We start from the raw sequence: 144,179 nt of genomic DNA, 5'->3' as shown, positions 1-144,179 counted from the left end.
AGAACCACTGCTGAGACTGATGCTCGCGCCATTAATGGAGTGGCGTCTAACGCCGCATCACATACAAACTGTAACCCCTGTATCATTTGTTCCAACAAATCTGATACCGCCTGAGGGACTTCTTCTAAGTCCCGGCGTAACCACTTGGTCCATTCAGTTACAGCCTGCGAAACCAGACCAATAGCAATTATTGGTCTGAAAGCTGATCCAATTAAGGAAAACATGGTGCGAGACATAGCTTCTATCTTGCGATCCACTGGATCTTTAAAAGACGGAGCGTCTTCTAAAGGAATAACCGTGGCTTTATTCAATCTAGCAATTGGTGAATCCACCACAGGTGGTTCTGTCCATTTCTTAATAAGGGTTTCCTCAAACGGATAACGCCTGTCAATGCGTTTAGAAATATTAAAAGTGCGTTTTGGCAGACGCCATTCTTCTTCGATTGGATTGCCAAAACATTTGGGCAATGGAAAAACCTTCGCCACTTTGATGCGCTTTTTAGTCCCAAAAGGGATCTCAGTTTCAGCTATTTCTGATGGAATACCCTGTAACCTTAAAGTCTCTTGAACAGATACAATGAGTGCGTTTACCAACGCTTCCTCTCGGGCTATGGCGGATGCCGAAACATCCTCCTCACTGTCTGAAGAGACAGTACCCGAGACACCAATACCAGATGAAGTACCTGCAACTGCAGAAATAGGCTCAGAGTCTGAATCCGAAGTTTCAGATAATAAGGGGTTAGGCGGGGGTCGCTTTCTTGCGCCCTGTCCCTGACAAGCCACTTCCACCCGGGACACAAAAGTTTCCATAATAGCTGACAAAGATTCAATTGTCAATGGGGTGCTGGAGGATCCCGCAGACCCCTCGAGGGGATCCGGAGGAGATACATGAGTGGCAGGGTCCATGTTAATACAGGACACCTTTGCCGGCAAAAACAAAAAAACTTTTTCTTTTTTTTTTTTTTTTTTTTGTGTGTCTCCCCCTAGCGCAATAGCGCCCCTCAGAGTACCTGCTTCTCGATCTCAGAGAGAGAGAGAGGGACCCCCAAGGCTCACCAACCGATGCAGTGCAGTTTCCAACAAACTGCAGTCAGCGTCTGTCTTACACAGACTGGAAGGAGCTGTTTGCTTTTTCCCGGGCAGAAGGCGTGGCTCCGCCCCCTGTGTACGCCTTCCGGCGTTCCCAGCCCTCCACGAGGTCGCTGGGCTCACAAAACATGGCCGCCCCCAAAGAAGAGACATAAGACTCCAAAAACATGGCGGCCGGCGTGACCTGAGGACATACATGCATTCGGTCTACGGCAAAATGGCGGCGGACCGCCGATATCGTCTTCCCAGCACATCCACCTGCACTCTGCTAAGAGGTGACATATGGATCTACAGAGATACACTGCACATAAGGTAGGATTATACCTCCTATGTCTGCTTTAATGTTACAGTCTGCTGGGTAGAGTGTTAGCTCTTGAACCAAGTCCACTTCCCACAAACACATGCTGTATTACAAGGGGGACTTGTAAGTATCAGATATATACTGACCATATATGGAGGGGCCCATAATATATACTGCCTCATAATGAGGAAAAAAGGGAACGTTTACTCACCATACCGAACTGACAGGCACCCTCTCTTCACAATACCCTCTCCACCGGGGTGGGGGTTTGTGGACGCCTCGACTCTCTGGTACCTGGCGTCCAAGCGAGCTTTTAACTCGCAAAGTCAGTCCCTTTACTGGGACTCCGTCGCGGCCGACTCAGCGCACTGGTCTGCACGCGCTCTTAGGCAGAAACCGGGGTGACCACTGGATCTCAACATCCAGCCCGTCGCCCGGCCCCGCATACTTACTTGAATATGTCGCGGCCGACCAAGCGCAATGCCATGGTCTGCGCGCGCTCGTAGGCCGGCTGGGGTGACCACAAGTGTCGCCCAGTCCGGCATTTTTGCTTGAAGATCTCACAGGAAAAAAACACTGGAGAAAACTACCTAAAAAATGTCTTTTTCTTAAAAAAAAAAAAAAAAAAAAAGTCTTGCCAGGACCAAAAGATCCCAGCAAGGAACTTAGGTCCTTACTCCTGACTAGACAGAAAAAAACTGATTCCCTGTAGCAGAGAGAGGGAGGATATACCCTCAGGGACTGCCCCTAGGGTGGAGCCAGAACGTTTTGTCATTCTGCCTAGTCCTACTCCTGCGGAGACAACATAACCCAGCTCTTGAGAATCAAGAAGACTACGTCTGTCAATGAGCGATAGAGAAAAAATGTTTATCGTCCGTCAACACAACGTCCAAATTTCATTTAATTAGTACAGTTTTCGTCCGAAAAAAATCTTAAGAGCAAGACTAGGCATGCTCAGAGAAGAAAGAACACATACAAAGCAATCCAACACATGACATCACATCTGAAGTAGAATTCTGTCGTACGGGAAAATTCGTATGAAAATAACCTCTTCACTTTTGGCATGAGACTAGCATGCAACAAAAATCGGACGACAGATCGTTCGATAATCTGATCGTGTGTACGGGGCTTTAGACTCGGTTCACACTTGATGTGGTGCGAATTCACAGCAAATTCGCACCACATCAAAATCGCGACCTGTTCATGCAAACTAATTGCGAAGTGTGTGTTAAGTTAACCACTTTACCACCGGAGGATTTTGCTGTCTTACGTCCAGGCCACTTTTTGCGATTCGGCGCTGTGCGAATTTAACGGACAATTGCGCGGTCGTGCGACGCCGTACCCAAACGAAATTTACGTCCTTTTTTTCCCACAAATAGAGCTTTCTTTTGGTGGTATTTGATCACCTGTGCGCTTTTTACTTTTTGCGCTATAAACAAAAAAAGAGCGTTTATTTTGAAAAAATAACAATATTTTTAAAATTTTTTTATATGAAATTCCCCCCCCCCCCCCCCCCAAAAATGTAAAAATCAAATTTTTTTAAAATTTTTGGCCAATTTGTTTTCTGCTACCTATGTTTGGTAAAAAAAAAATCACGATAAGCGTATTTTGATTGGTTTGCGCAAAAGTTATTGCGTTTACTAACTACGGGAAAGATTTCTGTCATTTTTGGTGTTTTTTTTTTTTTAACGCGTAAGGGCGGCGATCTGCGATTTTTTTTTTGCGGGACTGCGACATTGCGGCGGACAGATCAGACCCTTGACTGACATTTTTGACACTTTTGGGGGTACCAGTGACATTACTACGGTAATCAGTGTTATATATATGCACTGTTACTGTAAAAATGACACTGGCAGTGAAGGGGTTAATTTTATTGGAGAGGGAGGGGTTAATGTATGCCTGGTGCTTACTGACGTGTGGGGGGGGAGGTGACTGTGTGACAGAAGGACAGATCGGATGTTCAGCTATGCTGAACACTCCGATCTGTCAGTCCCTGTCACTTAGGAGATCCGCCGGCTCTGTTTACACAGGCGGGCGGATCTCCTCACTCGATTCCCCGATTATCGGGGAAGAGCGGCGGCGATCGCCGCCGCTCCTCCCCTTGCCCGACTCCCGCTGTGACTGAAAACAGCGGGAGCGCGCCTCCGGCGGCGCGTGAGCGCCGCCTACAGGGGGAGGAGTCCAGCGACGTAGGTCTACGTCGCTGGACGGGAACGAGCCACTGTGCCGCAGTAGCAGCACAGTGGCTGGGGGTAAAGTGGTTAAAGACACCCCGCAATCAGTTTGCATAACGCAGCGAGATTTGCAGAATTGGATTGCATAGGTGTGAACAGCCGTGTGATCTGATTCTGGTGCGGACAAAAAAAAAAGGGCCCTGCAAGAGTTTGGTCCAAATGCGATGCAAATTTAGCCATACAGTTTGCAGTTTGCAATGCAGTGCAGATCACATGCAATTTCTGGCATGGCCCCTTTCACACATACGGTCCATTCATTTCCTCAGTTCAGTCACGTCAAAATGTATCAGTTTTCATCCGTTTTTCATCCGTTTTTTTTTACATCCGCTACCAATGCAAAAACAGCTGAAAAACTGACCATTTGTTCATTTACATCCGTTTTTCGTCCGATCCGTTTTTTTTTTTTTGCTGGATGAAAAATAGGGCATTCATCCGTTCCAAAAAACGGACATTGACGGAAGCGGATGAAAATGGAACTGTTGTCATCTGTTTTTACATAGAGATGCATTGATTTCCATTTTTCATCCATCAACGGATGGATGAAAAACTGACAAACGGACCGTATGTGTGAAAGGGCCTAAAGCCCCGTACACACGTACCGATCGTCGGCCGAACGATCGGCCGTCTTTTGTCCAGGGCTGTCCTGTCTGGTGAAAAGTGCAAAAGACTGCACAGGAATTTTGTTGGCCAACAACAGCCGACTGCAGAAGTGATGTCATGTGATGGTTAACTTTCCGTGTCTTTTTTCTTCTCTGAGCATGCCCAGTCTTGCAAATCTGCTGATTGTCGGCCGAAATCTGTACTGACTGACGCACAATCGGCCGTTCTGTTGTCGGCCTACAAAAAATTTAATGCCTGCAGGACAGATTCTGTTCGGCCGAAAATGCGCTGTGGGCTGTCGGAAGCATCATACTAACAAGCCGACAATCGGCCGATCGTTCGGCGGCCGAATATTTGCGGCCAACAATCGGTACGTGTGTACGGGGCTTAAGTCATAAAAGCAAGTGTGCAGCAGCTGTAGACAGAATCATAAAATCATTAAACCCAAAAGCAAACATTTATTATACTGCAGCTTACCAATTCTTAGATGTGATGGCTGCATTAGATTTCTTTTTTTAGGCTCTCTTTCTTCTATTTTCATCTGGTGATCCAGCAAGTTAAGTCTGTTGTCTTTCATCAGAAAATCTCTCTTGCAATTACAGGGATTAGGGAAACCATAAAACCCTGACAGGAGTGTTTCAAATAATCAGTTTTTATTTATGGAAAACCTTTATCCCAAAAGGAAAAAACTGTTTGCTGTAACTGATTATAAAGTATTAGCTGGAGTTCATCTTTTTTGATCTTTTTGAAATCTGCTAGAATATCTAACACTCCCCTCACCCCAGACTGACAATGTTAATGCTCAGAGATGCCCCCTGTGCTCGTCCATCCAGAGTGGAGCCACTCTAAGGGCTCTTTCACACAGGCAGACCGTTCAGATGCGCCTGTCAGTTTTTCAGGCGGATCTGAACGGTCCCCCAATGCATCTCTATGGGGCATCGGATGTCAGTGGAGACATGTCCGCTGACATCCGATCCGTCAAATCTGGACAGATGGAAACCCTATTTTCCATCCGTCCAGCGGATCGGATGGGATCGGATGAGAACGAACCAACGGTCCGTTCCCATCCGATTCCCCCATAGAGATGTATGGGACACAGTTCGGAGAACAGCTGTCATTCTCCTGCTCAGCGGGGGATCGGCGGATCGATCCCCCGCTGAGAAAAACGGAGTCCATCCAACGGACGGACAGTGTGAAAGAGCCCTTATACAGGAGGTGTGTTACTGGCCAGATCACCAGGTGAAAACAGAGAGGAAAAGCCTAAAAAATGAAAACTGATGCAGCCATCACATCTAATGATTGGTAAGCTGCAATATATTACATTTTTCGTTTTATGGTTTAACCACTTAGTGACTGCCCTATAGCAGTTTTACTGCGACAGGGCAGCAGCTGTGCGCAGGATCACACACACACACATATATATATATATATATATATATATATACACACACACACACGTGATCCTGCACTTCCGGGTAGTGGGCGCGAATGTGTGCCGCCAGCAGCTAACTCTCAGTGTGGTTATACACAGCGGGAGCTGATCGGTGGGTACCACGGACTCAATGTCCACCGTCATCGGCTGATCGTCAGCCAGAGAGACAGAACTGCAATCTGCCTATGTAAACAAGGCAGATTGCCATTTTGACAGGGGGGGGAGGGATGAAGTTGTGTTCCTGAAAAGCAGGGAATAAATTCCATCTCTTCCCCTAGTAAAAGCACCTCATACAGTACAGTAAAACACCAGGTAGGCACACAGTTAACCTTTTGATCACCCTAGATGTTAACCCCTTCCCAGCCAGTGCCATTAGTACAGTGACAGTGCATATTTTTAGCACCGATCACTGTATTAGTGTCACTGGTTCCCAAACAGTGTCAGCAGTGGCGGCCGGCCGATAGGGGGCGCAGGGGCGCCGCCCCCCACAAAAAAAAGAAAAAAAAAGATTAAATACAAAAAAAATTGTCAATTTTTGCCCACTAGGGGCGCCGGACCTAGTGCTGGGTATGGGGGGGGGTGGGGTTTTTGACCCCACCTTTGGCTGGAAGAGGCGCCGATTGGCGCTCTTCTGGGGGTCATCGGGGCGCAGAGCAATGCGCCCCGACACTCCCCACTTTACTGATGTCTGGTCTGTGATTGGTCCAGACTCCAGCCTGGACCAATCACAGGAGGACATGGACCTGGTGACGTGACGTGTGGGGGCGGTGCACCGCCCCGGCGTCACGATCACCTTCCGTTCCCGCCCGGCACAGAGAGAGGACACAGGACAGGAGAGCGAGAGCCGCCGCCGAGGACGAAGCCGGGAGCCGGGAGGACCGAGGAGTCGCCAGTCGCCACCACGCCGGAGAAGCCGCCCCTGAATGGGAGCCCGGAGCAGTACCGAGGAGCCTGGAGGTGAAGAAGTGACAGGAGGTGATCCTCCTGCAGAGCGCAGACTTCCAGTTATTCTGTGCCAGCAGCTGCAGCGGGGCAGGCGGCCTCACGTTGTGAATGATTGGTCGGCTCGATCGGATCGTGCAGAGATAATCTGCGATCAGATCTCTGAGTCTGATCGCAGATTATCTCTGCACAATCCGATCGAGCCAACCAATCATTCACAACGTGAGGCCGCCCGCCCCGCTGCAGCTGCTGGCACAGAATAACTGGAAGTCTGCGCTCTGCAGGAGGATCACATCCTGTCCCTACTTCACCTCCAGGGATAGGCAAAAGAGGAGCTGCCCGCAGTGCCCGGAGAAGTCGGGGTTTCCAGTGCCGGCGTGTCACCCACTCATGGCCTGAACCTGCGGGGGGAGCACCACAGCCCACAGCAGTCGGTCCGGTCGAGTGAGCCAGCCCAAGAGCAGGTAAGTGACATGACCTGTGACCTGACCTGTGACATGACTGTGACCTGACCTGTGACCTGACCTGTGACATGACCTGTGACATGCCTGTGACATACCTGTGACATACCTGTGACATACCTGTGACATACCTGTGACATGACCTGTGACATGACCTGTGACATGACTGTGACATGACCTGTGACATGACCTGTGACATGACCTGTGACATGCCTGTGACATACCTGTGACCTGACCTGTGACCTGACCTGTGACCTGACCTGTGACATGACCTGTGACATGACCTGTGACATGCCTGTGACATGACACGTGTGATATGACCTGTGACATGACTGTGACATGACCTGTGACATGACTGTGACATGACCTGGGACATGCCTGTGCCATGACCTGTGACATGACCTGTGACATGCCTGTACCATCACCTGTGACATGCCTATACCGTCACCTGTAACATGCCTATACCATCACCTGTGACATGCCTATACCATCACCTGTGACATGCCTATACCATCATCTGTGCCATGCCTGTGCCATACCTGTACCATTACCTGTGCCATGCCTGTACCATGACCTCAAAGTAACGCATTTTTTTACCGCTTTTTTTGCCGCGAAGCAATACCTATTACATTTTTCTTTTTGCGCCCCCCCCCCCCCCAAAAAAAAAATTTTGAGCACCAGCCGCCACTGAGTGTCAGTTAGTGTCAGAATGTCCGCCACAATATTGCAGTTCCGCTTTAAGGTGCTGATCGCCCCAAATACTAATAAGAAAAAAAATATCCCCTGGTTTGTAGACACTATGTGAACCTAAAAGAGAAGTTAAGTAGCTCCCTTGGGATTGGCTACAAAGACCTGAGGTGACTGGGTGGAGCCTGAACTCTAGGAAAAGGCTATGCTGGAGCACATCCAACTGCTCTGAGGAGATTGAGCTGTTACAAGAGTAAATTGTATACCTGTACCACCTGTATATATATTATATCTCTGGCAGTCATATTACCTCGTTTCTGACATGTGCCCATAATAATTAAAAAGTGTCCTGCGGTGTCATGTGACCAGCAGCATCTCAACCAAGAAGTGCGAGACGACAGAGAACACCGAGGGTTGAAGCTGCCAGGAGTCCTGCAGTCATAAGGGTTAGTAGAGAAAAGTAGCTCCCTCCGACATCCCGGAAGAAGTCACGTGACGCAACGCGTAGGACACCGGAAGTGACGTATGAGGAAGAGACGCACATCACCTATACCCTTTTTACTGTGCTGCTGACAGCATTTTTATATGTGAGTTATTGCTATTTTATCCCAGAAAATTCTTCTGACATACTACACCTTGAGAGGCTCTATATTTGTACCCCATTTCTGAAAGTACTGCCAGGAGTAGCGGAGCATCCCAACAGAATCCCCACCCCTAGGATCATAGGAGATCCCATTCACAGGACCCCGGGACCCCTGGAGTGACCTCCCCCCCCCCTTACCAGAGGACAGACCAGTACCAGGAACCAGGAGAGGGACCCATCCCTGGAACCCTGCAGCCATTATCTACCTATAGGCTTTACACAAGAAAGTGATAGGTGAGAGGCCAACCCCACCGTTAGGAGCCCCCCTCATGGTCCATCACCTGCACTTTCTTTTTGGAGGTACCTGGTAACGCCCATCTGCACGTATACCTCGAATTCATTTATTGCCACCAGCACCCAGCATTTGGCTTAGCACAAAGCACCGTTATCACACAAAATCACAAGTGAAGAGACCTGCATTTTACTTTCTTCATTCCCAAGATCCCTGCACTATGCACTTTATTTGAACTTATTTATCCACCACCACTGCGTTTATTGCATCAAGGCGTATTTATGATTAATATCTTTGAAATATGTGTATCTATGTACTTTCCTTTCAGCTAAGATCAGTTTTTTGATAATTTGTAAGTATCAGCACTGTCACTTTGCACATGTATTTACCAGCACCAATATCTGTACTATATAATTGTTATCTCGTATCAGCGTTCCATCTGTTTGCACTAGGCACTTTGGGCAATTGTAGCACTAGACACTTTTTGGCCAACCAGTTTTTGCCCTACCCATAGCACTTAACCTTTGCACTGCCAGATTTATTGATTATTTATCAACTTCATATTTGTATACCTTGTTTATCTGCTTACTTATTTATAAGATAGTTTTTGCTTTATTTCTCTATATATTGCCTTTCTGACCTATAGAGATATTAATTTGTCGTGGTTGCTTCTGAATAGATACACCACTCACTACGCAAGAGGTAGCGCAGAACTACCCCACACCTCCAATCTGCTTGTAGTTTAAGGAAGAGGTAGCGCAGAACTACCCCACACCTCCAATCTGCTTGTAGTTTAAGGATAAACTATCAGTGCTAGCTGCAACCTCCCTCTTTCTATTCTCCCATCACAAACATTCCTTTTCCATAATAGTGCGAGAGCCTTCTTTGTTTACAGTGTAAATTTTGCTGTCCTCTCAAAATAACTCAACACACAGCCATTAATGTCTGAACCGCTGGCAACAAAAGTGAGTACACCCCTAAGTGAAATGTCCAAATTGAGCCCAAAGTGTCAATATTTTGTGTGGCCACCATTATTTTCCAGCATTGACTTAACTCTCTTGGGTATAGAGTTCACCAGAGCTTCACGGGTTGCCACTGGAGTCCTCTTCCACTCCTCCATGATGACATCACGGAGCTGGTGGATGTTAGAGACCTTGTGCTCCTCCACCTTCCATTTGGAGGATGCCCACATATGCTCAACAGGCTTTAGGTCTGGAGACATGCTTGGCCAGTCCATCACCTTTACCCTCAGCTTCTTTAGCAAGGCAGTGGTCATCTTGGAGGTGCGTTTGGGGTCGTTATCATGTTAGAATACTGCCATGTGGCAAAGTCTCAGAAGGGAGGGGATCGTGCTCTGCTTCAGTATGTCACAGTACATGTTGGCATTCATGGTTCCCTCAATCAACTGCAGCTCTCCAGGGCCGACAGCACTCATGCAGCCCCAGACCATGACACTCCCACCGCCATGGTTGACTGTAGGCAAGACACACTTGTCTTTGTACTCCTCATCTGGTTCCCACCACACACGCTTGACCCACATAAGTTTATCTTAGTATCATCAGACCACAGGACATGGTTCCAGTAATCCATGTCCTTAGTCTGTTTGTCTTCAGTAAACAGTTTGTGGGCTTTCTTGTGCATCATCTTTAGAAGAGGCTTCCTTCTGGGACAAGAGCCATGCAGACCCATTTAATACAGTGTGCGGCGTATGGTCTGAGCACTGACAGGCTGACCCCCCTCCCCTTCAACCTCTGTAGCAATGCTGGCAGCACTCATATGTCTATTTCCCAAAGACAACCTTTGGATATGACGCTGAGCACGTGCACTCAACTTTGCTGGTCGACCATGGCGAGGCCTGTTCTGAGTGGCACCTGTCCTGTTAAACCGCTATATGATCTTGGACACTGTGCTGCAGCTCAGTTTCAGGGTCCTGGCAATCTTCCTATAGCCTAGGTCAGTGGTGGCAAACCCTGGCACCTAAGATGTTTTGGAACTACATTTCCCATGATGCTCAACTACACTGTAGAATGCATGAGCATCATGGGAAATGTAGTTCCAAAACATCTGGGGTGCCAAGGTTCGCCATCACTGGGATAGGCCATCTTTATGTAGAGCAACTTCTTTTTTACAAATCCTCAGAGAGTTCTTTGCCATGAGGTGGCATGTTGAACTTCCAGTGACCAGTATGAGAGAGTGAGAGTGATAACATCAAATTTAACCACTTGCCGACTGCCTAACGCCGATCTACGTCGGCAGTCAGCCCCTCACAGGCAAAGTGACGTAGGGCTACGTCACTAGCTTGTGAGGGTCTAGGGAGCGAGCGCGCGCCCCCGGAGGCGCGCTCCCACTCCCGCGTGGTCACGGACCCCCCCGCGCGTGTGACCAGCGGACCCGATGTCCGCCGGTCACTCGGCGATCGGCGGGGGAGAGGGAGAATGTCAGGCAGCTTGTGTAAACAAGCTGCCTGTCATTCTCCTCGCTGTAAAGACACTGATAAAACGGATCTAGTATGTAGATCCGTTGATCAGTGTCCTTACAGCTCAAGCCACAGCCAATCACAGTAGAAAGCACGCCCCTAGGGATACACACAGCCCCTCCCTTCCAAATAAAGTTAACCCCTTCACAACCAGTGTATTTTTACAGTAACAGTGCATATGTATAGCACTGATTACTGTAGAAATGTCACTGGTAACCCCAAAAGTGTCACAAATGTCAGTCAAGGGTCCGATCTGTCCGCCCCAATGTCGCAGTACCGCAAAAAAAAATCGCAGATCGCCGCCATTACGCGTTAAAAAAAAAACAACAAAAATGACAAAAATCTTTCCCTTTGTTAGTAAACGCGATAACTTTTGCGCAAACCAATCAAAATACGCTTTTTGCGATTTTTTTTACCAAACATATGTAGCATAAAACAAATTGGCCGAAAATTTTAAAAAATTTTGATTTTTACTTTTTTTTTGGGGGGAATTTCATATAAAAAAATTTGAAAAATATTGTTATTTTTGCAAAATTGATGCTCTTTTTTTGTTTATAGCGCGTGATCAAAAAATCGCACAGGTGATCAAATACCACCAAAAGAAAGCTCTGTTTGTGGGAAAAAAAGGACGTCAAATTCGTTTAGGTACAGCGTCGCACGACCGCGCAATTGTCCGTTAAAGTCACGCAGTGCCGAATCGCAAAATACCCCCTGGTCAGGAAGGGGGTAAAATCTTTCGGGGCTTAAGTGGTTAACACACCTGCTCCCCATTTACACTTGAGACCTTGTAACACTAAGGAGTCACGTGACACCGGGGAGGTAAAATGGCTAATTGAGTCCAATTGGAATATTTTCACTTAAGGGTGTACTCACTTTTGTTTCCAGCAGTTTAGACATTAATGGCTGTGTGTTGTGTTTGGAGCGGGGTTTCCCCTTCTACAATATGCAATAGATGACTGTTTGACATTTGGAAGGAACTGCATGAGAGTATAGTGAACGGGTTACTTAAAGAGGAGTTTCGGGCACAAAAACGAGATTTTTTTTTGTGCCCCTCCGCTAGGTATGCCTCACCTGAAAAGGAATTGGGTAGTTATTTTTTTTTTTTGTTTACTTACCTTGCAATTGAAGATCGAAGATACTCACCTCAGAGTACTTCCTCCCTCGGAGCCGCGGCTCACCCCGTCACTTCCTGCCTCGCTATGATTCCTGGGAGCTGAACATCACAGCTCCCAGGAATCAATGCGACAGCACCGGCCCCGCTCGTTATTTCCGGGCGACGCCGCATTCCCCTGCTAAACAGCTTCTGGGCATGCCCAGAAGCTGTGGAGGAATGCGGCGTCGCGCCGGAAGTAACGAGAGGGGCCGGTGCGGCGCATTCTGGGACAAGAAGACGCGGAAGAAGACACAGAAGAGGACCGCGCCGGCTTCAGCTGCCCACAACAGAGATGGAAACGCTGTGGAAGAAATTTTCTAAGTAAGTATTTCTTCGAAAAGGTAAGTGCGAACCGGGACAGATCAGAGGCTAGCCATTGTGGAATGTGCTAGCCCTGACTGTCCCGGGGGTATGTTCATTAAAAAATGACATCTGTGCCCGGAACTCCGCTTTTACTTTATTTTCAGTCTTTGGGACAGTATTTGAGGGGGACGATGTATTTTCTGAGTTGATGCAGGGATAAATTAATGTAAATATGATATGTGTTTGGTACAACCCGAGTTGTGATGACTGGGTTGTTTGAGATGTTATTTAAGTTGATATGTTTATTTATTGTTCTTAAAAAGGTTGTAAACCCCCAAAAAATTTTTTTTTCTTTTTGCAACCTGAAAGAGAAACACATAATGAGCTAGTATGCACCGCATACTAGCTCATTATGAAATACTTAACTAAGAACGAGCCCCCGCCGTGCTGCCCGCTTACCTGTATGACGGGCGACATGTCCAGTCGCCCGTCTTCCGGGATCGCGGCATCCGGCCATCTGATTGGCCGGAGCTGCGGTGATGTCACTCCCGCGGGAGCCGACGGTCACGGCATGGGGCTCTGAAGGAACGGCACCAGCAGCCGTTCCTTCAGAGCGCATGCGCCAGTGACGTCACTGGCTGCATGTAAGGTAAATATCTCCTAAACATTAAATGTTTAGGAGATATTTACAGTACCTATAGGTAAGCCTTATCATAGGCTTACCTATAGGTACAAGTTACAGAGGAGGGTTTACTTCCTCTTTAAACCAGTAATAAACGGCCGCAGCCTTACTTTTCTAACTCAAGTGTCTGGTGTGCCTATTCTTTGCAATTTATTTGTAAGTGTTATGATAATTATGATAGTGTTTACAGCATAGCATCCTTCCTTCCTTCTTTCCCCATTCTCAGTTCTAACTTCTTAACAGATCGGCTGGGGTAAGGAGGAAAGGAAGAATCAGGGTCAGTCAGTCACCTCTTCTGTTTGGGGCAGAACTTGTCTTGAAGCTCCATCTGCTGGCTGAGGGCGGCATGGCCTGGCTGACCGTGGAGGGAGCAGAGCAGACAGAGTGAAAATGCTTTGCTCCCAAACAAGGTCTAGATCAGGCATGTCCAACCTGCGGCCCGAGGGCCGCATGCGGCCTAGAACCGCAGGTAATGCAGCCCACTGCCCCCTGACAATCTTTTTTTTGCTGGGGAGGAAGGAAGTCGGGTCGGGGCACGGCCACAGCAGCTTCCAACTTACGGTAGGCAGAGGCTGAGGGGAGGGGGGGGAGGCGGTTATGTGCAGTGTTTCTGACTCCTACCACCATGACCACTTCAAATCACTGAAGTGGTCATGGTGGTTAGAGCATTCCTTTATTGTCTCTCAGAAGAAGTAAACCTCTGTATACTGATTCCATTTAATTTTATCATCCTCTAGTTGTGTTAAATTAGTGCGGGGGGCACGGCGGCATTTTATTACATGCCTTAAATATAGTATATATTTTATATGCGGCCCGAGAATATTTCTCTACACGCAATGTGGCCCAGAGAGGCCAAAAGGTTGGACACCCATGGTCTAGATCATGGGTGTCCAACCTTTTGGTTTCTCTGGGCCACATTGAGTGTATAGAAATTTTCTCGGGCCGCATATAAAATATATACTATATTTAAGGTATATAAGTAATAAAGTGCCGCCGCACCCCCCGCACTAATTTAGCACAACTAGAGGATGATCAAATGAAATGGAATCAGTATACAGAGGTTTACTTTTTCTGAGAGATAATAAAGGAACGCTCTAACCACCATGACCACTTCAGTGATTTGAAGTGGTCATGGTGGTAGGAGTCAGAAACACTGCACATTCTCGACTCCCCCCCTCCCCTCCAAGGCAGCCTCTGCCTACCATTAGTTGGAAGCCACTGTGGCCGTGCCCCGACCCAACTTCCTTCCTCCCCAGCAAAAAAAAATTGTTTGGGGCAGTGGGCCGCATTGCCTGCGGTTCCGGGCCGCAGGTTGGACATGCCTGGTCTAGATTGATGCACAGTCAGACTTTATACAGCAATAACAAATGCTATACATATAATTGAAAATACAAGGAAATAAAGCCCCATTTAGTATCACTACAAACAAACTAACATGGAAACCCCTGAATCCATCTAAAAATATATACATGCCACTGCCAATATTATAAATATATAAAAAAAAAAATGACATATATATTATTTTTTTTTATACATTAATAATATTGGCAGTGGCATGTATATATTTTTAGATGGATTCAGGGGTTTCCATGTTAGTTTGTTCGTAGTGATACTAAATGGGGCTTATTGTTATAAAAATAATGTGTATTAAGTATGTCAATATTAAAAATGATGTGCAAAATGTAAGAAAATGTATAATGAGCTCAAAAAGTGACAAAAATCTAATATGACCACTCACACTTAAAGAGTAACTCCACTTTTATGAAAACAAAAACAGCAAAAAAAAAAAAAAAAAAAACACCAATGCAGCTGAAACTGATTACCAACCCCCTCTGCTACTTAACATACCAGATCAATATCCCAGGAGTTTAATTGACTTGATGCTATACTCTGATTAAAAAGTGTTCCTTTAATTTTTTTGAGCAGTGTATTACCATATTTGTAAAAATATATACATTCAAACAAAAAAAAAAAATCACTGAATGTGTTTTGTATAACAAAGGGAATCCACAGTAGCCTTTTTCAGTATATGCTGTCTCCAGTACAGTAATTGGGTGTGTATGTCAGGGCCGCTGATAGGGGGGGACCACCAGCCCTCTTGTAGGGGGCCCGAGCACACAGGAGGGCCCACACAGAGAGGGGGAATAGTAATGGACAACAAATACAGAAATCTTCCTCCAGCACCTGAATCTGATCTGTCCCTCTCCCTCCTATCAGCTTTTATCTGTTGAGAAAGAGACAGTTGTCCCTCACTAATCCCCCTCCCTGTGTGGCCCCCCCCCCTCCCAGCACTTATCTCTGCTCAGGAGTTTACTTTTAAATTGTAACTTTGTTTCTCTCTCTCTGTATCTCTGATCACTGAGCTCCAACTGCCCAACCTGTATATTTTTCTCATCTCATCTTCTTTTTTATTTAACATAGTTTTTTTATTTTGATTTAGCAGGAATTATGTGAGTTATGTTATATTTGTGTCTGATAATAGTGATTTTGTTGTAATTTTAGCTAAATATATCTTTAATATTTTCTTGGGGGGGCCCTGCCAGGTAGTCTGTACGGGGCCCCGTGATTTCTAACAGCAGCCCTGGAGTATGTCACTGTGTATGTGTGTGTGTGTGTGTGTATATATATATATATATTCTAAAAAAAGAAGGTTGGAAGAAAGTGGGTGGAGTCTATAAGTGTGGGTGGTGCTTCTGAGAAGTGGGAGGGGTCATATGGAAGGGCGGAGACTGGCGCCCCACCATCTTAAAACTTCTCCAGCCACCACTGCTTTGGGTCTTATATAGGGTATACAAAACAAGAACTATTTCCAGTCTATACGCATTAGCAAGAGACACTTAAAAATATACCTTTGCATAAAGGAAACAGACGTATAGGGAAGCAAACATCTCAGAATAGCAAAATATCCTGCAAACAAGATGTTCTCACAACTCAAATAACAATGGGAGGAAATTCACATCCTCCGCGACAAAAATATCTATTACAAAGCGAGAGCTTTTCAGTAGAATAAAAGTTTTAAAGCATGACTTTGGATCATTTAATTAAACATGACTATATAACATTTAAATAAAACATAATCCTATCCATTCCTCTCATTTGTCACAAAAGTGATGATTATAAATCTTTCCCCCAATATGGGTCATCCTGGATTGCTTTCCTATAAATGCATTGGCCTTTTATGAACATATATAGAAACAAACAACAGTATACACATTGACATGCCCAGATAATAATACATAAATGAAGGTCATCTCAATTGTATTGCAAATGTCCATGAAAAGATAAAAAAAAAAAAAAAAATGATAAACTTTAAGTTAATAAAATAGTCTTTAACCACTTGCCGACTGCCTAACGACTATTTATGTCGGCAGTCAGCCCCTCAAAGGCAAAGTGACGTAGGTTTACGTCGCTAGCCTGTGAGGCTCTAGGGAGTGAGCGCGCGCCACCGGAGGCGCGCTCCCGCTCGCTCACGGGCTCACTTGCGATCGTCGGTTACACCGGGAGAAAGGCAGGCGGCTAGTGTAAACACAGCCGCCTGTCATTCTCCCCTGTGTAACAGCAGAGATCATACGGTCCTGCTATGTAGGACCGTAGATCTCTGCTGTTACATCACTAGCCACATCCAATCACAGTTAGAAGCATGCCCCTAGGGACACACTTAACCCCTGCATCACCAATAAAGTTAACCCCTTCCCTGCCAGTGTCATTTTTACAGTAACAGTGCATATGTATAGCACTGATTACTGTAGAAATGTCACTGGTAACCCCAAAAGCGTCAAAAATGTGAGTCAAGGGTCCGATCTGTCTGCCGCAATGTCGCAGTCCCGCAAAAAAAAAAATCGCAGATTGCCGCCATTACTTGTTAAAAAAAAAACAATAAAAATGACAAAAAACTTTCCCTTAGTTAGTAAACACAATAACTTTTGCGCAAACCAATCAAAATACGCTTTTTGCGATTTTTTTTTTTACCAAACATATGTAGCAGAAAACAAATTGGCCTAAAATGTTAAAAAATTTTGATTTTTACATTTTTTGGGGGGGGATTTCATATAAAAAAATGTGAAAAATATTGTTTTTTTTGCAAAATTGTCGCTCTTTTTTTGTTTATAGCGCATGATCAAAAAATTGCACAGGTGATCAAATACCACCAAAAGAAAGCTCTGTTTGTGGGAAAAAAAGGACGTCAAATTCATTTGGGTACAGCGTCGCACGACCGCGCAATTGTCCGTTAAATTCACGCAGTGCCGAATCGCAAAATAGGCCCTGGTCAGGAAGCCAAGAGAGATCCACCACCCCATAAAGACTCGCCTCTCAGTATGTACAGAACTTGGCATCCACAAACAGACTGGAACTGATGTTGCAAAGAAATCATCCTTCAAGTCTTTGGGCTGGAACCTCAGATATCTTTTTCATGCCTTGGGTTGGCATCTTGGGTACTTACTCACACAGCCTTACTCTGCTAGATTTCATTGTGATTCCCTATTCACTCACTATTTCCACGTATATATTTTTTCTTCCCCCTTTATAATTCAGTGACTTTTTCTTTCACTGTTTCCTTTCTCCTACATCTATTGGGCTGCACTATTTTTTCCCCTTTTTTACTATTTTTCTCTCTCTCACATGTGGGCTTGATCTTCCCCTTGTCTTCCCATTTTGTCTTTGCTATACTGCAACATTATATACATATATATGGATGCATTTTACTTGCTGCTATCACTACTATGTGATGCAGTCTTTTCTACTCTACATTAATTATGCATTATATATTTTGTTCCAGCAAGGGATATGGTTTGTCAAAGGTTACCTTCATTAACACATCAGTTACACCTGACCCCCCCCCCCTGGGGGGAGTATTCGGCCCCGCTTCCTTCAGCTCCCAGGTCAGACTACTTGGTCGCCACCAGATGTTTGCTTTGTCCCTTTGTACACTGGCTCAGCAATTTTTTAAGTATGGCTTTTGCCTACATAGGGCTCTCCACTAGTTTTCATTCTTTATTGGCCATTATTTTTCATACAATTAAAAACAGATATTATGTATTTTTTAGATATGCTTGTACTACTCCTGAAGAATGAGCGAATGACTCACGAAACGCGTTGAGTTAGAAAGAGTTCACTACTGAATGTTATTACTGCTATGCGCAAGCATGTATACCAACCATCATGTCCTTTATTATGTACTGTAATTATGTCTATATTGGCACATACATTTGCACATATGTTGATGTCTTTTACACTTAACCACTTCCCCCTAGGACGACGTCATATGACGTCGTAAACTTTGCTGGGGTATACCGGGATGATGCCTCTAGCTAGAGGCATCATCCCGGTACCGTTGTTTGAAGCCGACGGTCGGCTTTCCGTCAGTACCGATCAATGCGGCTCGGTAGCCGCTCGATCGTTACCCGGGGGGGCGGGAGGGGACGTCCCCCCCCTCCCGCCGCCTTCCGCGGATTTTACCGGGGCTCCCGTCCCACCGGGAGCCCCGAGCACCCAGCAGGCGCGTCCGCCGGCTGGATGGAGTCCCGATGAATGCCGGAAACGGCATCGATCGGGTCTCCCATGACGTAACCCGGAGGCGGCGTCCATGACGTCACTTCCGGGTTAGTGTGCTGCAAAACGGCGCCAAATTTGAAATACGGCTGTATGCAAAAACGCCGTTTTCGGCGTTTTGCATACAGGGAAGTGTAGTGGAGGGGTCGAGGGTCTTTTAGACCCTCGATCCCTCCATAAAGTGTACCTGTCACTGCATATTGCTGTCACAAGGGATGTTTACATTGCTTGTGACAGCAATAAAAGTGATCAGATTTTTTTTTTTTTTTAAAAACTGTAATAAAGTAAAAAAAAAAATAAAATAAATGGGGGAAAAAAAAAAAAAATTTAGCTGCCCCGATCACCGTTAGCTCGCGCACAAAAAAAAACGTATACGGAAGTCGAGCCGCGAATGAAATCGCTGTTCAAACCACACATGTGAGGTATCGCCGCGATCGCCAGAGCGTGACCAATAATTTTAAAAAAAGAGCTACACTCCAACTCTAAATTGGTAACCGTTAAATAAATTTAAAGTGTCGCCTATTGAGATCTCTATTGACCGTAGTTTGTCGCCATTCCACAGGGGGGCGCAATTTTAAACCGTAACATGTTGGGTATCTATTTACTCGGCATGACATCATCTTTCACAATATACAAAAAAAATGGGCTAACTTTACTGTTTAGTATTTTTTAAATGCAGTGAAATGTAATTTTTCCCAAAAAAATGGCGTTTTAAAGACCGCTGCGCAAATACCGCGTGACAAAAAATATTGCAATGACCGCCATTTTATTCTCAAGAGTCTTTGCTAAAAAATATATATAATGTTTGGGGGTTCTAAGTAGTTTTCTAGGAAAAAATACTGGTTTTAACTTGTAAACACAAAGTGTCCGAAATAGGCCTGGTATGGAAGTGGTTAATAAATTTGTTATTATATCCACCCCATTACAATTGACCATTTGTGTACACCTCATTTAAAGTCCCAGGGCTACTGTATATCCTTTTTTCTTTGTTGCTAGAAAACACTTTATTTCTGCACATTTAATGGACTTATGGACTTATGTTTGAATTCTTAAAATGGCAGAATAATATTTTTAACACCTCCAATGGTTAAGAAAGACTTTATCTAGTAGTTTAGATTATTCTGCGCTTATTCATGCTGACTGGAGAAGTATCTGCTCCCTATTCATGCCTCTATCCGATTGTTCTACTTGAAGAAATGACTAAAATCTTTGCATGGAAATCCTTGTTTTAAAACCATAGAGGCGGTTCAGGAATGCTTCCATAAGCTTTGCCAAGCTTATAGATAGATACTCAATGACCTGATATGATCAGGCACAGTGATCCACTCCACAGGCTGAGTAGTGTGTCGGCCCTGGAAGCAGCTGTTTTACAGTGCATTCAGAGTGGCCCAGAGGGCAATTTCCTCCGTGCTCCCCGACCCAGTCCGCCGCTCAGCAGGTGCCAAGTCCTGCTGGAAAATAAAATCAGCATCTCCATAAAGTTGGTCAGTAGAGGGAAGCATGAAGTGCTCTAGAATTTCCTGGTAGAGGGCTGCGCTGACTTTGGACTTGATAAAACACAGTGGACCAACCCCAGCAGATGACATGGCTTCTCAAATCATCACTGACTGTGCAAACATCACACTGGACCTCCTGCAACTTGGATTCTGTGCCTCTCCACTCTTCCTCCAGACTCTGGGACCTTGATTTCCAAATGAAATGCAACATTTTCCACAGTCTGTGATTTTATGAGATGCACCTGTATCTCTGCAGGACATAAAAGCCAAAAATTCCATACACTTTAAGTAAACCTGTCATGATAGAAATACAGTGGATTGCCATTGCTAACCTCCATTTGAAAATACATGTTGTCTGGCAGTGATGCCGATCCACTAATTTCAATCTGTTCATTGACTTGTGACATTTATGTAGATTAGAAAATCCAGAGAAAAAAAGGCAGAGGCCCTGATCAACATTCCTCTTCTGAGTTAGGGACACAGTATGGAAGCCAAAGGATCAGCATGACAAACAAACAACTAACTGTATATGTAGTATTAAGCCAACAGAGGTCAGGTTTCTGTAATGAATAGTTATCAATAAAACACTATCCTTCTTTCTGAATAGTATTCTTAAATTTGGAAAATACTATAGACAATGCACTTAGTCTTTTTAGCCTAGATTAACCATGCAGTTAGCCTTTACACCACTAGATGTCACCAAAGTTATATTAAAATCAAAAGCTTGTCCTGTTGATTTACATGCAATATACAGGTGCTGCTCGCTTTCACTGCCAGGAAAACCATTTATTCTCACCCTCTAATTACTAGTGGAGTGGTCAGTGATTATAGAAACCACTGTGCATTTAAAGGGTAAGTCCACTTTTGTCGGGGGGGGGGGGGGGGGGGGATAGCAAATAAAGAGAAAAAATGAAAGCGTGTACAATTGCGACACAAATCATATTGTGATTGAATGTTATTAAAAATTACCTTTCCTTTTCAATCTGCAGTCGTAATTTTCTGAAAACGCAATGCAATATGGCTACTTGGAGCTGATCTGTACACAGAATGTGTACTGACCACTAGGGATGATCGAACTTTTGAAAAGTTTGGTTCGCCCAGAACAACCGAACTTCCCGAAAGTTCGAGTCCGGATTCCAGAACCCCATTGAAATCAATGGGACCCGAACTTCGGTAATCAAAAAACACAATTTTGAAGCCCTAAAACCCAATAAATTCCCCTAAAAAGTGCTTAGGGTTCTGGGTCATGCCCCAGGGACTATTAATCACACAAAAAAAAGTTCTTAAAAATTGTCGTTTTTGATAGAGAGCCAATTATTGAAAAAATTATTGAAAAAAAAGATGAGATTTCCTTGGATTTAGTGTCTGGGGGGTCTAAAAAGTGTACCTGTGAAGTTTCAGCTCTATAGCATGTCCAGAACCAGAAAAAAAAAGATAATTTTTCTTAGAATTTTTATTAGCGCAGGGATGGGGTTCCGCTCCTTTCACACCTGGGCGTTTTTGTTTCAGGCGTTTATTGGGCATTTTTTGGTCGTCTTTGGAGGCAGGCATGACATCTGAACTTCTGTATAGGGGTATATATATATATATATATATATATATATATATATACACTTGTTTGTGTGTGTGTGTATATATATATATATATATATATATATATAAATATGTGTGTATATATATATATATATATATATATATATATATATGGAATCAAAAAACACCATTTTGAAGCCCTAAAACCCAATAAATGCCCCTAAAAAGTGCCTAGGGTTCTGGGTCATGCCCCAGGGACTATTAATCACACAACAAAAAGTTCTTAAAAATTGTCCTTTTTGATAGAGAGCCAATTATTGAAAAAATTATTGAAAAAAGAGATTTCTTTGGATTTAGTGTCTGGGGGGTCTAAAAAGTGTACCTGTGAAGTTTCAGCTCTGTAGCATGTTCAGAACCAGAAAAAAAAGATAATTTTTTTTAGAATTTTTAGTAGAGCAGGGATGGGGTTCCGCTCCTGTCACACCTGGGCGTTTTTGTTGCAGGCATTTATTGGGCGTCTTTGGAGGCAGGCATGACATCTGAACTTCTGTATAGGGGTATATATACACACACGCACATATAGGTGTGAAAGGAACGGAACCCCATCCCTGCAAATAATTTAATTGGCGCATTGATGGGGTTCCGCTCCTTTCACACCTATATGTGTGTATGTGTATATATACATATATGTGTGTGTGTATATATACCCCTACAAAGAAGTTCAGATGTCATGCCTGCCTCAAAAGACGCCCAAAAAATGCCCAATAAACGCCTGCAACCAAAATGCCCAGGTGTGTTTTTTCAGGCGTTTATTGGGCATTTTTTGGGCGTCTTTGGAGGCAGGCATGACATCTGAAATTCTGTATAGGGGTATATATACACACACACACATATATATACACACATACACACATATAGGTGTGAAAGGAGCGGAACCCCATCCCTACAAATCATTTCATTAGCGCATGGATGGGGTTCCGCTCCTTTCACACCTATATGTGTATATGTGTATATATACATATATGTGTGTGTGTATATATACCCCTACACAGAAGTTCAGATGTCATGCCTGCCTCTAAAGAAGTCCACAAAAAAGCCCAATAAACGCCTGAAACAAAAACACCCAGGTGTGAAAGGAGCGGAGCCACATCCCTGCTCTACTAAAAATTATAAGAAAAATTATCTTTTTCTTCTTGTGGTCACCCTGACATGGATGAGTTCGGTCACCCTGACATAGCAGTTAGAGTCAGTTCACCCTAAACTACACTACGGTCCCCTGACACTTAACACTTTCCCTACATAAACTAGATTATTAAATCTAACTATAGTGGAAAATAGTACCCTAACTACACTAGATATCCCTTTCCTCACACTAATAATTGCTAAATGACACTTTTGCAGCAGGAGTAACAGAACTGCTTCCACTCTCTTCCACAGCCCCTGTATTACAGTGCTAGAGATTTGGCGGGGCTATATTATATACTGGGGGGCGTATTCACTACTGATTGGCCTCTGGACCCCCTAGTCACTCCAATCACATTCCTAGCATCCTCCTGCCCCCTCAATTGGCTTTTACTCACGTTTCTGGTCCAATCACGGGCTTTTAAAGCCCAGTTCCTTTCCCATTGCATTTTGGGCGGTTCTGGTTGCCGAATTCCGAACTTTTACCGCAAAAAGTTCAGAATTCTACTGAATTTCGAACAGTCAATGTTCGGGTCGAACCAATGGTCGACCCGAACCGTTCGATCATCCCTACTGACCACGCCCCAGAAACATCATTTCCTGCTTGTGTTCAGCTCACCTGCACTAAGATACAAGTCAGATTTCTGGCATCCCCTGCAACAAAAATGTCATTTTTTTGGTGAAATACTCCCAGTAGGAACATGTCTAAATGGATGCAGGCCCAGCAGCTTCCCTCATTAGAGCTCTGCATCTGCCACAGGTGATAGATAATTATAAAACCACTCCCATTAGACCCACTCAGCACAGAGGCACAGAGAAACAAACAATGATTTCTTCAGAATAACAAAAGGTAGGAATCTGCAACAAAGTTTGTTAAAGGCCTTGTAATGTACAGAGATCACCCAGAAGGGAATGTTTTTTTCTCAACAAAAGTGGAGTTACGCTTTAACTAATCTGTGCCCTCATTTAGCTCCCATCATCGTTATTCATGTATGTGCATTTGTGTAAAGTGATGAAATCAGCGCAATTATTAATAAATAAATATAAATATATATATATATATTTATATAATATATAATAGCAGCTATATATGATAACGGGGGTACAGTGCTGACGAAGTTGTGACGCGCAAAGGTATGACGCAGCGCGTATAGGGGAGCGGAGACTTTCACGGACAGCGGCGACCCAACAGCACGGCTCCTCACACAGTGTGTTATGCCAGCACAGCCCGCACAGCTTGCATTGTGCCAGAATATGTGAGTGTACCATTTTTTATTACTTTATTAAAAGGGCTATTATACAGTGAGCACTTAGATCTGTTGATTTTTTTACATGATAATCGGTGGAGCTGAGCTCTGTACACTGGCACTCCTGATATTTGCGTCCACTTCCCGGACTCACCCTTACCAAGGAAATATTGCTTCCTTTGTTCATCAATAAGGTGAGAGGCCATCTTGTGGCTAGTGGTGGGGATGTCACGAGCACTTTGTGAATGGATACACCTATCAAGCACCTTATATAATTAATTTTGCACCAAGTGGATTTATGGACTTCCTTTGACCACTTTAAACACCTTTATATCATTATTTGTTATTTTCACATATGAAATTTTAGAGATCTAATACCAATTATATATGTATGTGCATTTGCTTTGTGAATTTAGGCCCTGTTTACACCAGAACACTGTGCAGGAAACCTGTGTTACGTGCTCATTTCCTACACCACGTTCAAAGCACCCTGCAGTTGCAATCTGCAGTAGGTGTCAATATTAACACTACAGGCAAATGCAGGTCGTCAACACAGTGCGTTTGTCTGTACTAGTTCACATGGTACAGAAGTACAGAAGAGATCACATGGTGCAGAAATACAGAAGAGATCACATTGCACAGAAGTACAGAAGAGATCACATGGTGCAGAAATACAGAAGAGATCACATGGCACAGAAGTACAGAAGAGATCACATGGCACAGAAGTACAGAAGAGATCACATGGTGCAGAAATACAGAAGAGATCACATGGCACAGAAGTACAGAAGAGATCACATGGCACAGAAGTACAGAAGAGATCACATGGCACAGAAGTACAGAAGAGATCGCATGGTGCAGAAATACAGAAGAGAGCACATGGCACAGAAGTACAGAAGAGATCACATGGCACAGAAGTACAGAAGAGATCGCATGGTGCAGAAATACAGAAGAGATCACATGGTACAGAAGTTTCAGTGCGTTTTCAAAAGTAGTGCATGGACTACTTTTGATGCGGTGTAGTGCCATTTGAGCCCATTCAAAATGAATGGGCCCAGATTGCACCACACTGAACCACATATGAATCACATAGGAATAAGCTGCTGTGATTCCTAGTGTGATCCCCCCTCATAGAGATGGCACCGCTAAGGTTAGTTCACATCGTACCATGGTGCAGGTAAAACACATTCTCTCTGCAGGTGAACGCACTTGCCCTTGCAATCTGTATGTGGGTGCTAATGTATTATAACAGGACCCAAAATGCAGTGTGTTTGCAGGCGCCAAATCACATGGTACTATAGTACTATAAAAGCATTAGGCCAACTACTAGACACACAGGTATGGCTTTTTTTTTTTTTTTTATAATAGTGTCTGAAGTCTAATATTTTATATCATCCATTCTCACCTTAGGGTTCCTCCAGAGAGTGCTAGGAGCTCCTTGAGCTTTAGTTGATTGACTTTCCATTTGATGATGCCTGCCTACATTCAGGGCCAATGCTACTTGTCAAAATCAGCAGCATGACCCAACGATCTTTATGGCTGTTTGTAAGAGTGGCATGCTGATCACCACTGTAAGGGAGGTAGACCACTGACCACCAATGTTTTAGGAAATTTCTCCATTGACCCCTTTTTATGTCATTTGAGTAAGGTTCCCCAAGAACTAAACAATATTTGGGATAATATTCTGGGGTAAAAAGATTAAGAAAGGATGATTTATAGGTTTCACACACACACACATATATACACAGCAATATATACACTTTTGGTAGTTTCATTTAACATTTATTCATGTAGTGCAGCCTTTCTCAAACCTTTACCTTGGAGGAACCATTAAAATAACATTCCAATCTCAGGGAACCCCTGTTAATAATTACTATAGCTACAACTCAGAGTACATTAGTGTGATGGTCACTGGAAACAATTACATTTGTGGTTAATAGGGATGGGCTAAACGACCCCCTGTTCGGTTCGCACCAGAATTTTCGAACATCACGAAAGTTTGGAACCGATTAACAAACCCCATTGAAGTCTATAGGACCCGAACTGGAAAAATCAAAAGTGCCCATTTTGAAGGCTTATATGCAAGTAATTGGGTATACAATGGTTATGGGGGTCCGGGTACTGCCCTGGGGGGACATGTATCAATGAAAAAACTGATGCTCAAAGTGAAAGCATCAAAATGACAAATAACAATAAAAATGACAAATTCCTTTCAATATAGTGTCTGGTGGTCCCCCCAGTCTATCTGTAAAGTGGCACACCTGTAATGTGTATAGAAGCTGCTGCAGAAATAATTGCATTTATAAAGCTAAAAAAATTACATTTTCTCTGCAAGCTTTCTTTATTTTGTTAATAAGGGATTGGGGAGCCAGTCTGTATGATGAGGCCACAATGTAGTGTACTAGGAACAATATTAGAGTTTTTTTTATACATTCTGGTGTCTCTTCCACAGACTTTGGATAGAAGTAACAGGTGCGGAAAAATTGGTCTTTGGGTGTTGAAGGTGCCTTCACACCGTAACTCTATAGAGGTACTCTTGATGAAAGCAAGAATTGCCTTGCTGTCAAAAATTGAAATGATATGCACCTGTCAAACAAAAAAAAATAAAAATTGGTCTTTGGGTGTTAATTGTGCCAATAAAACCTACACCAAAAAAGTATTCTGGATGAAATTAACACTCACAACACTAGGCAGCCTAGAAGTCTTGCAGAGATTCAACATCCCAAAAACACTTAATCAGGGACTGATTCAGTTTGATAAATGTCAGATGGTCCATGGAGTCGCTGGACAGACGCGTTCTATTATCAATAACAAAACCTCCAGCAGCACTGAATGCTCGTTGGGAAAGCAGGCTGGATTCAGGGCAGCCCAGCAGCTCAATTGCATACTGAGCAAGTTCTGGCCAGTGGTCTATTCTCATGACCCAGTAACCCAGTGGATCGTCAACTGCTCTCCATCTCCGTTTTCACCCCTAGATAATCGTCCACCATATGATCCAGACGCTGCCAATGGGATGTGGAAGCTGAGAGCCCTGGGCAGCGAAGACTAAAAAAATTGTGAAATGCATCACTTAGGTGGCCCCCTTCTCCACCGCTCCTCTCTTGACCAACAGAAGCCTCAAAACTACATTTTTCATGACACTGTAACCTACCAGAGTCAGGAAAAGTATTAGATAAACTCCTGTTAAAATTGTCCTCAAGAGATTTAATCTTCTGCACCCTCTGTGGGGAGGGGATGAGTTCTGAGACTTTCCCCTTGTAATGGTGGTCAAGCAGGATTGCCAACCAATAGTGATCCTTCTCCTTGATACCACGTATTCTTGGGTCCTTTCATAGGCTTTGAAGCATGAGGGAGCCCATGCACCGCAAGTTTGCAGAGGCATGAAAAGCATACTCCTTGGGGTCACTGAGGATTACAGTATCTGGAACTGCCTCCTCCCAGCCACGTACTACTCCCAAGGGTTCTGAGGATGGAAAACCATCTGTTGAGGGTTGACATATGTCTTCCTCTGCTTCAATGCCTCCAAAACTGCCAGAATCTTCCTCCCTCTACTCTTGTGCGTTCTTTGGCATAGGAAGAATGGTGTCTGTAAAAGGGGGCCTTGAAGGGAAAGGAAGTCCTCCTCTTCTTCCCGCAGCTCTGCCTCCAGTGCCTATAATGCCACGCAGAGTCTGCTCCAGCAGGAACACAACAGGGATCGTACCACTGATGCATGCATTGTCATGGCTCACTATCCTTGTGGCCTCCGCAAATGGTGGCAGTACAAGTGCATGCATCCTTTAGCAGCAGCCATTGGTGTGAAGAAAAAAAGCCAAGCCGGCCTGAGGCTGTCGTTGTGCCATACTCACACAGGTACTTGTTGACGTCCTTCTGCTGCAAGTGCAGCTGCTGCAGCATTGCCAAAGTCGAGTTCCACTTGGTGGGCATGTCACAAATCAGGAGGTTTACGGGAAGGTGCAATTCCCGCTAAACGAGCACTGGCTGTGTATGACTGCCTGAAATGGCTACAGAGTCTTCTGGCCTGCTTTGGAAGATCTTCCAACCCTGGGTAGGAAACGCTGCACCACCAAATTGAGGACATGTGCCAGGCATGGCACTTGTCAACTTTCCCTGTCTAAGGGTGGACAGGAGGTTTGTGCTATTATCGCACACCACCATTCCTAGCATGGTGGGAACCACCTCATGGCCTGTCCCTGCAGAGCTGCAAGAATCTCTCCTCCGGTGTGGTTCCTGTCCCCTAGACACACCAACTAAAGCACTGCATGGCACCTTTTAGCCTGACTCATTGAATAACCTCTTGAACACTCAGGGGAACTTGTGGTTCGTAGGACAATTCAGCAAAGGAGGGCATGGAGGAAGAGGAGGAGGGGGTAGAGCTGACAAATCTTGCATCTTTACCACTAGCTGTATTGAGACGTGGTGGCACAACAATGTGCAGCACTGAGCCCTGTCCTGCATCCTTCTGAATTGCAAGCAGAGTTACCCAGTGTGCTGTGAACAAAATATAGTGTCCCTGATCATGCTTGCTGGACTACATGTCAGCAGTAACATTGACCTTGCGGCTGACTGCCTTGCCCAATGACGCCACAACATTGCCTTGCACGTGATGGTACAGAGCTGGAATGGCCTTACTCGAAAAGAAATACCGACTGGGAACCTGCCATGCCATTATGGTGCAGCAAATTCTGCAAATTCTCAGAAGGGACAGAATCCACCAGACGGAAAGGCAGAAGTTGTAAAGCCAGAAGCTTTGACAAGCTTGCATTTAGACGCTGGGCATGTGGGTGGCAGTGACTGTATTTTTTTTTTTTCGCTGCAGCAGATGGGGCAGAGAAATATGCTGGCTATAGTCTACAGCTTGTGGTGTGCTACTGGAAGTTGTGCTGCAAGGACCCGGGCACCCTGCGCTATACCATCATCCCTGTCAGTGGAGGCTGTTAAGAAGTCATGAAGTATAGCCAGGGTAGACTGAGGTGAGTAGGGAGGAGGAACAGAATTGCATCCCTTTTTGTGTGGCTTTCAGGTGCTTTTGCAAATGGGCTGAATGGTGGGAGGTTAAATGCCTTGTCAAGCATGTGGTACCCAAATGGCTGGTGTTTTTGCCACACTTGATGTGCTTGAGACAGTTTGCAAATTGCAACAGTGCGATTGGTTGTACATGTGCTAAAAAAGGCCCAGACCGCTGATCTGTGTGAAGCGTGCCGGAAGATAACCACTCCACAATGTGATGAAAATGGGTGGCTGTTCTCTACTCTTCCATGATGGCTGCCTTGTTGGGGTTGTGCCTCACCCTCACTTTTCTCCTCTGCTCTATCTGGCACCCAAGTCACGTCTGTGACCTCATCATCATCTTTATGTCCTTAATCTTCCACCACTGGTAACAAATTTGCAATACGCTGTGGTTGGGGGAGCATGACTGCCAATTTGTGTACCAGTTTCTCCCCTCTCTGTAGGCTCATGTTCCTACCTTCCTCTACCTCAGAACCAACATCTGAATCAAGTAATGGCTGTGCATCATCAAGGAGCAAGTGGCTGACGGTGTATTCAAATAAGTCAGCTGACTCCCCCATGCCTGATGCTGAGGCTATGGCCGGAATAGCTGTTGGCAAAGGAGGTTGAGGATGGTTTAGTAAGCTAGTCCACCACCTCCTCTGCATGCTGTGGCTGGATAGTACAGGCAACATCGTTAAACAGAGGAAATGATGAGGACTGACCACGTCCACCTTTGCTGTGGACACATACACTGCTTGCCCCCTCACAGTGTGATGGGAACATCTGCCTCTCCTTGTTGGCCTCCCAGACATGATAGGAAGGTGCTTATTAACAAAATGTAATAAAGATGTGGAAATGTGTACGCGGATGCACTTTAATTAATGGAAAGTGGTGTTTGGTGCACTTTAACTTTAGCACTCAATACACAGATACACTCCACTGACACGCTACAATATCCTGCAGTAAAACTGCACTAACGCACAGAAATATACTGCGTTAAACATGCATGAACGCACAGAAATATACTGCTTTAAACTGCATGTAATGCACTGAAATATACTGCGTTAAATGTGCACTAACACACAGAAATATAATGCGTTAAACATACAGTAGCGCGCAGAAATATATTGCGTTAAACAGCACCTAATGCACTGAAATATACTGCGTTAAACGTGCACTAACTCACTGAAATATACTGCTTTAAACGGCACGTAACGCACAGAAATATACTGTGTTAAATGTGTAGTAATGCACACAAATATACTGCGTTAAAGGTGCAGTAACACACAGAAATATACTGCATTAAAGGTGCAGTATTGCACAGAAATATACTGTGTTAAAGGTGCAGTAACGCACAGAAATATACTGCGTTAAATGGCATATAACGCACTGAAATATACTGCATTAAACAGCATGTAATGCACTGAAATATACTGCGTTAAACATGCAGTAGCGCACAGAAATATACTTTGTTAAACGTGCATGAACGCACTGTACTATAATGCAGTAAACCTACCCTGACAAAACAAACTGACACTAAAGTAAAAATGAATGCTCACTTACTACACACACTGAACTATCACTAGATTCAAACTAAAGTAAAAATGAGCATTTACTACACTAACACTGACTGAACTATTACTAGTGTAGCACCCTCCAAGGTAGGTGCTAGGTAAATTATAAGGGAGGCCTTGCCTGCTTATCAGCAGGGCCATATTATTCAGCTAGGCTGCCATGTGTTCCCAGGTGTGTCTGTTGTGTTGGGGAGTCTCCCCACTGCATCTAATGAGGGCTCTCATTGGACGTTGGAGGAAACCTGACCAATAGCACACCAGGGCTTGTATCTATCCCAGTGAGGGCAGATTCTGCCGCAATGCATCCTGGGGGAGGGTATAAGTCTGAGGGGAGCACATGACAGGTTGTCTTTGGTGGGAAGCAGACTCCCAGGAGGGAGGTGATAGCTGTCTCTCCTCATGTCAGAGGAAAACGGGTGTCCCGGGCGGCTTGCCTGAGGGGACACGGGACTGGGCTGAGCTGAGCTGCAGAGAAGGATCCAGTGTGCTGAGGACCAAGCGGAGCTGTTGGGGATGGAGTTTCAGGAAAGCATTCTGTGTCGTGAGTATTTCAAACTACCCCTGGGGTCTGCCTAGGAGAGGGGACCACTCCGGAGAGGTCAGAGGGATCCAGGAGCTAGCTAGTCAGTGCAGAAGTGTAGCAAAGGGGGTGCCAGTGTTAACCCTGAAGAGTAAAAGGGGGTGCCAGCGGTTGGGCCCTGAAGTGTTAAGTGTTGCAGCAGTAATTGCAAGTAGCTACCTCAAGGGAGCTGTAGAAAGGACTTTTGAGCTACTGTGAAGTGTCAGAAGTCAGTTCAAGTTCATAGACAGCAAGTCAGTACTAGCAGGTGCCAACGGGCATTGACCGGCTTTCAGCCAGCGTCAAGGCAGTGCCAAGACGCATTTTCTTCAAGTGTCCCCTTTCAAGTACATAGTTGAGCCAGAGGAGTATACCACTCATTCCCTTCTCCCATCCAAGTTCCTAAAATAAACATAAAAACCAAAGATGCCGGACTGTTAATTGTCTCAGTATTCACACTTGGGCAACAAGCTTAAATGTGCTGTTGGTGTTAGCGGTAACCCTGGCAGACCCATATCCAACAATATGGCTGGGAATCCTGCTACACTAGATTCATACTAAAGTGACACTATGAAAAAATGAATGGTCACACTACACTGACTGAAATATCACTCGATTCACACTAAACTGATATTCTACACTGACAATAGAATCAGAATAGCACACTATAGCATTCTAACTCTTTAGTAGCACTGAACAAAGCCCTGTTCTATCTCTCTCCACGCCAATATCACGCTACAAATGGCCGCTATTGAAAGAATACTTTTATAGTGTGGGGTGGGACTAAGAGCAATGAGCCATGATTGGATAGAGTCATCATTTACTTTCTCCAATCATCGCTCTGACAGTGATTTGTGCCCTGATTGAGCAAAGCTTTCATTGCTTCAGCCAATCAGGGCTTCCAATACACAGTGCCTTGTGGTAATTTGGCGGGCCGTACAAACGGTCGAATGCCCTGATTATTCGGATGTTCGTCAAACGGGCGAACAGCCAATGTTCGGCCCGAATATCTGCAAAGGCCGCTACTGAAATGGCCACTATTGAAAGAATACTTTTATAGTGTGGGGTGGGACTAAGAGCAATGAGCCATGATTGGATACAGTCATCATTACTTTCTCCAATCATGGCTCTGACAGTGATCTGTGCCCTGATTGGGTAAATCTTTCATTGCTTCAGCTAATCAGGGCTTCCAATACGCAGTGCATTGTGGTCATTCGGCGGGCTGTACAAACGGTCGAACGCCCCGATAATTTGGGTGTTCGTCAAACGGGCGAACAGCCAATGTTCGGCCCGAACTCCTGCTCATCCCTAGTTGTCAGTGTGAACATTCCCCAACTTACAGATGGCTTAATAGGTCATTGGTGTTGATAGTTTCTTATCTGAGAAGCAGAAAGTTCTCATTGCTTAAGGAACCCCTAGCAACCTCTGGAGGAATGCTGGATGAGAAATCCTGATATAAAGCTATACTTCGAACCTAAACCTGAAACAGCTGTTAAAGGATGGAGTGATTATTACAAAAAAGGGACAGTTGAGCGCTTTGGCTATTTCCACCTTGTTGTGATTGTTTATTGGGCATCTACAGGCAGGACCGGACTGGGAATAAAATCCAGCCCTGGAAATAATTTCATACCAGCCCAACAGCATAACATCATTATTTTCTTGTTCATAAAAGGGAAAACCATGCATTTTAAAGCACATTTGGAGAGTGTATAAAAGATAAGACAGATATGAAAGCATATAGGGCTATATATATATATATATATGTATGTGTGTGTGAGCAAATTCCGGTTAAAAGTGCCTACATGGTACAGGAGGTGGTCATAGGCTGTGTGGGCATGGTACAGGTGATGTCAGAGGCTGCAGACATGGTACAGGAGATGCAGGGGCTGCGGGCATGGCGCAGGAGATGTAGGGGCTTCAGGCATGGTACAGGATATGCAGGGGCTGCAGATATGGTACAGGATATGCAGGGGCTGCAGACATGGTACAAGAGATGCAGAGGCTGCGGACATGGTACAGGAGAAGAAGAAGCTGTGGGCATTGTGCAAGAGATGCTGAGGCTGCGGACATGGTGCAGGAGATGCAGGGGCTGCGGGCATGATGCAGGAGATGCAGATACTGCAGGCAAGGTGCAGGAGATGCAGGGCTGCAGGCATGGTGCAGGAGATGCAGGGCTGAGGGCATGGTGCAGGAGATGCAGGGCTGAGGGCATGGTGCAGGAGATGCAGGGCTGCAGGCATGGGGCAGGAGATGCTGGACTGATGTCATGGTGCAGAAAATGCAGAGCTGAGGGCATGGTACAGGAGATGCAGGGCTGAGGGCATGGTGCAGGAGATGCAAGGCTGCGGGCATTGTACATGAGATGCAGAGGCTGCGGACTTGGTATAAGAGATGCAGAGGCTGTGGGCACGGTACAGGAGAGGAAGAAGCTGCGGGCATGTTGCAAGAGATGCAGAGGCTGCGGACATGGTGCAAGAGATGCAGGGGCTGTGGACATGGTGCAGGAGATGTAGAGGCTTTGAGCATGGTGCAGGAGATGCAGGGCTGCAGGCATGGTGAAGAAGATGCAGGGCTGCAGGCATGGTGAAGAAGATGCAGGGCTGAGGTCATGGTGCAGGAGATGCAGGGCTGAGGGCATGGTGCAGGAGATGCAGGGCTGCGGGCATGGTGTAGGAGATGCTGGGCTGCGGGCATGGTGCAGAAAATGCAGGGCTGAGGGCATGGTGCAGGAGATGCAGCACTGAGGGCATGGTGCAGGAGATGCAAGGCTGCGGGCATGGTACAAGAGATGCAGATGCTGCGGACTTGGTACAAGAGATGCAGATGCTGCGGGCATGGTACAGGAGATGCAGGGGCTGCAGACACAGTACAGGAGATGCAGGGGCAGGGGCATGGTCCAGGAGAGGAAGAAGCGGCGAGCATTGTGAAAGAGATGCAGGGCTGCAGGCATTGTGCAGGAGATGCAGGGCTGAGGGCATGGTGCAGAAGATTTAGGGCTGAGGGCATGATGCAGAGCTGAGGGCATGGTGCAGGATATGCAGAGGCTGCACAGCCTCTGTTTAGACCCCTGATATCTCACCAAAGTCCCCCAATGGGGCTCCTAAAAAACAGTAAAACAAAAAAGTTGTAAAAAAAGGTAAAAAAAATAATAGTAAAAAACCACCAGTGACGAAAACTACCAAGGTAACAAAGGTTGCACTCGCAACTGGGCCCTGGCATTCCGCCACCGGGCTCGGAGGGAACGGGGCCCCGGCCAGGGGTCATGCAGAGATGCAGATGCTGCGGACTTGGTACAAGAGATGCAGATGCTGCGGGCATGGTACAGGAGATGCAGGGGCTGCAGACACAGTACAGGAGATGCAGGGGCAGGGGCATGGTCCAGGAGAGGAAGAAGCGGCGAGCATTGTGAAAGAGATGCAGGGCTGCAGGCATTGTGCAGGAGATGCAGGGCTGAGGGCATGGTGCAGAAGATTTAGGGCTGAGGGCATGATGCAGAGCTGAGGGCATGGTGCAGGATATGCAGAGGCTGCACAGGGGTCTTACTTACCCATCCCCGAGGCGCCTTACATTTACAAATATATTACAATAAATAATAAATAAATTACAAATTTTAAAAAATGCAGATGCAGATGCAGATGCTGCGGGCATGGTACAGGAGATGCAGGGGCTGCAGACACAGTACAGGAGATGCAGGGGCAGGGGCATGGTCCAGGAGAGGAAGAAGCGGCGAGCATGGTGAAAGAGATGCAGGGCTGCAGGCATGGTGCAGGAGATGCAGGGCTGAGGGCATGGTGCAGAAGATTTAGGGCTGAGGGCATGATGCAGAGCTGAGGGCGCCCGGCGCCACACATCATTGCGCATGCTCCGTCTGCTCGAGAATGGCCGAGTGCGTACGGGCTTCCTCGAGCAGCGGCGGCACATGCGCAGTGTAGATGTCGGGCCGGCCCCCTGCTGATGTTCAGTCAGCCCCAGGGCAGGGGGACTTGCCGGCCTACCTGGAAATCTCCCCCGGTATCCTGATAGGCCAGTCCGGCCCTGTCTACAGGCCATTAAGCCTGCAAGTACAACTGTTCATTTTCTACTTGTTGCACATTGCTTTTTACTCCATTCTATCCACTTGTGCATTCACTGCAAGCGTCAGCACCACTAAAAGCAATAAAACTATAGCCATATCACGCCACAGTTGCCAATGGTTATTTCATAATGGCACACCTAGGCATCTGCTAAAGTGCAGTGCATTCCTCTGCATGTTTGTAACACGGGGGCATACCTACAGTGGTCACAATTGGGACCTGGTCCCATGTTGCATGTGCCCACAAACCCCCCCCCCCCTTATGCCTGGATAGGAGGAGCATCAGGGGCAGCTGCATATCGAGGAACTAATCTCTCCATTTTCCTCCTGCTGAATGACCCCCCCCCCATGTGCTCTCCATCGCCCGTGCTCCTTCCCATCCCCCACAGCTTTGCCAGGTCCCCCCTTCCCTCTCCTACCGGCTACTACTGCGGATCTGTCAGGATGGAGTGCAGGGAAGGGGCCTCTAAATATGTGATTTACTGGCCCCTTTTTTTTCTGAATGGAGAGTTAGTGATCCGTACTGATCACTGACTCCATTCATTGACTCCTGTCCATTCATAACTGAAACACAGTAAACTGTGATTATTATACTTCAGTTTGTGAATGAACGAGAAGCTTTTCCAGTCCATTCATTCTGTGCAGCTAAAGCTGCAGAGATGGAGATTGAGGGCTGTGTCTTCAATCTCTTTTCTCTGTCTCAAAGGTAGAACATCAAAGATCTGTTTAGACCCCTGATATCTCACCAAAGTCCCCCAATGGGGCTCCTAAAAAACAGTAAAACAAAAAAGTTGTAAAAAAAGGTAAAAAAAATAATAGTAAAAAACCACCAGTGACGAAAACTACCAAGGTAACAAAGGTTGCACTCGCAACTGGGCCCTGGCATTCCGCCACCGGGCTCGGAGGGAACGGGGCCCCGGCCAGGGGTCATTATTATTATTAATATACAGGATTTATATAGCGCCAACAGTTTGCGCAGCGCTTAACAAAAATGAGGGCAGACATTACATTTACACTACAATTTGAAACAAAAGGAATCAGAGGGCCCTGCTCGTTAGAGCTTACAGTCTAAAATTGAGGGTCAATTGACACAAAAGGCAATAGCTGTGGGGGATGAGCTGATGAAGCAAGTGAAACAGCGTTATTAGTTAGTAGCCAGGTAGGCTTCTTTAAAGAGAAGGGTTTTCAGGGATCGTCTAAAGATGGATAGATTAGGGGACAGTCGGACAGATTGGGGTAGAGAGTTCCAAAGAATGGGAGAAGCTCTGGAAAAATCCTGGAGGCGAGCATGGGAAGAGGTGACAAGGGAGCTAGAGAGCAGGAGGTCTTGGGAGGACCGAAGAGAGCGGCTAGGTTGATATTTTGAGATCAGGTTAGTGATGTAGCTGGGGGCAGAGTTGTGGATGGCTTTGTAAACTATTGTTAGCACTTTGAATTTTATTCGTTGGGTGAGTGGAAGCCAATGAAGGGATTGGCAGAGAGGGTTGGAGGACACTGAACGGTTGGTAAGGTGGATAAGTCTTGCAGCAGCATTCATTATGGATTGAAGGGGGGATAATCTATGTAAGGGTAATCCAATTAGGAGGGAGTTGCAATAGTCGAGGTGAGAGATAACCAGGGCGTGAATTAAAAGCTTGGTGGTGTCATTGGTTAAAAAGGGCCGTATTCTAGCGATGTTGCGGAGGTTAAGGCGGCATGATTTGGACAGGGATTGGATGTGGGCCTGAAAGGACAGTGCAGAGTCCAGGGTTACCCCTAGCACCCTGGCATGTGTGGAAGGACTAATAGTTGTTCCATTGATCTTGACAGAGAATTCCGGGGAAGGGGCACGTAGAGGAGGAAATATTATGAGCTCGGTTTTAGATAGATTCAGTTTGAGGCAGTGGTGAGACATCCAGGCTGATATGTCTGTTAGTAGATCAGTGATGCGGGAGGAGACTGTTGGGGTGAGCTGAGGGGTAGAGAGGTAGATTTGGGTGTCATCAGCATAGAAATGGTAGTGGAAGCCATGGGAGGCTATTAGCTGACCCAGGGAGGAGGTGTAGATTGAGAATAGTAGCGGTCCAAGGACAGAACCTTGGGGGACCCCAACAGTAAGAGGAGTTGCAGAGGAGTAAGTGGAATTGTAAGTGACACTGAAGGTGCGGTGAGATAGGTAAGATTCGAACCAATGGAGAGCACAGCCACGGAGACCGAGCGACTTGAGTTTTTTGAGAAGGAGGGGGTGGTCAACAGTATCAAAGGCAGCAGAGAGGTCCAAGAGTAAGAGTATTGAGTAATGACCGTTGGTTTTTGCTGTTAGTAAGTCATTTGTAAGTTTTAGGAGAGCAGTTTCTGTGGAGTGTTGCCGGCGAAATCCAGACTGAAGGGGATCAAGGAGGTTATTGTCAATGAGGTGCTTGCTCAGGCGGTTGTAGACTAAACGTTCAAGGAGTTTGGAAGCAAAAGGGAGTAAGGAGATGGGTCTTAAGTTATTAAGATTGGAGGGGTCTAGTGAGGCTTTCTTTGGTATGGGAGTTACTAGCGCATGTTTTAGAGAGCTGGGGAAGATGCCAGTGGAGAGGGAGAGGTTGAAGATATGAGTTAAAGAGTGTAGGATAGAGTCAGAGGGTGACCGTAGTATTTGAGAAGGAACAGGGTCCAGGGGGCAGGAAGTTAGGTGGGCATTGGAAAACATTTTAGTAACTTCCTCTACAGTAGTTGGGTTAAACAAGGGAAGTATTGATTGTGCAGGAGGACAAGGTGTGTAAGGTGAGGGAGATATCTTTAGTGTAAAGATCTCTTCACGAATTGTATCAATCTTATTTTTGAAGTGATTGGCAATCTCTTGGGCAGTGAGTAAGTTAGTGGGTGGAGGCAATGGAGGACGAAGTAGAGCGTTGAAGGTCGAAAAGAGTTGACGGGGACTGTGTGAGAGGGTGTTAATGAGAGTGATAAAGTAGGTCTGTTTGGCAGTGTGGAGGCAGGAACTGTATTTTTGGAGGGCAGATTTATATTGACTGAAGTCTTGCTGTGACTTAGTCTTACGCCACAGACGCTCAAGAGCGCGACTACGTTTTTTGAGGCTTCTGGTATTGTCTGTCTGCCAGGGTTGAAGCGGTCGGGGCCTGATTCTGTGTGTAGTGAGGGGGGCCAAAGCATCCAGGGTAGATGACAGTGAACTGTTGTAGACAGAAGTGGCCATGTTGGGGCAGGAGAGGGATGAGATTGTGTTGAAGAGACCATCTGTAGCAGAAAAAAGAAGTGAAGGGTTCAGATGGCGAAGGTTTCTACGGGTAATTGTTCGGTAGTTGGAAGGTAAGGAGGAGGACAAGGAGAGAGTGAAACTAATGAGGTGGTGATCAGAGAGAGGGAATGGAATGTTGGAGAGGTTGTGAGGGGTGCATAGGTAGGAGAACATGAGGTCAAGGCTGTTGCCATTAGAGTGAGTAGAAGCATGTGTCCATTGTTTTAGGTCAAAAGAGGAGGTTAAGCTCAAAAGTTTAGAAGTAGTAGGAGTGTTAAGATTAACAGGGATGTTGAAGTCTCCAAGAATGATTGTGGGAATTTCAGAAGAGAGAAAGTAGGGTAGCCAGGCAGAGAAGTCATCAAGGAAGCCTGATACCGGTCCAGGAGACCGATAGATCACAGCAATTCTCAACGAAACTGGAGAAAATAGACGAATACAGTGAGCTTCAAATGAGGAGAGAGACAGAGAAGGGGGTGGATGAAGAACCTGAAAAGTGCTTTGAGGGGAAAGCAGAATTCCAACCCCACCTCCTTTCCGTCCACTAGGCCTGGGAGAGTGAGTCCACAGGAGGCCACCATGGGAGAGGGCAGCAGGAGAAGGAGAGTCAGAGTCTTGAAGCCAGGTCTCAGTAATTGCAAGCAGGTTGAAGGAGTTTGTGATAAATAGGTCATGGACAGAGGTGAGTTTGTTGCAAACAGAGCGGGCATTCCAGAGGGCGCAGGAGAAAGGGAGGTTGGCTCTAGGCAGAAGAGGAATAGAAACCAGATTGTGTGGATTTCGGCTGGTGTCAGAGGATAGGGGGTGACGGGTATGTCTGCCAAAGGTAAATGATGGTGGTCCAGGATTTGGGGAAATATCTCCAGAGGTTAGGAGAAGCAGAAGGGTGAGGGAGGTGATATGGGAGTAAGATTTATGAGGGGGGACACATCTCAGTGTCCTGTAGGTTTTTTTGGTGTGTGGGTTCAGAATCAGCAGGAGTTGATGAGTGCAGTATAAAGGTGAAGATAGAAGTGAGGGTGATATATACAAGCTGTGGGGCGGAGAAGAGGGGTGAAGGAGAGAAAGTTTTAGGAGAGAGGATGCAAACATGAGAAGGAGAATTAGGGATTGCATAATACAGGGTGGTGAGATTGAGAAGTAGACTGAATGTGAGATGGAAAAGTTGTATAGAGTCTCAGATCAACTGTAATCTTTCTTTTAGCCTGCAGTTGTATGCTTTGTGCATTCGCTGAAGTGCTGAGCAGAAGTGTAATACTTAATCCAATATTAATACTTTATCCAAGATGATAGTTGCCAATGCAATCCCAGCCTGTGCTTCCCCTAGAAAGGCTTACATTTATACTGAGTTGGGTGGAGGTATTGCCAATTAATCAATTAGGGTTGCATAGGAGGGACACATGGCTGACAGAATAAACTTCTCACACCAAAAACAGACTACAAGGAATAGCAAGAGGGCAGAATGGCAGAGTAATAAAGATAAGGACAGCTCATAATTTGGATATAGACAAGAGAAAGCAAAACAAACATCAGTGTTCAATGGACAGAGGTAAAAGATTTTGAAAGCAGCATATCATTACCATTAAGCAAATTAGAGAAATAATTCTAGTTCAGTTAAAGGTGGATTTTGAAAGCAGCATATCATTACCTGTGGAGGGATAGAGAAGAGCTTTTTAGAAAGTGCTGAGCAGAAGTGTAATACTTAATCCAATATTAATACTTTATCCAAGATGATAGTTGCCAATGCAATCCCAGCCTGTGCAAACCCCTGCCATGGGGGCCCTTCATGGTTTCTTGCACCAAGGTCCTGAAGGTTCTAGTTATGCCACTGTGGGAATGTGTATGATTTTGTGAGCATTCTTGGTGTGCAGTAATGTGAATCTAGCCTTAGGAGGTTGAAGTGAATGTACATCTAAAAAGTGAAGATTTGCTATGTTGAAGGGATCATCTAGAAATAGTATTAGGTATGACATGCCAAACTAATACCAGTGCTCGTTCCCATCCTCTATGAAGTAAGAAATAGAAAATACACCATTAGGCCACATTTCCATGCACCTTCCGTACTGAAGGGCAATTCACGTTCAAATCGCTATTAAGATGCACCCCCCACTCTCCCTCCCTGTGATAGCGGGCAGGTTCCTCTCCTCGCACCCACCATCACATTTCCAAATTGTTGCAGCTGTGCAGGGCTCTGCCAGCTCCTAAAAGTGTGGCAGATGGCTTGTAGTTCTCAATGGACTGCAAAGGCACTGATCAGAAGCCTGTCTGATCGTGGGTGCAATGCTTTGCAAGCTCCTGGGGAAAAAAATATAATAAATGCATTTATTATAAAAAAAATGATTTTTCTGCACAAATATGCGCATTTATTATTTTTTTCCCCGCATAGGTGAACTTAGCCGTTAAACCATTTTACATATATTTTAATAAATATATATACTGTATATTTTTATTAGTTATTGAATAGTAAGCACCACACAAATTTGTAACGCTATTAGTATAATAAATGTCTCTTTGAAAATTTCTTCACATCACAGCACCTTAAAGGAGTTGTAAAATCAGAAGGTTTTTTATCTTAATGCATTCTATGCATTAAGATAAAAAGCCTTCTGTGTGCAGCAGCCCCCCTCAGCCCCTCTAATACTTAGCTGTGCCCCCTCTCTCTATCCAGCAATGTTCACGAGTGTCTCTCTGAGCCATCTGAGACTCTCCCTCTACATTGGCAGAGACACAGCATCAGCGCCATTGGCTCCCGCTGTTGTCAAAATCAGTCAGCCAATCAGAAGACAGGGGGCGGGGCCGGGCCACAGCTCCTTGTCTGAATGGACAAAGGGAGCTGGGACTCAAGACGGGTGCCCCCATAGCAAGCTGCTTGCTGTTGGGGCACTCACCAGGAGGGAGGGGCCAGGAGCACAGAAGAGGAACCCGAGAATAGGAGGATCTGGGCTGCTCTGTGCAAAACCACTGCACAGAGCAGGTAAGTTTAATGTTTGTTATTTGTATATAAAAAATCCCAAACTAAATGAGATAATATAGCGCTTGCTGATATGTGCAGGGGACTGGGAGAGTAAAAAATGCAATATAATAAGATCTAAAATTCTCTAAAACTTTAAAAGAGCTGTACCCTTAAGACATAAATATCATAAGAATAATTATTGTGCCAAAATCAAGTCCAAAAATTCACAGTGACAATAAAGTGCTAAGTGACATATAAAATAGTTCATGAGTGGTTCAGTGATAAATATTCCAAAAAAAAAATTTTGTGCCAAGAAAAGATGAAAAAGTGCTGGTGCTAAATCTTCCAATGAACCAGGATCTCCAATCATGCAGGTATTAGGGTAAGATGTACACTCACCAGATGAGGTGGGTCTCAACTACCTTCCGGCAAAGAGACCGATAGCGCTTTAGTGACCCTCCAGGTCAGAATGCTGGCAACTGCTGGGCTCCTGTCCCTCTCCGCTGGGATCCTCCAAGCGGGATGTGCGGGTTCCACACGGTATCCCCAGATGTTTAAGGAAAGAAGGACATGCTCCCAATAGTGCAGTACCATTAAACAAAGTTTATTCAATAAAAAAATTGACAAAGCCGGTAAAAAACAAGCAAATCGCTGTACATAACCCTCTCTTGGATCTCTGTAGCGTGGAGAGCGGTTTGCGTTCCAAACTACTTCCGGGTTTGACGGCGTGCGTTCCACCTGACGCGCGTTTCGTCAGAGCGTAGTGACGTCTTCAGAGGTGGAGTTGTACGCTCGTATAGGGACTTAAATACGATGTGCGCCTCCCTCCGCTCCTCCTACCCAGGAAGTCCGTGCTTCCAGCGTCCTCCGTCACCTAGTAACGGGTGGACTTAGGGAAACGATAGGACATGCATGGATAATGTGTGAAAGGGGGCGTTTGGCTGCGCACTCGCAATCATTATTTAAAACACATTCTTATGGGGGTCATCCCTGGGAGCTCCAATCTAATAATATGCTCTTTTATATGCCAAAACACTCTGTCTCTACGGTGCCTACATATACATTATATGGATATATTTTTATGCTCTATAGGTACAATAATAGCTTGAATTATACAATTTCTCCTTCTATACTGCTCATAAGAGGAGAACAGTTCATAACTTAATAGTGCTAAAGTGCTTAATAATAAACAGGTGATAACTTAATAAAAGTTTTCTATGCATTAAGATAAAAAGCCTTCTGTGTGCAGCAGCCCCCCTCAGCCCCTCTAATACTTAGCTGTGCCCCCTCTCTCTATCCAGCAATGTTCACGAGTGTCTCTCTGAGCCATCTGAGACTCTCCCTCTACATTGGCAGAGACACAGCATCAGCGCCATTGGCTCCCGCTGTTGTCAAAATCAGTCAGCCAATCAGAAGACAGGGGGCGGGGCCGGGCCACAGCTCCGTGTCTGAATGGACAAAGGGAGCTGGGACTCAAGACGGGTGCCCCCATAGCAAGCTGCTTGCTGTTGAGGCACTCACCAGGAGGGAGGGGCCAGGAGCACAGAAGAGGGACCCGAGAATAGGAGGATCTGGGCTGCTCTGTGCAAAACCACTGCACAGAGCAGGTAAGTTTAACGTTTGTTATTTGTATTGAAAAAAAAAAAACTAGACTTTACAATCATTTTAAGCAAATGTTACATAACATCTGGTCTGGTAGCTCATTTGCATTAAAGTGGTTGTTATGCCACTTGCAGGACTTTGTATAATCCTGTTTGTCTCCTAAGCCTGTGTGCCTCTGTCTCTGTGTTTTATTAAAAAAAATGCTGTATATATACCTAATTTCAGTGTGCTGATCGGAGATCACATGACTGACTGGCTCTCTCCTCTCCCCGTCTGACAGCTGCAGGGGGCAGGGCCGAGATTCCCCTGCTAATATCACTCGGGAGGAGAGAGCCAGCTGGTCACGTGATCACCGAGCAGCACACTGAAACCAGGTATATACAGCATTTTTTTTTTTTTATAAAACACATAGACAGAGGCACACAGGCTTAGGAGACAAACAGGATTATATAACATATCAACGGTTATTTGAGCAGCAGGAGGAGGGTTGGGGGGGCGTGACACAGAGCTGAGGGATTGGCTGCAGATGACCACGGCATGTACACTGACCACAGTGTCAGGGCTAAGCAGCCATGATACACCGTGGTCAGTGTACAGAGGGGAGGGCAGAAACTGGCATGATCAGCCAGGTTTTTTAGGTGATACGGGGGGGCCAAATTACACAGCACAAGCACTGTGCTGTATAGCATGCTTTAAAGAAACAGGATCAATATTTTTTTTTACGGTAATAAACGCTTTAAGCAACTAACATTTAGGCATACATTTTGCAGAAAGACTGGGGTTTTTAGAATATTTGATTGAAGGTTTAGAGGGGCTGCAGTCTACCCACCACACCAGTATTTAGTGGGGTGCAAGCCCAGAGTAGATGGTGTAGTTCTAGAGGTCTAGGATGTTTGGGGAGAAAAGCGGAATGATATTCCTGAGTAAAATGAAAACATTGCCAGTAAAACCACATTTTTTTAAAGCTGCTGTGAGGTCCTCCATACATTTCTCTTGTTGACCACAGAGATCCACTGTTCAGTAGGAGGAGGGTCTCTGCACTTCTCTATTTTTGAGGAATACATGCTCATGCTTCATTTACTAAATGGCAAAGAGATTGTTTTTATATCCGCTTTTTGGGAGTAAGGTGTAATAGAAATGCCTAAGGGCAATTTCCTAAAGAGACATACATGAATTTAATCTTTAAATATCTTCTGAAAATGTCTGTGTAGGAAGGTGTAGTCTGCATTCTCCACTGCAGGTGGCGCTCAACTGGAGCGGTACTGCAGGGAAGAGGAAGTCAAGAGGAACTTGGTTTCTCTGTGGTTTTTCAGGGTCACAGGGGGCAGCTAACTGATTGGATGCTGGTGCCCCATGTGACTCTGGTGGTCATCTTGGGTTAGGCAGAGTCTATTTAAGACCATAGCTCCCAGGCTTCAGCCACAGCTTCAAATTTGCTATGGCAGTTACTGCTGTCCAACTTGCCCACTCTCTGCCCTAGCCAATGCCTAATATACACCATGCATGTGCAACCGCCTCCCAGCTTCTGGACAGCAAGCAATTTGCCACATGTGTGCAATGCTTACTCAAAGCCAACCATCTACAGCCAGAGCATGTGGGAATGGACCACAGGCACAGGGCAGTATGCTCATTCTATATCATGTGATAGCAGCAGGGAAGAGCAGTGCAGTTGTGCATCCTGGGTACTGGAGGACCTCGTCACTCCACTGATTGGCAGTGTGCTACCCAGGTGTAGCCAAAACCAGTGGTGGACCCCCCCCCCCCCCCCCACAACCATGCGTCCGGCCACCTAATCTACATGCAGGGCGCTGGACGCATGGATTTCAATGGGGTTTTTTTTTTTTTTTTTGAAGCACGTGATTAGAGCCAGAGACTCTAATAGGCTTCAAAAAAGGGTGGGCTCGGGGAGCAGTGCTCCCACCCAGTTGTGTGACAATAGCTAATTAATATTCGCTTTTATCACACTGATTCTCCTCCCAGTCATTCAGGAAGCGGGTCCTGAGACCCGTTTCCCAATTGGCATGAAAGGAGAGGCCATGCTATTGGCCAAGGAGGAGGAGGGAGGAGACGCAGGGGAAGCCGCCGGTGCCGGGGGAAGCCGCCAATGCCTGCCCTCCACGTCAATCCAGGGTGAGTGAGCCGGCGATGGAGGGGGGGGTGGTATGGTGTGCGAGCTGGTGTGGTCCGGGGAGGGGGGTATGATGTGGTCCGTCTGCCGCCCCCCCCCCCCCCTGGCCCATGGAGCACCAGCCGCCACTGGCCAAAACTGACGGTGTGTTGGCTGCATATTGCCACGTTTGCCCATGTGTGTCCACAGTTTAATACTACCATGCCATCTGTGTGTGAGGCCAAGCTCTGAAAACATGGAAGTATGTCAGCTGCACTCCACTGAGCTCCTTTTGCAGTATTTATATTAAAGCGGAGTTCCACCCGAAATTTATACTTACCTCCATCTTCTCGCTCCCGGTCACCTGAAAAACAAATGGATAATCGCAATTTTTTTTTTTTTCACTTACCTTTTAGAGAAAATATACTCACCTTACTTCCTTCTTCCTCCCCTCGGCGGCCACGGCGATTCGTCACTTCCTGGCTTTTGCAATGATTCCTGGGAGCTGAACGTCATCGCTCCCAGGAATCATTGCGCCTGCACCGGCCCCGACGTCAGTTCCGGGGCGCGCGCGTCATTCCCTTCTAAACAGCTTCTGGGCATGCCCAGAAGCTGTGGAGGGATGACGGCGCGACCCGGAAGTGACGTCGGGGCCGGTGCAGTGCATCGTGGGACCGAAGAAGGAGGAGGAGGACCAAAGAGGACGCGGAAGAGGATCGCGCTGGCTTCAAGCTGCCCACACCTGAGATGGCAGCGCTGGAGAAGACAATTTCAAGGTAAGTATTTCTCCTGAAAGGTAAGTGCAACCCGGGACAGATCAGAGGCTAGCCATTGTGGAATGTGCTAGCCCTGACTGTCCCGGGGGTATTTTTATAAAAAAAATGTATAACTAGGGTGGAACTCCGCTTTAATAAATGAAATAATTGCATACAGTAGTGTCTCCACCCAGAAGCCAACCTTCCTGGACGTGTTTTGCCACTCCTGGCTTGCTTATAAGCCAGGTGTATTGAAATGTGCTAAGGAAACTTGGCTTTTAGGTGAGGACAATACTGTATGCAATCAATTTATTGATTATTAAAGTTGAAGTATTATTAATATACAAGATTTATATAGTGCCAACAGTTTGCGCATTGCTTTACAACGTTAGGGCAGACAGTACAATTACAATACAATTCAATACAGGAGGGCCCTGCTCGTTAGAGCTTACAATCTAAAAGGGAGGATCAAGTGATACAAAAGGTAATACCTATGGGGGGGGGGGGGTGAGCTGATGAAGAAAATGAAAGTACAGTTGTTAGGTGGGGGCAGGAATGGCTTCTCTGAAGAAAAAAGTTTTCAGGGATTGCCTAGAAGTGGATAGAGTTAGGGATAATCAAATAGCTTGGGGTTGGGAAATCCAAAGGATGGGAGAGGCTCAGAAGTCCCGGAGGCGAGTATAGGAGGAAGTGACGAGGAAGCTAGAGAGCAGGAGGTTTTGGGAGGAACGGAGAGGACAATTTGATTGGTATTTTGAGACTAGGTTAGTGATGTAGCTGGGGGGGTGAGTTGTGGATGGCTTTGTAAGTTGTTGTTAGCAATTTGAAATTAATTTTTTGGGTGAGTGGGAGCCAATGGATGGATTGACATTGAGGGGTTGCAGACGCTGAGCGGTTTTTAAGGTGGATGAGCCTGGCAGCAGCATTCATGATGGACTAAAGGGTGGATAGCCTATTTAACCGCTTGCCGACCGCCGCAAGTAGATTTACTGCGGCGGTCAGCCCCTGCCAGGCAGAGTGACGTTAATTAACGTCACTAGCCTGGGAGGGTCTGGGGAGCGAGCGCGCGCCCGCGGAGACGCGCTCCCGCTCCCGCGCGGTCACGGACCCCCCGCGCGTGTGACCAGCGGACCCGATGTCCGCCGGTCACTCGGCGATCGTCGGGGGAGAGGGAGAATGTCAGGCAGCTTGTGTAAACAAGCCACCTGTCATTCTCCTCGGTGTAAAGACACTGATCACATGGATCTACTATGTAGATCCGTTGATCAGTGTCCTTACAGCTAGAGCCACAGCCAATCACAGTAGAAAGCACGCCCCTAGGGACACACACAGCCCCTCCCTCCCAAATAAAGTTAACCCCTTCACTACCAGTGTATTTTTACAGTAACAGTGCATATGTATAGCACTGGTTACTGTAGAAATGTCACTGGTAACCCCAAAAGTGTCAAAAATGTCAGTCAAGGGTCCGATCTGTCCGCCGCAATGTCGCAGTACCGCAAAAAAATCGCAGATCGCCGCCATTACGCGTTAAAAAAACAAAAATGACAAAAATCTTTCCCTTTGTTAGTAAACGCAATAACTTTTGCGCAAACCAATAAAAATACGCTTTTTGCGATTTTTTTTACCAAACATAGGTAGCATAAAACAAATTGGCCGAAAATGTTAAAAAATTTTGATTTTTACATTTTTTTTTGGGGAATTTCATATAAAAAAATGTGAAAAATATTGTTATTTTTGCAAAATTGTCGCTTTTTTTTGTTTATAGCGCGTGATCAAAAAATCGCACAGGTGATAAAATACCACCAAAAGAAAGCTCTGTTTGTGGGAAAAAAAGGACGTCAAATTCGTTTAGGTACAGCGTCGCACGACCGCGCAATTGTCCGTTAAAGTCACGCAGTGCCGAATCGCAAAATACCCCCTGGTCTTTTAGCAGGAAAATCTTCCGGGGCTTAAAGCGGAGTTCCACCCAAAAGTGGAACTTCCGCTTTAGGGAGTCCTGACCCCCCGACATGCCACATTTGGCATGTCATTTTTTGGGGGGGGGAGCGGGTACCTAGATTTGACAGGTACCCGCTCCCACTTCCGCTCGGAGCGCCGCGGCGCCCTGAGCGGAAGTTCTCCTCTCCCCCTCCCTCCCTGCAATCTTCTGGGACACGTCAGAGGTCCCAGAAGATTGCCGGCCAATCACGGCGCGCAGTGCGACTCACGCATGCGCAGTGGGTACCCGGCTGTGAAGCCGCAAACTGTAACAGCCGGGTGCCCACAGCAGTGATGCCGGCGCCGAGGGAGAGGATCGAGGCTTCCGGCGGCCGCATCGCTGGACCGTTGGACAGGTGAGTAAATGGCTGGAACTCCGCTTTAAGTGGTTAAAGGTAAACCCTCCTATTGTTTTTTCAGCCAAGGAAGCTGCCATCTTGGCCTTGTTTAATCTCCAACTGTCATTGTGTTGCCCATGGGATCAGTTATAATACAAGCCATTGGATGGTTTGACAGAGAGCACAACCAACATGACAGTTACATTCCAGGCACAACCAATGTGACAGTTACATTCCAGGCACAACCAATGTGACAGTTACATTCCAGGCACAACCAATGTGACAGTTACATTCCAGGCACTGTTTTTTATAACAGTTACATTTATGGGTTTACTTCTGCTTTAAAAAAATACTGCCAAAGGAGTTAAGTGGAGTGCTGCTGATATACTTTCATATTTTCAAAGGAGGGTGGAGAAGGACTATGATGAGCAGCACCGAGGTTGTCCATGTACAAGAGAGATATATAACTACAGAGGATAGCGCACACATGCAAAAGAAATGAACAATATAGGCTAGGTGGGACTTTATGTGAGACACCAGCAGGTAATGCCCAGCGTCTCCATCCCTGTATCAGAAAAAACGAAAGTTGAAAAGGATTATAAGGGTTGCATGGAAGCCAGCCAGCCCCCAGTCTGATGTACTCACCCTCCAGTCTGCCACCAACCAAGTAGACCTGTATCATGATACAAAGAACAGGGGTTTAGTTGACACGCATTTGCAAACGCATGTGTAAGCTGCAGGGCCACTACACGGCACCCTGTTTTACCTGCAGTCCTAACACTTTCTAATTTAGTGTCTCCAAAATGGAAGCACATGGCTGCTAATGGATAGATGGGAGACAGGTGGAAGGGAGGCAGCCCAAACCTCCCCCAACCCGCTCCCATCTATGACTGGTCTAATATATCAAAACTCTAATAGCGATGTTGTAGCGATGGTACAAACTGAAAAGGACCAGCTGAGAAGCATACACCTCCATCCCCTTGGCGGATGCAGTATAAAACACAGATTGGGACTTTATATGAGGCATTGGCCTGTAAAGCACAGTGCCTCCATTCCTAATTTCATAAAATATTTGGGACTTTGAATGAGACTGGGGGCTGGCTGGCTTCCATGCACGGCTTTTAATCCTTTCAACTTTCAGGTTTTTTTTTACATGCAAAAGAAATAGCCATCAAATATAACAAGACAGGTACATATACACAACGTTCGACCTGCGCCAGTGAAAGAGTCAAGTACATTTGTTCTTATGAAAAGATCGCCTGAGGAAGGAGCACGCATGCTCCGAATGCGAGCACCCCCCTGCCACTATTGGATGTAAGCCTGGATACTGAATGCTGCCAGAACCACAGGAAGTGTCGGACTCCACCGGCACAGCCAGGACCACGGCCGCCACAGTGTACTTCCCGAACATCCCTGCAGTGTTGCAGATGAACCATCACCATTTGCTGATCAACGATTTCCTCTGTGTGAGTTGCTACGTTGTTTTTATGCAATAAATAACCTTTTAATCTACACTGAGGTGGCGCTGCTTTTCTTCTCCTACCCCTTTTTATCAAATATAACAAGGCAACTAAGACCTGATCAAAATAAGTAAAAATTGAGATTTCATCCCACCATATGGCCATATCGTGCTCAAGCCCACCACTGCGTCAAAGTACCCCATTATCAGTGGGTCCTACACTATCCATAAAATGAAGGATAAATCCAACCTCTCTAAACCTGCACCCCACCCTCCCACACCTGTACTTTGTTATCAGTGTCCACTAGTAAGCAGATATAGGAGTCCCTTATAGTGCAGTTCAAGCACAACTCTCCCATGTAAGGATTAAAGCCCCGTACACACGATCAGATTATCCAACGATCTGTCGTCCGTTTTTTGTGGCATGCTAGTCTGATGGGGAAAGTGAAGAGGTTATTTTCATACGAATTTTCCCGTACGACAGAATTCTACTTCAGAAGTGATGTCATGTGTTGGATTGCTTTCTATGTGTTCTTTCTTCTCTGAGCATGTCTAGTCTTACTCATAAGATTTTTTTCCATCGAAATCTGTACTGATGAGACAAAAATCGGACGTTGTTTTGACGGACGACAAAAATTTTATAGCCTGCACATCAGGATTTTGTCGGTCAAAAAGTCGGAGTCGGCTGTCGAAAGCACCATACTAACAATCCGAAAATCGGCAGATCGGTCGTCGGACGAATTTTCCCTACAGATTTTCTTATCGTTTGTACGGGGCTTAACCACTTAAGCCCCGGAAGATTTTACCCCCTTCCTGACCAGGGGGTATTTTGCGATTCGGCACTGCGTGACTTTAACGGACAATTGCGCGGTCGTGCGACGCTGTACCTAAACGAATTTGACGTCCTTTTTTTCCCACAAACAGAGCTTTCTTTTGGTGGTATTTGATCACCTGTGTGATTTTTTGATCATGCGCTATAAACAAAAAAAGAGCGTCAATGTTGCAAAAATAACAATATTTTTCACATTTTTTTATATGAAATTCCCCCAAAAAAAATGTAAAAATCAAAATTTTTTAAAATTTTCGGCCAATTTGTTTTATGTGAAAAACAAAAATTAAACCCGCGCTACACAACGTGAAAATTTAAATAAAAATAAATGCAATAATAGGCAGCTGCTGCAAACACTAAGAAAGTCTTAGGAAAATATGATGAAAAACGAATTTATGCAGCGCTAGCTCAAATAAAGTGTAAAGTGCTGTGATATAAATACAATATTCAATATTTTATAAAGTGCACACTGTATGATCAAATATAAAAAAATGCTATGTGCTAAAAAAATCTCTGAGCAATAACAAATAAATAAATATATAGATAAATATATTAGTGCACAATAAACAAAATAAGTGGTTAGAAATAGTCCAAATAAATATTCAGTGCTTGAAAAGAGTCCTTAAAGTGATCCAATTAAGGTGCCAAGGTGCCAAATAATTAAGGTGCTTGCAGAGTGATATGGTGCCCCTCAAGGTTCCCCACTCACCAGATTGCAGATAATAATAGACCTTCAAAATTATTGCACATTGCCCGGGATCTTTACAGGACCAGAACTTCTCCTATGTAGCCTTGGAACTTTTTGGGTCAGCTTCCGCTAATGAAATCTGTTCTTTTATGTGTTCTTTATGGAAGAGCAAGATCCATGGTCCTGGAAATCACAATGTGCCACAATGATAAATTAATTTCATGTTGCATGGAACATCTTACTTGTGATTGCACATGGCCAACTTTAACATAAATTGGAATGTGCGCCTTCTTTCAAGTGAAGTCAGCCATCTATATTTGGACTATTTCTAACCACTTATTTTGTTTATTGTGCACTAATATATTTATCTATATATTTATTTATTTGTTATTGCTCAGAGATTTTTTCAGCACATAGCATTTTTTTATATTTGATCATACAGTGTGCACTTTATAAAATATTGAATATTGTATTTATATCACAGCACTTTACACTTTATTTGAGCTAGCGCTGCATAAATTCGTTTTTCATCAAATTTGTTTTATGCTACATATGTTTGGTAAAAAAAATCGCAAAAAGCGTATTTTGATTGGTTTGCGCAAAAGTTATCGCGTTTACTAACAAAGGGAAAGATTTTTGTCATTTTTGTTGTTTTTTTTTTTAACGCGTAATGGCGGCGATCTGCGATTTTTTTTGCGGTACTGCGACATTGGGGCGGACAGATCGGACCCTTGACTGACATTTGTGACACTTTTGGGGTTACCAGTGACATTTCTACAGTAATCAGTGCTATACATATGCACTGTTACTGTAAAAATACACTGGTTGTGAAGGGGTTAACTTTATTTGGGAGGGAGGGGCTGTGTGTGTCCCTAGGGGCGTGCTTTCTACTGTGATTGGCTGTGGCTTGAGCTGTAAGGACACTGATCAACGGATCTACATACTAGATCCGTTTGATCAGTGTCTTTACAGCGAGGAGAATGGCTTGTTTACACAAGCTGCCTGACATTCTCCCTCTCCCCCGCCGATCGCCGAGTGACCGGCGGACATCGGGTCCGTGACCACGCGGGAGCGGAAGCGCGCCTCCGGGGGCGCGCGCTCGCTCCCTAGACCCTCACAAGCTAGTGACGTAGCCCTACGTCACTTTGCCTGTGAGGGGCTGACTGCCGACGTAGATCGGCGTTAGGCAGTCGGCAAGTGGTTAAGTATCTCCAATGGTTTAGAGAGGTTGGATTTATTCTCTATTTTATGGATAGTGTAGGACCCACTGATAATGGGGTACTTTGACGCAGTAGTGGGCTTGAGCACGATATGGCCATATGGTGGGACCAAATCCCCATATTTACTTATTTTGATCAGGTCTTAGTTGGCCTATTACATTTTATGGTTATTTATTTTGCATGTGTGTGCTATCCTCTGTAGTTATATATGTATATTGGTTTTCATAGCAGCACCATCTTTAGAAATGCATGTTCAGGGTGTGACCCCCCCAAACCAACCCAACCCTTTGTTTGCTTTTCATGTACAAGAGAGGCCAGTCTTGAGCAGAAATATGGGCCTGTGTGTGTTTCTAGGCCAAGCTCTGAGTGAAATCTGACCTCTTCCAGCATGCTGCACAACCTTTATGATCTCTGTGGAAGCAGTGGTCTCTCCGCAGACATCCCAACATCCCCTTCTGAGCCAAAGCTTTCTGATTGGTGGGAACATGAGTTTTGATGATTGCAGGGCTGTAGATGTGACTCAGCGGGGGGTGTCAGACCTCTGCAGAGAGACCACTGCTTACTTGCAGAGATCAAGGGTTCCACAATGCATCTGCTGGCAGAGGACTGGCCTATCTACTTAGGCAGTAGCTGCTTACTACAATAAATGAACTGTAGATACTGAACACCTGTTTGATGTCATGGAGTATTCATTTTATTTCATCTGAAGGTCCATAAACAATATGAATGTATAATAAGAATAGAAGTGATCATATTTATTTCTCTTGCAATCCATGCCTGGCCTTCTGCAATGTTTGGAAATCAAACTTCCCCCATCCACCAATCCACACAGAGCTGTCTTCCATCACCCTGACAGCTGACTCTGCCAGGTTACCTAGCAACACCCTCCCTCCACCCTCCTCCCTGCGCGCTCCCGCGCCCCGGCACGTCTACACCCAGCCACCTCTACACGTGCACGTGCCAACGTGGCGAGCGCCGGCCAATCAGCGCCCGATTCTCAGTCCAGAACCTTCTGTAAACACGCCCATCGGAGGCGGGCAAGTATTCTAATTACTGACAGCACGCCCTTCTCCACGCCCAAATCCATTCATCCATTTAAAGGGGCAGTGCGCTATATACAAAGTTCTGATCCTGAGTTAGGAGGTTGGAGTCTCTTGTCTGGGTGAGTGATAATGGGGTGGGGGGTGCATGTAATGCGTGGCAGGCTGCTGTGTAGATCACACTGATAGGGATCAGAATTGGGAAATGCCATTAGTTGCAATTTTGGAACTTTGGCAGCATTTGTCAAACTTGCTAAAAGTTACATTGTTGCCATCGATAGCTGATAGAGGGGTGGTTGGGGATGTGTGATCTGGGTCGTTTTTCCTGTTAGAATTTTAGGTTTTTTGATCTTGCATGCAGTGGAAGTTTGCTGGGAAATCCATTGCTGATTATAAAACTGGCCATAGACATTAGATGAAGGTTGGATCGATCGATCGACCACCAGAGATCAGAGATGCATGCAGGGACAACCCATGTGATCTGTACACTGAACCGTCACCCTGCTCTACAAACCATAGCTGGAAGATCTGACCTCAAGATGAATTATCTGGGGGTGTCAGCTGAGCATCGCCCCCCCCAAAGATGAATTATCTGGGGGTGTCAGCTGAGCATCGCTCCTCAAGATGAATTATCTGGGGGTGTCAGCTGAGCATTGCTCCTCAAGATGAATTATCTGGGGGTGTCAGCTGAGCATCCCCCCCTCAAGATGAATTATCTGGGGGTGTCAGCTGAGCATTGCCCCCCCCAAAGATGAATTATCTGGGGGTGTCAGCTGAGCATTGCTCCTCAAGATGAATTATCTGGGGGTGTCAGCTGAGCATCCCCCCCTCAAGATGAATTATCTGGGGGTGTCAGCTGAGCATTGCCCCCCCCAAAGATGAATTATCTGGGGGTGTCAGCTGAGCATCGCTCCTCAAGATGAATTATCTGGGGGTGTCAGCTGAGCATTGCTCCTCAAGATGAATTATCTGGGGGTGTCAGCTGAGCATCCCCCCTCAAGATGAATTATCTGGGGGTGTCAGCTGAGCATTGCCCCCCCCCCCCCCAAAGATGAATTATCTGGGGGTGTCAGCTGAGCATCGCCCCCAAAGATGAATTATCTGGGGTTGTCAGCTGAGCATTGCCCCCCCAAAGATGAATTATCTAGGGGTGTCAGCTGAGAATTGCCCCCAAAGATGAATTATCTGGGGGTGTCCACTGAGCATCGCCCCTCAAGATGAATTATCTGGGGGTGTCCGATGAGCATCGCCCCCCAAAGATGAATTATCTAGGGGTGTCAGCTGAGCATCGCCCCCCAAAGATGAATTATCTGGGGGTGTCAGCTGAGCATCACTCCTCAAGAGGAATTATCTGGGGGTGTCCACTGAGCATCGCCCCTCAAGATTATCTGAGGGTGTCAGCTGATCATCGCCCCCAAAGATGAATTATTTGGGGGTGTCGGCTGAGCATCGCCCCCCCAAAGATTAATTATCTGGGGGTGTCAGCTGAGCATTGCCCTCCCCCAAAGATGAATTATCTGGGGGTGTCAGCTGAGCATCGCTCCTCAAGATCAATTATCTGGGGGTGTCAGCTGAGCATCGTTCCTCAAGATGAATTATCTGGGGGTGTCAGCTGAGAACACCACCCCGCAGCCTCGAGTCCTCTAATATCTGTAGATCATACGTTGTGCCTAAAAATATTTATGCTTTGAAGGCTTGATAATAAATATAGTTGAGGTTTTATGTTGCCGAATTGAAAAGCCATAAATTCCCTTTCAATCAATTTAGATCAAATCTGATCAAACTGAGTCGATTGGCCGGGGCAGAAAATATCAATCAGCAGCACAGAGATGAGTTATTTATAAACGGAATCAAAATATAATCCGTTAGATTGACTCATGGAAAACAAAGCCATGATAACTTGCAATCGCATCTTCAAACTAGCAATTAAGCCCATCTCCCTGTGTGTGCATTGTATCGATTGAATGGGTTGTCAGCTGTAGATTGATTATATCTTTTGGGGGTGATAAAAAGAGATTGATCGTTTATAAAAACGTACAGCCACCATAAAACTCTTAGCCAGTTTGGAAAGCCCAAAACCAAGTGGCAGCATGTTGGTATTTGTAGTTCCTCTATAGCTTGGTTATGCAAACTGTGGCCCTCCAGCTGTTGCAAAACTACAAGTCCCATCATGCCTCTGGGTGTCATGCTTGTGGCTGTCAGTCTTGCTATGCTTCATGGGACTTGTGGTTCTGCAACATCTGGAGGACCACAGTTTGCATATTACTGCTCTATAGGGTTAAGTCTAGCTCCGATCTGAAGCCGGGCTTTTGTGGAGCTGCACATTGCTGGTGGTGCTGGATAGGTAATATGGTGGCGTCTGTAGGGACTGCAATAGATGGTGTCGGCAAAACCATAAGTAAAGCAAGGAGGTCACCAGCACTCAAGGATGTGTCTGAAGATTAGGGACTACTCTAATAGGTCAAGATGCCAATGTTTCAGGGGCTCACAGGACCCCCCTCGGTGACCTCAGGAAAGGGATGCTATACAACCCCCCACGTGTTGGCACCTTGACCTATATTGCGTACAGGCAGGGCCGGGACCAGGGGTGGGCATAAGGGGAGGTTGCCCTGGGCACAGTGAGAGGGAAAAAAATGGATACAGGTTGGAACAGCCAATCTATGGCTTGCTTTATTAGTGGGGGGGCACAATTCTGAATCCTTGTCCTAGGCGCTGAACAACCCTGTCCCAGGACCGGTTATAGGGTCTGTTGATAAAGCGGAGAATGTCACTTTCACAAACATTCGTTGGTGGAGAATCCATTGCGCCCTGTATGGTTCCCCACCAGAGAATGTGGGTTTTTTTTTTTTTTTTTTGACTAGAATGAATCGATCCCATAGGTCAAAATTGCAATGTTTCAGGGGCTTGCAGATTCTTCTTCCTTGAGTTACCCTAAGGAAAGGGGACCCTATGAGCCCTTGAAAAGTTGTAATCTTGATTCCTATGGTAATGTGTTCTTTGCATTAAAATTTGGGACTCTCATTCTTGAGTGCTGGCGACTCCGTCCTTCCTTTTCTGGTTCAGGTTTGAAATTGATGTTCCCCTGAACTGTAATCGTAGTTACCTTGTTGCGGATAAGTGTCTTCCGGTCAGATCTACAGAGTTTTCGGTAGAGCTGCACATTTCTGATGATGCTGGACCCGTGCCGGGACAAGGTCATCCAACGCCCAGGGCAAGGATGCTAAACTGCGCCCCCCTTCCCTTAGGGTTAGGGTCAAGAAGCCCCCCCCCAATCCCTGCAATAAACCATTGCGCCCAGGGCAACTTCCCCTACTGCCCACCCCTTGTCCCGGCCCTGGGTACACGTAAGGACTGCTATGTATGGCGCTATGGAAAACCAAAATAGGGAAGTATGGTCATCTGCACTTGAGAATGTTTCCAAGAATCATTGTGAAAAATGTGTAGTAGCATCACCAAAGGTCAAGATGCTAATGTTTCACTGGCTTGCAGGGTCTCCTTTGGGTCACTGAAATGCCCTAAGAAAGGGGATCCTGCAAGGACCCAAAACGATAAGCATCTTAAACTAGGGATGCACCGAAATTTTGGCCACCTAAATTATCGGCCGAAAATGGGCCTATCCCATTTCGGCCGATAATGGGTTAAAAATGCCGAAAATTAGCAGGTTTAAAAAGTCCCGCCTCTGGCCGGCCACCCTCCACTCAATGATGTCCCTACTACTATGATCTGTTCATGAATGAACTGACCTGACACCGGGCGGGAGGGCGGGCGACCGGCTGCTAATAGCTGTAACTATGTGAGCTTCATTTCCCTGTCATGCGGGTATCTCCTCTGACAGGGAAGTGAAGGCTCACATAGTTACAGCTATTAGCGGCGGCTCCCCCCGCCCTCCCGCCCGGTGTCAGGTCAGTTCATTCATGCTCATCCTCCCGCTGACAGTGAAGTGAAGCTCACATAGTTACAGCTACCGTATTAGCGCCCGCTCGCCCGCCATCCCGCTCGGTGTGTCACCTCATTCATGCACAGATCGTAGTAGTAGTGACCTCACCGAGAGGCGGGCGGCCGGCCAGAGGCGGGACTTTTAAATGAAGGACACTGGAGGAGCACTCAGCAGAGTGACACTACAGTAAGGAGATTGAATCGTTGGGATGGGGAGGGTGTACTGCCGAGGGGGACGCTGAGGCAGTGGGGGGGATAGGGGTTAGCTGAGGTAGCTTACCAATGGTATTAGTATTATGCAGCATGAGGAGATTAATGTATTGTCACTGATGCATTAGTGACCGACCAGTGGCAGTTAATTAACCCCCTTGATGCATTAGTGCAACCAGTGTTAATTAACACTGATACTGGTTGCACTAATGCAGCACAAAGGGGGTTAATTAACTGCCACTGGTCGGTCACTAATAGATGAGTGACCAGCAGTGACAATACATTAATCTCCTCATGCTGCATAATACAAATACCATTGGTCATTAAATTAACCTCTTGCCAACCCATCACAGTACATATACTGTGACAGGGTGGCAGCGACAGGTGTACATCGCTGCCTGTTTTTGGTGTATGCCCCTGTTCTATCCATTTTAAAATTATTTGGGGGGGAAAAAGTCGGTTTCGGTTTTCGGCCAAGGGCATCCTGCATTTTCGGTTTCTGTTTCGGCCCAAAATTTTCATTTCGCTGCATCCCTATCTTAAACCATGTGACATTATGTGCTCTACACTATAAATCTTGGACACTCATCCATGGGTGCTGGTGAACTCCTCCCTTTTTTCTTTTCTACCTCATGTTTGAAACTGATGTTCACCTGAACTTTGATAGTTATACCTTTGCTGCAAGAAAGTATTCACTCTAATAAGATCGGTAGAAGGTCCGAGGTCGGCCTTGGGTGGAACTGCACATTGATGATGGTGCTGGACCTTTACAATTGGGTAGTGCATGTAGGGACTACAACCAATCGCACCATGCAAAACCAAAAGAGAAGGAAGTCCCCAGTACTAAAGGATGTGTTTCCAAGATTAATCCTAAAAAATTATGTTACTCAGGTCAGGGTCTCACAAGGTCCCCTTCCTGTGTCTCTCTCAGGAAGGGGACCCTGCTAGGCCCCAAAATGTTAGTCACCTTGACCTATGTGTCAATATGCTGTCTTCACTATAAATGTTGGACGTTCATCCTTGAGTGTTGGTGACCTCCTTCCTTCTCTTTCGGTTCAGATTTGAAACTGGTGTCCACTTGAACTCTCGCAGGTCAGAGGTCAGTTTCTGGTCCGGTTGTGCTAAATCCTAATGGAATAAACTGTGATTTGTTTTAGGTTTTCCTCTGCTGGAAAGATGAAGACCCTAAGCGTGCTCTTAGCTGTGACTCTTTGTTCATGGTTAGTGACTTGTGTGCCAACTCAGGAGAAAAAAGATCGCATCCACCACGACAAAGAATTAAGTGACCACAAGCACGATGACAGCAAGGACTTCCAGTATGACCACGAAGCCTTTCTGGGCAAGGAGGAAGCGAAGACCTTCGACCAGCTGACCCCAGAAGAGAGCAAAGAGAGATTGGGGTAAGGAAATTATATTTAACCCACTACACAGATAAGGGCATTTCAATTTCTTTTCCAGAGTAATTTTCCTGATGTGTAGATCTCCATATACACATGATTACCATCAAAATGAACCTGTCCATTTACATTGCCTTTAGAGCTTATGTAGTTGGGCATGGTTTACCTGCTTTTAATGTGTAATTCCGCAGAAGATTCCCATTTTCCTCAGTAGTTCAGTGTGGATAACCGTTTCAAGAGTGCATTCAGCCTGCTTTGTTTCTGTGGACACTCTCCATGTCCCTTTTGGTTAACATTGTTTTGCAGGCTTTGTAGGTCAAATGCATGTTACTGCACTCAATACATCATCATTCCTCTTCAATTCTAAATCCCAGCAGACAGCCAGTAGGGTATGCTGGGACTTGGTTTGGAGCATCTCCACTAACTCTCTTTAAGACTGGCAGTCAGAGACAGCAGTGCCTTAGATCCCGCACTGAAGATATAGAGCTGTAGGGAGAGGAGTGCCTAGATGCACACATACCAGGATGTGCCTTGCTATTTTGCAGGAAGGATTCCAAACAGTACATTTTTTTCAGGACACTGCTTCGGTACAACACATTTCTAATGTTCCCTGTAGCAAAGCAAATCTTCACCTTCTGAGTTCAGTTGCACTTTACCATGCCAAGGCTGTAAGTCTGGTCTGTGCACCATATGAAAGATGAAGAGAGAAATAACACCGCTGTGCATGCTGGGAATTTTTAGTTTCACATCTGGAATGCATTTAGAGGGCTACATCTGAACAAGGGCAGGGTATTGCTTCCTATATAAGGCTTACATCAAAACAAGTGCAATCTAGAGGATGAGGACATAGAGTCATGGCAGTGATGTTGCGCTCTCCACCTCGTCCAATCAGAGAATGCTTTGCATTTATTGTGAAAATGCAAAGCATGCTTTGAATGGCAACCAAACTGACCAGATGACCTCCTATGTTCAGAATGCAGCTGCTCAGCACAGGATCTAGGAAGCTTCTAGAGGTATCCCTCAAGTATGGCATATGCGTAGTTACATTGGGCCAAGTAACAGAATTCTTCTTTAAACTTAGTTCATCAATGTTAAACCTGTAGTGTTGTGTTGTAGTATATATCTGTGTATTTCAGAAGATTATGTGCTTTATAGTAGGAATGCACTGATTGGCCGAAAAGTAGGGGTATCAGCAATTTTGCTGATAGAAAAAAAAGTGGTGATAATTTAAGACAAAAGTTATCGGTCAAAAATAGGGTTATTGCTGCTGATAATGGTTGAAAATTAATTTAAATTGATATTAAATAAAAAGTCAAATATAATACAATTCTATATAAAAAAATTATCTGTTTTGGTTTTCGGCAAAGTGCATTCTGAAGTTTCGGTACCTGAATTTTCTTTTCGGCACACCACTACTTTATAGCTTGATCGCCTTTATCAGGTTGAGATATACTGTGTTTGCCACCTCATCCCCCCCTCTCTGCAAGCATATGGCTGACACATGCTTGTTAAAGGAGAAAGCCTTCATGTACATTTGGTAACCCAAAGCAGCCAAGGAGAACTGTTTTCTGAGGTCAGACCAGTCACCTGGTAATTCTGATTGGTCATTATAGGTTATTGTAGATTGCTTTTATCATTTTAAAATGAGTCTTCTAGAATAGGTATGACCCTGAGCTTATTACTCAAGCTGACCTGCTCTGGCCTTCTAAAGGCCTTCCAGATGTGGAACTAAATTTCCAAAATGCAATATAAATTAGATCTCTCGCTTTGATATGGAATGCTGACCAGAACTTTCATCATTTTTTTAAAAGCAGCCTTGGTTTGATTAAATTGAATTTAGAAGGTGAAGATTAGCGAGGTTATAGGGAACATTTAGAGATCTTAGTTGTAATCTACTAGGTAACACTAGTACTTTGCAGTTTGCCTGCCATTTTTTGGGTAGAGCTTTCAGAGTTCACTTCCTCCTTTAAAGCAGACCTTCACTCCTAAAAATGTATTTTCCTCCCTGCAATCCCCATCTCTCCACAAGTTTTAAAAGCAGATTATTCATATTTTTAATCCAGCCCTGCTCCCCACTTCCATTCTCATCTTGGTGACCATGACCTGTCCCTGCTCCTGCAGCTTCTTTGGATATCAAGTGACCTCCAAGAGGTTGCAGGAGCTACACAGTGGCCAGAGGGTGAAGCTGCACACTTATTGGGAGTCGGCTGCCTGAAGAAGAAGCGGACAAGAAGGACCCAGCACGTGGCAGTGGGTTATGAGTAGGTTTTGAGGAAAACTCTGCATAGCGGGTAAGCAGGGGATCGAAGAAAAAAGAGGGGAGAATGAAATTCCTCTTTAGGTCATTGTTTATGGAAAAGAGCCCTAAAGGCCCGTACACATGAGTAGAAATTCGGCCGGGAAATTTCGTCCGATGACCGATCTGCCGATTTTCGGATTGTTAGTATGGTGCTTCCGACAACCGACTCTGACTTTTCGGCCGAAAAAATCCTCGTGTGCAGGCTATATAATTTTTGTCGACCGTCAAAACACGTCCGATTTTTGTCTCATTAGTACAGATTTCGATGGGGAAAAATCTTATGAGCAAGTCTGGGCATGCTCAGAGATGAAAGAACACAAAGAAGGCAATCCAACACATGACATCACTTCTGAAGTAGAATTCTGTCATGCGGGAAAATTCGTGTGCAGTCTAGGCACATTCCAACCAACAGACACCACTCTGGACAAAAGACGGACGACCGGTCGGCGGAAATTCGTTGCGTGTGTACGAGGCTTAAGTGGCCATACACTGATCAAACCATCTGAATTTTGTTAAAAAATGTTGGCAGTCCCATCTCGACAGAAGACAATCATTTTATAAACTTCTATCAAAGGGACATGTTGACTGAACCAAAAAAACTAACCAATTCTTTCATCCCCACAAAGGTGGATGGAGGAATTATCTCTGTCTTGCCATTGCATTCTGCCAGTGGGGCTTGCGGCTATCAAAACACACTGATCTGCAGCTGCTGATCAATACGTTTTCGAGCATGTCCTTTTTGACCGAAGTCGATCAGATGATCAACTTCTGTCAAGTAGGGATGGCCACACACTGATTGTAATGCATCCGGTTTTTGCTAAACCGGACAAGGTTCCTGGTGAACCGGCTAAATTTTGATCAGTATATTCCCAGCTTTTACATTTGCATCTGCCTTCTTTTATGGTAGAATCTAATGCCCCTGCCTCTAGCATACAGCGATCCACTAAGGCCAATTTGTTTGGAATGTGTCACCTTTTTTTATTTTAAATTCATACTTCTACAAGTTATCATTGTGTATAAGATGATGGAATAGGCAAAAGCAGTTAGGTTTTATTTTAAGCAAAGCTGATTTCCTAAATTAATGAAGTTAAATTCATAATAATCTGGGTTTAGCTGCTGGATGGTTAAAGCCATGTGTGTGAGGGAAATACAAAAATAAATGTATCTATTATTTATAATAAAATTATGAAGTAGTTGCTAACAGATGCAGAACGTCTACTGGGTGAAGCGAGGTTTCATACTAGTGTAAGACGTTTGGCGTTGTCTCTGGAAGCTTGGAGAAATTCAGTGATTGATGTCTGCACAGAAGTGTAAGACTGCCTTTAGAGGAGGTACAGCCTGGACTTCCCACCCTATACAAAGCCTGGGGGGAGTCGGGAACATTCCAGACTGTTAACGTGGCACTCTCCGCATTTTTTTTTTTTTTTTTTTTGTCCTTTAAGGGAAGGAGGGGGGTGAAAAGGAAGTGCTTTAATAGGAAAGATCCCAACCCCGCTTTGGAAAAAGTGCTTTTATTTTTCTGCATATGCCATGTGATTTAAGATTCCCGGTGATCACAATGGTTTGCATATATTAAATAATTTGCTTTCTAATCTCTTCTATTTGATGGTGGCTGAGTTGACCATAATGACTACATTGATATGGATCAGTATATCTAAAGGCTTAAAAGGTCAATCCACCCACAAGTGATTTTCTGTATGGGTGAAGCCTTATGAACTGGTCATTCCATGACTTCTTGAATACTCAAGTAGCAAGATCGTTCTTGTCCACTTCCCAGCTACCTTTGCATGAGTGGAGCAATTTCTCATCCTTTCATTGTCCATAATAAATGCAAATTTAAAAAATCCAATAGGTAGAGTGATGTGAACAGCCAGGAACTCCTGTGTTGAGATCATATTCAACCCCTCTGAGATATATAAGAAACAGTCACATGTTTAAAGCCCCCGTACACACGCGTCAAATTAGCAGGGAATTTTTTGGCCCGACGACCGATCTGCCGATTTTCGGCTTGTTAGTATGATGCTTCCGACAACCGACTCCGACTTTTCGGCCGAAAAAAATCTGGTGTGCAGGCTATAAAATTTTTGTTGGCTGTCAACACAACGGCCGATTTTCGTGCAGTCAGTACAGATTTCGACAGGGAAAAATCTAATGAGCAAGTCTGGGCATGCTCAGAGAAGAAACAACACAAAGAAAGCAAACCAGCACATGACATCACTTCTGAAGTAGAATTTTGTTGGGCGAGAATTTGTGTGCAGTCTAGGCACATTCCAACCAACAAAAGACGGGCGATCAGTCGGCCGATTATCGTTGCGTGTGTACGGGGCTTTAATGTTGCAAGGACTAAAATCTTACACTTGCGTTGTGTGACCTATTAAGTTTACAGTAATTAGACCTAAAATGCGGTTTACATGAAATATAAAAATAGCACCCCACAAAACTGACAACTCCGCTATGGATGGAGCTTGATAATCTTAATTAGTTGATTTCTCATATAAGGTGAGCACTCCATGGGGAAAGACCTTCCTACCAGAGTTCTACTCCTTGCCTCTGCAGCTACCAAGAGTTATAAGTAGATGACAGTAGTAGATGACTCTGACATACTGTATGTTTAACATGAGCTTGCCCTTTAAGTCTGAGAACAATGAGACAAGTTTGGACAACTCATGGCTTCTCAGCTGCAGGACTGTCATACTGTCAGGTCCCAGCATGTACTGTTAGCTTTTTTGGGAATGTTTAATGGGCCATTTACACCAGGTGCTGTGGGACTGCGTTGGGCAGCTATTTAGTGCGGTTCCACTGCATCCCCACGGCAAGAGAAGGCAAAATGCCTCGTCTCTGGTATGGCCAGTTCACACCACTGCATTGGGGTGGTGTGCACTGATCATACAATTAGTACTTTGTCACAGCATGCCAGCCAATACAATTTTATGATCAAAGAAAACTTTCAATAAAGCTCAGTTAACAAAAAAAAGTGAGCAGTGCAATCCACCAGAAACACTGCACCACAAACCAGCCGCTGCATTGAAATTTATATTGGTGTGGATAGACTTTTTTTTTTTTTTTCTTTTGAACAGTGTAGTTTGTGAGTATTTTCAAGTATAACAATACAAACCATAATAATACATTAACCTTACTGGCGCAAGAGGGAAGAACCAAGCGGACAAGAAGTCCAGACTACAATGCACACAGGTGAACAGTAGCATCACCGTTGAGCTCTAATACAAGTCGGGGGAGCCAACAGGTGATACAGCAGAGATTATCCCATTATTCTACACCAGGAATCATCAAAATCAGTGTTCCTTAATACCATAAACGGGAGGAGAGCATCCTAATAATAATGGGGACGTAAGGCAAAGTGGGAGGTAGAAAAATTAAAAAAACCGTGCAGAGCAATAAATGTGTCCATAACAGATCAAACGCACAACAGTGAGGCCCTAAAGTCCAATGATGGGTAAGAGAGAGGGTGCCAGAAAACCGAATCCACTTCAGGTGACCATCCCTTCACCAATATGCAATTGAATGCTCTGCCCTCACTGTAAGACCCCTGTATTACCAGCTGGTCAAACGCACTTTAATCCACCAAAAAGGTCGAAGGGAAGAGTAGATAATGATCCTCAGCATTCCACCTGCTCACAGCTTTGTGATCGGCAAATCCCTGTATGTAAGGACCAGTCGTGCCTCCTGTTTAACCAGAGGAATATCGTATCAACCAGCCAGCACATGTAAGTATAGGGGAATAAAAAGCATTGACGTGCGTACTGTATATAAACTGAAAATGTAATAAATAAAATCGCACTTACAGGAAAACTCCTAAAATAAGCAGTGTGTCCAAAGTCGCAAGACAAGTCGCACTAGTGGAAACTGAGCCTAAAACTCATTACTCACATGTAATGAGCAATAGAAATCGATCTGTATCCTTCCAAAGTTTCAAAAATGTTCCTTTGTACCTTATTTCCTTCATATATTCTCCCTCACTTCCCTGGGAAGGTCTAGGCATGTCTAAGAAAGACCGACAACCTTTTCAGGAAGTAAAAGACCACTTGACAAATTCAGATAAAGGGAGATAGAGTTGTCGGTGAAGAACAGGAAGAAGCGGTTTGTCCAGCTTAGCTAAGACTTTCTAAGGTACACAAGCAGCTAGCCAGAAAATGAATAATATCAAATATAAAGATATTTAACATACTATTAATAGGAAAAATGTAATTTGTGGATGGAGTTTCCCTTTTAAAAGGAACAGTATCATTTACTGTATGCAAGAATCTGATATTTGCTGTGCAGTGTCCAATTAAGACTTTTTTGTTGGAGGCAGAGATGTGGACACAGAAGACTGCTCAGCCGCAAGGAGCTATCCAGGCTGCAGAGCTGTCAGCAATTCCTCCTTGGCACAAGCGTACGAAGGGAGCTCCTGTCCTTGTAAGGATATAAGCAGAGAGAGAAAAGGGACAGCCAGACCCATAAGGATTATTAATTCATATTAAGTGCTCCCTCTGTTCAATTGTAAGGTTAATGTTTGTCAAGCAGAGAATAAAGTATTTAAAAAAAAAAAAAAAAAAGAGAGAAAAAACATTATCTAACAGCAGCCAGAGAGATTCTCTTTGTAACGAGGGTATAATAATCGTGATCTCTAGCAGTCTCCAGTCTATCTCCTGTAGGCTTCAGGCTCCAACCAGCCATGTTGAATGCCTGCAGTCTCTGATCATCTCCTCTATGTATGAAGGCTCGAATAGTCTTCTGTCATATACTGAATGTCGTATGCCCATTTGGAGTTGTCAGGAGTCAGTTGAGGCCTCCTACTTATAAGTTGACAACCTCCAAGTACAGTATCTCACAGAAGTGAGTACACCCCTCACATTTTTGTAAATATTTTATATCTTTTTATGTGACAACACTGAAGAAATTACACTTTGCTACAACGTAAAGTAGTGAGTGTACAGCTTGTATAACAGTGTAAATTTGCTGTCCACTCAAAATACCTCAACACAAGGCCATTAATTTCTAAACTGCTGGAAACAAAAGTAAATACACCCCTAAGATAAAATGTCCAAATTGGGCCCAATTAGCAATTTTCCCTCCCCGGTGTGATGTGACTCGTTAGTGTTACAAGATCTCAGGTGTAAATGGGGAGCAGGTGTGTTGAATTTGGGGTTATCGCTCTCACTCTCTCATACTGGTCACTGGAAGTTCAACATGACACCTCCATGCCAAAGAACTCTGAGGATCTGAAAAAAAGAATTGTTGCTCTACATAAAGATGGCCTAGGTGAGAAACTATTTCTAAAGTCAAGATTTACTTTCACATCCTGTCCTGTAGGCTCTTCAGGAAGAGAAGAAAGTCCTGTCGTAAAGTTTCACAATAGCCATTGTCCCAGTTTTGATTACGGCAAATCAAAATTTTGGATTTACCCTCCCTTTTATTTCAAGGTCACATTGATATTAAGGACAGTTAAACAGGCCACAGAGGAGTCAGTTCTTCTCGTTCAACCAGCGGGATGAATTGCGGAATCCTTCCTATTGTGTCTTTGGATTCTAACAGCAGGGAGACTTTCTTGCCATCAGAATACACTGATCCGCACTGGAATCTATAACCTGCAGTGCTGATTGAGTGGAAACTTTCCAAAAGTGGTTGAACAGGAGTCTATTAGTGGCCCATGCTGAACCAGACAAATTTTTAATCCATGTATGGCTGGCTTTTAGAGATTGAATCTCCTAGTGTGGACACAGACACAGGGGCATATCTACCACGAGGCAAACCAGGTGTTCGCTTTGGGCAGCATTTTTCAGGGGGGTGGCTACCAACCAGGCTGAAGGGACACTATGAGAACTGCAGAGAAAAGCAGTAGCATCACTACGGGGGTGCTAACAGCACCCGGATGACACCAGGGGCGGCCATGGCCTAAACGTTTGATTACAGGGGAGCCAAGCAGAAGCAGGAGGCGGTGGTGGCTGCAGCCTCTGATCCCGGGAGTAGCTCAATTGGCAGAGCAGGTCAGAGTGTCCCAGATCGTGATCGTGCCTCAGCAGGCTTGCTGCACGCAGCTGATAAAAAGGAGTCGGCTGGCTGCGGGAAGGTGGAAGTCATATATATATATATATATATATATATATATATATATATATATATATATATATATATATATATATATATATATATATATATAATAATTATTTTTTGAGGGGGGGTGTGGGATGGGAGAGTTTCCCATTCCACACCCCCCTCTTCCTTTTCCATCTCTCTCTCCTTCCTATCTCTTCTCCTTGGTAGGGAGGGGGGACTGTGGCAGGCTAGTTGGGGGAGAGCCGCCTGACTGGCGCACACCAATATTACAGGAGACTGCATGTTAGTAACCCACATAGCCACCCGAAACCTTGAATAGCCACCTGTGAAGGAAGGGGTGGGACACATTTTAGATGGGGGGGCACCAGATTTTAGTCTTGCCTAGGGCAGCACAAAACCAAAATACACCAATAATAACCTGACCATTGTACTAACGCCGCACCAGCCTATCTAGATCTAAGGGTCTGTTCACACATCTGCATCAGGAAGTGCTGTGCACCTTGCCCAGCACCGCCCCAAAGCAAAGACCTGGTAATTGCCTTGTTATGAAGCCAATTCACACCACTGCAAAGGTCTAAGAACAAAAAGTACTGCAAAAGTACTACAGCCTGGAAGCAAGTACCCACATGCCCCTGTCCTGCACCTGCAAAAAAAAAAAGCCAGTATTTGCATTATATTTCTAGACCTGACCCCAAGGTGACAGTTCTGGAGCTTTGCAGGTGGTTCCTCAGGCACCAAGCACTACATTGTCAGAGGCGAAGAGTAGTTTTACCTATGCCCCATACCCATAAACACAGCCTTTTTTTTTTCTCCAGGTTAAAGTGGCAGACCATGGTGTCTTGAGAGTGTTGACAGTGTGAATGTTGACCACCTTCTAGTAGTTTCTGGGAAATTGTGCCTTTTTTGCAGACGCATAACTTTTATTATTTTAAAAGTACCTTTTGAGATCCCATTTGACTTTATTCAATGCAGTGTTGGTCCTTTGCAGGAAAATGTTTGATAAGATTGACAGCAATAATGATACCTATGTCACGGCGACTGAACTCCTGGCGTGGATTAAGTTTGTACACAGACGCTTTGTCTCTGAAGACGTAGATAAACAAATGGCAATGGTTGATAAGAACCGCGACAAGTCTGTGTCCTGGGAGGAGTACTACAATCACACATATTCCCATCTGATAGGTGAGACTTCTTTCCTATTTCTTCTAATGTGCCCCTTCTTTTCTTCGCCAGGAAGATAGTCGATAAAATTGACAGAGACAAGGATGGTTTTATTACCAACCAGGAGCTAAAGGATTGGATCACGCACACCCAGAACCGTTATATCTATGAGAACGTTAACAAGCACTGGAGGGATTATGACAAAAACAAAGACGATAAAATCAGTTGGGAAGAATACAAGAATACCACTTATGGGTATGCCGCAGGTAAGGGAATGATAGCAATGCCTGTGCCATCCTCTCGCCTTTAAAACTGCCCTTGCTTATTGATGGTTGTAGAAAGTAGCCATGATTGGGAAGACTGATTTTGCATGACTTCTGCTCCTCTATTGAATGGACTGTCACTCAAGCTAGTGCTGTTACAACCTGCTTGGCTGTTCCACTTGGACTTGAAAGCTGCTTGCACGATTTAAAATGATGCTCATAATTCTTCTGCTCTTCAAAACTATTTTCTATCATATTCCCGAACTTTTCTCAGACATGCTGTTTAGTGTGACTATGATCAAGATTTAAAATGTGCCATTAGTTATTGCACTAAATACATATGTATATTGTTCTAATATCTTAGATAATTAAGAGCTTTTTAGTCCAATATCTGGCAGAATTATTAATATAGGCAAAGAACTAGCTGATATGGCTGTTCTTTGTACAATATAACACTCATATTTTCTCCAGCAGCTATACCTATTGACCCAGTTGGGTTTTCCAAGGGAACCTGTCCTAATCCTGTACCAAGTTTGTACATATAAGTTCATCCATGATGTCTGCACATTGGCTTCCTTGGCTCTTTTGGGTGCAGTTGGTGAAAGGTCTTCCAGGCTTTTGCTTTCATTCCCTAATTGGGCTACTGTAAGGTGGAGAGGAAGTTTGTTAGTACAGATATATCGGAGCTGAAACGTTGCCTGTAATTTTAATCTTGTATAAAGAGCAGCAAAGGGAAAATAAGCATGGCACTGGGTATTTGGCACCTTAAAGTGTGCTTTGCTCATATAGAAAAGAGAAACTTGTTTGCTTTAATCTGATCTCCACAAATGTCCCTTTTTTTTTTGGTTCATTTGGGCCAATTTTTTTTCTGCACGAACAGGCGAGCTTAACCGGATAAACTGTAGCAACTGTATGCAGTCTCGGCTATCTACAGCATACAGCAGTGGGATGAGGACTTACCATCTCAGTCCTGAAACAAAATAGTTGGGCTGAGCACCGCTCAGCCATAAGGGGAAGCTTTGTAATCTATGAATAAATACAAGGCTTCCACTGATTTGATGTGGGCAGATGGCGTCACAATCTTCATTTCTTTTCATCAATGGTTGAGTGGTGCTTTGGTCTGGGTGTGAGATGGGAAGTTCTTGTCTAACTGCCAAAACACCGCCCTATATAATGTATGTAGTTGATGCTATATACATATTGAACCAAGAAGGAGATTCCCCTAGGGGTGGGACTTTTTAGGCACAATTCAAAATTATATAAAAAACCAATTTGTATAAAAGTAAGTTCTTTATTAATGGTACAAAGAAGATAAAAACAAGAAGGCAAGCTAGAGCATATTGCACATAAAAAGACAGTTGAACTCAAAACCACAAAAAACTCCGGGCTGTAACCCGACGCGTTTCGGAGTCACTTGGGCTCCTTCCTCAGGGGTGCCCTTGGAGGGTGGTCTGTGGACAATTAGCACATATATATTAATTCCAACATCATATATATATATATATATAGTTGCAATACATTGAACGAAAAGTTTGAATAGTAACTTACATAGTTCACTGTGATAATGAGCATAGGTAGCCTGCCTGAAGATTAAAAACAAATGGGCAGCATGTCACTGTTATCCATCCGGAGTGCCGTATTCACAATGTTCTGGATCTAAGCCAAGAGTCTAAGATTTTGAGGTGTTCAGGATTTTTTGTGCAGACCAGTCTTGGTACCAGACTGGGTAGGGGCAGCTGGAACCTCAAAAGACAGCAAATCTGCTGGGCAAGAATCGCATAATTATTGCAGGGTCCAAATAAAAAGGACCGAGCATGTGCAGGGTCTCAAAAAAAGAGATAATCTTCAGCCCCTCATGTCTTTTATATAAGGTCAAAAGATGCTATATACAGGTAACCCATCCACACCTGTTCTTGAACGAAAGAGAAATTAACTATTTTCTGCATTGACGGACACGGCTCCTGATCTTCTTAACCTTTGGGATTTACTGCCCTCTACAGGAGTAGGAAACTAGGCAGAAAAAGAATCTGGCTATGCCTATGGGCAGTCCCAGGGGGTATACTCCCTCTCCCTGCTATAGGAACTCCCGTGTTTTTTTTTTTTTTTTGCCTAGTCAGGACTAAGGACCTAGTCTCTTGCTGGAATCTCTGCTCCTGGCAAATATTTCTTTAGATAGAAATGTTTTTTCCTGTGAGATCTACAATCAGCTGCCGGAATGGGTGATGGGCTGGATAATCTAGATCCAGCAATCCCCCATCTGGCAAGCGAGCGCGTGCAGATCTCAGCTCCGTGCTAGGTCGGCTGCGACATAGCCCCACTGGATGGGGGCTGACCTACGAGTTAAACACCTCGCAAGGTCGCATACGACCGGGTCTCTGCCGTCGCAGCATTCCTCCTGGCAGACAGCCCCCCCATTTAGATGGCAAAGGGTTCTGTCTGGAGCGGTTCCCGCCTGGTTCCTAGTATGGTGAGTAGCTGTCCCCCACCCTCTCCCCCTGGAGGGTTTTAGGGTGAACGCTGGCCCCTCCTTGAAGGAGGGGAACCCGGGGGTCCCATCAGGCACCCCTCCTTTAATTTGTCCCCCATCCTACCCCCCCCCCTCCACTTATGCTGGGGCTATGTGGCTGGTCTGGTCCACCTGGGGTGAGGGCAGGGCGCTGTGCTGGTGATGGGGGGCCAGGGGGGGGGGGGGTGCGCCCCTGGCAACCAGATAATTGGCTGTGCAGGGGTGGGGTTGTACCTGGTGGGGGGCTCCTGACAGGGTCCCTATCCAGCCTGGGCCTGTCCTTGAGGCCTAGGGATCCCTCCTGGGTCCCTGGAAGCCTCGTGGTGCCACCATTTTGCTGTAGTCTGTGTTTCTATGCACGGCGGCCATGTTTGTATAGTCCGGCAGCTATTTTGCGCTGGTTTGCAATTGAAAATGGCGGCGGCCATGACAGTGGAACCCTGTGGATGGTGGTAGCCCCTCCTCATCCCTTGGTGCTGACTCCTGGATCTTTTCACTTCCTGATTTCTGCACATGGAGTGCAGATTATCCTGCTGGCTGCAGGTGACTGTTTCTGCTGGGGAGTGAGTCTGGTAGGGTTCTCTCCCTCTAAGGATCGCTTAGTGCTTGTGCCTGGTGACCGGGGGGTGCTGCCAGCGCGGTGGGGGTTGTCCCTTTGCCATGTTTTATTACACTTTTTGTGGGGTCCCCCTGGTGACTCATGGAGGCTCTGGAGCACATCTCCCCACCTGACCTCCTCTCTGAGGCTGCCGGGCCCTCCAGGTCCCAACCATCCATCTATGCACTGACTGTGGTCCTGGAGTCCTTTGTGTCCCCGGTGGAGGTGGTTCTTGGGTGACTGGCTAGCAAAAAGCGCCCCCTGCCTCATCGGGCTCCTCAGATCCTGAATCTGATTCGGCCGCCATGGACGTGGGTCATCCTGCTGGGTCTACGACCATGCACCCGGAATACTCCAGATAGTGAGGATGTTTCCTCCATCTGCAACCGTGCAGGCGCTGGTGGATGCACTGATTGTATCTGTGCGTGAGACCTTGAAGATGGAGGACGCAACTGCGACAGAGGCAAAGGTTCCCTTTGGCACTCACAAGCCATTCAGAGCAGCGAAGGTGTTTCCTTTCCCTGCCTATTCTGACAGAATTGTTGCTAAAGAGTGGGGATGACCAAAGCGTCCCATTGGGGTCCTTAAGCAATTTACTAGGAGTTACCTCTACTGGTGGTGGACCCTCCGGTTTCCAGGTTGAACAAGGCAACCATGATTCCGGTTGAAGAGTCCCCCGGCCTTTAAGGACAAAGTGAAAGTAAAGACTGTGGCCCGCAATATGTACACTCTGGCTGGTTCGGCACTGAGGCCAGTATTCACCAGTATTGTACAGCTCCCACCCCCCTGCCTTTGCTGAGCTGGCAGACCAGCTGGTCTAGGGGCTGCAGTTTCTGTGATGTCTCTTCGGATGCAGCTCCCCCAGTGGCTTGGCTCTTTCTGCAGTGGTTCTTTCGGTGCGTCTTTTGTCGTAAATGCTGGTCTGCGGATCAGACTTCCAAAGGTCTTGGCTGATCTCCCCTTTTAAGGGGATCACCTGTTTGGGGCTACCCTGGATTAACTCATTAAACGTTTCACAGAGGAAAGTACTTTACTTTTCTTCTGCAGACTACTAAGGACAAGGAACCTCATCATAGACGTGGGCCCTCCTTCTCGGCTCATAAGGTGTTATTTTTTTATTTATTTATTTTTTTGGCCCTTAGGGTCGACTGACAAGGGCTCAAAGCCTTTTGGGGCCTCTTCTGGAGGATCCAAACAAACCTGGTCTGTCAAGCTGAGAGCTGACTTCTTCAGACCCTTGGACAAGGCTCCTTCAGCATGAAGGTGCGACACCCCCACCCGTATCTGGGGTGGGGGGATGTCTTCGTTGGTTTCCAGACCCGTGGACTTTCCTCGTACAAGACAAGTGGGTCCACAAAGTCGTTCGGTCTGGCTACAAGATCAAGTTATGTTCTTGTCCCCCTGGCAAGGTTCTTTGCTTCCAACTTGCGCCTGTCCCAGGACCATTTACTGGGTCTGTTTGGGGCTGCACGAGACCGGTTGCTTCAAGGGGTGATTGTATCAGTTCCAACCTCGGAAAGTTTAGGGTTTTTACTCAAACCTGTTTACAGTTCCCAGGAAGGAAGCCAAGGTGTGTCCAATCCTGGACCTCAAGGTGCTGAATTGCTTTGTGTGGGTGCAGAAGTTCAGGCTGGAGTCCATTCGCACAGTGGTGGCATCCCTGCATCAGGGGAATTTTCTTGCCTCTATTGACATCAAGGATGCTTACCTTCGCATTCCATTATGTGCCAGTCACCAGCGATTCCTCCACTTTGCCATGGGAGAGGAGCATTATCAGTTTGTGGCGTTAGACTTTGGTCTTGCCTATGCTCCTGGGGTCTTCACAAGTGTTAGCTCTGGTACTAGCGTTGTTACGCCAATGGGATTGCGGTACTGGGCTACTTGGGTGAACTCCTTCTGCTAGCAGAGTCCCCTACTGCTCAGGTGGGAAACCTGGAAATCACCATAAGAACTCTGAGGGAGTTTGGCAGGATTCAGAATTTTCAGAAGTCTGCTCTGGTTCCCTCCACAAAGCTGGCCTATCTGCGTCTGACTCTGGACTCGGCCTTAGCCAAAGAGCATTTTCCTCTGGACAAACTACAGAAATTGCAGGCTGAAATTCATCTCGTGCTGTCCAGCAGATGGTCATCCCTCTGGAATTACATGAGTGCTGGGCCTGATGGTGTCTACCTTCAAGGCGGTTCCGTTTGCACAGTTCCATACAAGGTCCCTGCAAAGAGATTCTGGCCAAATGGGACAAGACTCTACAGTCTCTGGACAATCGGATCCAGCTAAGCCGGGGAATGAATGAGTCCCTGATATGGTGGTTTCGCTCTCTGGCGCTTCGGCTGGGCAAATCCTTCCTCCCCTTGTATTGGACAGTGGTCACCACGGATGCCAGCCTGTCAAAATTCTGCTCAGGGGAGGTGGACACTGGAAGGGTCCAGACTACTGATCAACGTCTTGAACTCTGAGCGATCAGATTGTGCCTGGACCATTTGACAGATAGTCTTCAGGGATGTCCAGTGCGCATCCAATCGGACAATGACACAGCCATTGCTTATGTCAATCACCAAGGGAAAAAAAGTGTCCCGGCGGCTCAGGAGGTAGCTGGCATTCTAAGGTGGGCAGAACTGTTCGTTCCAGCCCTCTCCGCCGTATACATTCCCGGGGTGGAAAACTGGCAGGTGGATTGCCTCAGTCGGCAGGCGTTAGACCAAGGGGAGTGGTCTCCTTTATCCGGAGGTGTTTCATCAGTTGTCTCCAGTGGGGCATTCCCAAGGTGGATCTGTTGGCATCTTGGCTCAACAGAAAGGTGCAGAGGTTTGCGGGATCCTCTGGCAGACGCCACAGACACGCTGGTGGCCCCATGAAATCAGTATCGTCTGATTTACGCCTTCCCTCCTCTCAAGCTTCTGCCAAGACTTCTACACAGGATCGAGGCAGAAGGGATTTGGTCATCTTAGTGGCTCTGAACTGGCCTTGCTGGGCTTGGTACGCCGATCCTGTGCAGCTGGTCGCTGATGTATCTTGGAAGCTTCCGCTCAGGGAGGATCTGCGTCCCACGAACCAATCTTTCTTACTGCTTTGGTCACTAGCTTTGCTGGCTTGGCTGTTGAACTCCAGGTGCTGATGGCTAGAGGTTTATCGGAGTCGGTGATTCCAACCTTGTTAAAAGCTACACCTTCTAGGAAGATCCATCATCGTACGTGGAAGACATACATTGGGTGGTGTGAGTCTCTTGGGGTTCATCCTTGCTCCTCGGTGGCCTTGGATTTTGACCTTTTTTCTTCAACGGGGGTTGAGCAGAAATTGGCTTTGAGTACCATTTAAGGGCCAGGTGTGGCTTTGGCGGTCTTCTTCCAACGACCTTTGGCCACACACTCCCTGGTGCTTACCTTTCTTCAGGGTGTCAACATTTGGTTCTTCAGTGCAGTCCCTGTTGCTGCCTTGGGACCTCAATTTGGTGCTTTCGGTCCTCCAGAAGCCTCCTTTTGAGAATCTTCGGGAGATCCCTTTTGCTTACGCTGTCTCAAAAGGTGGACCCCCCCCCCTTTTTTTTTTTTTCTTTTTGTGGCGATCACCTCTATGCGCAGGGTGTCGGAATTGCCGGCGTTATATTGTCGTTCGCTTTACTTGGTGCTTCACCGAGATAAGGTGGTTCTTCTCTTCACCCCTGCCCATTGTTCCTTCCAAAGGTTGTCTCTGATTTTCATTTGAATGAAGACCTTGTGTTACCTTCCCTGTGTCCCAGGCTATAACATCCGAAGGAAATGGCCTTGGATGTGGTCCGGCAATTAGGGTGTACCTGGCAGCTACAGAGTCCTTTAGGAAGTCAGACTCGTTACTTGTTCTGACGGATGGGCCTCGGAAAGGGTTGTCCGCTTCCTCTGCGTCCATTTCCAGGTGACTCAGACAGACAGTGATTCAGGCCTATTCCATCAAGGGTCACATTCCTCCTTTCCCTGCCAAGGCGCACTCTACTCGGGCGCTTAGTGTCTCCTGAGCCTTCTGTCATTAGGCATCGGTGACGCAGGTCTGCAAGGTGGCCATCTGTTCGTCGCTGCACACTTTCACACAAAGTTCTGTAAAGTGAATGTTTTGGCAGCAAGGTTTTGCAGGTGGCTGTTTAGAGAACTTGATCCTCTGAGAGTGAAAAAAGCACCCACCCCTCTGTAGATTGTAATTCTTCTGACACTGCTTGTAACAAAACGGAGTACCTATATCAGAGAGAGGGAGTATACCCTCCTTGGACTGCCCATAGGCATAGCCAGATTATTTTTCTGCCTAGTGTCCTACTCCTGTAGGGGGCAGTATAACACAATGGTTATGAAGATCAGGAGCTGTGTCTGTCAATGAACATCCGAGAAATAGATTTTACGGTAGTCAAAAATCCCATTTTTGGGCCATCTTGCCCCAGGTCTTCTTGCCCCAAACCAAGTATTTAAAGGAACATTAAACATGGTGATCAGATTTAAAGCCAAACTGAGCTTTCACTTTATTCAGATGAACACATTTTTGTCTTAATGCACCACAAATGTATTTGAAGTATTACTAAACCCAGAACACTGCATTCATTATATCTGGTCCCCCACACTACACAGAACATGGAAATCCAATTATTTTAGGTAATATAAACTGCTAAATAACTTTTCTCATCAGCAGTATACAGTAGTCTTATGACTATCCGAGTCTGGTGAAAGCTTGTAGGAGTTTTCATTCTCCTCTGACTGTCCTATGAGGCTGCACGACCCCTGACCCTCTGTCTGAACAGTGCTGATTGGCCCTATGCCAAACACCAAACTGAGCATGTGCATAGTGCCCCCCCAAGGCTCTTTGCTTTTAGGAGATGGATTGGGGACTGTAAAAGAAAAGGAGGATCAGAAGCCTTTTTACACAAATGTGCAGGAATAACCCCTTAGGTTCCACAGTGGGTAGAACAAGCATGCTTTACTGCAGATGCAGACTGATTTTACTGGTGTGGGTTTAGTACCACTTTACGTCTTTAGTCTGAAAAGAGGTCTGTCCCTTGCCAGCATGCGATTTTAAAAAAGGACCCTTTCTGGCTGGAACCAGTGGTCTCTCTGCAGCTGTCAAATGCTCCCTGCACTGCATGCTGGCAGAAGATGGGCTTTTCTACTTGACCTGTGGCTGCTTTTTAAAGTAAAATCTGTAAGACTTTGCACACTGTTTGATTCTGAAATGTATTTGGCAGATTTAATCTGAAGTTGGGCTTCAAAACCTCTGGGATGCTGCACACAGAAGGCTTTTTATCTTAATGCATAGGATGCATAAAGCTAAAAAAAAAAAAACCTTCTGCCCTTACAATGACTGGTACACACTATGGGGTTGATCTACAAAAGGCAAATAGACTGTGCAGTTGCTCCAGAGCTTAGTAAATGAAGGGGAACAATGATGAATCCTATCATCCAGTCATGTGCAAGCCAAAATGCGGTTTTATTTTTCTTGCATGTGATTGGGTATTCTTTGTAAAGTGAAACATGACCTCATTTACGAAGCTCTGGAGCAACTGCACTTTGCAAACTGCACAGTCTATTTTCGTTTAGTAAATCAAATCCGTATAGTCCACAGTATTAGACTGTTCTCATAGTCCTTCTAATTCTGAAAAAACCTGATGGATAGAAGATAATCATTCAGACTAGGTTTCATCCATGTTAGTATGGTAACACCCATGCAGTCTGTTGTAACAAAAAAATTAATTATGTGCTGTGCAGATACAGATCCATGCTCCCCTCTTGTGCCCACACTCACCAGAAGGTGTGGACCCCATGCACAAGCATTTGAGTCTGATACGCCTTATATGCTGATATATCCAGATGTTTGCTCTTCAGTGTACTTTCTTCTCCTCCCAGTCGCCTTCCTTTGTTGGTTCAGGTTGTGGCGAAGCTCCTGCGTCTCTTGTATATAGAAGGACAAAAAGAGAAGGCTCCCATAGTAGAAATCCACTTTATTTAAAACAATTTGTAAAAACAAATTGCACTCACTTGTAAAAGGTCTTTTTAACACACAAAGCATAAAAAAAACAGAGATGCTGTGAACCATGTGTGTTGTATGGTAATGGAAGGAGTGGTAGCATACATAAGAGACCCTATCACCAGCAGCTCCAGCTTTTAATGTCGCCCTTTGGGAGGGCGAAATGCTTAAGGCAGGGTCTATACCGGTGACAACATACCACACACGTGAAGCGCACAGCACTTCTGAGTTGTTTTGTGTTCAAGACCTTTTACAAGTGAGTGCAATTTGTTTTTTAAGAATTGTTTTAAAAAGTGGATTTCCACTATGGGAGCATTTCCTTGTTTGCCCTTCTGCATCGGGGAGACACAGGGGCTTCCCCACAACCTGAACTAACAAAGGAAGGATACTGGGAGGACACTGAAGGAGAGCATACATCTGGATAAATCAGCATAGAAGACGCATCTGACAAGAATGGAGGCCATACTAGTGATCGACCTATATCGGTTTTTCGTTGCCGATACAGATATATTAGCCAATGCATATCGGTATCGGCCAATATATTTGTACAGTCGTGGAGGGATCTGGGGGTCTAAAATACCCCAAACCCCTCCTCTGCACTTAAAAGCATTCACAACGCCAAGTTTGGCTGTTCTGAATACTGTAATTTTTTTAATCTGGCGCCAGACAGTACCCGGAAGTGATGTCACTCATGACATCACTTCCGGGTTTTTGCATGGAGACCCGATCAGAGCCGAATGCGGCTTTGATCGGGTCTTCGGTGGCCACACAGGCTGGTTGCCCAGGTCTCCTGGTGTGACGGGAGACCCAGGCGAGCCGCGGAAGGTGGCAGGATGGAGGGGCGTCCCCTCCTGCTCCTTGTAATGACAGCCAAGCGGCTTTTCAGCGCATCGGTTGTCATTACAAGACAGCCGACCGTCGGCTATGGACGCCGGTACCGGGGTGATGCCTCTAGCTGCAGGCATCACTCCGGTACAGCACTTTCCTGAAACATCGGCAATATCGGTCACCTTGGTGGCCAATTCCGATATATCGGGGAAAGTGCATATCGGCCCTCGATATATCGGCTTTGCCGATAATCGGTCGATCCCTAGTCCATACCTTCTTGTGAGTGGGCACAAGAGGGGAGCACGGATCTGTCCGCACAGCACATAATTAATTTGTTGGCATGAGACTGCACGGGTGTTACCCTAACACGGGTAAAACAAGTCTGAGGCTAGGTTCAGGTATGCTGTGGCCACGGCTCACAGCAGGGGGTCTGGTGCGTCTCTGTTCACCGATTTCAGGAGCGAATCCGGGTCTGAATTTTTGCTTGAATTCGCACCTGAATCGGAAACTAAAGATACACAGGACCCCTTTCTAAATGTGGACTGCGACTGCTCTGGAGGTGTGTGAACTGGCTCCGTTGCGAGCTGGGCACACTCTCCTTTCATGCAAATTGGAAGTGGGGACACCCGCATCCACTTCACACATGTGTGAACCCAGCCTGAATGATTATCTGATATCCATCGGGCTTTTTTAGTATTAGGACTATGAGACCGCCGAATACTGTTGACTACATTGGATGCAGCATTTAAAGTAGTATTGTAATAACACATGAATTTATATAAGCTAGATACAACTTGAAGGGGTATCGCGTAGTTTTTTTTCATGAATTTCAGCTTAATTTACAGCAGGGTATTTTTGACTCAGTCTTACTTTTTTTTTTTTTTTTTTTTTTTTTTTTTTTTTTTTGGGTTCAGATGAAGAAGAATTTTACGATATACCTGACAAGGAAAGATACAGGAAGATGATGAAACGGGATGAACGCAGATTTAAACAAGCAAACAAAGATGGTGATCTGATTGCCACCCGGGATGAATTCACTGCATTCCTGCATCCAGAAGAGTTTGACTACATGAGGGATATTGTGATCACAGTGAGTAAATTGCGGATAGAGCTTGTTCACTTGTATAGGCTTCCAATAGGAATTTACAGTGAGTATAGAAAAGAACCACCCCCCTCCCCCTTTTGAAAATTATCAAAAATTCTCAAATTTTGTTGCTTCGCAGCCTGAAATGAAGACACGCAGTTTTTGTTTTATCCAGCCATGCAACTTATAACATCCAAGTGAAAGCTATAACCCCAACATGTCAGAAAAAATAAATAAACAAACAAATAAATAAATAAAAAAACAATCACTGAGTTGGAAAAAGGATCACCCTTTCATGTCAGTATTTTGTTGGACCACCTTTTGCTTTAATTACAGCCTTTAGTCTGTTGGGATATGTCCCTACTAACTTTACACATCTAGATTTTGCAATATTTGCAGAACTCCTTTTCCTCCAGAATTTGAGGGTATTTTTTTCTGATATTCCAAAAAAAAAAAACAACCTTATAACATATTACCACCCCCATGCTTTACTGTAGGAATGGTGTACTTAGATTTCCACCAGACAGATTGTTTGTTGAGGCCAAATAATTTTAGTCTCATCTGACCACCTTAAATGCACCTTGAAGATTCTGAGGCCACATGGAAAGAGGTGTTATGGTCAGATTAGTCTAAAATGTAATTATTTGGCCTCCATACCAAACAATATGTCTGGCGGAAATCCAATGCAGCTCACCATCTAAATAACACCATTCCTACAGTAAAGCATGGAGGTGGTAATATCCTGTGGGGGCGATTATCTGCAGCAGGGACTGGAGCATTTGTCTGAACCCCATTGAAAATCTGTGGAATGACTTGAAGACTGCAGTCCACAAACGGTCGCCATCGAATTTAACTGAACTTGAGCAGTTCTGCAAAGAAGTGTTGGTAAATATTGCTTGGTCCTAGATGTGTGTAAAGTTAGTAGAAACCTATTTCAACAGACTAAAGGCTGTAATTAAAGCAAAAGGTATTTCACCAAATACTGGCACAAGGGGGTGATCCTTTTTCCAATTCACGATTCTGTTCGGTTTTTGAATTTTTTTTTGTTTCTGACATGTTGATTTTATAGCTTTCACTTGGATATTCTAAATACAGCTGGACAAAACAAAAACTGTCTTCATTTCAGGCTGCAAAGCAACAAAATGTGATTATTTTAAAGGTGGGGGGGGGGGGTGTAAGTATTTTCTATTCCCCTCCACTGTAAATTTTTTCATTTACATTAGTGGATTCGGTCTTCTTTTCTGTACTCTCAGACTTTCATAGTCTGGATAAACCCGACCAAAAAAACAAACTAAATTCTACTACTACTGTTCCAATGTGTGAGAATACTGCAGTGCTGCACTGCCAGTGAGGCTTTAGCTCAGCATTTCTGCTTTGTAGATTTGATTTAATAATTAGTCTTCATTAGAGATATTACATAGAAAAGCATAAGCAAAGCAATCTATTCCAACCAAGATCTTGGACATAATCTTTGACTTTTATAATGTTCAATTTTTTCTGTTTTTTTTTTTCTTCAGGAGACCATTGAGGACATAGATAAAAATGGAGATATGTTAGTGGATGTTCATGAATATATAGGTAAGTTGGAATACCTTGTCTGACATCTAATCTATGAACTTAGCTATTGCTTGGGGGGGGGGGGGGGAGTCATCTACATCTGTATACTTCAGGCTCTCAGCTTTATGTATTTTGCATTCCAAAAGAAGTTTCTTTGAATGTGTATTTTCTCTGCATATTGATGGACTAGTGACTCAAGCAGAGCACTTGGCTCACTGATCATAATGTTATCTCTCACACAGCAATCTGTAGCAATAAATTGATTTTGTCGGGTATGATTATTATTTTTTTATACATTCCGTAGATAAAACAAAAAAAAATTACCAAAACTAAAAAATGCACTTTTTTGTACTTTGATCAGTGTTTTAAAAAAATATTTCTAGATAGTTACTTTTAATCTGGAACTGTTCTGTTTTTTTAAAAAAAAAAATACACTAAAAGCATGATTTTGGTAGAGAGAGCAGTGCAAAGTAAATTATAATTTGCAATAAAGGCTTAATAATAAGTGGCCTAAAGTAAGTCTTAACCTGCCTAGTGGTATCCCGAGCGTGACTCGGGGTGGATTTTCCATGCTGTTATCGGTATCCCCGAGTCACGCTCGGGGTGGATGTGCAGAGCGAGCAGCGGTGTCTCTTACCTTCTCCTGGCGATCCAGCGATGATCTCCCATTGCTGTGATCGCCAGCTGAGATCCCCGCCGCTCGTCCGTCAGTCTGAGGACTTCCTGGTTCTGTTCCCTGCAGCAGCAATGCTGCATGGGAGCAGAACGAAGGAGGGAAATTCAAATGTTGAACGTTGCACAAAACACAAACACATAACATATATATATATATATATATATATATATATATATATATATATATATATATATATATATACACACACACACACACACACACACACACACACACACACACATATTATATAATAAAATTATATTATTGATTAGATTATAATTCATGCGTTTGTTTCAAATTTTTCACATCTGGGATGTCTACTAGAGTCTTGTTTTGGTCAGGTTTAAGTCAGTAATTACTAAGAATTGTAGGCCTATAATACATAACGCCAAATTTCCAGGCAAAAAATTGTACCGCTTTTGGTACAGAATTCCTGACATAATCATACCGCCAGGGAGGTTAACCTAAGTTTAAAAAAAAAAAATGTATATAAATCATGTTGTATATGCCTGTGTCCCATCCGGCTGCAGCCATAAAATGATCAGAACTTCATAGCTGAAACTTTCTCAACATGAGGGTGGCTACTTCAATCTGCATATTCTCTCTGTGTACAGTAACGTAGTTGTCCTCCTAGGAGTGCTCCTGACACTGACTAGACCATCATATGCAGACACATACAGCTTGTACAAGCAGTAAAGCAAATCTCCTGTGCTCAAGTAGAATGTGATGAAGGGAAGAGAGATGCACTTCAGACTTAGATGGAAAAAAAGGGCCAATGGTCTTGCTGCCCCCTCAGGATCAAGGCTATCCAGAATCAAATGAGAGAGAAAAAGACAAAAGAAAAGGGGCGCACCGACCTAGTGCATTACCGCTAAAACCATTTATTAAAATGTTAAAGTATACAATATACTAACAAAGCAGGTGTGATTCTACACACATCACAATTGCATATACAATCTCCAAGGTAGCCAAGGTCCCATACGTGACAAAATGGCATGCAGAGTGCCGCATTTTGTTCTGGCTCTGAGGAAGGGGGTACGCCCCTGAAACGCGTCAGCCTAGCCATAGCAGCCCCATGCGGCACTCTGCATGCCATTTTGTCACGTATGGGACCTTGGCTACCTTGGAGATTGTATATGCAATGGTGATGTGTGTAGAATCACACCTGCTTTGTGAGTATATTGTATACTTTTTTAACATTTTAATAAATGGTTTTAGTGGTAATGCACTAGGTCGGTGCGCCCCTTTTCTTTTGTCTTTTTCTCTCAGCTTGTACAAGCATGCAGAGCATGCCCCTTTAATGAAATCACTGCCCACACAGCACAACTTGCAGTGCAGTGCACCTGTGGGAGGTTCTGTCAAGGATTAAATAATAAAGCTGCATAGTAGGTCTACTAAGGGCCAGCATAACGCTGCTTAGGCAGCCACTGTAGGGTGCCAGGATGGGCAGAAGGGGAGGCAACATCCAAATCCCCTGCCACTTTCTGGAGACTTGGACAGATTTGCTAATAAGGGGGTAGAACCTTTATTGGGCCCGGGCAGCAAAGGAATCTCAAGCAGGAGAGGGTATGATTGGTGCAGCGGGAGGGCAAATACTGGAAACCAATTCCCTGTGTGTCTGCCCCTGCAACAGCTGAAAGCCAATTTTTCTCCTGCTCTCCTTCTTGCCGGCTTTCAGCTGCTGCAAGAATTGAGATACAGGGAATTGGTTCCTGTAATTGCCCCCTGCCACACCGATCACACTTCTTGCATACCATCCTCTACCCCCCCGCCTGGGCCACCCTGTGCTCTCCATGGGCATTTTGTTTGTAAATGCTGCTCCGCACCCACGAACCAAGCGCTTAGATCACTGTTGCAATGCAATCCTTTTCACTTAAATGGATTGCGTTTTGGTGATGGTACTGCTCGCTGAAGGTGATGGGGTAAACATTTTTTGCCACAAAGCATCTTAGCCACAGCATAGGTACAAGCCTGAACAGCTGTAAAAACCATGCCTGTTTTTAACCAATTATAAGGAGGTCTGTTTTTGGACCCCATCATCTCTAAAAGCTGCTGCATTTTTACACAGTAGATCCTGGATTTTTTTTTTTTTTTTGACCACCAGGATTTACCAGTGAGGAGCGTAAGTGGGGCATGTCGTGTATGTCAAAGTATTTTTTGGGCGTGTATAGCACACCCACTGTCCACAAATGGTTAAAGATCCCTTTAGGCTCATTACCTTATGTTCAGTGCATCTAAACTATTCATATATTGTAAAAAAAAAAAAAATATATATATATATAATATTTTTAATATGCTAATTGCATCCATTACAATCTAACTTATTCTTTCTCCCCAGCGGATATGTACACTCCTGAAAATGACGAACCTGAGCCAGAATGGGTAAAGACAGAGCGTCGGCAGTTTGCAGATCATCGCGACTTGAATAAAGATGGCAAATTGGACCGATCAGAGATCAGCCATTGGATCCATCCTCATGAATACGATCACGCAGACTTGGAGGCCAAACATCTCATCTATGAGTCGGATAATGACAGGGTAACAAATGAATTGTAATATTCAGATCAGTAGGGGTGGGGTGCACTGTATGGTGGCATTCCCTTACCTCCCAGGTTGATATCAGAAGTGGTATCCAAGGTGGCTAGAAAATGCTGCAGGGGAGGTGCTTCCTGTCCACACACCTATGCCAGAACTGTCCCCCCAAACCTTTCATCCCTTCCCCTCTTTCCATTGCCATGTGAAGAAGTGGGGGCTGCAAGAGAAGGAACGGTAGCGACATCAGCACAGGTATACCGTTCCTCCTTCAATGCTACTGTAGCCTTGCTGGGCTGATGGTGACTACATGCGTTCACAGATTGTCACTTGGCAGCTTGTGGTCCATACTGCCTGTTTCCAGGGGATTACTGAAGTCGTGTACAACCTGCCACCCTCACTGCATCCTTTGGCCAGTTAACTAACAAATAGAATGTACACTTTGCAAAGAGCAGTTGCACTTACAAGTGCAGTTGCTCCAAAACTGGATTAATTTGGTAAAGCCTCACCTTTTGCAAAGAATACCAATCGCGTGCAAAGAAAATAAAAATAAAAAAAAGTAATTATGTTTGCACATGATTGGATGATGGAAGTCCACAGAGCTTCTGCTCATTTACTAAGCTCTGGAGCACTTGAGCGCAGTCTTTTTGCCTTTAGTAAATCAACTCCACTGCATCCCTTCTGCTACTTACTGAACCAATATCCTGAAGGACTATCCTTTTTTGAACTATGGCACTGTTGGCCTTATATTTGGCCACAGAACACAATGCCTGCCTGGCTGCTGCTGTAAAACCATTGCTTCTAATTCAGCTGCTATTCCCATTTGCTGCTGCCTTAGGCCCCTTTCACACAGACGGACCGTTCAGATCCGCCTGTCCGTTTTTTTTTTTGTTTTTTTTGGCGGATCTGAACAGTCCCCCCATGCATTCCTATGGGGCATCGGATGGCAGCGGAGACATGTCCGCTGACATCCGATCCATCAAATCTGGACGGATGGGAACCCTATTTTCTATCCGTCCATTGGATGAGAACGGACCAACGGTCCGTTCCCATCTGATTTCCCCCATAGAGATGCATGGGGAACTGACAGCTGTGTCTCCGCACACAGCACGGAGACACAGCTGTCCTCCTGCTGCTCAGCGGGGGGGATCGGCGGCTCGATCCCCCGCTGAGAAAAACGGACTCCGTCCAACGGACGGAGTATGTGAAAGGAGCCTTAAACTTAATACAGGTTGACATGAATGTATTAAAAACATTGTAGCAGACTAGTATTGTGTGAATGGGCTGGGCTTACAGCATGGTGACCTCTGCAAAGCAGTAAAGGTTTGCTTGGTAAATGAAAACTGTTAGATCGCCACCTGCTGACTGGAACTGGAGTTGTAAAGGCAGAAGGTTTTTTTTTTTTTTTTTATCTTAATGCATTTTATGCATTAAGATAAAAAGCCTTCTGTGTGCAGCAGCCTCCCCAGCACCCCCTAATACTTACCTGAGATCCATCTCTGTCCTCCAATGTTGTCTGGGACTCTCCCTTCTGATTGGCTGAGACATGGCAGCGGCGCCATTGTCTCCCACAGCTGTCAATCAAAGGCAGTTAGCCAAATCGGGAGAGAGGGGGGCAGGGCTGAACCGTGGATTTTAAGCACTTGACAGGCATTGCAAGTGTCTGCAGGATGGTTCCAGCATGGCTCCATACACTTGAATGAGTTGCGTTCGGTGAGTGGTACTGCATGCTGAACGTGACAGGGAGGGAGATATAATCCTTTCTGCAAAGTAAGACATCACAGCTGCTGCATGTATGCAACCCTGTCCAGTCCTCTTTGAGCCACACTTACTGTCCCTACCCTTCAGCTACAACCACCTGTTTCATTGGGCAAAATGTAATTTTCCTGGTCGCTGTAGGTGTTCCACACCTCTGGGTGTTTAGAATACCTGCTCCCCACCCCCTTACTTGCTATGCCTGCAAGAGGTCCAATACTTGAGTGCTCGGGAGCAGCATCATGGTAGCATTTAAATACAGAGGCTACTGCAGAGGTAAATCTTTTGCCTCTTCTATTCACAGCTATTGCTTCTTTGTTCTGGTCCTATAGTGACAGGGCCATAAGGCTCAAAGCAGATAAACGTCTATTGTGTGTCCTTTTTTTTTATTTTAGTAATTTTTCTTTTCTTCTCAGGATGATAAACTAACCAAAAAAGAGATATTGGACAACTGGAACATGTTTGTCGGCAGTCAAGCAACTAACTACGGTGAAGACTTGACGAGGCGGCATGATGAATTTTAATGGACATCTGTCCGTTCGCTCCTGGTTGAGCTTATACCGCCTCAGCACATTGCTGATGCCTTAGAGACTGGATTCTAATTGTGGCAATGGGGACTTCGGGACAAGGGGACTGAATCTCTAATTTTTTTATTTTTTTTTTTGAACAACCAAAGACTTGCCCGATGCTCAGGAAGCCTTTTTGATGCCATCTACAACTATATTGTATGGGATTTGAGATGATTGGGTTTAACAGACTTGTTTGGGATTGAATATAGCAGTCCATACCACTTTAAAACTTGGTAGATGTTGCAGGTTGTGTTTTTAAGACTCATTTCGGCTGACCACAGAATTGTGCATTCGGTTAAACAAATGCCTTTATATTACTGGTCCTTTGGACTGTGAACTGTGCATGCAACATTTTCATACAATCACTAGTTGAATTCTGAGGGTCATTAATTGAAAAGTGAATATTTAGCTTATGGTGGACATGCAAGGGCTGAATCGCCAATTGGCATTTTATACTTTGAGGGCCCACTCACACTTGTGTGTTGCAGTGCCATTCATTGTGAAGGGCACACACAAGGTATTTTACAGTAAAGCATAACACAGATCATGTGTTTGTGGGGTGCTGTTGCCCAAAGTCATATATGCAATTCTAAACGCATGTCCTGCAGTGCTACCCACTTTTTCTGGAAGACCAAATTCTAGGACAGGCTTCAGCCTTTTTTTTCTTTAAATGTGACACTTACTGCATCTTACAAAATAATTTGATTCTGGTGAGTAAAAATTTGTGCAAATACATTCATTTATGACTTAATTTTTTTTTTTGAACACTTCCATTATTTTGCTTTCAAAAACGCATACTTCCCACTACTAAATTGTTTTTAACCCTCCCAAATAAGACTGCACAGCAATGTTTGTTTGTCACTCCACTGCAATTCTAAATGTTATAGACATTGTGAGCCATCTGAACAAATAAAATGCATTTTTTCCATTTTCACTTGTTTTGTATCAAACAGGCAGTATTTTTAAAATGCAAATTTGGGCTACAAGGGGGGGAATCCATCTTTTTAAGTGAGAATTTTTACTTGATTTATTGTAGTTTTTGCTTTTTACGTGTGCTGCTTCTTGGAATCCCAGCTTCTTGTGGCCAAATGTATATAAGTATCTGGCTTTGAAACCTATGTAAAAGTGTCCTGGTAATTCCAGCCCAAGGTCACGGGCCTTTGCGGCTATAACAACCTCCATTCTTCTGCGAAGGCTTTCCACAAGATTTTTGTATGGGAGTTTGTGCCCATACTGCCAAAAACTGTATCATACTTAAATTTTCCTTTCCTGGTGCCTATCCATGGAAGCATACCAGCGTATGCTGCCATGGAGGAGGCACCAGCAAAATTAAGTGAAGTAATTTACTGATATGGATAAGGAACACAAGGGGGCGCCAGCTTACTCAACTTATTATGATAAACCCATTGATGCTGCACATACCTGGTGCCCCCTGGTGTTTCTTTTTTGTAGTTTAAGAGATTTATTCTTGTTTCAGGTGAAGCGGTCTACTGAAGTAAAACACCCTTCCCATGGGATTTTTATGAACTGTCTATGCTACACAAGCATATCTTTAAGTTATCTGGGGGGGGGGGGGGGGGTAGTGGCTTTCACATGTGGATGGTACATTGGCATTTGGTTGTGCCACAATTTCAATTGTTTTTACTGATCTGGATAAGAAAGTCATAAGAAAAAAAAATACTATATTACAGCTTAGATGTGGTTGTTACATAAGTGTTTTTTTTTTTTCCCTCCCCCTTCTGATGATCTAGCCAATAACACACTTTGTCTTAAGCTGACCCATACACTGTTAGTCTTGGTTTTTCAGAATCCACTTCTTTAAGCTGCCTGCACACACCTTTAAAGGATTTTTTTTTTTCTTCATCTGCTTCTGCCTTAAATAAAAAGTGGCTCTGCATGCAGGATGGGTGCCAGTGCCAATTTGAGTGAGCCTTAACCACTCAAGCCCTGGAAGATTTTACCCCCTTCCTGACCGGGGGTATTTTGCGATTCGGCACTGCGTGACTTTAACGGACAATTGCACGGTCGTGCGACGCTGTACCCAAACAAATTTGACGGGTTTTTTTTTCCACAAACAGAGCTTTCTGGTGGTATTTGATCACCTGTGCGTTTTTTTTTTTTTTTTATCATGCACTATAAACAAAAAAAAGCGACAATTTTGCAAAAATAACAATATTTTTCAAATTTTTTTTTTATATGAAATTCCCCCCCCCCCCCCCCCCCCAAAAAAAAAATGTAAAAATTAAATTTTTGGCCAATTTGTTTTCTGCTACTTATGTTTGGTTAAAAAAAAAATCACAATAAGCGTATTTTGATTGGTTTGCGCAAAAGTTATTGCGTTTACTAAGGGAAAGATTTTTTTTAACGTGCAATGCAATTTTATTTTTTTGCGGTACTGCGGCGGACAGATCGGACCCTTGACTGACATTTGACACTTTAGAGGGTTACCAGTGACATTATTACAGTAATCAGTGCTATACATATGCACTGTTACTGTAAAAAATGACACTGGGAGGAAAGGGGTTAACTTTATTGGAGAGGAAGGGGTTAAGTGTGTCCCTAGGGGCGTGTTTCTAACTGTCATTGGATGTGGCTAGTGGTGTAATAGCACAGATCAACGGTCCTACATAGCAGGACTGAGTGATCAGTGCTTTTACACAGGGGAGAGTGACAGGCGGCTTTGCTTTCATTAGCCGCCTGCCTTTCTCCCTCTCTACCCAACGATTGCGAGTGACCGGTGGACATCAGGTCAGCCGGTCACACGCGCCTGCTTCGTCGGGTACGAGCGGGGGCGCGCCTCCAGCGGCACGCACTCGCCCCCTAAGTCACTCCCAGGCTAGTGACGTACCGGTACGTCACTTTGCCTGGGAGGGGCTGACCGCCACCGTATATAGTTGAGCGGGGTTGGCAAGTGGTTAAAAGGATAAGTTCACTTTTGGAACATATTCCACCATGTGTAGCTCCCCCCCCCCCCCCCCCTCTTCCTGTGACAGTGAGCTGGGGGATCCTCTCCCAGTACCTACTGTCACTGTTTTAAAACCTTGCAATGGTGCAGGGCTGCGTCATTCATTCAGTTTCCTCGTTTGCGTAATTTGGCATTTGCCATTGAACACCAGAATTGGCAGGTCCTAATACTGGCACTTAATGCTTTTTACAGATGAGAGAAGGTTCACCCTGAGCACATTTGACAGACAAAGGGTCTGGAGAAGCCATGGAAAATGTTATGCTGGCTGTAACATCATTCAGCATGATTGGTATGGTGGTGGGTCAGTGATGGTCTGGGCAGGCATATCCATGGAGGGACACACAGACCTCTGCCACTGTCTAGCCTGTAGAGAGAAAATCCTTGGACCCATTTTCAGACCCTACACTGATGCAGTAAGTAAGTCTTGGGTTCCTCCTGGTGCACGACCATGCCCGGCCTCAGGTGATGAGTATGCAGCCAGTGCCTGGAGGATGAAGCAATTGAGACCCCCCCCCCCCCCCCCATGCTCACCTGATCTAAATCCAATAGCATACCACTTAGGACATTATGTTTTGATCCATCCAATGCTGCCAGGTTGCACCTCGGACTGTTCAGGAGCTCAGTGATGCCCTGGTCCATCCAGATCAGGGAGGAAATACCCCAGGACACCATCTCATTAGGAACATGCCCCAACGTTGCATCATCTCCACTCTAATTCATCCCAAAGGTGTTCTACTGGGTTGAGGTCAGGACTCTGTGCAGGCCAGTCAAGTTCCTCCACCCCAAGCTTGCTCATCCATGTCTTTATGGATCTTGTGTGTGCACTGGTGAGCAGTCATGTTGGAAGAGGACATCCCCAAAATGTTCCCACAAGGTTGGGAGAATGAAATTGTCCAAAATGTCTTGGTATGCTGACGCCTTAACATTCAGTGCCTGACCTCCCTTCACAGGAACTAAGGGGCCAAGCCCAACCCCTGAGAAACAATCCTACACCATAATCTCCCCTCTGCCAAATGATTTGGACCAGTGCACAAAGCAACATGGATGAGCGAGTTTGGGGTGGAGGAACCTGACCTTAACCCGACAGAACACCTTTGGGATGAATTAAAATGTAGACTGTGAACCAGGCCTTCTCGTCCAACATCAGTGCCTGACCTCACAAATGTGCTTCTGGAAGAATGGTCAAACATTCCCATAGACACACTCCTAAACCTTGTGGACAGCCTTCCCAGAAGAGTTGAAGCTGCTATAGCTGCAAAGGGTGGGCCAACTCAATATTGAACCCTACGAACTAAGACTGGGATGCCATTAAAGTTTATGTGTGTGTAAGGCAGGTGTCCCAATACTTTTGGTAATATAGTGTATACACACTGGCAACCTTATTAGGTACACCTGGTGAATTAATTGGCAACACCAATTGGCCAATCACATGGCAGTAACTCAATGCGTTTAGGCATCTAGAGACGCAGTGAAGACGACTTGCTGAAGTTCAAACTGAGCATCAAAATCGGGAAGAAAGGGAATTTAAGTGACTTTGAGCGTGGCATGGTTGTTGGTGCCAGATATGCTGGTCTGAGTACTTCAAAAACTGCCGATCTACTGCGATTAAAGCCCCGTACACACGTACCGATCGGCCGTCTTTTGTCCAGGGCTGTCGTGTCCGCTGAAAAGTGCTAAAGACTGCACACAAATTTTGTCGGCCAACAACAGCCGACTGCAGAAGTGATGTCATGTGATGGTTAACTTTCCTTGTCTTTTTTTCTTTTCTGAGCATGCCCAGTCTTGCTAATCTGCTGTCTGTCGGCCAAAATCTGTACTGACTGGCGAACAATCGGCCGTTCTGGTGTCGGCGTACAAAAGTTTTAAAGTCTGCACGACAGATTCTGTTCGGCCGAAAATGTGCTGCCTGCTGTCGGAAGCATCATACTAACAAGCCGACAAGCGGTACGTGTGTACGGGGCTTTACATACACAACAACCATCTCTAGGATTTAAAGAGAATGGTCTGAAAAAAGAGAAAATATCCAGTAAGTGGCAGCTGTGTCAATGAAAATGCGTTTAGGCATGTTGACGTCAGAGGAGTATGGGCAGGTCTGAGATGATAGAAAGGCAACAGTAACTCAAATAAGCACTCCTTATAACAAGGTATGCAGAAAACCATTCTCTGTACGCACAACACCTTGAAGCAGATGGGCTACAGCAGCAGAAAACCACACCAGGGCTGAGGCAAAGACTGGCCACAACGTCAAACCAGTCATAGTAAAACATGCTACGTGCCACAGCCTCCGCTTTCCTGTCAGCCGGGTCCTTAAAGGCCAGGAGGTTCCTCTACTGGGATCATGGTTTGACCTGGAAACAGGCGAGTCCACCACGGGTGGACTAGTCCACTTTTTTTTAAGTGACTCAAAAGGGTAACGTACAGCAAAACGTTTGGGGACAACAAAGGGTAAATTTTGGTTGTTCACATTCCTTACAGGAAAACCTGTCAAGAATAAGGCACAGAAGGAAACCCCTTTGCAGTGCGAGGTTGCTTATGCTTACTAAACGACACAGCCACATCCTCCAATTTTTAAAGTCTCACACACTGCAGTGATAAGTGTGTCCACCAGCACTTTTTAGCTGCTGTGACCATGGAAGAATCATCCTCACTGTCAGATAGATCTGGGGATGTGATATTAAGCCCCCCTGGATGTGCTGTGTCCACAGCGGCATTAGGCTCAGAATCAGATGAGACAGACTGAGCAGGGAAAGGCAGGGGAACGCTTCCTCCTTGGCCTTTGCCAACACGGGACACTAAGGACTGCAGGACCACCGTCAGTTCAACCATGGGAAGCTGGGGTTTCCAAGGGATCTGCCACCTCCATGAGGTGGTCACTGAGGGAGTTCAGGATACCTATTCAGCAAAGAGATAACAGGGGGGGTGACACCCCCCCTTCCCCCCCAAGGACTCACCCACTGATCAGAGGAGCGCCAAGAATTCGGACTTAGCATCACCATGAACACCATCCCTGTTCATATGTCCCAGGTACAGGCAGAGGAAACTGAGGAGGAAGAGCTTATGCATCCCCACGAGACTTCGCTCGTTTCCAGCATCTCCTGGACTAAGGGAAAATGGCCCTCATGGCATCATCGGGCTACACAAACATGCCCACCAACTGGAGACCAGCCAGACTAAGGGAAATGGCCCCCTGTGACATCGGTCTACAAAAACATGGCCACCGACCAGAAACCAGCCAAACTAAGGGTAAATGGCCGCCATCAGCTACAGCATGCTGTCAGGATCTTCCCTGTGCCCTCAGCAACGCTGCACCCTCTCTGCAAGGGGAACCCCTTCTAAAAAAGCAGGACACATGTTACGGGGGGACATTTCTGCACTGGGACCCCCCCTGCACTATACCTACGCTGGTATAGACTGGCCCCTTACTCCCATCTGTGATCAGCTGTCAGCTGATTACGTGATGCAAACAGTAGCCAGCAATCAGCATTTTTTTTTTCTCCTCACACTATCAGCGTGAGGAAAAAAAAAAATAAAAAAAACACGATCGTCGGCTGCTGTCAGAGACATCAGTCCCGAAGAGGAAGAGCAACTGTGCCCACCAGTGCCACCTACCAGTGCCTATCAATGGCCATAAGAGCCACCTATTAGTGCCCTTCAGTGCCACCTTATCAGTGCCCATCAGTATCAAACTATAAAAACTGGGGGGGGGTTTCCCAACATTTTTGGTCTTTTTTTGTTTGTTCAGCAAAAAATAAAAACCCCATTAATGGTGATTAAAAAACCCCAAAAGAAAGCTCTGTTTGTACCCAAATAAAACATTATTTTTTCCAACAGTGTTGCATGATTGCGGTGCAATTGTCATTCAAAGTGTGACAGCGCTGAAAGCTGAGAATTGGCCTGGGCAGGGAGGGGGGGTTTAAGTGCCCAGTAGATAAGTGGTTAATCAACTTATTGAAAGAGAACCGTACAAAGCTGGGACGAGAAACAAAAAGGTAAGTGTACTATAACAAGGAGTCTGCTATTACCAGGGAATTTTGGGTCTGAATAATGAAAAACAATCACACACAATATACAACAGATACATGGAACAAAGAAATACACATTAAATTGGAGTGATTTTTAAAACATGGAAATCTGTATCCAGCAATAACAGCTACATTATGGGTGAAGCCAGTTTTCAGTGCATACAAAATGCCCAGAAAAGCTGGATTTTATAGGGGCCTGACAAAAAAAAAAAAAATTTATATTTGTTGGAGACTGGAGATGCAGCTTTAAATGTCACCACATACTCATTTTTTGCCAAGGAACCCCTTTGGATTTCTTCAGGGGCTCCTTGACAAAACACCTAAGAATTTCCCCAAATTGTATACAAGCCAGCAGGTGGATGAAGCCTGCCTTTGAGTCATACAAAGCCACAGGTTTTCATTGTGCAGCATTACAACCTTCCAGCCACCAGCGTCCTAACAACCAAATTACGTCATCTGCCAAGGAGGACATCAGGTACCTGCACATCATCCTTGTTTGCTCCTCCCCTTCCCTTCCCTTCTCCATCAGCACTGGGGTCACATTAGCTGAGTGATGGAGAAAAACTGAGGGAGAAGAGAAACATTGGAATACTAGTCAGTACCAGAGTGCAAAGGTGTATTTGCTTTTGAAGAATAAATTGCCTCCAAAGTTGGGTGGCCTACATGTGTGGATGTTGCTGTGTTATGTTAAACTATTATTATAGTTTCACATATTAGAATGAGGTGCCTCAAAAATATGCATCATTTTAAAGGGTGTCTTGTCTAAAAAAAAATGTGGAGAAATACTGGAGTAAACATGTGCAAGAAAATGGTAACTAGAATGGTTGTGGGTCTTACGACAGCTTAAAAAAAATAAAAAATAGCGACTCCTGCTGGCTTTATAGAGAATACAAAATATTAAATATGAATATGCAGTATTTTGTATTTGTGATTCAATTGTTAACCGATAGTGGGTGATCTTTTACAGCTATGGGAAGCCTGTTAAAGCGATAATTCTGGCCTCAAAATCGATTTTGGGCCATCCGCTTGCGGAGGGCATCCTGAAAATGAAATGGATACTGGCGATTTTTTTTTTTTTTTGTTTACTTACCTTATTATAGAAGAAAATATACTCACCTTCCTTCCACTTCCTCCCTCTGCGGCCGCGGCCCGCACCGTCTCTTCCGGTTTGCGATGATTCCTGGGAGCTGAACGTCATCGCTCCCAGGAATCAAAGCGCCTGCACCGGCCCCGACGTCTCTTCTAGTGCAGGCGCGGCATTCACTGCTAACAGCTTCAGAAGCTGTGGAGGGATGCCGCGCCTGCACCGGAAGTGACGAGCGGGGCCGGTGCAGTGCATTGTGGGACTCCGACGTCACGGAAGAGGACACGAAGAGGGACACTGAGGCTCCAGCTGCCCACACCTGAGATGGCAGCGCTGGAGAAGAAATTTTCAAGGCAAGTATTTCTTCTTACAGGTAAGTGCAACCCGGGACAGTTCAGAGGCTATCCATTGTGGAATGTACTAGCCCTGACTGTCCCGGGGGTATTTTTAGCTCAAATTGACCCCCGAGGCCGGAACTCCGCTTTAACTTTAAAGAATAAGTTCACCTTTGTGAACAGGTTACAAGTTACACCCACCTTTAGTTTCAATGGTTTTTATTGATTTTCAGATAATAAACATACAGTAAAACAGTGGCAATAATAAACTCTGCGTGTAAGAAATAATCCACATATACTTATAAAATAGCACTGTCAATGGGTCTCTTCCCTAAGGTCAAACAGGGATTAGGTGATAAAAAGACAATAAACTAAATTGATAACTAGGGCACTATTACCCACCCCCAGGCACCCCAATGGGAACAAAACTGTGTCCTGAAACATGGAGTACTCTGCAGCAAACCATTAGCAGAGGATGCATAATCTCTATAGTCACATAAACGGAAAAAAAGAAAGCAGAAGAGGGGAGGAAAAAGGGAGAAGAGGAGAAGCTGGGAGGAGGGGAAGGGAGAGAGAACCATCTATTGTTAGATTGTCAGCAAGAGGCAAAAATATAAAACATAATTATAATTTTGACTGTGCACTTAAAATAAGAGCCAAATATTCAATTTTTTCTGGAAAGCATAAGTATTCAAGGACGTATATGCCAGTATTTTTTCCATTTCACATTGGTGATTGAGAGTAAGGATGGTGTCAATGTGAGAGGGTGAGTCAGTGGATTTCCAGAGTCTCGTGATCGTAAGTTTTGCTGTTAAGAGGAGATGAATTATTACCATTCTGAATTTAGGTAGGAATTCCTGAATGTTCAGATTCAAAATAGCTAACTCTGGGATAGGAGATATGGTCTGAGCCACATAAGTCTGAAATCATGGAGAAAAATGTTCCAAAATGATCGCAGTGATACACAGGACATAGTGTATGGTAAAGGGTCCCCGATTCCCCACATTGTATCCAGCAAAGTGCCGTGTGAGATGGGTAGAACTTTGAAAGTTTAAATGGAGTGAGGTACCAGGAATGGATCACTTTAAAAAGGTTAATGGTTGACACATTTGGAGGCAGAATACGGTAACACATTTAAAATATACATGTAACATGTCCAGCATCTCCCTGACCTGCCTGCTTTGAACCCCCCCCCTCCCCCAACAGTGGGCTGGGGATCCTCTTCCCCCCACATCCGCTATCACAATGTGTGGCTGTGCGGGACTACGCCCACAGAGGTGCGTCTTTCAATCACAGAGTTTTGTGAATTAAAGAAGAAGTTCACCTTGGGAAACATGTTACATGTTCCACCAATTTTTAGGATGGAACATGTAACATGTTCCCACTGCTGCAGCTGCTCCCTGATACCTTCTCTCCCTATGACAGCAGTACGGGGAGTTCTTTGTGGAGGTCGGCTTGTAGTTCTCAATGAACTTCCACAGCGCTGTTGAGCACTGCGGTACTTTCATGCAGTCTTCCTGTTAGTGTGAAACTGCCTGCCTGTATGATGTATGGGCAGACAGCTTACGCTCACCTGTATGGCATCAGCGGGGTCTGCTGAACACAGGTGCAATGCTTTCCAGGCTCCTTAAAAAAAAAATATTAAAATCTACAAATTTTTACCTTAAAAAAAATAAATAAAAAACAGGCATTTTTTTTTTTAAAGTGAGCTTATCCTTTAATGAACTACAAGTATTATTGGCCTTTGCGGCTTAGGACTTGTAGAGCTCAATGAACAACCAGGGCACTGATGAGCGCTCTAGGTAGTTCAATGAACTTCCTCAGTAGGTGCCTGCCTGTACGGAAGGTATGGACAGACAGCTACACAGACAGTCTGCAGGAGCCTGATTAATATCAATAGTACAATTTTTTTACCTGCAAAAAAATAAAATAAATATGTACATATATATATATATATATATATATATATATATATATATATATATATATATATATATATATTTATTTATTTATTTATTTAATTTTTGAAAGGGTGAACTTATACTTTAATTATACAGTGCTTTTCCGAAAGGCTAAACCGGGCTAAAAGCCCCCTGCTAACCTGAGTTTCTGAAAATACTTGTTCCCTGGCTGATCCGATGGCTTCACTATTTTTTTAACCATAGACTATGAAAAAGCACCTGCATACTTGTCCCATATCGGTGTCTGCAGGCTGGAAATGGTAGTTACCTGGCTGTTTATGCCAATCTTCTGGCTTCAACTTTAGTATGCACATCAGGATAGTCAGAGAAAAGTCAGATTCCCTATCGACATTCTTGCTCTGCATCAATAATTCCAAGTATTAAAGTGACATTCCAGTCAGACAACCGGCATTTTGAGAAGGAAAAGTCAGCAATTACAGCCTCAATTTTTATCTTTAAGAGAAGCTTCCTTTAAAACGAGACACGGCGAGGTAGCCAGCATTTTCAGGATGACGACTGCAATAGCAGCCTACATATTTTTTTCTATATTGCTTTCTGTCTTGCCCCATCGCTGACAATTGCAAAAATAATGGGAACATTTACAAACATAAAAAATAAAAAAAAAAAAAAAAAAAATGCTTAGTATCCGTTTAAAAAAAAAAAAAAAAAAAAAAAAAAAAAAAAAAAAAGCTTCAATCTTAAAATGATCTCTCACCTTAATATCCTAAAAGAGTAAAGTACAAATGATCCACTCCTAGGTAAAGAGTGGCATGTGACTGTTCATAGTTAAGGGAATAGAGGAACGGGAGCCACGACAAACTGGGGGCCGGCTACTTTTATCAATGAGCGGAGATTTAGTTCTGCAGAGCAGTCAGGACCCAACCAATGTTCAATGCCTACTTTATTGTAAGCAAAAAAGAATAGCCAATATTTGTTGCATGATCTGTGAATAGAGGGCATTATTACAGAAGGTTGCTGAATGAAGAACGGAGAGGTTGGTGACACAAATACTTCTCATGCCTGCATGACTGGTCGAGCTTCTTTAGCTTCCAGCTGTACTCCTGATCCAGAGAATCCCGTGCCACCCTGCAGAGAAGCCACAATTATTATCCTATGTACAGTGAGAAATAGAGACAGTTATACCTGAATAGCAAATCACAGCTAAGTAATCAGTCCTGAGTAGTTTTTTGCAGTTAAAACAGGATAACTAAAAGCTTTTAGATAACTGAAGTGCACTAGGCTCAACATCTGCAACCAGACAGCAGCATCTGATGTCACAGCTCCCATAATTCACAGCAGTTGTCAAGCGCTCCCTGAGTTGGAGGGTCATGTGACCAGACTAGACTGGATTACAATTATGTGCAAACATTTTTCTGATACAGGTTAGGCAGGATAAGAAGGCGGAGAGAGGGAGGAACAGAATAGTTAGACCTAGGATTCTTCCACTTTAATATTGAGCTCTGTCCCAAGCCAGGGGAAAATATTTGCAACACCGAGCAAACAGGAAACTCAAAACTTTGAAAGTAGAGTTTACTGTAATTTGTTTTATGCCGATTACGTATAAAGTGATCATTCAGCACTCGAAGGGTGCAGCAATAAGCCCAACAGTCCCTGGACAGTGGCAAGGCTTAAAGATGCAAGTATCAGCTAGCAATAGCATCCACAGTATAGAACCCATTGAGGCCCCAAAATGCATCATCCAGCACCATTTTCTGGAAGCACTTGCCACCCAGAAGCCACCCAAGCAACTTAGGACTCAACACTTTTGCTACCTCAGAGCAGGTCCCATGCTGTGAATACTATTGCAGGTTGATACATCTATTTATGAGCCCTCCACTGTTTAATGACTAATTCCTGCATCCCCAGAGTGCCCCAGATGTGCTTTCAATTGATCACTTTTCTATAAATGTTTTTAAAGTTGATCACTACTAAAATCTACTTTTAATGAACAAAGTTTGTGCCCTCTGTTCAGGAGCTGCATGACCTTACCCATCTCTTTCTGTTTGTGGAATTATATGAACTAACCATCCCTTTAATTCATTTACACAGTACTGTGAGCTTTTTGCTTTTCTCTTTCGTTTATTGACAGACACAGCTACTAATCGTAACCATTGGGTTATACTGCCCCCTAGAGGAGTAGGACACTAGGCAGAAAAAAATCCAGTTTATCTGGTTGGCTATAGTTAGCCTTGGGAATTTCTTTTTTGCTGCTCCCACCCCTCATGTTTAACACTGCATTGGGACATCCCAATGGTTAAGAAGATCAGGAGCTGTGTCGTCAATGAACGAAAGAGAAAAACTGGATTTTTGACTTACCATAAAGTCCATTTCTCTGAAGTTCATTGAAAAACGCAGCTCCGTATTCTTAACCATTGGGTTATATGCTCCCCCCTACAGGAGTAGGGCACTTTACCACGTCTATGGGGCAGTCCCTGAAGGCATACACCCACTCACTCTGTTATAGGATTCAGTTTTGTTGCAAGCAGTGTCCGAAGTAAAAAAAAAAACCCAACCCACTCAGAAATAGAGGACCAGGTGCTGTGTCCATCAATGAACTTCAGAAAAAAGGATTTTACAGTAAGTCAAAAATCCAGTTTTCTCTATCGTTCATTGACAGACGCAGCTCCATATTCTTCTTTGGGACGTTCCAAAGCAATATTTGCATGGAGGGGTTGAAAAACAACGCAGAGAAAGAACGTAATTCCCCAAAGGCTAAACTTAGCCAACACGGTAACATGGAGCTCAACAGGAACAACTGGAGCTCACCTAGAAACAATATACACCCTCCAAGAGAAAAAAAAAATGCTCTTAAAACAGCAGCCTGCAAAACCTTGCAGCCAAAAAGAAGAATCCAAGGATGCCAACACATCTACTTTGTAGAATTTAGTGAACGTGTGCACAGATGACCAAGTTGCCGCCTTGCAAACTTGTATTACTGATGCCTAATGGCGAAAGGCCCAAGAGGCACTCAGTGCCCAAGCAGAATGCGCCTTCACAGGGAAAGGTGGAACCTGACCCTTAAGTGAATAAGCCTGTACCACCGTCTGCCTGATCCATCTGGATATGGTCGCAGCAGACGCAGCCAATCCCTTCCGAAGTACTTCCGTGAGGACAAGAGGAGAGTCTGAAGCGCCAGGCAAACCCTAATTGTCCAAACCACAGCCAAAGAATGCAAGGCATTTTCCTTGGGATGCTTGGGCTTGGGACAGAGTGAAGGCCGCACAATGTCTTCATTCAATGGAAATCAGAAACCACCTTAGGAAGAAATGAATGATTAGGTCAAAGTACCACTTAATCTCTGTGGACCACCAGAGAAAGAGAATGGCAGGACAGCGCCGCCAATTCAGACACTCTGCAGGCAGAGGTAACAGCCCCCAAAAAAAGGCTACCTTCTGTGACAGTGTTAGCAGAGGAATCTCCCTAAGTTTTCAAAGAGAGGTTTTTGAAGAACAAACAGTACCAAGTTAAGATCCCACCGAGGTAACGGGGACAATATCGGAGGAGCCACATGATGAACTCCCTGGATAAAAGTGTGAAACAAAGAATGCGTAGCTAAAGGGCGTTGGAAAAAAAAAAAAACACTGCTAAAGCCGACATCTTGCCTTTAAGATTACCCAAGGCCAACCACTACTCAACCCCTCTTTGGAGGAAAGCCAATATCCTAGCCACTGAAAAGGAGCATAAATGGACCTTAATCGATTCACACCATGAGATGTACAATTTCCATGTATGATGATAAATCTTCCTGGAGGTAGATTTTCTAGCCTTCAACAGTGTAGGAATTACTGAGTCAGAAGGACCCCTATCCTTCAATACCTGGCTTTCAACAGCCACACCGTTAAAGCCCATAACTGTAAAGCAGGATGGAAAATCGGCCCTTGAGACAACAGATCTTCCCTGAGAGTAAGTCTCCAAGGGACATCAGGGACCAACCTTACCAGATCTGCATACCAAGACCGACGAGGCCAGTCTGGGGCACCATACCAAAACGACAATCGGGTGGGCGCCACTCCGGACAGACTACCTCTCCCCTGGCAGTGGGGGTGCTGACGGCCAAGGGGCATGTCCATTGTGACTGTCGTGGCGAGGCCTAGCGCAGGGCTATAACCTGCACACGCTTGCTGGCTGGAATGGGAGACCTTAAGGATCTAGGATAGCCAGTCTGAATCCCAGTCTGGCTATTGATTGCAGTTCTCTCAGGAACATAGCTGGCTAAAAAAAAAAAAAAAAAAATTTAATTTTAACAAAGATTCCCTTTAAAATAAAAAAACAAGCCAAGACCAAAGTCCCACCTGGGAACTAGGTCCTACTTCTAAACTAGGCAGAAACAAACTGAATCCTATAGCAGAGTGAGTAGGTGTATGCCTTCAGGGACTGGCCCATAGGCGTGGTAAAGTGTCCTACTCCTGTAGGGGGGAAGCATAACCCAATGGTTAAGAAGAATATGGAGCTGTGTGTCAATGAACGATAGAGAAATGGGATTTTTGACTTACCGTAAAATCCATTTCTCTGATGTTCATTGATGGACACAGCACCCACCCCTCTGTGGAGTTGAAATTCTTCTGACACTGCTTGTAACAAAACTGAGTAACTATAGCAGAGAGGGAGTATACCCCCTGGGACTGCCCATAGGCGTAGCCAGACATTTTTTTCTGCCTAGTGTCCTACTCCTGTAGAGGACAGTATAAGCCAATGGTTAAAGAAGATCAGGAGCTGTGTCTGTCAATGAACATCAGCAAAATGGATTTTACAGCAAGTCAAAAATTCCATCTTTTCTTGTCTTACTTGATCAAAATGCCCCTCTGAAAAAAAAATTGGAGGGACCATCCATTAGCCTTTTGTCAGCTGAACAAGCATTTGCTGTGTGGGAGTGTGTGTGTGTGTGTATATATATATATATATATATATATATATATATACACACATACACATACACATACACATACACACACACACACACACACATATATACACACACACACATACATACATACACACACACACACAAAGAACTACTATATACTCCAACAGCTAAAAGGCAAGAGGGGTGGGGCACTGCTAAATATCATCAGGATACCAGCACAGTGTGGACGGATTTTAAAACTGGAAGCAATGGATCTATCAGTGTTGTCCATATTGACCTACCCCATACTGACTAAAAAAAATGACAGCTGAAATCTTATTCATTGTAGTACCAAAGTCCTTTAATACAAATTATAAAACTAAAGAAGAGCATCAAGGCAGAATCAATATTGACAACACAGGATGAGAGATCCCGCATGGAAAACATAACACTACTTACAAGGCTTTTTCCTCTAAATCAACCATCAGCAAAGCATGCACAGTTGCAAAACCTTGGTTGATCATTAAACAGAGTCATTTTAAGTTTAGTTCTGGGTAATTATTCAGTGTCCGGAAGAAAAGGAAAAAAAAAAAAACACAACACAACTTTAGAAACTCACACTTTAGAAAATTCTTCAATAACTGGTGCCCAGACACAATGGTCTGAGGCTTAGACCATGGTCCTTTATAAGTTCCTAAAATACCTGACAGCTGTACATGAGGTACGGCTAGGAATATTGTTTTTATAGAACACTGCTGAGGTGTGAAAAATAAAGTAGATAATCTTTTCTGGGCTGTGGGGGTCTTCGAATTATTGCAGACGTTCTACAAGGAAAAAAAAAGGAATGACACTTACCCTCTGCAAAACAATAATATCCTTCTCTGTAAGCTTCTCTCCACTGACTGGATCAGTCATATCTTTCTTGATCAACTTCTCCACACACTCCAATGTGACCACAGCTCCCCTAAGCCATCAGAAGAAAGTTATTAAAGAATATGTTATTCCAACATTTCAAACTCCAGATACGTGCCTGCTGTACCATATACTTCTATCAAAAAATGATCCTCTTCTCTTTGTATTGTTCCTTTATGTGAAATACCTGGTGTTCCCGTTTCACACTAGGCATGTGTAATATATATATATATATATATATATATATATATATATATATATATATATATATATATATATATATATATATATACACACACACACACTGCTCAGCATAAATGTGTACACTTTTTTTTTTTTATCAATACCTCAATGAACACAAGAACAATTTCCACAATTTTGACAAAACTGAGTTTTATAGAACATTTGTTTAGCTCATTATATGAATGGTTAATAAATTTAACTTAAACTACAAAATCTTCAGTTTTACTCAAATTAGTTGATGTAAAAATAAAATACATCCCACAACAAAAACTACTACATCTAGTATTTTGTATGACCTCTATGATTTGTAAAGACAGTGCCGAGTCTTCTAGGCATGGAATGAACAAGTTGGCGACATATTGCAACCTCTATCTTTTTCTATTCTTCAAGAACAACCTCTTTTAGAGCCTGGATCCTGGATAAAGAAAGATGCTCAACTTGTCTCTTCAGAATTCCCCATAGGTGTTCCATTGGGTCCAGATCAGGAGACATACTTGGCCACTGAATCACTTTCATCCTGTTTTTCTTCATAAATGCAACAGTGGCCTTAGATGTTGGTTTTGGATCATTGTCATGTTGGAAAAGGGCACGACGACCAAGGGCACAGAGTAATGGTAGCTTCTTCTCTTTCAATATAGTATCATTAATTCACAGATGTACTGCTCTATCAATGAAATGCAGCTCCCCGAGTCCAGCAGCACTCATGCAGCCCCACTGAAGGACACTGGTCACCACCATGTTTCACTGTAGGCACCATGCATTTTTCTTTGTACTCCTCACTTTTGCAACACCATACAGTTTTGAAGCCATCTGTTCAAAACACATTTATCTTGGTCTCATCACTCCAGAGTGCAGAGTCTCAGTAGTCTTCTTTTTCAGTATGAGCCCTGGCAAAATTCTAGGCAGGCTTTTTTGTGCATGGGCTTTAGGAAAGGCTAAAGCCTCGTACACACGAGTCGAAATTCGGCCGGGAATTTTCGTCCGACGACCGATCTGCCGATTTTCGGCTTGTTAGTATGATGCTTCCGACAACCGACTCCAACTTTTCGGCCGAAAAAATTCTGGTGTGCAGGTTATAAAATGTATGTCCTCCGTCAAAACACGTCCGATTTTCGTGCAGGGAGATTTCGACAGGGAAAAATCTTATTAACAAGTCTGGGCATGCTAAGAGAAGAAAGAACACAAAGAAAGCAAACCAACACATGACATCACTTCTGAAGTCGAATTCTGTCATGTGGGAAAAATTCGTGTGCAGTCTAGAGCACATTCCAACCAACAGACACCACTCTGGACAAAAGATGGACGACCGGTCGCCGGAAATTCGTTGCGTGTGTACGAGGCTTTACTTTGTGGACAACACCCATGCATGCCGTTCCTCTGCAGTGTAAGCTGTATTGTGTCATTGGAAACAATCACCTCAGTTTCTCTTTCTACTTTCCTTCAACCATTCTGATTAGAATACGCTCCTGTCACGGTGGTAACTTCCGTGGAAGGCCTGGACGGGTCTGTGAGATGGTTGCAGTTCCATCGCCGCTAAATTTTTCTATCACTTTTACTACAGTATTCTGACTGATACGTAAAGCTTGGCTGATTTTCTTGTAGCCTTTATCATTCTTGTGTAAAGAAATGATTTTCTTACTCAGGCCTTGTGACATTTCTCTTCCATGTGAAGCCATTGCTGACAGCATGAAACAGGAAGGGATTGTCTTTGTTAAGCAACGCCCTTTATAATAAACTGTCTGCTGGACACCCGTTTAATGAATAATCAGACTCATCTGTAGTTGAATTCTTGTGAATTAGGATTTTGTTGTCTAAAATGTAGCTTTGCTCCTTAGGCCCCTTTCACACGGGCTTTCCGATCCGGTCTCTGTCAGTTTTTTCAGGCGGATCTGATCGGATGCTCCATGCACCTCTATGGAGCAGTGGATGTCAATAGTGACATCTCCGCTGACACGCGCTGCTCTCCGATCTAATGTGGTCCGTGAATTCCTGACGGATGGATACCCCATTTTCTATCTGTCTGGAGATCGAATCAGATGAAAACAGACAGGCGGTCCGTTTTCATCCGATCTCCCATAGAAGAGCGGGGATCTAACAAGTCTGTCTCTACAAAGTAAGCAGAGACGGACCGGTCATCACCTGCTCAGCGAGAATCGGCCGATCGATCCCCGCTGAGCAACATAGAGTCCGCCGGGCGGAAAGCTCCTGTGAAAGGACCCTAAGACTTCATTGGGGTGTATTCATTTTTGCAACACAATCTTGAATTAATTGGTTAGGAAAAATACTTTTTTGTGTGTGCAAATTAACAAACCTTGGTTACAATCAATGGCCCGCATTTGTGGGAGTATTTTGTAGTGTAGCGTCCCATAGTAAAAGGTTTTCTGACAAAAAATTGTGGGGGTGTACTCATTTATTAATTTTTTACAAATAAATATCTGAAAAGTGTGGTGTGCATTTGTATTCAGCCCCCTTTACTCTGATACACCTAACTAAAATCTAGTAGAAAAAATTGTCTGCAGAAGTCGCCCAATTAGTAAATAGAGTCCACCTGTGTGCAATTAAATCTCAGTATAAATACAGCTGTACTGTGAAGCCCTTGGAGGTTTGTTAGAGAACCTTAGTGAACAAACACCATCATGAAGGCCAAGAAACACACCAGGCAGGTCAGGGATAAAGTTGTGAAAAAGTTTAAAGCAGAGTTATACTATAAAAAAAAATATGCCAAGCTTTGAACATCTCACGGAGCACTGTTCAATCCATTATTCGAAAATGGAAAGAGTATGGCACAACTGCAATCCTACCAAGACATGGCCGTCAACCTAAACTGACAGGCTGGGAAAGGGGAGCATTATTCAGAGAAGCAGCCAAGAGGCCCATGGTAACTGTGGACAGCTCAGGTTGGAAAATCTGTCCACAGGACAACCATTAGTCTTAAGGCCCGTACACACACGCAGATCGTCGTCATACAAACGTCGGCGGACGAAAGATCTGCCGATTGTATGCGTGTTAGTATGGTGCCTCCGACAGATGTCTGCACACAATCTGCGGACAAGAGTCTTTCTTGCAAACATGAAAATTTTTGTCTGCAGACACCAGAACGGACAATTGTTTGCCTGTCAGTACAGAAATCAGCCGACAGACCGCAGATTTGCAAGACTGGGCATGCTCAGAAAATAAAAAACACAGGGAAAGTTAACCATTACATGACATCACTTCTGCAGTCAGCTGAAGTCTGCGGACAAAATTCTTGTGCTGTCCTTGTGCTGTCTTTGCACTTTTCAACAGACACCGACATCCCGGGGAGAAAAGACGAACATTTGTATGACGACGATCTGCGTGTGTGTATGGGGCTTAATGCCTCGTACACACGCAACAATTGTTGGCCGTGAATTTTCTGCCAACATCCGATCGGTCAATTGTCGGCTTGTTAGTATGATGCTTCCGACAACCAACTGCGACTTTTCGGCCGAACAAAATCTGGTGTGCATGCTATAAAATTTTTGTTGGCCGTCAACAGAACAGCTGATTTTCCGTCAGTCAGTACAGATTTCGGCCGACAAAAAGCAGATGAGCAAGACTGGGCATGCTCAGAGAAGAAAAACACACGGAAAGTAAACCAGCACATGACATCACTTCTGCAGTCGGTTGTTGTTGGCCGACAAAATTCGTGTGCAGTCTTTAGCACTTTTCAACCTACACGACAGCACCGGACAAAAGACGGCCGAACGGTCGGCCGACAATCGGTGCGTGTGTACGGGGCTTTACACTCCACAAATCTGGCCTTTATGGCAGAGTGGCAAGAAGAAAGCCATTGTTGAAAGAAAGCCATAAGTCGTCCTGTTTGCAGTTTGCTAGAAGCCATGTGGGGGACACAGCAAACATGTAGAAGAAGGTGCTCTGGTCAGATGAGACCAAAATTTAACTTTTTGATCTAAAAGCAAAATGCTATATGTGGCAGAAGACTAACACTGCACATCACTGAACACACCATTTTTCTTTCTTTTCTTCAGCAGGGACAGGGAAGCTGGTCAGAGTTGATGGGAAGATGGATGGAGCCAAATACAGAGCAAACTTAGAAGAAAACCTGTTAGTCTGCAAAAGACTTGAGACTGGGATGGAGGTTCACCTTCCAGCAGGACAACGACCCGAAACATACAGCCAGAGCTAAATAGAATGGTTTAGATCAAAGCATATTCATGTGGCCAAGTCAAAGTCTAAACCTAAATCCCAATTGAAAAGCTGTGGCAAGACATGAAAATTGCTGTTCACAGACACTCTCCATCAAATCGGACAGAGCTTGAGCTATTTTGCAAAGAATGGGCAAAAATGTCCCTCTCTAGATGTGCAAATCTGGTAGAGACATCCCCAAAAAGACTTGCAGCTGTAATTGTAGCGAAAAGGTGGTTCTACAAAAGTATTGACTTGGGGGGGGAGGGGGGCTGAATACAAATGAACGTCACACTTTTCAGATATTTAATTGTATAACATTTTGAAAATTATTATTATTAAAAACGCAGCACTCTACATATATACAGTACCTTGAAAAAGTATTCATACCCCTTGAAATGTTCTAAATTTTGTCATGTTAGGCCCCTTTCACACAGCGTCTGTTATGCTCAGGGGGGGATCGATCCGCCGATCCCCGCTGAGCAGGCGGATGAAAGCTCCATCTCCGCACTGTGTGCAGACACGGAGCTGTCAGATCCCCGCTGTCTTCTATGGGGAGATCAGATGAGAACGTACCGCCAGTCTGTTCTCATCCGATCCGATCCTCCAGACGGATGGAAAATAGGATCCGTCCAGATTTCACGGACAGGATCGGAATCATATAGCAGCGGGTGTCAGCGGAGATGTCTCCGCTGACATCCCCTGCCCCATAGGGATGCATGGAGCATCCGATCAGGTCCGCCTGAAAAACTGACAGGTGGATTGGAGCGGATCGCCCGTCTGAAAGGGGCATTACAACCAAATACATAAAATGTATTGTATTGGGATTTTATGTGATAAACCAACACAAAGTGGCACATAATTGTGAAGTGGAAGGAAAATGATAAAAGGTTTTCAATTTTTTTTTACAAAACAAACATGTGAGAAGTGTGATGTGCATTTGTATATAGCACCCCTGAGTCAATACTTTGTAGCAATTACAGCTGCAAGTCTTTTTGGGGATGTCTCTACCAGCTTTCCTCATCTAGAGTGTGACATTTTTGCCCATTTTTCTTTTCAAAATAGATCAAGCTCTGTCAAATTGGATGGAGAGCGTCTGCGAACTGCAATTTTCAAATCTTGCCACAGATTCTCAATTGGATTTAGGTCCGGACTTTGACTGAGCCATTCTTACACATGAATATGGGGTATCAAAGTATAGTAAAGGGGGCTGAATACAAATGCGCACCACACTTTTCACATATTTATTTGTAAAAAAAAATTGAAAACCCATTTATTTTCCATCCACTTCACAATTATGCGCCACTTTGTGTTAGTCTATCACATAAAATCCAAATAAAATACATTTACATTTTTAGTTGCAACATGACAAAATGTGGAAAATTTCAAGGGGTGTGAACACTTTTTCACACACACACACTTTGCCTTTTTATTTCTATTTTAAACAGAATGGGTTGTTTTACATTTACTTTTGGTAAGTTCAATAAAAATTCAAATACACCTTTACAATTCTACATCCTGGGCTCGGTCTTCTAAATATAGTTGGTTTATACAAAAAAAAAAAAAAAAAAAAAAGCTAAAAGAAATAAATTAAAAAAAAAAAAAAAAAAACACACACCAGTATAGATTCAGAAGATTCACCCTGGTGGATTAGAATGCAATACATCAAATTTACATTTTCATCAAACAATCTGCAGTAGCCATTATGTCCTCCAGGTGTCAGCATATATCTACCATGCAGCCTTGTGACCCCAGATCCAATCACATATGGTCTGGGGTGAAGAAAAAAAATATGTCTAGACTGTAGACAAAAGAATGCCATAACCTCAATGAGAGATAAAACTGAATGGAACAAATGAATGAATCTGGTTGATGCAGCACAAATGCAATTTATGTGTATGCAAAGAAATAAATGCTCCCTATTTCAAAGGTTACCTGGTTTCTGTATTTTAAGGGAAAATGTTCAGTTTATGTGACATTTAGCTCTAGATCAAATATAACCTACCCAGCAACAAGCCGTCCCTATTAAAGGCCTTTTCTAGAAAGCAATGAATGGCTCATCAAGTCACAAAGACAATCCAATTACATATAAAGCAGATCTAACCAAATCAAATGTACAATCTACTACACATGAGCCAAACAGGTTACAAACATATCCCGTGTGAAAGGAAATCCTATTTCACTGGTACAGTTTGGTTTGTTTATAGATTCATTACATAGGGTGATCTTCTAATCATCCGAGTCACCCTTTAATGCCCCGTACACACGTACCGATCGTCGGCCGACCGATCGGCCCTCTTTTGTCTGAGGGCTGTCGTGTCTGTTGAAAACTGCAAAAGACTGCACACGAATTTTGTCGGCCAACAACAGCCGACTGCAGAAGTGATGTCATGTGATGGTTAACTTTCCTGGTCTTTTTTCTTTTCTGAGCATGCCCAGTCTTGCTAATCGGCTGTCTGTCGGCCGAATTCTGTACTGTCTGGCGAACAATCGGCCGTTCTGGTGTCGGCATACAAAAATTTTAATGCTTGCACGACAGATTCTGTTCGGCCGAAAGTGCGCTGTCGGCTGTCGGAAGCATCATACTAACAAGCCGAAAATCGGCCGATTGTTCGGCGGCCGAACAGTTTCGGCCGACAATCGGTACGTGTGTACGGGGCTTAAGACCGGTTAAGTTTTGCTATTAAAATTTTCGTATTAAAAGATATTTCTCTCCACTATTTGTATGAAAATACAAATAAAGATATGTTTCCTGTAGCTTGTCGCCCCTTCAGCCCTCCTGCTCACACCGATTGGTTGGTGGACTGTCATGCAAAGTGCTAGTCACATGATGTGTGATGCAAGAATTTGGGATGCCTTCTAAGTTAGCCTTTATGCGATTCTGAAAATGATTCTGAAACCCACATATTTAGGCCTCATTCACACAGGTGTACGGATACATACACCCATGTGAAGGGCCATCTTCACCTGCGCAGGGTGCACAGGTATTCCATGCAGCCCCATGCAGTCAGCCTGTTCAAATCAATGACAGGTGGGAAAGCTGCACATACCTGCATGCACATTCTGGAGACTGATACACATATCAGAACGCAGACAGACTGCATCTTGATCTGTGCATCGGAGCCGCACAAATGTTCACCCCAAGTTGCGCTTGGAGATCCGTGCAGGTCCATGCAGCAGCCTGCCAGCACAGGACACCTGTGCATCCTGCAAGGGTCAAGATGGTCCTTTGCACAGGTGCATGGATCGGTACGCCCGTGTAAATGAGGCCTAATATTTCACTACAACATTTTTCCAAACTTTTATTTACTGCTACACATTGGGGTTGATTTACTAAAGGCAAACGAACTGCGCACTTTGCAAGTACAGTTGCCCCAGAGATTAGTAAATGATGGGAATCTCTGCTGACTTCCGTCAAACAATCATGTGCATGTTTTGGAATACAATGGAATACATGTGCATGTTTTGGAATGCAATGGAATACATGTGCATGTTTTGTTTCCTTGCGTGTGACTGGGTATTCTTTACAAAGTGAAGCTTTACCTTATTTACTAAGCTCTGGAGCAAATGCGCTTGGTAAAGTGCACAGTCTATTTGCCTTTAGTAAGTCACCCCCACTATATAAAGGTACTTCTGTTGTACTGAAAATACTGTACTGTGATTTTTTTTTTTTTCTAATTTCCTGAAATTTGATAATATCTGTCTAAGCCCACTGTAAAACGTGAAGTATGTGAAAAAGTGCACTGATTCAAATATGGGTATGCTGCTACCTTAGAGTGTAAATGAGTATAATGGGTAAGTAGAAATCAGGTGCGCTAACCCAAAAGGCATAACATAGCATATAAACATATACGTGAAAGTGATGGAAACAAAGAATATCAAAATGAATCCAACAGGTGTGAATCAAAATGTGAGTCAAGTAGGATCACCAGTGTATCTCAAACAATAGTGTCCAAAAAAATGTGATAAACAGTCCAATAGATGAAAAATCCAAAAATTCGTGCTGTGAGCACACTTTAACTCAAGAAGGTGCAAGCCACGTGATGAAAAAGTTCAGCGTCCCACCACCAGCTAAGCTCCTTACCAAACGATGGAAATATAAGGGCATATAGGGATATCCCTGCTCCGGAGACCATGCAGATAACAAAAGGATTCCAAATCACCCAGGTGACACTTGTACACACAGGTAGTGTCTGGACTCCTACCGAACAACGCTGGGATGCAAGCCTGAAACTTATCCTGTGAAGGGGTCCTGTGTGGAATCTCTGTAGATGGATGGTTGGTAGGATCTCGGGTGTCTATTACCTCAACAGTAAGGGGACACAACAACTGTCTGATGAGGAGAAGGTACGTGTAGCAGCAAAATTCATCATCCATTCCCCACCAGGAGAATTCAACGAAGTATTTAATGGCACGTTGACACACTCTTTCAATGCCCAATCGGGGGAAACGCGTCAGAGAAGAGGCGCCGCGTCATCACGATTAGAATTATACGGCGGTCCGCACTGCAGGCGGCCACCGTGACCTGCTTCATCTTCAAGGGAACCCTGTGAATATTGTCTACGATATTTTAAGTGCCTTTCCTTTGATTTAATAAATTACTGTTGGATAATGCACCATGGCGGTCCCCTCTGTTGTGTCCCCTTACTGTTGAGGTAATAGACACCCGAGATCCTACCAACCATCCATCTACAGAGATTCCACACAGGACCCCTTCACAGGATAAGTTTCAGGCTTGCATCCCAGCGTTGTTCGGTAAGAGTCCAGACACTACCTGTGTGTACAAGTGTCACCTGGGTGATTTGGAATCCTTTTGTTATCTGCATGGTCTCCGGAGCAGGGATATCCCTATATGCCCTTATATTTCCATCGTTTGGTAAGGAGCTTAGCTGGTGGTGGGACGCTGAACTTTTTCATCACGTGGCTTGCACCTTCTTGAGTTAAAGTGTGCTCACAGCACGAATTTTTGGATTTTTCATCTATTGGACTGTTTATCACATTTTTTTGGACACTATTGTTTGAGATACACTGGTGATCCTACTTGACTCACATTTTGATTCACACCTGTTGGATTCATTTTGATATTCTTTGTTTCCATCACTTTCACGTATATGTTTATATGCTATGTTATGCCTTTTGGGTTAGCGCACCTGATTTCTACTACTGTTTATTATTACCACTGTAAAATGTAACTGAAGGATTATAGTTAGGTCTTTTTTTTTTTAGGCTGGGAGGAGGAGAAAAGGAAATAAAATGCAGTATAAACCCATTTCAATCATGTGTCACTTTGACTTCATAGCAAAAGAGGAACAAAAACTGAATTTTTGTAAAATGAGACTTAGAAAGTAAAAAAATGAATGGACTTACGAAGGCCGTAAAACTGCACAGGGTACAGAATTGCCCAGCATATCCCGCGTCACTGCGCAAACGTATCTGTCTTGACGGTTTATGAGACCGACCCGATCCACCTTTTCATCTACTTTAGTAAACTTTACAGTTATCAAGTCTTTCATCTTCAGAGGCTTTCCACTCATGGGACAATAAACATTCTTGTCCTGTAAGAAAACAGTAGTGAGCATGCAATGTGGAAATTTGTTCTGAACGGAGCTGCTACTGAACTGAAACACCATGATGGTTTACAAAACACATACACATATACTGTATACACTACATGCATGTTACCAAACTACTTCAGATTCCTACCCATTTCTACTTTGGAGGTTTTACAAACTGTCTAGGAATCAATATCTTGGGGCTCATTATATGGTGGATATCGGACACAACATCTTACCTTCTTCCTATGTATAGGGTAAGTTCAGAATGCAAGGTACTGCAATGAAGTCAGTGTACAGCTTGTCAATTGGTTTGGGGAACCACCTACACCGTATTCTCAAACACCTCACAATTTTATTTTGCGCTAATCCTTGCTTATCCAATGTATTTTTTATATGCAGAGTATTTTGTGAGTAGCCCCATGGGTAAAAATTAGGGATCGACCAATTATCAGCAAAGCCGATATATCAAGGGCCAATATATCAGAAATCGGCCACCAAGATGACCGATATTGCCGATATTTTGGAAAGTGCTTGTACCGGAGTGATGCCTGCAGCTGGCATCACCCCGGTACCGGAGTCCATAGCCGACGGTCGGCTGTCTTGTAATGACAACCGATGCGGCTGAGAAGCCGCTCGGCTGTCATTACAAGGAGCGGGAGGGGACGTCACCCCTCGCCGCCCTTCCGCGGTTCGCCCGAGTCTCCCGTCCCACCGGGAGACCTGGGCAACCAGCCTGCACGGCCGCCAAAAACCTGTTTAAAGCCGCATTCAACTCTGATCGGGTCTCTGTGCAAAAACCCGGAAGTAATGTCATGACATCACTTTCGGGTACTGGCGCCATATTCAAAAAAAAAAGACAGCATTCAAAACAGCCAAAATACCGGTAACGAAAAACCGATATCAGTCGATCACTAGTAAAAATACAGGTTAACTGCATTTTATTTGGTCGTTCCATTCACCCTTACCAAAAACAGATGCTGAAAACTGCAAAACCCTCCAAGCTCTTAAGGTGCAAGCAAGACATTAAAGTGGGACTTCACTCTTCCAATCAACTAGTTGTGTTCCGAAAAGAAAAATCTGGTGCCGAGACCAAAAAATTTAGGATGCACTTGGCCAAAAACCAAAACCAAAAACTGAAGTTTAAAAAATATATATATATATATATATATATATATATATATATATATATATATATATATATATATATATATATATATATATATATATATATATATATATATATATATATATATCTCTTTAAAATTAAAAATAATTTGGCCGGCATTTTTGCATTGAATTCCCAAGGGGCGTGACTTTGCATTGAAGTCTATCAGATGTGACTTGGCTTTGAATTCACTAGGGGCGTTTTTGCATTGAAGTCTAAGGGAAGGGATTTTACACTGAAGTCTATAGGACACAGCATGCCATTATTGGCACCTTTTTTTATTCCTATCAGCAAAACACCAATAACTCTTTTTTCAGCTGATCATTTTCAGCAGCCGATAAAATCAGTGCATCCCTACAATCAACATTGATTATTTTTAGTCCTCATGCTGCTAGCATTCGTAAAAATATAACCTAAAAGTAAACACGATAAACTTTCCTAAAACGTCCTTGTTTCTTGCCTAGGTAAATGAGGTCATACATCTCAGGAGTCTTCAGGGGAGGAGGAGGGGTTTTCTCAGCTAAGCACACCCTCCTGCCTGTTTGCAAGCTTGAGTTAAGAGCAGATGGGTTCCAGGCAGTAAATTATACATAAAAGCTTGTACACACTATAAGAAAAATCGGGCGAACATTTTCATCCAAAGAATTTTCGTACAATTTTCATATAGTGTGTACAGAACTTTCTACAGACGATTCAGAATTTTGGTACGAAAATTCTCGAAGGGACAAAAACCATAACTTATCTCGTACGGGGAAAAAACAAACGATTTCCGTTTACTGTGTACTGCGTTTCCGTGTACTGTTTTCGTACAAGTAAAAAAAACAAAAAATTAAAAAATAAAAATCTGAAAAGAAAGACTGCGCATGATCAGAAACAACAAAAAAAAAAAAGCCTGTTGTACGAATTTTCTTAAGAATTTTCGTTCATCAGTTCTGATTTGCTGTAAAACGAGGGAAAAAAAAAAAAAAAGCGGACAATCGGTCGCCCGATTTTCTTATAGGGTGTACCCCACTTTAGTAATTTGCCCTTACTCAAGATGACCATGGCCAGAAATGGTAGGGAGGGGTTTTCCAAAGTGATTTCTCAACAAAATAAAGCATGGAGTCATAGATGGATGGGGGGAGTGTTTCTGGTTTGTGGTGTTCAGATGCAGTGTAGATCCGCTTTAAAGCATGGTTAAGGTGCAGGGGTGCAAATTAACCTTTAAAATGTTTGCTACACCTTCAGTCACAGAACATTTTAGTTTCTAGTAATAAGATTTACCTGGAGAGACACACAAGTAACCCTGAAATGTCCCTTTCATAAGCACACCCTTTTAGGCTTATTTCACACAGCTGCGACATGGGATCCGATTTGTGAGACCCCATCAGTGTTAATTTTGGCAGCAAATTTCAATTAAGTTTTAGTCTAATGGGCCATACACACTATAGGATTTTCTGAAGAATTTTTCCTTTAGACTTACCAAAACCATATAATATATGAGGACAAACCTAAACACTTTCAATTTGTATGCAATCAGGCAGGCCCTTGCACTACATAGAAAAGGTAAATCTAAAGGAAATCTAACCACAAAAGTTGGATAGTGTGTATCCAGCTTTAGTCTTTTGACTAAAATGTCATTTTAGTTTAAGTCCCATTTTGGTCATTTGCAATGGTTTTTGTTTTAGTCGTATTTGGTCGACTAAATCTGCAGTACATTTTAGTCGACTAATATCTAATTGCGTTAGTTAACCACTTTAGAACCGCTCACAGTAATACTACTGCGGCAGAGTGGTTCGTTATCGTCCAGCGACGTAGTATTAACGTCGTTAGACACTCCCCCTTCTGGGCGGCGCTTGCGCGCCGCCGGAGGCTCGCTCCCGCTGTTTTCATTCACAGCGGGAGTCGGGCCAGGGCGATCGCCGCTGCTCTTACCCGATCGTCGGGGATCGAGTCTGGAGATCCGCCTGCTGTGTGTAAACACAGCGGGCGGATCTCCATAGTGACAGGGAGTGACAGATCGGACTGTTCAGCATAGCTGGACATCCGATCTGTCCATGACTCACACAGTCACCTCCCCCCCCCCTACACGTCAGTAAGCACCAGGCATACATTAACCCCTCCCTCTCCAATAAAATTAACCCCTTCCCTGCCAGTGTCATTTTTACAGTAACAGTGCATATATATAGCACTGATTACTGCAGTAATGTCACTGGTACCCCCAAAAGTGTCAAAAATGTCAGTCAAGGGTCCGATCTGTCCGCCGCAATGTCGCAGTCCCGCAAAAAAAAAAAAAAAAAAAAAAAAAAAAAAAAAAAAAAAAAAAAAATCGCAGATCGCCGCCATTACGCGTTAAAAAAAAAAAAACACCAAAAATGACAGAAATCTTTCCCTTTGTTAGTAAACGCAATAACTTTTGTGCAAACCAATCAAAATACGCTTATTGCGATTTTTTTTACCAAACATATGTAGCATAAAACAAATTGGCCAAAAATTTTTAAAAAAATTGGTTTTTACATCTTTTTTGGGGGGAATTTCATATAAAAAAAATGTTAAAAATATTGTTATTTTTTCAAAATAAACGCTCTTTTTTTGTTTATAGCGCAAAAAGTAAAAATCGCACAGGTGATCAAATACCAACAAAAGAAAGCTCTGTTTGTGGGAAAAAAAGGACGTAAATTTCGTTTGGGTACGGCGTCGCACGACTGCGCAATTGTCAGTTGAAGTCGCACAGCGCCGAATCGCAAAAAGTGGCCTGGACGGAAGACAGCAAAATCCTCCGGTGGTAAAGTGGTTAAATGGTAATGCATTATTTAGGCATTTCTCTAGAATTTCCAAACTTAGATACTCCTGGAGTAAAAAAACCTTTATTTATGGTATTAAGGTTTGAACAAACTCACAGATACAGATTTAGCCGCACTGGATGGTCTGAGGAGACCGCTAATGCACCGTGCTCTGAACGGTGGTCTGTTGAAGGAGGCCTGTAATGCACACAGTGCTCTGGGCAGTGGTATGAGAGGAAATGTGATATCACCTTTTTAGTGCCTGTCAAATGCCTCTGAAAAGTGACTTGAGCATGGCTCGCTTGCTGTGGTGGTGTACTTGCAGTTTTTCTGCAGGTTACTCCTGGTTATAGCCGCAATCCCATTGACTTCTATTAGGCTGCACATTTTTGCCACATTTTTTGAAAGTCCACCAAAAGTCCTGCATGCTGCATCTTTTGTGCGCTTTCAGAAAAGCCTATAAAAAAGTGCAACCTAATAGTAGTCTACGGGACTGCGGCTAAAACCAGGAGAAACATTCAGGAAAACTGTGAGTACACTACAACTGCGGCCAAACCAGAGCATAACAGTGTGAACCTAAAGAGTTGTTCACACCGGCAGCAAGCACTGTCACTCCACTGAAAAGTGATCCATGCTCAGGTCACTTTTCAGAGGCATTTGACAGGCACTGTGGAGGTGATATCTCTTTTCCTCACTGCCTGTTTTAACCTCCTAAATGCCAATCCCTCAAGGTAATAGCATGGCAAGTCCACCTAAATGCACATAGAACTAAGTACTATTATAGCCTGAAGAAAGAAAGCTCTATGCTTGCAGTTAAAGAAAGGTTCTGCTGGGGGACAACATAAGAAAGATGAGGAGGGGGGAGAGAGAGATGGCAGAAAGGGATTGAAGGAGAAGTGGGAGAGTATGGTCAAAGTGCTGAACTGCTCACTCACTCAGTCCCTGACTTCATTTTTCGGCTACTTGTTTAAAACTTTCCACCCACGCATCCTCCTCACATGCACAGGGCACGGACGGGCTGGCACAGGGAGGAAAGCATATCCAGCCTCTCCCATTCGCGTGTGTGCGTTATGCTGTCCAGACGCTCGTAGTCCAGGCACTCGTGTAAGAGATGCAGCCAACATCTCTAGTGCCAACTGCTAGGTATGAAGCTCCATGGAAACCGTAAGTTCTGAGGGCAAACATCCCTCCCTCACAATTTTGTTCCTTATAGTTTTCTTCAGTGGACGAAAGAATGGTCTACTTTTCATTTAGTTTTCGTCACTGTATAAAGGCCACTGACGAAAATTGTGACGAAAATGTTTTCACTGAGGAAATTTATACTGGACCCCAAGTTGTAAAACATGTCCAATTCAATGGTTTCCCTAGGAGAGCCATCTTAACTGATACCACACAAGTCGCTCCAACTTTAGAAAAGTTTCCTGCACTACTTTGGTCTGACTTGGTTGCGATTTCACCCCTTGTACAGGCTCCTAAATAGCATCTACATCAGATCAAGTTCTACATCAGATCAAGTTGGAAGGAAGTTGCAGACAGTTGCCTTTGCAGCAGTGTGAACCGAGCTTTACTTCCCATCTTGTTAAAGCCGATTTACAGGCAGATATAAACAAGAATCTGTTATTCACAGGTAGCGCCTTTATCAACCTGCTTGCACTTTATTATACTTCTGACCCCTATCACCAAGGGGTTTGGTTGTTGGCAGCTTACACCTCTATATAATCTATCCATATATATTGTCTATAAACTCCATAGCGCTGGTCACTTTTGTTCCTTTCACATAAACAAGAATTATTCCAATGCACTCTCCAATCTGCACGCTCTATACTTCAATTCTGACAGAGAAAGTGATGTCTCCTTCCTAGCTGTGCGGCGTGTGAATCACAAAAATGGCTAGACAGATTTATAAATTCTTGGCAAATAAACAGGGATAGTCTCTCCGTCAGAACCATGTACACCAGAATGGCACATCTGTAATTATTGCAAAGACACTTCCGATGCTTAGCATTTACAACAAAACAGCAGTGACCTAATTGCTTTGTCTGATGTTTGTTGCACAGCTTTTGTGACCTCATCCCCAGTCCAGTGTTACCTGTAGGGATGCACCGAAATGAAAATTTTGGGCCGAAACCGAAAATGCAGGATGCCCTTGGCCGAAAACCGAAAATGACTTTTTCCCCCAAAATTTTTTAAAATTGATAGAACAGGGGCATACACCAAAAACAGGCAGTGACGTACACCTGTCGCTGCCACACTGTCACAGTATATGTACTGCGATGGGTTGGCAAGAGGTTAATTTAATTACCAATGGTATTTGTATTATGAAGCATGAGGGGTTAATGTATTGTCACTGCTGGTCACTCATCTATTAGTGATTGACCAGTGGCAGGTAATTAAGCCCTTTGTGCTGCATTAGTGCAACCAGTATTAGTGCAACCAGTGTTAATTAACACTGATACTGGTTGCACTAATGCAACACAAAGGGGTTAATTACCTGCCACTGGTCGATCACTAATAGATGAGTGACCAGCAGTGACAATATATTAACCCCTCATGCTTCATAATACAAATACCATTGGTAAGCTGCCTCAACTCCCCCCCCCCCCCCCCACTGCCTCAGCGTCCCCCTCCTCGGGTGTCCTTCATTCAAAAGTCCCGCCTCTGGCCAGCGGCACCGCCTCTCAATGACGTCCCTACTACGATCTGTGCATTAATGAATGGACATAACAATCGGGGAGGGGGGGGGGTGCGGGGCGAGCAGCCGCTATAGAGAGAACTAATGTGATCCATCCCTGTCAGCTCAGCACGACTATGTGTGAATGAGAACAGAACTGACCTGACACCGGGCGGGGGGAGCGGCCGCTATTAGCTGTAACTATGCGAGAGCTTCACTTCCCTGATAGGCATGTATCTCCGCTGACAGGGAAGTGAAGCTCTCACATAGTTACAGCTAATAGCGGCCGCTCCACCCGCCCCCCCGCCCGGTGTCAGCTCAGTTCTGTTCTCATTCACACATAGACGTGCTGAGCTGACAGGGATGGATCACATTAGTTCTCTCTATAGCCGCCGCTCGCCCCGCCTGGTATGTCCATTCATAATGCACAGATCGTAGTAGGGACGTCATTGAGAGGCGGACGGCCGGCCAGAGGCGGGACTTTTAAAACCTGCCCTGCGCTGCGCCCTCCTCCTTCCCCACGGTGGCCATATTTATTTTCGGCAATGTTAACCCATTATCGGCCGAAATGAGATAGGCTCATTTTCGGCCGATAATTTTGGTGGCCGAAATTTCGGTGCATCCCTAGTTACCTGCAAAGCTACTGCTTGACACAGCACAGATTATGCAGCTACTCTGGCTGGAATACCTAACCCTGTATTTACTATACAGCTATTGCGGCTTGACTGCTCTCTGTGATACTGCTAATACAGAACCAAAACCTACCTAGCATTTTTGGAAAGGAGTGATTTGGAAGAGGACACACAATGTAACTAACCATACCTCGGAGTGGATCCCACCACCAGGTGAGTGGACTGAACAAACACAGAGGATCGTTTTATTGTATGAAAGTGCTCTGCATTGCTTTTATACTTTTCTTAATAAACATTTTCTACTTTCTACTTGAACAAACACAGGGGATTGTAGCGAAGCTTTGTCAACACTCCAAGCTTTACATTAAAAACCGGTGCTTTAGGATAAAATCGTAAGTATATAAACTATATGCTGGAATATGAAAATTACATCTCTGGACGTATAAGCAAAATTGAGAAGGCAGCTACCCATTTATACTATAGGAAGGGACCAATATAATATAATTAAATAGTGCATTTATAAATAATATGCAGGAAAGGGGAAAGGTTTGTAGGGCTTTAGGAACATGTAGGTACATTTTATTATAGGGGAAATTTACTACTGGGGCACTTAGAACCTGTTGCAGATGTGCATGGTAGCCAATCAGTAGCTTGTTCAATTAAGCTTTGAAAATAAAACCAGAAACCAAATTTGTTTCTAAGCAGATTTTGCAATCTCCAGTTTTAGTAAACCTCTCCCTATGTGTTTTAAAGGATGTTTTTATTTTATGTACAATCTGGCTGGTAGTGAATAAATAACATGTAATCACTGTGTTGAGTGCAGGCTGTGATGTAACTATTGTAAAAGGATAACAGAATGTATTCTATGGAGATATGACATGTTACATATATAGCTGTCTGGAGTGCAGGTCGAAATGGTTTGAGTTTCATTTAACTGCCTTGTCTCCTATTAGATGAATAAATCCCGTACATCACTTGTATAAATACATTCGTTTTGTTTTAATTTAGGAAACTCACTGGCTTCTTCACTAGCGTGGATTTAGCCTCTGGTGTCAGCGATGGGATCCAAAAGCTTGGAAGCTGCTTGCTTTTATCCTCACTGCCTTTTTGGCTGCTGCTGGCCTCCTCTGCTGAGCCATTACTCTCTAAAAAAAAAAAAAAAAAAAAAAAAAAAGGAAGAAGAAGAAACTCACAATGAATATTATGATTGCCATGCAGCTTCCTTAAAGTAGAACAAAAAAAGCACATGCAAGATCATCATGTACATCATCTGTATCATTCAGTAACCCATATACCCCCTAAAAAACAAAAAATCGCCAGGTAGCCAAACTAAGATCAGACTGGAATGTGAATAAATAGTTTAGTGTGACAGGTGACACAGAAAGCTATAAAAAAGAAAACAAAGAAGAAATAGTGGTGTCCCTAAAGTCCATTTCTGCTGTTCTTCCCAACGGCAAAGATGGCTGCCTCGGGCGGGGTTGCTGGGTGTGCACAGGTAGAGTCAGCTCAGTGACACTGAGCCAATTAAATGTGCAGGCTAAGTATCACCTATGTAGAGTTACCTGCTCAACCTCTGTGCTTCCCACACAAGCAGATGAGTGGCCAGCAGAGATGTGCTCAGTGATGCTGAACCTGCACACTTATCAGGCTCCACATCACTGAAGAGGTTTGGCTCCTTCAGCAAAGCTTTGGCTTGGATTTAGCAGGCTGAGCGTTACTAAGCGGTATGGAGGAAAGACTGTGCGGTATGAACAGAGGTAGCAGATCTAAACTGGTTGTAGCCTCTACCACCTCTACATACCCTGTACCAAACAAACAACACATCCTTTCAGAAATATATGGTTTATAGGAAAGGGAAGTCTTTAGCAAACGTAACTTAAATGAAATGAAAAGGCACCACTGACAGCAGAAGGGCTAAACATCCCCAGGAATTGTGTAATCTGTATGCATCACCAGTTAATGAGATGAGTTATGTCTGGAAAAATCCTGCACCTTGGTTTATTGTAAAAATAAATGAATTAGTGTCAGCTGCAGTAATTATATGTGCTGTATAGCAATAAAAAAAAAAAAAAAAAAAACAGTGAAAAGAAAATGAAAACTGCGCTTTCCACTAATAAGTACCATCACAAACCAACTGCGACAAATACATTCCAAAATAAGATTAATAAAATCCCACAGTGATCTTTCCAGTGATACTCGTACAACTATGTGCATACAAATCTAAACTCCAACAGAAATTTTGGCCTACAGATGTGAGCACATGGCTTGCTGCCGCCATGTTTGTTTGATGGTGAAATAACCATCAAGGCTGAACTATGACAACACGGTGATGTGAGGGTCAAATGCTGGGAAATTAGAGTTATTTCTACTGGAAGCAAGGGCTCATGCAGCTTATGCATACAGGCGTGATTCAATGTGATATGTGGTGAGTGTCCATTGCATAGGGGAGCACAGACGGTGTGGTGAAGGCTTTTTGAACCTTTGTTTGAAAACACTGGTGCCTCGCATCTGAGGAAGATTTCACATACTATACCTGGTTTCCTGCATTATGTTTGGACACTTTCAACTCTGTCTGAACATTATGAACTGTTTCAGATATGTGGAGGGACTCTTAACATTTAAGTGCTGCTGAATGTCTAATATGCTTGATTAGGATACAAGGACTGAGTTGCATTTTATACATTTTATACATCCAACAGAAATTAATATACAGCTGCTGTATACAGCAATTAAAGCCCAAGTCTAATTTCAAATGGCCAGTACAGGATTAATGCCCACTAAGGATATAAAGCCAGGACTAAAGATGGCAGAATCTTAGCTTTTGGGGATGACCTATCAGGTTGAAACGTGTCGAGGCTAATGCATGTGATTGTGACATAACTTCCGATGACGTCATCCCTGGGCACTGAGCCGCGCTTCTGGTAGTGGAACGGGCACCAGCCCACTGCTTACAAATGCTGTTTACACCAGGTACGAAAAGGTTTTTTTTTTTGTTTTTTTTTAATGTGAATGCATCTCTACCCTATTTTATAAATAAAATGTATTAAGTGGCACTTTTCGATAAGGTCTCTCTCTGTCATCTTTCCCTCTGAGTGACTACCCCGGGCATAAGGAGTGGAGGTGGATTTATTTGAGTGACAATGATCAGTAAGTGGAATTCCCCACAAACGCAATAGACCATACTAGCGATAGTTGGTCACTACCATGTGGGACACTATAGGCATAAGTGGATCAGAGCACAGTTGTATGATTTAAAGAGCACTAACACAGTATCACCAAGATCATTATAGAACTTGGTTATTAATTTTCCTTTTGGAATTTAATGGTCAAAGTTGGTTTGTGATATTACTTATTAATGGGATGAGTTACCAACCCTGCAGACTGCACCAACAGTAGTGCATAAAAAAAAAAAAAAAGAAGGTTATGATTAACAGAGAAACATTTTATTATACCCATTTTCTTTGAGAAGGGGTTAAGTGGTTTACTGATGATGGACATTTCTTTATCAAGAAACACTTTCATTTTGGACTCTTTTGCAGCTTTGTTCAATTCTTCCATTTCTGTCTTCTTCTCGTTCTTCTGCTTTTCATACAACTGTGCAATAAAAAAAAAAAAATAAATATAATAATAAAAATAAAGGATTCGGTCTCTAGCCGAGCAGAAATTTTCATACTACACAATTTGGAAAGTTGCAGCAATTTGGATGATAGACTCCAGATATTATTTACTCTGCATAACAGCACATTTTGCTAAAAAAATCATTACAGGTGTGGATTGTGCATTTGAAATGGCTGCAATGTCAAGAGAAGAGATTTAACCTATAATTGGGACATCATTTGACCAATTAAATTACCTGTCTCCTGCATATTTCCTAAAAGAGGTGCACAAAAGGCATTAGCTCATACCAACTGGTCCCATTTAACTGCTACGATTTTTCTTCGCTGATTAACCACCTCCTTCCCAAGCCTTTTCTGACACTTTACTCCTACATGTAAAAATCTTTTTTTTTTTTTTGCTCGAAAACTACTTAGAATCCCCAAGCATTATATATATATATTTTTTTTTTTTTTTTTTTAGCTTTTTAGCAGACCCTATAGAATAAAATGGTGTGTTGTGTTGCAATCTTTTTATGTCACACAGTATTTGCAGTGTTTTTTTTTTTTTTTTTTAAACACACTTTCATGAATTAAAAAAAAAAAAAAAAAAACACGGTAAAGTTAGCCCAATTTTTTTTGTATAATTTGAAAATAAATACAGTTGTGCTTATAAGTTTACATACCTTGGCAGAATTTATTATTTCTTGGCCATTTTTCAGAAGAGAATATGAATATAACAAAAGCTCTTCTTTCACTCATGGTTAGCATTTGGCTGAAGCCATTTATTATCAATGAACTGTGTTTACTCTTTTTAAATCCCAATGACAACAGAAACTACCCAAATGACCCTGATCAAAAAGTTAACCCAGTTCTTAATACCGTTTATTGCCCCCTTTAACATCAATGACAGCTTGAAGTCTTTTGTGGTATTGGTGGATGAGGCTCTTTATCTTCTCAGATGGTAAAGCTGCCCATTCTTCCTGGCCAAAAGCCTCCAGTTCCTGTAAATTATTGGGCAGTCTTGCATGAATTGCACGTTTGAGATCTTCCCCAGAGTGGCTCAATGATATTGAGGTCAGAAGACTGAGATGGCCACTCCAGAGCCTTCACTTTATTCTGCTGTAGCCAATGACAGGTCGACTCGACCTTGTGTTTAGGATCATTGTCATGTTGGAATGTCCCATGCGCAGCTTCCGGTCTGATGAATGCAAATTTTCCTCCAGTATTTCTTGATAACATACTGCATTCATCTTGCCATCAATTCTGACCAAATTTCCTGTGCCTTTGTAGCTCACACATCCCCAAAAACATCAGCCATCCACCTCCGTGTTTCACAGTAGGAATGGTGTACCTTTCATCATAGGCCTTGTTGACTCCTCTCCAAATGTAAGGTTTATGGTTGTGGACAAAAAGCTCAATTTTGGTCTCATCACTCCAAATGACTTTGGACCCAAAGGTTTGAGGCTTGTCTCTGTGATGTTTGGCGTATTGTAAGTGTGATACTTTGTGGCATTTGCGTAGTAATGGCTTTTCAGCCCATCTTTCTTCAAGTGCCTCCTTATTGTGTATCTTGAAACAAACACACCACATGTTTTCAGAGTCCTGTATTTCACCTGAAGTTATTTGTGGGTTTTTCTTTGCATCCCGAACAATTTTCCTGCCAGTTGTGGATGAAATTTTAGTTGGTCTACCTGACCATGGTTTGGTTTCATCAGAACCCCTCATTTTCCACTTCCTGATTAGAGTTTGAACACTGATTAGCATTCTCAATTCCTTGGATATCTTTTTATATCCCTTTCCTGTTTTATACAGTTCAACTACCTTTTCCCGTAGATCTTTTGACAATTCTTTTGCTTTCCCCATGACTCCAGAAACGTTTGTGCAGCACTGGATGAAAGATGCAAGGGTCTGTCAGGAGTCCAGAAACCCATTGACCTTTTATATGCATACACACACACACACACACTAATCACAAGCAAACAGATGACAGGTGAGGATGGTTACCTTTAATAGCCAAACACCTTTGTGTCAACTTGTGTGCATGTTATCAGGCCAAAATCACCAGGGTATGTAAACTTTTGATCAGGGTCATTTGGGTAGTTTCTGTTGTCATTATGATTTAAAAAGAGTAAACACAGTTGACTGATAATAAATGGCTTCAGCCAAACACTAACCATGAGCTAAAGAAAATGTTTTTGGGTTATAAATCATATTCTTGGAAAAATGGACAAGAAATCAAATTCTGACAGGGTATGTAAACTTATGAACACAACTGTAGCAATCTGTATTTTTTGCCAGAAAATTTCTTAGAACCCCCAAATATTATATATATTTGTTTAAAGCAGATGCCCTAGAGCAGGGGTCTTCAAACTATGGCCCTCCAGTTGTTTAGGAACTACAATTCCCATCATGCCTAGTCATGTCTGTGAATGCCAGAGTTTTACAATGCCTCATGGGATGTGTAGTTCCACAACAACTGGAGGGCCGTAGTTTGAGGATCCCCGCCCTAGAGAATAAATTGGTGGGTGCTGCAATTTTTTATGTCACGTGGTATTTGCGCATCGGTTTTTCAAATGCAATTTTTGAAAAAAAATACACATTTTAAAACCACTTGCTGACCAGCTGCGGCAGTTCGGCTCTGTCCTGCGAAACGACGTACTTGTATGGACAGCTAGTGGGGGCGCATGCACGCGCCGATTGGCCACAGGAAAGCCAATCAGTGGATCTGGCGGCCGGATGTCCACGGGACACCCCTTTTCAGCAAAGAGGAACCCTTGAAATATATTTCTGGTCTCGGGGAACCCCTGCTAAAACTAAAAATCTAAAGCCCGGGGGGGGGGCTTAAGCGACACTCTTGGTCTGCTAAAGAAAATCTACATAATATTAGTTACATAGTAGGTGAGGTCGAATAAAGACAATAGTCCATCCAGTTCAACCTGTGTAGGTGTGTGTGGCCGTAATCATCTCGCATACCCCTGAATGTTCTGATTCTTGAGATGTACGTCTAAGAGTCTTTTGAAAGCCACCTTACTTCCCCCAGAAACCACCTCTTGTGGTAGAGATACAAGATTGTGGAATTCTCTAACAGTAAAGAACCCCCCTCGATGCCTCAGGTTAAAACGCTTCTCCTCCAGATGCATTGTATGCCCTCGAGTCCCAATGCAGTCCTTCCGACTGAATAGCTTTTTTTCTATGCTGAGATCACCAGATCTCAGAGATATTTATAATTTGCTATTATGTCCCCTCTCTGGCATCTCTTCTCCAGGGAGAATAAATCAAGTGACTGCAGACGCTCTTCATAATTAAGGTCCTACAATCCCCCAATTAGTTTAGTTGCCCTTCTCTGGACTCTCTCCAGCTCCAACACATCCCTCCTGAGGACTGGCGACCAGAACTGGACAGAATACTCCAGATGTGGTCAGACCAGAGTTTTATAAAGTGGAAGAATTATAGTTTTATCTCTGGAATACATCCCTTTCTTTATGCATGCTAATATTCTGCTGGCTTTAGCAGCTGCCGCTTGACATTGCATGCTATTGCTTAGTCCATCCTCTACCAGGACTCCCAGATCCTTCTCCATTTTTGATTCCCCCAAAGGTTCCCCCCCTAAAGTGTATTGTGCTTTTAGGTTTTTAGTCCCCATGTGCAAAACCTTACACTTCTCCACATTAAACCTCATTTGCATTTGCAGGGGGCACATTTGCTTTTGGGGGGCTCTATTCTCTAAGTGGGGGGGACGATTTCTACAAGTGGCATGCACTTCTGATTCTGCAGAATTCATTCATCTCAATGTGTCATCTAATCCTTCTCTGTCTCTCCACAGGTATGTGTCCAACTTTGCTTGCAACCATCCAACATTGAAAGCGTGTACCTGCGTTTTCTAGGCTTTGTTTTAATGTGGTATGTTCATTTGTTTATCCAGCTGTAAACTGGTGCTGCTATATGCTTTCTTACCTTAAATTTATAACCATTACAGCCTTTAACCTTTAGAGGTATCCCCCGGTTATCTGTAGATCTTTCTGAAGTGAAACCCAGTGCCAGCTAACCAGCCCTAATTTATCAATTCCTGATTGCTTAATTGGATAAGCCCCCACCCCAGGTCTAAAAGTATATAAGTGCAGCATCACTTGGGGACAGCACATTTGCAGGGGGGCACATTTGCTTTTGGGGGGCTCTCTTCTCTAAGTGGGGGGGGACGATTTCTACAAGTGGCATGCACTTCGGATTCTGCACTTCAGAGAATGAACAAAGTGAATGAACACAGGAAAGGCTGAGATATATACCACATATACGGCAGGTGATCTCCATCCTTTATTTTTTTTTTTTTTTGTCTCACCTCTTCAGCTCTATCCTGGTAAAATGCACTCTCTGCCACTTCTTCTGACTGCCCTATCCTCCATCCTTAAATTCTCTCTACTTCACCCCTCTTCTCCACCCCACAGCTTATATACATCATCATTACTTCTGTCCTCACCTTATTACTGCACTCACCATCTCCTGCTATTTCTAAATCCACATGCACACAAATCTTCAAGGACACTGAGGCATGTCCCTTCATATAAATCACACTCTCATATTACCACCCTCACCTTTCTGCTTCTCCTGGCCTCTGGAGACATATCCCCAAACCCTGGGCCTCCATCTACCCATGCTCAATACACCACCTACCCTACACCCTCTGGCTGCAGTCGCACTCAGCACAATCTAGTTCCTATCTCTCTTCTTCCCAAGACTGGACTCCCTTTCTCTTGCGCCCTTTGGAACGCCCGCTCTGTCTGTAACAAACTCACCTCTCTCCATGACCTTTTCATCGCTAATTCATTTAATCTACTCTCCATCACCGAAACCTGGCTTCACGAATCCGACACTGCGTCTTCTGCTGCCCTATCCCAAGGTGGTCTTCTATGGACTCACTCCCCTAGACCCAATGGACGCAAGGGAGGGGGTGTCGGGATCCTTCTAGCCCCACATAGCTCCTTTCAGGTACTTCAGCCGCCTCCCTCTCTGTCACTCTCCTCATTTGAGGTACACTGCATTCATCTTTTCTCCCCTGTCTCTCTAAGGATAGCTGTGATCTACCGCCCCCCTGGACCAGTATCAACCTTTCTTGATGACTTCTCCGCCTGGCTACCCTACTTTCTCTCTTCTGAAATCCCCACAATCATTCTTGGCGACTTCAACATCCCTATTAATACTAACACTCCTACCACTTCCAAACTTCTCAATCTAACCTCCTCCTTTGACCTGAAGCAATGGATACATGCTTCTACTCACTCTGAAGGCAATATCCTTGACCTGGTTTTCTCCCACCTATGCACCCCGCACAACTTTTCCAACAATCCTTTCCCTCTCTCTGATCACTACCTTATTAGTTTCCCTCTTTCCCTCTACTCCACCTCCTCTCCCTCCAGCTACCGTACAGTTACCCGCAGAAACCTACGCCATCTCAACCCTTCTCTTCTCTACTCTGCTACCGACCACCTCTATGACAAAATCGCACCCCTGTCCTGCACCAACCTAGCCACTTCTGTCTACAACACTTCACTCTTAGCCTCCCTGGACACATTGGCCCCCCTCACCACACACCGAATCAGGCCCAGACCCCTTCAACCTTGGCAAACCGATAACACTAGAAGTCTGAAAAAGCATAGCCGTGCTCTTGAGCGCCTATGGCGTAAGACTCGGTCTCAGAAGGATTTCAACCAATATAAATCCGCCCTCCAAAAATACAATTCCAGTCTCCACACTGCCAAACAGACCTATTTTATCACTCTCATTAACAGCCTGTCATCACGCCCCCGGCAACTCTTCGCTACCTTTAACTCTCTACTCCCTCCCACCGACTCACTCACTGCCCAGGAGATTGTCAACCACTTCAAACAGAAGATTGACACAATTCGTAAGGAGATTGTTGCTGTTCAGATACCTTCCTCCATGCCTTATGCTTCACGCCCACAAGTGCGATCATTACTTCCCTCATTCAACCCCGCCACTACAGACGAGGTTGCTAAACTACTTGCTAACGTCCACTTAACAACCTGCCCTCTGGATCCTGTTCCCTCGCAAATGCTACGTTCACCTTCTGGCCCTATTCTACACTCTCTAACCCACATCTTCAATCTCTCTCTCTCTTCTGGCATCTTCCCCAACTCTCTAAAACATGCACTAGTCAGCCCCATACTTAAAAAGCCCTCACTGGACCCAACCGATCTGAACAACCTACGCCCTATTTCCTTGCTCCCCTTTTCATCCAAACTCCTCGAACGTCTAGTCTACAACCGACTGTGCGACCACCTTGCCGAGAATAGCCTCCTTGATCCCCTTCAGTCTGGATTTCGGCCTCAACACTCCACTGAAACTGCACTCCTAAAGCTGACAAACGATCTGCTAACGCCCAAAACCAATGGACAGTATTCTGTACTCCTACTTCTGGACCTTTCTGCTGCCTTTGATACGGTTGACCATCCCCTCCTCCTCAAAAAACTCCATGCCTTTGGTCTCCGTGACTGTACTCTTAACTGGTTATCTTCCTACTTATCTAACCGCACCTATAGTGTTACCTACAATTCTATTTCCTCCTCTCCTCTTCCCTTCTCTGTTGGAGTTCCCCAAGGCTCGGTTCTTGGACCCCTCCTATTTTCAATCTACACCTCCTCTCTAGGTCAGTTGATAGCCTCCCACGGCTTCCAATACCACCTCTACGCTGACGATACCCAAATCTACCTATCCACTCCTCAGCTCTCTCCCTCAGTCTCCTCACGTATCACTAATTTACTATCAGATATATCGGTCTGGATGTCTCACCACTTCCTCAAACTCAATCCATCCAAAACCGAGCTTATAATTTTTCCTCCACCTCGTGCCCCTTCCCCTGATTTCCCCGTCAATATCAATGGCATTACCATCAGCCCATCCCCACATGCCAAGGTCTTAGGTGTTGTCCTGGACTCTGAACTCTCCTTCAAACCCCACATCCAATCGCTGTCCAAATCTTGCCGCCTCAGCCTCCGCAACATCTCCAAAATACGCCCCTTTCTAACCAAAGACACAACAAAACTCCTAGTTCACTCCCTGGTCATCTCGCGCCTCGACTACTGCAATTCCCTTCTCATTGGCTTACCTTTACACAGGCTATCCCCCCTTCAATCCATCATGAATGCTGCCGCCAGACTCATCCACCTCACCAATCGCTCAGTGTCCGCTGCTCCTCTCTGTCAAGCCCTCCACTGGCTTCCGCTCACCCAACAAATTAAATTCAAAATACTTACAACATCTTACAAAGCAATCCACAGCCTAGCCCCCAGCTACATCACCAGCCTCATCTCAAAATACCAACCTAATCGCTCTCTTCGTTCCTCTCAAAACCTCCTGCTCTCTAGCTCACTCATCACCTCCTCCCATGCTCGCCTCCAGGACTTTTCCAGAGCCTCTCCAATCCTATGGAACTCCTTACCCTTATCTGTCCGATTATCCACCAGCTTTTAGGCGATCTCTGAAAACCCTCCTTTTCAGAGAAGCCTATCCTACCAACCCCTAACAAATGTACCTCCTTTTTCTCCATCAACCCATCCCCCACGGTTATTGCCTTTTGTTTCACTTGACCCTCCCTTCTAGATTGTAAGCTCTAACGAGCAGGGCCCTCTAGTTCCTACTGTTTTGAACTGTATTGTAACTGTATTGTCTTCCTTCACATTGTAAAGCGCTGCGCAAACTGTTGGCGCTATATAAATCCTGTATAATAATAATAATAATAATAATTTGCCATGTCGTTGCCCACTCCGTTATTTTGTCCAGGTCATTCTGTAGGATATCTGCTTCATGCTGTGTAGTTATTGCCCTGGCCAATTTTGTGTCGTCTGCAAAAACCGATATAGAGCTACTGATCCCGTCTTCAATGCTATATTGGAATATTGATTGATTGGAATATTGATATTCAGTAACTCTGCAAATCACTAAAGACAGAGCTTTAAACTTAAACTACCTGAGATTTCCTGCATGACCAGCTTATGAACTACAAATCATTTGAGTGATTTGCTCACCTGTGTCCCTTTCCTGGCAGCTCATGCTTTTGAAATATGGTATGAAAAACAAAAAGGCCTATTGGCTCCACTGACAATTTGATATATTGGATATATATTCCCTCTTGTGTATCACTCTTTTGTAAAACCCCAGGATGACCATGCTTCACCTTCATCTGACGAGCAATCTCTCTCTTCTGGTGCAAGATGTATTCTAAGATGGCTTCTTTCTCAAAGATGTATCCGTCTGGCCTGCATAAATCAGTATCAAAAGAAACGGTTATCTACAGCAGCGTGGTACAGCCAGCCAGTAAATATTTAATTGTGTTTTATATATCTATCTAGGGTAATGATTTAGTTTGTTCATAAAGCCGTGTCCCCTTTTTGCAGGGTTTTAGAGTGAACCTGGAACCATACAAGTACCTGCCCAACAGATTTAATATTCACGGTGGACTTTGCTCAATAGAACTTTTCAGAAAAGAAATGGTTATTAATGTATGATAAAGGAAGCCTGATTCCTATTCACATAAGTATAAAATGGCCACAGTGTGGGAACTAATTAGAACAATCAATTCAGGGCAATGAGCTCTACTTCCCACGTATCTATCCCACTAGGGTCTAAAACATACCTTTTATCAGAATTAAAATATTTTTGTTTATTGGATTCACAAATAAAATGTGGCTAAGAACAGGGGAAGCATAGAGACTTATGAAGAGAAACCTATTCATCTGCACACAATCCTCAAAAATGGGGAGAATCTATCTATTGGCTCTACAGGAGACATATTCTGGCATAGGCTCTCCCAGAGAAGACCTTATGATGTACTATCAAAATAAGAACAAAAATACTCTAACTGAGCCGTAATTTAACAATGTGCAACTTGAAAGAAATAACGTTGCCTATGAGGCCTAACTACGCTAAATTCAAGATGCATATACATCAAGCAACTGACTGCATTCTTTGGGGAAGGGGGGGGGGGGTTAATTGTGTCGCAAATGCAGTCTCCCTTCAAATAAGTGACATACACTTAACACTCCTGACCACTCCTTGGAGGACATGTCAACTCTTAAAAAGGATGTGTTCTAATGGCTATTCCGTATAGGTCAGGTAGATTGTCTTCTCCGATTTCAGGGCTCTGTCCATCCAAGAGAAAGCGTTCACCTACTATCAGCACACAGCGCTTGCTCTCCCTGACAAGCTGGCAAGAGGGGAACACATTGACGGTCCTGGCCATCCCTGGGCACGGAAAACAGAAGAACCACAGCCACGACCTGCCCTGTAAACTGGAGGTATCGCAGAAGGGTAAAGAAAAGGTACAGCACACGACATCTACACCAGACATTCTAGGCTGCCCTCCAGGCTTCTCGCATTAGTTCCAAGGAAACAGGTTATACCCATCCAAAGGAAACACAAATATAAAAACTAAAGCAGGGGTCTGGATTACCACCTTTAAAACTCCGAGGGGGTAACGTGTTTCCTGCCCCGATGGGAGGGGCATTACATTTCATGGGCTGTCCTGGATGATATATAATACACACACACATACCTTAAAAACATTAAAGGAACACTTTTTAAATTAGAGTACAGCATCAATTCAAGTAAACACCTGGGATATGGATCTGGTCAGTTAAGTAGCAGAGGGGGTTGTTAATCAGTTTCAGCTTTTTTGGGGTAATTAAATTAACAGCAGGTGCACTAGATGTGCAACAATGAGACAACCCCCAAAACAGGAAAGGTTTTACAGGTGAAGGCCACTGACGCGTTTTTTCCCTAATCATTTTTTCTGACCGTTTTTCACTAGTTTTGCATTTGGCTAGGGTCCGTGTCACTACTGGTAACATGAGGCGAAACCTGGACCCTATAAAAAGGTTGCACAGGCAGTCCAACTCCTCCAGAATGACACATCAATACGTGCCATTGCCAGAAGGTTTGAAGAACAGACTTCATAAGGGTGGCCTGAAGGCCCAACATCCTCTAGTGGGCCCTGTGCTCACTGCCCGGCACTGTGAAGCTCGATTGGCATTTGCCATTGAACAGCAGAATTGGCTGGTCTGCCACTGGTGCCCTGTGCTTTTCACAGATGAAGGCAGGTTCACCCTGAACACATGTGACAGATGTGAAAGGGCCTGGAGAAGCCATGGAGAATGTTATACTGCCTGTAACATCTTTCAGCACGACCGGTTTGGTGGTGGGTCAGTGATGGTCTGGGGAGGCATATCCATGAAGGGACACACAGACCTCTACAGGCTAGACAATGGCACCCTGACTGCCATTAGGAATTAGGATGAAATCCTTGGACCTATTGTCAGACCCTACGCTGGTGCAGTGGGTCCTGAGTTCCTTCTGGTGCCCGACAATGCCCGGCCTCATGTGGCGAGAGTATGCAGTCAGTTCCTGGAGGATGAAGGAATTGATACCATTGAATGGCTCCAACGCTCGCCTGACCTAAATCCAACAGAACACCTCTGGGACATTATGTTTTGGTCCATCTGACGCTACCAGGTTGCACCTCAGTCTGTGAAGGAGCTCAGTGATGCCCTGGTCCAGATCTGGGAGGAAATACCCCAGGACACCATCCGTTATCTCAATAGGAGCATGGCCCAATATTGTCAGGCATGCATACAAGCACGTGGGGGCCATTCAAACTACCGAGTACCATTTTGAGTTGCTGCAATGAAATTTCAGCAAAACGGACTAGCCTACTGCATCATTTTTTCACTTTGATTTTTGGGGTGTCTGAATTCAGCCCTCTGTAAGTTGATCATTTTCATTTCCATTAAATGATGTGGCATCCTTTCGTACCTAACAAATTACCCATACCATATCAGTATAGATATCCAGCATGAGACTTTTCCCCATTGAGATCTGATGTGTCTTCAAAGCGTTCCTTTAAAATTTTTGAGCAGTGTATATGTATATACACACACTTTATGAACCCACTAAAATGCATCAACTCTTTCAATAAAATATCATTGGACTATCGCTATTGATGGTGCTCCCTTGTTACGTTCTGCCAATCCAGAAATCAAACAGTGGTATCCTACAGACCCTGATGGGAACTTGAGCTGTGCCAGGCAGCAACCACCCTAGCAGATGCTCTTTATTACATTCTGAGCTATGTGCAAAGAAAGCAGAACAGCCAGTGGGCCTCAAAGATGGCCTATATTTGGAATGTGGTTAATACTCACGTTACCACGGGATCTTTACATGGCTGGAGGGATAAGCAGCAGCAATCAAAATCCTTCACAGCATCTTTGCTGAGTCGAACAGTTTGTGTTCCATATCCAGAAGCAGCTGGAAAAAAAAAAAAAAAACTGGCTGTTTCAGTAGTGTTTCACTTTAGTCCCAGTAGGAATTTGTAAAAAAAAAAAAGGACCTCCTTCTAGAGTGGTTGGGTTGAGTTGGGTTGGGGGGGGGGGGGGGTCAGCACTTCCACAGGACTAAATATCTCTAAGTTTTCTCCCAGGGCTCTGATAGGCAACTATGATTCTGAGGCAGCAAGTAAAAGTATGTACAAGTGCTCTAGATCCTTGAATAGACAAGTTACAGGTTCATTTTAAAAAAGCAGCTGATAAAGTCTGACTTGCATAGTTGTTCTTGATCAGTAAGCCACTAAGTAGTGAAGCGAGAAAGAATGGGGTGACCCTGTAGCCTGGGTTTTGGAAAACCGATCTACAAATGGTAGCTCCAATATTTAATTTATAACAGGTTCTCCTTTATCTGTGTCACTGGACTGTGTCACCCTAGTTGTTCTCACTGTGGGAAAAAAAAACTTTTTTTTTTTTTTTTTACATAAAAGATTAAGGTGTGCGGGCAACATATGCTTTATTTGATTGCTGTGGAATCATTCACCAGTTGCTTCAGAATCCTGCAATAGGGTGTACATAAGTTTGGGGGTGCAATGGAGATATCTGTATGATCGCTGCACAAATGACCTAAACATCAATAGTATGTAATCACACATTGTTGATATTTACAGTTAGGTCCATATATATTTGAACACATGCACAATTTTTCATACTTTTGGCTCTGCATGCCACCAGAATAAAAATTTAAACTAAACAATCCAAATTAATTTGAAGTGCAGACTTTCAGCTTTAATTCAAGGGTTTAAACATAAATATCAGGTACAAATTTTAGGAACTGCAACCATTTTTATACACAGTTCCCCCATTTTCAGGGGCTCAAATGTAGTTGGACAAATGAATATAAAATCATAAATAAAATGGTGTTTTATTAATTTTGTTGGGAATTTTTACTGGCAACGCCTGCTTGAAGTCTGGAACCCATGGACATTGCCAAAGACTGGGTTTCCTCCTTTCTGATGCTTTGCCAGGCTCTAACTGCAAGCTGTCTTCAGTTGTTCTTCGTTTGTGGGTCTGTCTTTAGTTTTGCCTTAAGCAATTAAAAATAATTGGGTTGAGATCAGGTGATTGACTCAGCCATTGCAGAACATTCCACTTCTTTTCCTTCAAAAGCTCCCGGGTTGCTATTGCAGTGTGTTTTGGATCATTGTCCATCTGTACTGTGAAGCGCCATCCAATCAACTCCGCTGCATTTGGCTGAATCTGGGCTGACAGTATATCTCTAAACACTGCAGAATTCATACAGCTGCTCCTGTCACATCATCAATAAACACCAATGACCCAGTGCTACCAGAAGCCGTGCATGCCCATGCCATCACACTGCCTCCACCATGTTTTACACATGAGGTTGTGTGCTTTGGGTCATGATCTGTTCCGTTCCAAGCCTTATCCACACTTTTCTTCCTGTCATTCTGGAACAGACCAATCTTAGTTTCATCCGTCCAAAGAATGCTTTTCCAGAACTGGTCTGGCTTTTTTATTCTTCAGGCTTATGAATGCTTTGCACCTTGTGGTGAACTCTCTGTATTTGCTCTTGTGAAGTCTTCTCTTGATTGTAGCCTTTAACAATGATACGCCCATCTCCTGGAGAGTGTCCTTCACTTGTCTGGATGTTGTGAATGGGTTTTTATTTACCATAGAGAGAATCCTGAGATCATCCACCACTTACATAGTTACATAGTAGTTGAGGTTGAATAAAGACAACAGTCCATCCAGTTAAACCTGTGTAGGTGTGTGTGGCCGTAATCATCTCTTATCCCCCTTAATGTTCTGAGCCTTGAGATATACGTCCAAGGGTCTTTTGAAAGTAGCCATACTTCCTGCAGTAACTACCTCTTGTGGTAGAGAATTCCACAGTCCTGTAGCCCTAACAGTGAAGAACCCCCCTCGTTGCCTGAGGTTAAAGCGCTTCTCCTCCAACTGTCCACTGTTGTCTTCCATGGCCGTCCAGATCTTTTTATGTTGCTGAGCTCACCAGTACGTTCTTCTTTCCTCAGAATGTACCAAACTCTTGATTTGGCCACTCCTAATGTTGCTGCTATCTCTCTGATGGATTGGTTTTGTTTTTGAAGCCTTACAATGGCCTGTTTTACTTGCACGAACAGCTCCTTTGAACACATGATGTAGGTTCACAGCAAGAGATTCCAAATGCAAATACCAGACTTAAAATCAATGCCAGACCTTTTACATGCTGAACTCAAAGAAATAACGAAGGAGTAGCCCACACCTGGCCATGAAACAGCCTTTGATTCAAGTGTCCATTATATAAAACTATAGCTTGAATATTTTTTGGTAAATATACCTGAAAAAAAAACTAAAATCGTGCCTGTGTCCAAATATATATGGACCTAACTGTAAATTACATTTCTGAGCAAAAATAGGAGGCAATAGGGTCAGTGTATGCTGGACGTATAAACGTTAGTACAAATGTTTACAACAGCATTAAATACAGTCCATACGCAGAACCTACATTTGTAGTTTTGGTTTATGTAGCTATACACTGCATCTCAAAACAGACCTGTATGCATAGGCCCAAAGGATACAATAGTCATGCGTACACATCTGAACACAGATAATTGTACATTTGTGTGCACGAGAGACATATAGGTGCTGTCACGGTGTACCCCCTTCAAGAAGTGCTAGTTGCCTGGCTGTCCTAGCAGAAACACTGACCCAGAACAAGCAGGTAAACACTGACCCAGAACAAGCAGGTCAAAAAGTGATCGTGAAGTCAGAGCTTCTGATCTGCATACTGGTCACAGATTTAGAAATAACTGAAATTAATGGCCATCCTAATAGGTAGGCTACTGATTGCTGTGACAAGAAAGTAAGTTGAGGGACCAAGGTCGCAGCCCTTCTGTCCAAAGCTACCCAACCATTCTATCCAAAACAAAGACATCTTTCTGGAATTCCATGTTAATGCGTTACAAACCAGTGTCTTTCCTTTTCTCGTAGTAGGTGTACACAGCTCCAGCTGTGCAGTTCTTTCCATGTCTTGTCATCTTCAGTCACAGAAGAACCAACTATACAAATAAAAAGCAGGGTTTCAGTTTACTATATATTTCAAAAATCCCCAAATGAAAAAATAAATAAAATAAGAACAGGTTAGCCATAAAAGAAACAGATTCCGCAATGCTGAACCCTATCAAATGGACATTTGCCTGGCTGTCTCTGCCTTCAATACTTTGAGTCACTGAAATAGAACAAGCATTGGGGCTGATCTGATGTGCAATGCATAAGAGCTAAAATTACATCTAAAGTGAATTCATTGGGGCTGATGTGAGGGCATGCAAGGAGCTGATCTGACATCTGAAGTGCATGCATTAGGGTTGAACAAGTTTTGCATGTACACCAGTTAACAATGGGGTCTATTTATCAATGTTTTCATCCAAAAATGTACATAAATGTCACCTATTTTTTAATTGAAATGTATATGAAATGGGTTAGTCTTGGGTGATGAAGGTTGTGAGAACCATGAGTGAAAACATTGATCAATAGAGCCCAATGTGTTTTAAAGCATTTTGGGCAAGCATGTAGACTGGAAGTGGCAGCCAAGAGGCCAAGATACATGGCGCTGAGATGCAAAACTATGGCATCTATATATAATACACGGTGCTTTAGAACAGGGGTCTTCAAACTTTCTAAACAAAGGGTCAGTTTACTGTCCTTCAGACTTTAGAAGGGCCAGACTATGGAATTATTCAGAACCATAGGGTTACAGGAGTTGGGCACTAGGCAGAAAAAAGACTTAGCTACACCTATGGGCAGCCCCAGGTGGTATACTCCCCCTCTCTGTTATAGGTCTTCAGTTTAGCAACAAGCAGTGTCAGAAGTATTACAACTCCATAGAGGGGTGGGTGTTGTGTCCATCAATGAACTCAGAGAAATGGATTTTACGGCAAGACAAAAATCACATTTTCTCTTTCGTTCATTGACGGACACAGCTTCTCCATTATTCAGAACCATAGGAAGTAGTGCCAGACATGAGGGGTGGGACAACAAAAATTTACATAGAGATCAACAACAAAAAACAACTGGAGCCCAACCTGACCAACACATCCCCAAAGAGGGAACAGACCCTCTAAACAGCAGCCTGCAAAACCTTGCGACCAAAGGAAGCATCCGCAGATGCCAAAAGATGCACCTTGCAGAATTTTGTGAAAGTGTGCACTGACGACCAAGTGGCCGCCTTGAAAACCTGTGCCACTGACGCCCAATGATAAAAGACCCAAGAAGCGCAAAGCACCCGAGTAGTGTGTAATTACAGGGAAAGGAAGAACCTGACCCCTGATAGAATAGAGTCACCGTCTGTCTGATCCATCTGGAAATGGTCACAGAAGAAGCAGACAACCCTTTTCTAGGCCAGTCTGTGATCACAATTAGTGAGTTTGACCTCCGAGGCTGCCAAATACACCCGAATCGCCACATCCAAGGCATGCAATGCATATTCCTTTGGATGTTTTGGCCTGGGACACAGAGAAGGCAACACAATGTCTTCATTCAAATAGGAATCAGACTACCTTGGGAATGAACGACGGACATGAGTGAAGAACCCACTTATCTTTGAAGACCACCACAGGAGGTATGACAAGATAACGCCACCAGCTCCAACACCCTGCGAGCAGAAGTGATAGCCATCAAAAAGGCTACCTTCTCGAACAGCGTAAGCAGGGGAATCTCCCGAATATTCTCAAAGGGAGGCTTCTAGAGAACTGAAAGCACCAAGTTCAGATCCCAAGGCAGTAGGGGAGACCGCACCGGTGGACTCCAATGACGGACCCCTTGAATAAAAGTTCGCACCAGACAGTGCGTGGCCAGTGGTTGCTGAAAGAAGACTGCCAAGGCCGACACCTGGCCCTTGATGGTACTCAAGGCCAATTTGCGCTCAACACCTTGTTGAAGAAAGTCAAAACCGCGCCACCAAAAAAGAACGAGGGTGAACTCCAAGCGACTCTCACCAAGAAATGTACCCTTTCCATGTACGATGGTAGATCTTCCCAGAGGTGGACTTCCTAGCCTTCAGCAGCATCGGAATCACCGACCCAGCCAAATCTCTATCCCTCAGCACCTGGCTTTGGACAACCAGGCAGTTAAGCCAGTGATTGTAAAGCAGGATGGAAGATCGGCCCTTGCGACAGCTGATCCTCCCTGAGAGGCAGTCTCCAAGGGACATCGGCGACCGGCCGCACCAGGTCAGCATAACAACACTGACAAGGCCAATCCGGGGCCACTAGGATGACCAGAATCCCCTCAGCCTCAATTCTGCACAAAAGCTGTGGCAGAAGCTTGAGAGGAGGAAAAGCATAGCTCAGACGATACTGGCCCCATGGGGCCACCAGAGCGCCTGAGGCGTTTACTAGAGGATCCTGTGACCTTGTCACAAACCTCGGCATCTTTCTGTTGAGCCGGGACCTGTAACGTTAGAAAACCATACCTCGTTAGAATTCCATACCCACGTCACTTCCTGTCAGAAACAGCTGAGCAGCGTAGCAGTGCGCATGCTCAGAGCCCCGGATAAATCATTGAACAGCTGAGAAGCTGACAAGTGCGCATGCTCGGAGGGTATGAAATTATCACGGTAGTGTGTGTAACGTTACACTTGCGGCGGTTACATTTAAACAGCTTGGCTGCAACATGGGTCATCTCCGCTCTTACCCCTGTCACTTCCCCGATGTCGGCTAGTAAATGTAAATGACGGAGATCTCGGCTCCGTGATAGGGATAGGATCGAAGATGACTCATGTTGCAGAGGACCTGTTTTAATGTAACCGCGGCAAGTGTAACGTTACACACACTACCGTGATAAATCCATACCCTCTGAGCATGCGCACTAGTAAGCTCCTCAGCTGTTCAATGACGTAGGTGGTGACATAGGTGCGCCGGAAGTGACGAGGGTATGGTTTTCTCACAGGTATGGTTTTTTCACGTTACACTGGGACACCAGCAGATCCACTTCGGGGGTGTCCCACCGGAGACATAGCTGATGAAACACATCCGAATGAAGGGACCCCTGATCAAATGCCTACCGATTGACATAGTACGCCTGACAGTTTTCCACTCCTGTAAGGTGTACCGGCGAGAGGGCGGGAATGAAGCGTTCTGCCCCCTGGAGAATTCCGGCTACTTCCAGGGCTGCCAACACACTCTTTGTTCCGACCTAGTGATTGACATAAGCCATCGCCATGGCATTGTCCGACTAAAGACTTATAGCAGAGAGGGGGGGGGGGGGGGGGGGAGTATACCACCTGGTACTGCCCATAGGCGTAGCCAAGTCTTTTTTTTGCCTAGTGTCCTACTCCTGTAGGGGGCCAAATAATAGGTCTTTGCACAGCTGCACTGCTAATAGCGAGTTAAGGGTATCACTATACACTAACTTGCCGTTAGCAGCACAACTAGGAGTCCAAAAACTGAAAACATACTAAAGCCTCGTACACACGCATCGATTATTGGCCGTGAATTTTCGGCCAACGTCCAATCGGCCGATTTTTGGCTTGTTAGTATGATGCTTCCGACAACCAACTCCGACTTTTCGGCCGAAAAAAATCTGGTGTGCAGACTATAAATTTTTTGTTGGCCGTCAACACAACGGCCGATTTTCGTGCAGTCAGTACAGATTTCGACAGGGAAAAATCTAATGAGCAAGTCTGGGCATGCTCAGTGAAGAAAGAACACAAAGAAAGCAAACCAACACATGACATCACTTCTGAAGTAGAATTTTGTTGGCCGAGAAAAGTCGTGTGCAGTCTAGGCACATTCCAACCAACAAAACACCACTCTGGACAAAAGTCGGACGATCGGTCGGCCGATAATTGTTGCGTGTGTATGAGGCACTACTCCTGTAGGGGGCCAAATAATAGGTCTTTGCACAGCTGCACTGCTAATAGCGAGTTAAGGGTATCACTATACACTAACTTGCCGTTAGCAGCACAACTAGGAGTCCAAAAACTGAAAACATACTAAGACTTCCACACACAATTGCTCACTGGTATGCCAGTTTTCTAACACTTGTGTAAATTACACTTAAGCCCCTGTCCACATGAATGGACTGATCAGGTCCGCCTTTCTTGTGGACCCGATTTGATGGTTCATTCACCCCTATGGACCCGCAGGTGTAAACAAACTTGTGTCCATTTGCACCCATCCACCTCCGGGCTGCTATAATAAATAACGCGGATCCGTCCTTAGGAACACGGATTGGATTGGAGGTAGTCGGGTGTAAACGAATAGCAGAGTATGTTTACTTCCAGCCATCAATAGAGCATAGCGGGGTCTGTCTGCGTCCACTCTGCATAAACAGAGCAAACATGGCTGTGCCATCTGTCCACTTTACTCCAATCAGCAGAAGGTCAGCTTACAGATCCCATGCTGAGTAAAACAGAGTCGGCCCTGTGTAAAGGGGGCCTAAGATCTCATGGACACGGGGAGTCTGAAAAACCTCCTCCGAATGCCAGAACTGCTGCAGAAAATCATGGTATAAAAAAAGGAAGGAAAAGCTGCATGTTGCACACGTGTTTGTGCATGGATAAAGGTAAATGGATTCTACTGGCCAGCTTAGAATATATTCTGGTCACTAGAATACATTTACGTGTTTATGCATTTTTTCTGCTCAAAACCCTCCATTCTGAATGCACCTATGGTGGAGAGTTTCTCCTGCCTGTAAAGCTCCTCTTCTCACACTCCTGTGTGCATTCGGCCTAAATGTGGGAGAGTTTGCTGATCCTCAACCTTTCATCAACTACTACATAATCTGGACCCACAAAAAGAATGATGTGTCCAACAGAGGGGCAGCTAAAGGATAAAACCTGGGCACTGTGCTGGTAAATAAAAATAAGTTTCTAGCCCCAGATAACCACAAGGAAGACCATGGCTCTCTCATCTGTTCCTGAGGAACTACTAGTCCCAGCATTCATTAGCACAGTTGGAGAGCCACAGACTAGTACCGTGATATCAGTATCACCGCCGATACCTCCCCCTATAAAAATAAACAATACCCGGCACAGTGATAATCCCGTGTTTACCTCTCCGCTTCCGGAAGTGCAGCTCTGTAATTCCCAACTAGGCGCACAGTTATGACGTACGGATGTTGCCAGTGTTTGCGACATGACCTGCTAAGGGGCGGAGACGCCGGAAGAGCTCTCGCCTCTATGGTGCGTCATTCGGGCGGGAAGGGGGAGCTGTGACATATGGCAGCTCGTTCTGTGTCTGTGCTTCATTTCCCCGTGTACTGAGGAGGGAAAAATCTCATAAAATGTGCGACAGACAACCTGATATCAATGAGTGACACATGAAATACACAACCAGAGGGCCAGACTGCTGTATACACCAAATCATTTCTTATTCCAGAAACTAAATTCCACAGTATGCAAGTGAGATCAACAATCCATAGGAAGTGTGATCAGTAATCAATAATCTATATCAAGTGTGGGCAGTAATCAATAATCCATCGTAAGCAAGATCAGTAATCAATAATGCATAGCAAGTGTGATCAGTAAATAATCTGTAAATCATTATCAGTAATAGCAAGTGTGATCAGTAATCTGTAAAAGGTGTGATAATTATTCAAGAATCCATAGCAAGTGTGATCAGTAATCTGTAAAAGGTGTGATAATTATTCAAGAATCCATAGCAAGTGTGATCAGTAATTGATCTACTGTATATCAAGTGTGATTAGTAATCAATATTTCATATCAAGTGTGATCAGTAATTGATCTACTGTATATCAAGTGTGATCAGTAATCCGTAGCAAGTGTGATCAGTAAATAATCTGTAAATCATTATCAGTAATGAATAATCCATAGCAAGTGTGGTCAGTAATCTGTAAAAGGTGTGATAAGTATTCAAGAATCCATAGC

The 144,179-nt window shown here is 44.3% G+C and overlaps 3 protein-coding genes across 4 annotated transcripts; 1 reads left to right on the top strand and 2 right to left on the bottom strand.

Annotated features, from left to right (window-relative positions):
• Positions 1-35,994: 35,994 nt before the first annotated feature.
• On the bottom strand, positions 35,995-56,792 carry LOC309568953 (uncharacterized protein; the record flags this gene model as incomplete). The annotated part of the gene is made up of 3 exons (XM_082274718.1): positions 35,995-36,000; positions 38,948-39,602; positions 56,734-56,792. 3 exons carry the CDS (start codon positions 56,790-56,792, stop codon positions 35,995-35,997), a joined length of 720 nt encoding a protein of 239 aa, XP_082130844.1.
• RCN3 (reticulocalbin 3) lies at positions 53,685-87,493 on the top strand. Of its 2 annotated transcripts, none has more exons than XM_082274436.1 (7): positions 53,685-53,752; positions 58,934-59,176; positions 68,763-68,956; positions 79,773-79,948; positions 81,460-81,520; positions 84,514-84,713; positions 86,879-87,493. In XM_082274436.1, exons 2-7 carry the CDS (start codon positions 58,953-58,955, stop codon positions 86,984-86,986), a joined length of 963 nt encoding a protein of 320 aa, XP_082130562.1. In that variant the 5' UTR covers positions 53,685-53,752; positions 58,934-58,952; the 3' UTR covers positions 86,987-87,493. The 2 variants fall into 2 exon arrangements, with proteins under 2 accessions (XP_082130562.1, XP_082130563.1); XM_082274437.1 differs by lacking the exon at positions 68,763-68,956 and adding an exon at positions 68,518-68,711.
• Positions 87,494-98,315: 10,822 nt separating this feature from the next.
• On the bottom strand, positions 98,316-138,369 carry NOSIP (nitric oxide synthase interacting protein). Its single transcript, XM_082274174.1, has 8 exons — positions 138,261-138,369; positions 135,152-135,257; positions 132,133-132,214; positions 123,801-123,942; positions 121,366-121,493; positions 112,931-113,118; positions 103,097-103,205; positions 98,316-98,484 (listed from the first exon to the last, which is right to left on the bottom strand). The coding sequence occupies exons 1-8, from the start codon at positions 138,328-138,330 to the stop codon at positions 98,413-98,415; spliced, it is 897 nt and encodes a 298-aa protein (XP_082130300.1). The 5' UTR covers positions 138,331-138,369; the 3' UTR covers positions 98,316-98,412.
• Positions 138,370-144,179: the final 5,810 nt, after the last annotated feature.

Source organism: Pelophylax lessonae, assembly GCF_965119305.1.
Source record: "Pelophylax lessonae genome assembly, chromosome: 12".
In the NCBI taxonomy this organism is placed as follows: domain Eukaryota; kingdom Metazoa; phylum Chordata; class Amphibia; order Anura; family Ranidae; genus Pelophylax; species Pelophylax lessonae.
Note: the sequence above shows the minus strand (reverse complement) of the source record. Positions and strands in the feature narration are given on the sequence as shown.

Bases quoted from the DNA above. Each gene is read 5' to 3' on its own strand.
- NOSIP (XM_082274174.1), bottom strand. From the start codon at position 138,330: ATGACAAGACATGGAAAGAACTGCACAGCTGGAGCTGTGTACACCTAC. The intron at 121,494-123,800 runs GTATAATAAAAT...TTTTTTTTTTAG, and splicing joins CCCCTTCTCAAAGAAAATGG to AGAGTAATGGCTCAGCAGAG. The intron at 98,485-103,096 runs GTAAGTGTCATT...GCTTCTCTGCAG, and splicing joins ATATTATTGTTTTGCAGAGG to GGTGGCACGGGATTCTCTGG.
- RCN3 (XM_082274436.1), top strand. From the start codon at position 58,953: ATGAAGACCCTAAGCGTGCTCTTAGCTGTGACTCTTTGTTCATGGTTA. The intron at 81,521-84,513 runs GTAAGTTGGAAT...CTTTCTCCCCAG, and splicing joins GGATGTTCATGAATATATAG to CGGATATGTACACTCCTGAA. The intron at 84,714-86,878 runs GTAACAAATGAA...TTTTCTTCTCAG, and splicing joins ATGAGTCGGATAATGACAGG to GATGATAAACTAACCAAAAA.